The sequence below is a fragment of the Moschus berezovskii genome, chromosome 20 (assembly GCF_049115385.1).
Source record: "Moschus berezovskii isolate FMDL1 chromosome 20, NW_MosBer_1.0, whole genome shotgun sequence".
NCBI lineage: Eukaryota > Metazoa > Chordata > Mammalia > Artiodactyla > Moschidae > Moschus > Moschus berezovskii.
The window spans coordinates 18,607,045-18,751,223 of NC_142479.1; the positions used below are offsets into that span (position 1 = coordinate 18,607,045).

At 42.7% G+C, this 144,179-nt stretch overlaps 1 long non-coding RNA gene across 2 annotated transcripts; it reads left to right on the top strand.

Moving 5' to 3' along the window:
* Positions 1-66,795: 66,795 nt before the first annotated feature.
* On the top strand, positions 66,796-117,105 carry LOC148774630 (uncharacterized). 2 transcript variants are annotated; one of them, XR_016035439.1, is made up of 3 exons: positions 66,796-66,831; positions 100,290-100,462; positions 116,971-117,105. It is a non-coding gene; the product is annotated as an uncharacterized LOC148774630 (long non-coding RNA). The 2 variants fall into 2 exon arrangements; XR_016035441.1 differs by lacking the exon at positions 116,971-117,105 and adding an exon at positions 101,113-101,318.
* Positions 117,106-144,179: the final 27,074 nt, after the last annotated feature.

The window sequence follows — 144,179 nt, forward strand, 5'->3', positions numbered from 1 at the left end:
TATGATTGCAGATATGGGCCTAAATAAAACAATTCATGGAAAGTAAGAAGAGTGAAAGAAAATAGAAACCATAGAAAGAATCTTTGGGAATTCTCTCTTGAAGGAACATGAGTGGATGAAGAAGAGCTCCTCAAGGCTATTGAGAGAGTATCTGAGCGGGAGGAGAATCAGGAAAGAGTAAACTTCCAAAAGCTGGAGGTAGGAATAGTTTCAAAAAGCATGGTGTGGCTGACAGTTCTATGCCAATAAATACAACATGTGTACAGTATGATAACAAAAGCTCCCCTCAAATATCCCAATCCCTTCCCCAAATATACACACCATGCCTCCCTCCTTGCTGATAACAGCAGTTAGCAAATGTGGAGCGTATTTTACAGACTTTTATCTATGCATCTACAAACATACACACACATACACAACTGTAATGGAGGATAGTGTTTTTGAATAAGATTATATAATGGCAAGCCACTCCAGTACTCTTTTTTTTTTTTTTTTTGAACAGAGGAAAATTTATGTGTCGAACCTGGACTGGTCACTTATGATAATATACATGCTACAATTCCAGTCTTTGGGACTCTGTGGGAGAGGGTGAAGGTGGAATGATTGGGGAGAATGGAATTGTGGCTGACAGTTCTAAATGGTGCGGAAGAGGAGTATGATAGGGTCAGTACTCACTGGGATACTCTAGGTAATGCTGCAGCAACAAGCTAACCCCCGTATCCCATTGGCTTGAGATAATGAAGGTTTATTTCTTATACTTAAGGAGCTGGGTTGACCAAAGCTCCCCTGTCTTGCAACCACAGGATATGGAACCTGCAGCATCTCTGTTCACTGGGACAGAGAAACAGAGAGACTAGTGACCACACAGGAAATTTTCACTGCCTTCGTCTGAGATACACAAGGATTTAGCATACATTTCATTGGCCAGAACTCATCATACAACTCTGTCTACTTGGATGGAAACTAAGAAATGTAGGGGATACAATGGGATGTTGGATTTGGTGAGCATTATTGTCTCTGACCCAAGGACAAAGAGGTAACATTTGGGCTTATCTATCACTGGGTCTTTGGTGACTTAAAAAAAAAAAACAAATTCACTGGATCTTTGAAGCTGGAAACCAGCTTGGAATTAGGAGATGAATGGAAGTTGACAATGTTATGTGCTTCATGAATTTCCATATACATTGTGGCTTAGCTAGTAAAGAATCTGCCTGCAATGTGGGAGACTTAGGTTCGATCCCTGGGTTGGGAAGATCCCCTGGAGAAGGGAAAGGCTACTCATGCCTGTGTTCTGCCATAGAGAATTCCCTGGACTATATACTCCATGGGGTCGCAAAGCGTCTGACATGACTGAGCGACTTTCACTTTCACTTTTCACTTACTACATTTAATCTGGGGACGACAACCCAGAGCCAAGTATTATTTTTTGAATTTTATAAAAGAGGAAATCAAGGCTCAGTAAAAGTCACTTAGTGATTCAACCATTAGTTATTGAGTGTTTGCTAAATACCAGAACTGAGGATTCAGTAGCAGCAAAACAAACACGTATCCTTGATCTCAGGGAGCTTAGTCTTATAAGTATGCATCTAAACATGAAACTCCAGCTCTGCATCATGCTGCAACAAAACCCTAAGATGCTATATCAGAGAGCCCAGAACAACCCTGGTCCCATGGATGGTGATGCTGCCACAAGGTTGTGACAAGTCAGCATTCAGGAGGCAGAGTTGGGAGATGGGAGCTGAGAATGGCATACCTATTCCCCTGACAGAAAATATCATGTGCTGGCACCATGGCATGCAAGCAGAGTTTGAAGGGCTGAAAGGCTAATGTGGCTAAATCCTGTGTGTGTGTGTGTTGTGTGTGTGTGTGTGTTGTGTGTGTGTGTGTGTTAGTCGCTCAGTCATGTCCGACTCTTTTCAACCCCATGAGCTAGAGCCTGCCAGGCCCCTCTGTCCATGGAATTCTCTGGGCAAGAATACTGGAGTGAGTAGCCATTCCCTTCTCCAGGGATCTTCCTGACCCAGGGATTGAACCCAGGTCTCCTGCATTGCAGGCAGATTCTTTACCACCGCACCACCTAGGAAGCCCTAAATCATAAAGACCCAGGGAAAAAAATGCATGGTGTAAGACTTGGCTCAAGAAGTGAAATGGGACAGAACTGTCCCCATTCCTATGGGCCAAGTTCAAGATGGCAAAGCCATATTATTCTTCAGCAGAAGTCTGTTGGCTTGCCTATCTCTCCTGAGAGGCACTGTCCTAAATAACACGCCAAAAGACTCTACCCAAGATCTGCCTGCTCCAACCAGTTTACCCTTCGCTACACTCCAACCAACCACCTCAGCACCCAGTTCAGCTGGAGATGCGGGAACTATTGTTAGACAAGTTCTAAGTTGGAGGAACCAGGGCAGGTTTACTTATCACTGAGTATCCCTCCCACAGAAAGTCTCACATGGAATTAATAAATAGACGGCCTCATTTGCTGTGCCATGTGGAACACTTCCCCTCTCCCTTCCTCTCCTCTCCCTGGAGGGAAGGACTCATTGAGCTTTCTCTGAGTTGTTTTAGCAGGTTTCAAGGCTTTCTCATTTTTGTTCTCCGATTCTCTCAAAAATAGAATCAAGCAGTATCAAGCTGATTTTCCAAAGGTTGCCTTCATGAGGGTTTGTTCAGCTCACTTGCAGCTGTGAAGACATTTAGGCTGAGGTAGAGAAAACCCAGGCATCAGTTTCCACTTGGTCTTTCATGAGTTAAAATCAGCCTGATAAAAACGAGCCAGAAGTGCTTGAGGGAGTGGTATGAGGAAGGGGGTGGCTTTTGCTATTGAGATATTTCTGTTTACATGAACTTTTAGAGCAAACATCATCTTTGTCCTTTTGTTCCCCCTCACTTATGTAAAGAAAGATGAAAGGGAAGGAAAGCCGGGTCCTTTGAGGGCAGTGTTGACAGGAGCAGTAACATCAGGACCATATTGTCTCTGGCAAGTGAAGTCTCTATTTATAAAACTCTAAGAAGTCAGGAATGTGGGTTGTCCCTCCCGCACGCCTGCACACCCCCGACTTTTGTTTGTGAAAGTTGCAGGTTCCCAAACAGCTGTCCTTTAGAACAGGGGTGTGACCTCTGCCCAGGCCTGCTCCTAGACACTTACCTGGTTTTCTACTCTAGCTTCTCAATCATGTCCCTGAATTCAAACGTCACTTCAGTGTGAATTTTGCAGAAGACACTTTTCTTTGGCAGAAAGTCTTCTGAGAAACAGCTTTGACTCATGCACACTGCCCTCAAGAAAATGACTTTTTAAAGAAAATAAATGTTTGAACTTGTATTTATTTATTGAAGAATTAAGACACGAGGGCCTGTGATATGACTGGTATGGTTAAGCACAGTGCTTCCCAGTGGAGGCCTCTGAGGTTGGTCTGCTTGGGTTCTGATTCTGCTGCTACTGCTGCTAAGTCACTTCAGTCGTGTCCGACTCTGTGTGACCCCATAGACGGAAGCCCACCAGGCTCCCCCGTCCCTGGGATTCTCCAGGCAAGAACACTGGAGTGGGTTGCCATTTCCTTCTCCAGTGTGTGAAAGTGGAAAGTGAAAAGTGAAAGTGAAGTCACTCAGTCGTGTCCGACCCTTAGCGACCCCACGGACTGCAGCCTACCAGGCTCCTTCATCCATGGGATTTTCTAGGCAATAGTACTGGAGTGGCTTGCCATTGCCTTCTCCGCCTGATTCTGGGTCTTAGTTATTAACAGTTTAACAATGGGAGTTTGAGGAAGCTACCGAAACTCCATTTTCTCAGCAGATGGTCTTGGAGTTAACTGGAGATAACTCAGGGAAAGAACTTAGCACAGTGCCCGGCACAGATTAGCTCTCAGGACTTTGGCTGTTAGAGGAGTGATGCAGTCTTGGAAGGTTTTTTTTTTTTTTTTTTTAGCCTACCATTTCTTTGTCTTAACCAGCTCTTCTTTATTGTTCTTGTTAATCGCTGACTCTTTACAGCCTCATGGACTGCAGCATGCCAGGCTGCTCTGTCTTCCACTGTCTCCTGGAGTTTGCTCAAATGCATGTTCACTAAGTTGGTGATGCTATCTGATGATCTCATCCTCTGCCACACCCTTCTCCTTTTACCTTCAATCTTTCCCAGCACCAGGGTTTTTTCTAGTGAGTCAGCTCTTCTCATCAGGTGGCCAAAGTATTGGATCTTCAGTTTGAGCATCGGTCCTTCCAATTACTATTCAGGGTTGATTTCCTTTAGGATTGACTGGCTTGATCTCCTTGCTGTCCAAGAGTCTTCTCCAGCACCACAGTTTGAAAACATCAATTCTTTGGTGTTCAAACTTCTTCATGGTCCAATTCTTTCTTACCTCTGTACAAGACTACTGAAAAAACCATAGCTTTGACTATATGGACCTTTGTCGGCCATTTCATGGCTGCAGTCAACATCCATAGTGATTTTGGAGCCCAAGAAAATAAAATCTGTCACTGTTTCCCCTTTTTCCCTATTCATTTACCATGAAGTGATAGGACTGGATGTCATGATCTTAGTTTTTTTTTAATCTTGAGTTACAAGCCAGCTTTTTCACTCTTCTCTTTCACCCTCATCAAGAGGTTCTTTACTTCCTCTTCACATTTGACATTAGAGTGATACATCAACATATCTGAGGCTGTTGATATGTCTCCTGACAGTCTTAATTCTAGCTTGTGATTCATCCAGCCTGGCATTTTGCATGATGTACTCTGCATAGAAGTTAAATAAGCAGGGTGACAATATACAGCCTTGCCGTACTCCTTCCCCAATTTTGAACCAGTCAACTGTTCCATGTCTGGTTCCATAATTGAGCTTGGTTTCCACTTTGGCCCAGCTGCTTATTTCTTTCTGGAGCTATTAGTAATTGTCCTCTGCTCTTCCCCAAGTGGCTCAGTGGTAAAGAATCTGCCTGCCAATGCAAGAGATGCCAGAGATGTGGGTTGGATCCCTGGGTCAGAAAGATCCCCTGGAGGGGAAATGGCAACCCACTCCTGCATTCTTGCCTGGAAAATCCCAAGGATAGAGGAGCCTGGCAGGCTACATTCTATGGGGCTGCAAAGAGTTGGACATGAATGAGCATGCATGCACGCACTTCCCCAGTAGCATTTTGGACACTTTCCAATCTGAGGGGCTCATCTTCCAGTATCATATCTTTTTGCCTTTCCATACTGTTCATGAGGTTCCTGCATCAAGAATGCTGGAGGGAGTTACCATTTCCTCCTCTAGCGGAACACATTTTGTCAGCGCCTGTCACTATGACCCCTTCGTCTTAGGTGGTCCCGTGTGACACGGCCCACAGATTCATTGAATGATACAAGCGCCTTTGCCACAAGGCTGTGATCCGTGAAGGAGAACTTTTCTTTTTAGTCAACATTAATTTTTAGCCAATATTAATTAAGTACTCAGATAAGTTCATTAAATGAATGAATGAGATTTAGGTTCCAGCCCTCAGGTTGTGGCCAGCCAACCTGAGTGCAGAGAAGGCAACCAATGTCCAGAAAGGATACACTTCCCACTCTAAGGAGAGTTCTCTCAGGGCCCTCAGAAAAGTCTTGAAGGTTCACACGCTCTGCACCGCCTCCCGTCCCCCCAGCTGCAGCAGCCTCCTCTTCTGCGAGCGCCCTGGACAGGCAGTGCGCACGTTTCAGGCAAGGCAGGGAGGGCGCCCAGCCTGACGCCGGGAGAAACGCTGGGTACCAGGGCAGCAAGGCCAGGTCGCTGCTGGGCTGTGTTCCGTCCAGTAAGAGAGGCCGCTTGGAAGGCCAGATTCACCCGGCTATCTCCAGGTGGACTGGAGGAAGGGAAGCCTCCTGTCGCCAGGTTATTTCTAGTCCCCCTCCTTCCTGCACACCCTGGCCGTGTTCCTCAGCATCTGCCGGCCGGACGGCAAGGTGATCCAGCAGGACCCAGCGGTGCTTCAGGCAGGCGCTGCCTTCTGTCCTGCCAGGCAAGACCAGAGGCTCTGAAACACTGCCAGCTGGGGCCTGTCAGGAGCACAGCCCCGTGTGTTCCTGTGCCTGCACCTCGCTGGGAAAGAGCCACAGAACCTCTCTGCACAGGTCCTCTTGGAGTTACCCCCGCGCCCCCCCAGCTCCACCCCCCACTACCTCTGCTCCAGGTTCTTTGTCCTCTTCACTGCCCCACGGTTTATTTTGTTCCTAACTCCTGCTACCATTACTGCCGGGGCGGGGTAGCGGTGGGGGAGATGAAGAAGGAAATGGAAAGAACATAACAGGGCTTGAAGGCCGATGTGTGCAGAGCCCTGGGCCTGCTGCCTGAGGAATCAGATCATAACAACTGAAGCATCTTGTGTGGCCCGGGTCCTGCGGTGAGACCCAAGAGACGCAGGGGAACTAATACCAGCCTTCACTCGCTCTTTCTCCTGCTTACTTACAGCTCGGGTCTCCAATGAGACAGTCTCAGTCACTGTTATTTCATTCTTGCCCCCTCCCTGACCTTGAACTCTCCCACCCAGTCTCCCTTGACAGGGTCTCTCCCTCCTGCTGTCAGCAGTTTCTGCCCCAAGTCCCGCCGCCCCATCCTCCTCTTCCAGCATCACATGACCCCCTGCAGCTTGGCTCTGCATTCCCTTCTAAGCCAGATCCTAGCTCAGGCCTGAGATGGCCTTGTTTCTATCCGGTGCAGGAGGACCCTCCCCCTGAGACCCACACAGGCTGGCCCAAGAAAGTTCCTGGGAGCAGTGCACAGAGCAGTGAGGCTTGTTGAGACCTAAATCCTGGGCCGGGAACAGCAGCAAATCCATTTTCATGAGTGCAATAAGGACCACACTCAAGGGCGTGGTTAAAGTGTGTTTCCTAGAGTGTGGTCCTGGTGCGACCTGGGTCAGGATCACAGAACATTACTAGCTAACTGGACCCCGTTCCTCAAAATAAGGACTCAGCATCCGCATTACTAACATTCTCCTTGCTTAAGTTGTAAGTTAAAGACCGTGTGTGTATTATGAAAATACTAGCCAACAGCAGTATTGTTACTGGAAGTTTAGACCTGTTCCCTAAAAAATAATAGCTGCATGTTGGGATAAACTTCCCTGATCAGCTTGGGAAGGAACTCTGAGGCTTTGGGGAAATCACGTCACTGTTCTGGCTTCAGTGTCCTCACCCCTGTTGTGACAGGACTGGTCTCACTGGTCTCCCAGGTCCTTTCCAGCTCGGTTTCCCTCCGAGTCTAGGATTCTGTCACCATAGAGTGGCCCCTGTGTGAGCAGAGGTTGTAGAAGGGAACCCTACAGGTGTGAAGAGTCCAGAAGAGAGAGAAGAGCTGAGTGGTGTGGGCTGCAGGGAGGGTATGGGCACAGTAAGAGGATTCTGCTTTGTAACCATAGACAGCTTTCTATAAAAACTTGTTAATGGATTCTTTTGCACCTCAACTTTGCCTTTCGGAAAAGGGGGCAAATGAAGGCTGCTGAAAAACAATATTTATGAATCAGAAGCAGATCGTAGGTCTTCAAGAAAAGGTGAATAACATCATCATCATCATCACACAGTATAGTATTCAGGATTAACAAAATCATGTCCATGAGATCCCTACTACAAGATATGGCACAAAATAGATGCCCAGAAAATGGTAGTCATTTTTTTCCCCTGTATACTAGAAGCAGACTGTATTGAATCATTTCATCCCTTCCTTCATTCAACACGTATTTATTGAGCTCCTAGTCTACAGGAAGTACAGCACTGATGTACGGGACAATCATACTTGCAATGGCTATGGTCCTGACCAGCAGTGTGATCTAACAGGAGATATAGGTAAGTAAAGGCATTATTAACACTGTGCAATTGATGCTGAGTCATAGGAAAAGCAAGATATTGTGAACATATAATGTATCAGAGTGCACCAGGCCAGCACAACCGGTGCAAACGAAAGAATGCTCATGGCATGCATGGCCGTAGAGATTAAAGAGGTTGGAGAAAGAAGAGGGGACAGTTCACAAAAAGCTGAGTAAGGCATGCTGTTTACATCTTCCCTTGTTTGTAGGGTGCGAGGAGCCACTTATGTGTTTTAGAAAACTTACTCGATAGCCAGGTGGAGAAGGAACTGAGTTATAAAACCAGAGGCAGTGACTCGAGGAAAGAGGATGGGTAAGGATGATGATGCCAGGATGATAATGATGGGCATAGATAAAAGCAGACAGATTCCAGACCTGCTCAAGAAGCAGAACCTAGAGAACCTATTATTGATTGGATTGAGGGGTATGGAAGCATTTTAGGGTCATTCAAGTTGTTTCCCAATGATCAATCAGAACGAAGCCTCCACGTAAATGACTGGTTAATGTTGACCTGCATTTAAAAATGCAGACAGTGTGTTCAACAGGTTTATTTTAACAAATCAACGATTTTTGTCAGCTCAGTTTCTTTGTAATTATAATCATAGTTTCAGAATTTGGGAGGAATTACATTAGAATTTTTATTAGGGCTTTGGTTTTCTATCAGTTCCAGATGAAACTTCTTAGAACATCTTCAGATGCAATAATGAGCTTTAACCACTTGATGGCCACATTTCAAAGTACTTTATCTTGCTTCCTCACCTCTGGCAATTTTCTATCTATTCTAATCAGCTGTCTCTGGGACCAAATACATCTGTTTTTTTCTGCTTTAGTACAACATCTGTTCTTTCATCTATAAGACATGAGTATGAAATTGTACTGGATCCACAGTAGGTCTTCACTAAAATTATTTAATAAACAAATGGCCAAATGAATGGATATCAGTGATAATCTGGTTTGCAAATACTTGGGACAGTTTGAAGCTTCATTATATTTCATATGTTTGAAATTCAGACAACCACTGTTTCATACCAAACAAAAAAGTATTGGAATAAAGTAGAGAGTTTAGAAAATGGTTTAGATGCATAGACAACAAAACAGCATTCTAAACATATTAATAGAAGCCTTAACAAAGGAAGAAAATCTTTCTTTTCTTTCCTTGTTTATATGTAATACTGATTCTAAAGCTTGCATAATTGTCTTATTTAGGTGAATGCATGGTATACCTGGAATCTTTTGCAATTCAGGAGAACTGGGTTTGATCCTTGGATTGGGAAGATCCCCTGGAGAAGGGAAAGGCTACCCATTCCAGTATTCTGGTCTGGAGAATTCCATGGACTGTATAGTCCATGGGGTCTCAAAGAGTTGGACACGACTGAGTGATTTTCACTTTTTCATAGTACGTTTTTCACTTAACATTTAACGTAAGCATCTGTGTTTGACAATAGTTTCTACCATGTTAACTTTCGCTATTGAGACAGTGAGCCAGCATGTCCTTTTCATCACATATTAAGCCATTTCAGAATGTCATGACAATAAATCATGCTGTGAAAAACATTTCCTAGAGACACAGTCTCAGAATATTTAGTGCAAAATATGCTTTTCTGGGAATGAAACATTAAGAGGTACAATAGAGCTGACTACAGATGTGTTATCAGATGACAGTATTTATTTATTGAAAAGGACCAGCCCCAGAGGCTTAGAGAAAAAGAAAGTACTATCAATAAGTACTATTGGTAGATGAGGTTTCCTCAACAATAAGACTTTTGTTGTCGTTCAGTCGCTCAGTCGTGTCTGACTCTTCGTGACCCTGTGGGCTGGGCTACCAGACTCCACTGTCCCTGGGATTCTCCATACAAGAGTACTGGAATGGGTTGCCATGCTCTCCTTTAGGGGATCTTCCCGACCCAGGAATTGAACCCATGACACCTGCATTGCAAGAGGATTCTTTACCGCTGAGCCACCGGGGAAGCCCCAATCTCACTAATAGGGCCACCCATGAAATGGAAATGGACATAGGGTTTGCAGCCAAATTGCTTTTGATTGTGCAAGTACCAATGACAAAAACATTCAAAACAGAATTTTAGTCTGATTTCATTAAATATTCAATTTTTCTAGCTCTATAGTTTGATTTCAAGCTCATCAAGTATATTTCTGGTTGGAATTTGATTTTCCATGTAGGTCTTGCCTCCAGGGAAGAAACATTCTCCCCCACATTTTCTAGTACTTTTAGCCTTTCTACCAGAGATCGCTCATTATGGAGTGATATATTGCTTGTCATGCAGTTTTCTACAGAAAGAAAAATGTCCAAAAATGTGCTTCAACTTTTTCTGATCACTATTATAGGGTGAAATAGTATTTCACCCTATAAATAAATTACTTGCCATCATAATTAAATACATCAATCTCATGAGCTCAGCTAATGTAAGATAAATCTGAGACATGGATTTGTTCTTACTAACAAAATCAACTCAGAACCTGTAGGACAACAAGCCAGATGCTAGATTACATAAATTCATCAAGGTATTCATTGCACTCTGTCCCATTTCTGGACATAGCTTGCCAGCCTTGTCTCCTGGTGAAGTGAAGTGCTAGTCGCTCAGCTGTGCCTGGCTCTTTGCAACCCCATGGACTGCAGCCCACCAGGCTCCTCTGTCCATGGGATTTTCCAGGCAAGGAAACTGGAGTGGGTTGCTATTTCCTTATCCAGGGGATCTTCCCATCCCAAGAATTGAACCCAGGTCTCCTGCACTGCAGGCAGATTATTTACCAGCTGAGCTACGAGGGAAGCCCTGATGGGTGCACATTAACATGACCATTTGTGTTAGGTGCAAGTATGCATAATTTCTAGAGAAACTCTTATGTTAATCAGAGGTGGGTTCAGACTTTGAAAACTTGAAGCTCACATAATTTGAAAGGAGAGTATCATTTTTAAGAAAAATAATACAAAACTATGAATGCAAAATTAAATATTTATCCAGAAATCACAAGTTGTAGATTTTAAAAATCTGACCAGTAACATATATATCATGATAATTTAACATTTTTATTAATCAACTGTCTGATATATCTTTATAATAATTTCTCCTACATTTTTGGCAGTAAGTTCTTTAATCACCTGTTTATATGACAGTGGTTTTTTTCTTTCTATACAGAGAATGGTACATATAATTCAGCCTTTCTTCTAGTAATGGTTGAATTATTGATACTTTAGAAAAAAATATTTTACCTCACTGATTGGAAATATCTCCTTTATAACATGTATTTCCAATGCTATAAGTTTCCCTGTAAATACTGCTTTTGTTGCATCCTAACTTTTTAAAAGTTGTATTTTCACTTTCATGTTATGGTTGATTTTAATAGATCCTCTTTTTATTTCTGTTTTCTGATATTCCATTATGCTTTGTGACGTTTATCCTGCTTAAGATTTATTACAAATCCTGGATATGAAGTTTGGGGTCTCTAAAAAATTTTGGGGAAACCCCGACCCATTATTTTCTTTTGAAGTATTGCTTTTATGTCACTTTATTCCTGGAATTCTTTTTGGTAAGAACTTTCTTTCTGGAATTCTAATTTAAATCCTGTTTAACTTGCTTTATCTACCATCTCTTAACATCAGATTCACATTTTCCAAAAATGTGTTTTTCAGCTTTGTATTTTGGATAATTCCTTTGCTATCTTTCCATTCACTAACTTCCCACTGAGGAAAATTTGTCAAATTTTCTGTTGAGGTTTTAATTTCTAAAAGTTCTGTTTGATTCCCTTTCAAATATGCTTGGTCATATGTTAAATAATCTTTGTCATATATCAAATTTTTCTTTTATTTCTTTAAATGTAGCAGTTGCATTCTGTGTCTGATAATTCCAATGTCTAAAATATTTGTGAGCCCAAATCAACTATTACTATTGCATCTGCTGACATTTAGATAATGCTTTGTTGCTGTGTGTCTTTGTGATATTTGGCTCTGAGTTGCTCATTTTCCTTTTAACTTGTCTGGGAATTTTTAACTAGAAATACTAGATTGAAGCTATGTTTCTCCATAAAGAAAAAAATATATATATATATATTAGGGCTTCCCCAGTGTCGCAACTGGTAAAGAATCTGCCTGCAATAGAGGAGACACAGGAGACTTGGATTCAGTCCCTGGGTTGGAAAGATCCCCTGGAGGAAGAAATGTCAATCCACTTTCAGAAAAACATCTATTTCTGCTTCATTGACTATGCCAAAGCCTTTGACTGTGTGGATCACAATAAACTGTGGAACATTCTGAAAGAGATGGGAATCCCCAACCACCTGACCTGCCTCTTGAGAAGCCTGTATGCAGGTCAGGAAGCGACAGTTAGAACTGGACATGGAACAACAGACTGGTTCCAAATAGGAAAAGGTGTACGTCAAGGTTGTATATTGTCACCTTGCTTATTTAACTTATATGCAGAGTACAGCATGAGGAACGCTGGGCTGGAAGAAGCACAAGCTGGAATCAAGATTGCTGGGAGAAATATCAATAACCTCAGATATGCAGATGACACTACCCTTATGGCAGAAAGTGAAGAGGAACTCAAAAGCCTCTTGATGAGAGTGAAAGAGGAGAGTGAAAAGGTTGGCTTGAAGCTCAACATTCAGAAAACAAAGATCATGGCATCTGGTCCCATCACTTCATGGGAAATAGATGGAAAAACAGTGGAAACAGTGTCAGACTTTATTTTTGGGGGCTCCAAAATCACTGCAGATGCTGATTGCAGCCATGAAATTAAAAGACGCTTACTCCTTGGAAGGAAAGTTATGACCAACCTTGATAGTATATTAAAAAGCAGAGACATTACTTTGCCAACAAAGGTCCGTCTAGTCAAGGCAATGGTTTTTCCCGTGGTCATGTATGGATGTGAGAGTTGGACTGTGAAGAAAGCTGATTGCCGAAGAATCGATGCTTTTGAACTGTGGTGTTGGAGAAGACTCTTGAGAGTCCCTTATACTGCAAGGAGATCCAACCACTCCATTCTAAAGGAGATCAGTCCTGGATGTTCATTGGAGGGACTGATGCTAAAGCTGAAGCTCCAATACTTTGGCCACCTCATGCGACGAGTTGACTCACTGGAAAAGACTCTGATGCTGGGAAAGGTTGGGGGTGGGAGGAGAAGGGGACGACGGAGAATGAGATGGCTGGATGGCGTCACCGACTCTGTGGACATGAGTTTGAGTGAACTCCGGGAGTTGGTGATGGACAGGGAGGCCTGGCGTGCTGTGATTCATGGGGTCGCGGAGAGTCGGACACGACCGAGCGACTGAACTGAACTGAACCGATTCTTGCCTGGAGAATCCCATGGACAGAGGAGCCTGGTGGGCTACAGTCCATGGGGTTGCAAAGAGTTGAACACGACTGGGCAAACATTCACCTCTTATGTATATTAGCTAATTGTCTGACAGCACCATCAACATGTTCCAAATCTAAATCTAAACACAATTATAAACTTGAGGTTTTACCTATCACATGCTGCTGCTGCTGCTAAGTCGCTTCAGTCGTGTCCGACTCTGTGCGACCCCATAGAGTTCAGCCCGCCAGGCTCCCCCGTCCTTGGGATTTTCCAGTCAAGAACACTGGAGTGGGGTGCCATTTCCTTCTCCAGTTACCTATCACATAGGTGTCTTTAATTTGGACCACAAATGTTCTGGCTTGTGGTTTGAAGAAGGAAATGGCAACCCACTCCAGTGTTCTTGCCTGGAGAATCCCAGGGACGGGGGAGCCTGGTGGGCTTCCGTCTATGGGGTCACACAGAGTTGGACACGACTCAAGTGACGCAGCAGCAGTCTTTTCAGGTGCTGACTTTTTAAGGCAACATTCTACCAGGCAGTCTATCTGGCAGGGGCCCTGTGTTTTGTCTTCTGTTCCCTGCATTCTGTATAGTTGTTAGAATGAAAGCTCCTGGATCTGGAAGAAGTCTTTAGCACAAAAACTGCCTTTGTTTCTTTCTTACCTTCCAGGTTCCTACTCTCACTTGATTTTTGTTTTTTTCTAGTCCCTTCTTATAGTTTCAGGTCCATGATGTTCCTTAAAAGATGTTTTTATATTTTACCCAGCATTTCAGTTGTTCAAATCATCTAGCAGAAAAGAGTTAAAGCAAGATTGATACTGCTATCCTTACAAAGTCTTATTTTCAAGACTGACCTTTGGCTAGGGTCCGGTGGCTACCCACCATTCCTAGAACTGCTAAGAGTGGTTCTCTGTACCTAAAACTATGTGTACCAGCAATGTGGTTTATGCTGAACATATGCTGAACACCTACTTTCTTTTCGGGAGTCTGGAATTTTGGTCCATGATATGTAGAGAAAGCCCATATGTTCAGCCTCTGATAAAAATTCAGTACCAAGTCTCTAATGAGCTTCCCTAGTTGACATTTCTCAGGTGTGGTCAGCTCTCATTTCTCAGCCATAACTGATTCTTGGGAGGATTAAGCACTTCACTGGGAGACGACTCTCAGAGCTAGTTTCTGATTTCCTCCGGCCTTCTCCCCATGTACCTTTCCCTGTGCTGATTTTACTTGCATCCTTCCACTGCAATAGATCTTAGATGTGACAACAACTGTATGCTAAGTCTTTTGAGTCTTCCTAGTGAATCACCAAACCTAGGGGTAGTCTGAGGACCTCCAACACACCCATACTGGCAGAAAATCCAACAATATACCACCTTCAAAGAGGTTGTGCCCCCATTTAATAATTGAAAATCCCTGTAATCTAGAGATAGTAGTTAAAAGTTAAATTAGTTTGCTAGGGCTGCCATAACAAAATATCATTATGTCTGATTTTTCCCCCTGGTCGCCTTCTTTATTGTAAACTCAAGGTACGTTTCCCCTTTTTATTTGGCTAAACCAGTATGCTGGAACACATAAATACCACATTTAATAACAGAAATTCTATGGCAAAAAGTCTCTCCATTATCAAGTAAGTTTGGGAAGCGTTGATAAAATCAAATGGTTTTTTCAATGTAGAAGTGCTCAGAGCTTTCAGTGCATTATCCTTTAACAAAAAGATGTGGTAAGCAGTGCTTTCAGAACTTAATTCACCTCAAATTCCTTCTTTTCCTTCTAATATCTATTAATCTAACTTAGGACACTAATGTTCCTGAGGCACAGCTTAGAAAATGCTGCAATAAAAATTTGCCTCCTGTCTTTTGAAAGGCCTTTGGTGTTTAAGTGTTTTCTTTGCTTGTTTTGATAGCTTAAGTCATACCATCTTTCGAGCTGCCTCAGAATCATTAGAGATTTAAATAATACTGATATGCCCAGATTTACTCTTAGGAGCAAAAATCCACAGTGCTCTTAAGGTAAAGATGTCTTATTCTTAATAGGAAACAGTTATGTGCCTTCTTGGGGTAACCAGAACTTTATTGCTGGCAACTTCAATATTCTCAACTCCAGAATGGACCTAGTAAAACTTACCTACCATGTGGGAGTGATGTCAAATAAAACCATTTATGCAGATAGATCTTGTAAATTAGTAAACAACATTCATGGGTTAAAAAAATTGTAAATCTACAGATCTGCTCTTTCTTAAAACTTGGGGAAAAGTTACAAATAAATTAGAAAAAAATTCATTGATTATTGAATAATCAATCAATCCTGCTTCTTGGGAGAAGGCTTTTTTGATACCTTCTTGGATTGGGAAGAGGATTTTTGTGGATTTCTTACATGTTCACCCAAAATGCTGTTGATAGGATTTACAAAATGCTCACATCTCCCATTATGATCACTGAATCAGAGGTTCCCCAAGGATTTCTTTTCCATTGCTCACATAAAAGGCCAAAGTACTCTGTGGCTACACACAAGAGACTCAATTGTCTATATTGCCCTTGAAATTTAGTAAGTAGATTACTGCCTTTTTATTCCAAAGAATTTCCCACCATAATTGTCATGCTCTCCTATTTCGGAACATTTTAATTGTCGTGTCAGAACATTTTGAAACATTCTGGGTCTCAAATAGTATTTACTAAGTTTAAGTCATTTATTGTTTTATTTTATATATTAACCCTATACCTGCTCATCAACCATAACTAACACCCCCACCCCCATTAAAACCAAATAATCCCAAGTTCCAATTTGCTTGGGCAGACTTATCTTGGCTAAATATTCAAGTCCTGCTAGAATTTTTGAAATCTTGAATGTTGGCACTTTCAGGAACGTCTGTTAGTTTGAGGACCCAGGCTCAATCAACTCTCCATGGCCTGTGAGCTGATAAAGAATAACTGTGGAGTTAAAGAGGAATAAGAGTTAAACAGTGTACAAATAAATGAATGGGACTCTCTACTATGATTCATGCTTAAATGGTCTATGTTGGCAGTCTATGTTGCCCTGGATCCATTCATTTTGACTATAAATGGAGTCAGTCTCCAAGGTGGTATGCAAACCCACTATGGGAGATGAAGACAAACCTCTTGGGGCAAGAAAAAATCAGGTTAATGCCACGGTTGGGTCTCAGGTGTCATAGCTGGAAAGATCTTACACCTGGAAGGAGAGTCGGCAGAACTAAAATCACCAGAGGAGCCTACTTGTCATCAGTTTCAAACAGTATGTGCAGAAACAAGTGAGTGAAAGTCACTCAGTCGTGTCCGACTCTTTACCACCCCATGGGCTATACGGTCCATGGAATTCTCCAGGCCAGAATACTGGAGTGGGTAGCCTTTCCCTTCTCCAGAAGATCTTCCCAACCCAGGGATTGAACCCAGTTCTCCTGCATTGTAGGCAGATTCAAAAATAAGACCAGTAACAAAACCAAAAGGTCAAGAGCTAGACACAAACAGAAAAAAGAAAAAAAAAAATGAAATGAAACTAAAAAAACCCAGAATATTTTTCAGATATAGCAAAAAGTCACTTTCATTGAGCTCCAGTGATATGGTAGATCCAGCCAGTCCATCCTAAAGGAAATCCAGTCCTGAATATTCATTGGAAGGACTGATCCTGAAGCTAAAACTCCAATATTTTGGCCACCTGATGCGAAGAGCTGACTCATTGGAAAAGACCCTGATGCTAGGAAAGATTGAAGGCAGGAGGAGAAGGGGATGACAGAGGATGAGATGGTTGGATGGCATCACCAACTCAATGGACATGAGTTTGGGTGGACTCCGGGAGTTGGCGATGGACAGGGAGGCTTATTGTGCTGCAGTTCATGGGGTCGCAAAGAGTCAGACACGACTGAGTGACTGAACTGAACTGAGTGATATGGTGGATGGGAAATCTGACCACTATGAAGACTGCTATCCACTGCCAAACAGCAGGTATTGTGTTTACCTGTTCACACCTCTTTCCCTGTGTGTACCAGCTCAGGGAGTGATACTGAATCTGCTTAAAGTACAGTAACTTTCCACGAATGTCTTCTTCTATCAGCTAAACCTCAATCTAGTTTCAGAATCTTCCCCTGTGGAAGCAGCCACACACAGTGTTAAACCAAAAAGCCACAGGATTGCATTGCTCCCATCCTCTCCAAACATGAAATATGAGCAGGTTTCTACACTTAAACACAAAACACTGTTATTAACTTGTTCTCTCATTTGAAAAGAGGAAATGGTTTAAGATGGATCTGATTCAAGAGGCAGTTGGATTCAGGACGGTAGGAAGTCTCGAGGGATACACTGATGTGGGATTCAGTCAAAAAGCTCCAAGTGCTCTGATTTTTCTAATCTAGTATTTATTTGAGTCAAAGGATTCAAGCCAGCACAAAGTGTAAACACAGTCATCTCCAGCACCTCATTTCTCGCACAGTTCCCTCACCTGTGTCTTTGTGTTTGAATCTGTGGACAGTCCTGTGAAATAGAGAAGGGGTTAGTTCCCACATCATGTGATGACCACAGCAGGAATGGGGAGCCCGCTGTATAGGAGGTCAGTAAGTTCATATTTCTCTTTTCTCAGTGGCAGAGCTCCCCTTCCTGGTCTGCAATGTCAGAGGGAAAAGTTGGCATCAATTCTTGGCCGGCTGCTTCCCAGGGCAATCCTCATTCTTGTCTCAGCCCTGCTGCAGCTGTGTGCTGCGATCCTCCCCAACAGCGGGAATCTGCTCGGCCTTTCTGAGTGACAATGGGAGTCAGAATGGGGGAGTGGTGTCAGGACACCCCTGGCCAGGTTAGAAGGGCAAACCCATCTCAGTACCCTGTGAAAGCTCAGTTGCTACCTAACGTCTGTCCTGCAGTGCCCACAGGTGCAGCGCATTCATGCACCCCACCCTTTCCTGGGTTTGACCCTCAAAGGGGTTCTATTTACTAACTTCACAGATGCCAGTTCCCTGGGATTTGCTCCATGCTTGGCTAGTGACATCTCCAGGTCTCTGGGGTATGGGATTTTGTCCTTGTTCTCTGACTCCTAAGCTCTGTAGGACGTATGGAATCCTTCAGCTCAAAGCCTGGCATTGGCCCTAGGTCCATGTATCCATCTTAGGAGAATGTCTGCACAGTATGGAGAGCTCTTTGGACTTCCAGTGCTCATTGTCCAGAACAGAACCTGCTCTGCCACCATTCAGATCTGGTTTGGAATTACCAGTCCCTCCCCTGGGGAAACAGAATAGAGCTTTGCTCCCGTTCCCCACATTTCTATGAGCTGTTGCCCCATCCTAAACTTGGCCTTCCCTTTATTCCTTCATTTTATTCACTCTTGAGAATGATTTAGATCCATTGAAAGTGGAAAGAGTTTTCCCTGGTCCTCTATAATGCCTTGAATGATTTTTGTTTGAAAATGAGTAGAAGGTTTTAAAATATTAATTTGTATTCCTTATGAATGAGCTAATCTCTCTCCCTTGAATGTCACCTGCCACTAATATTTTATAGGAAGGTTGGAGTAGGAAAGGAGGAGGATATATTTAGGAGAAAAGAAGGAAAAACCCAAGCCCAGTTTCTCCTGGCTTTGGCAATGCTTGCAGACAACTCAGACAGATAACAAAAGAAAAAACAAAAATATCACCACTAAAAAAACCCAATCTATTCAGCGCCAAGAGGTTGTGTTAAGAAGGGAAAAGCCAGGGAGGAGTGGAGGTGGAGGAGACATCATTGTTGTCATTCAGTCACTCAGTTGTGTCTGAGTCTTTGCAGCCCCACGGACTACAACAGACTAGGCTCCTCTGTCCTCCACTGTCTCCCAGAGTTTGCTCAGATTCATGTCCACTGAGTTGGTGATGCTCTCTAACCAGTTCACCCTCGGCCGCTCCCTTCTCCTTTTGCCTTCAACCTTTCCCAACATCAGGGTCTTTTCCAATGAATTGGCTCTTCTCATCAGGTGGCCAAAGTATTGGAGCGTCAGCTTCAGCCTCAGTTTTTCCAATGAATATTCAGGGTTTATTTCCTTTAGGATTGACTGATCTCCTTGCAGTTCAAGGGACTCTCAAGAGTCTTCTCCAGTACTGCAATCGGAAAGCATCAATTCTTTGGCATTCAGCCTTCTTTCAGTCCAGCTCTCACATCTGTATATGACTACTGGAAAAATCTTAATTTGACTAAATGGACCTTTATTGGCAAAGTGATGTCTCTGCTTTCTATTTTTATTTTTTTAATTTATTTATTTTAATTGGAGGCTAATTACGTTACATTATTGTATTGGTTTTGCCATACATTGACATGAATCTGCCCCAGGTGTACATGTGTTCCCCATCTTGAACCCCGCTCCCTAATACACTCTCTGCTGCTGCTGCTACTAAGTCACTTTAGTCATGTCCAACTCTGTGCGACCCCACAGACTGCAGCCCACCAGGCTCCCCTGTCACTGGGATTCTCCAGGCAAGAACACTGGAGTGGGTTGCCATTTCCTTCTCTGTATTATGAAAGTGAAAGTGAAAAGTGAAAGTGAAGTCTCTCAGTCATGTCCCATGGACTAAAGCCTAACAGGCTCCTCTGTCAATGGGATTTTCCAGGCGACAGTACTGGAGTGGGGTGCCATTGCCTTCTCTGTAATATGCTCTCTAGGTTTGTCATAATTTTCCTTCCAAGGAGCAAGTGTCTTCCTTTCATAGCTTTAGTCACTGTCCACAGAGCTTTTGGAGCCCAAGAAAAGATAATATGTCACAGTTTCCACTTTTTCCCCATCTACTTGCCATGAAGTGGTGGTCCCGGATGCCATGATCTTAGTTTCTTAATATTGAGTTACAAGCCAGCTTGTTCACTCTCCTCTTTCATCCTCATTGAGAGGCTCTATAGTTCCTCTTCACATTTTGCCATTTAGAGTGATATCATCTGCACATTTGAGGCTGTTGATATTTCTTCTGGGAATCTTTGTTCCAGCTTGTAAGTCATCCAGTCCCACTTTCCACATCATATACTCTGCAGAGAAGTTAAACAAGTAGGGTGACAATATACAGCCTTATCCTATTACTTTCCCAGTTTTGAACCATTCAGTTGTTCCTTGCCCAGTTCTAACTGTTGCTTCTTTTTTTTTTTTTTTTTATTGTGGTATTTGTTTATTGTGGTGGTATGGAACCAGACTACAATATCTTTGAGAATGCCTATATAGAAGATTTGAACAACACAACTAATAAAGTTGGTCTAATACATATAGAAAATTTTGTACCTAACAAATAGAGAATAAGCGTTATTTCTTTTTTTTTTTTTGATTATTTATTTATTTGCATTACAATAGTTTAATATGAACAATCAGAGCTAATGAACAGTATAACAATATTTTACAACTGAAATAATTAAAATAAACTATAAAATTACTACATAAAACAGGTCTGATCTAGCTAATTTACTTTCTATAATCTCTTCAGTGCTGCAAAACCATTTCTTTCTTTTTTTTTTTCATGTTTTAATAAACACTTCGTCTTTTTGTATTGCTTTCTTTTTCATCACAATAATAGAAATATAACACCATATATCACTGTAAAACACATTTCCACATAAATGCTGATAAGCACAAAATATTTTTCATCATTTACATTTTACCTGTAATAATATATGGCAGGATTAAAGCTGCATCCATCATGTGTCTAACTAACCTTGCTGTAATGAATTTTTAAATGTAATGGTTTCTGTCGCAAAGTAAAATCGTACATAATGTCTAGTGACACAGTACGATGGTGGATGGGTGGTTTTGGAAAATGGAAATGCAACTTCATTTTTAATTAGATTAATAAACTTCACCACCTCCACCTCCAGCCAGCTTCCCAACCCTCCCTCCCACCACCATTATTTATTTATTTATTTATTTTAAATGAGGCTTTTAATTAATGTTTGACAGAGCTGATTCAGGTTGAATAGACTAAATTTCTTTAAACAAACTTACTTATACTCCAGAGTCCTTTAAAAACTTAATAGCATTTATACATTGAAGGTATTTGATTTTCTTGTAACTAGCACTTCAAATGCAACAAGCATTTGAAGCAACAAGCATTTGACCCAACAAGTAAAACTTTCTACAGTTCATAACTTTTATAAATAAAATAAATTAAATGTACAGTGAATAAGTTCTCTGAAATATTTCAATATTCCTGCAGGTTCAGTAACATCATAAAATACATATCAACTAAAATTCACAAATCTAAAAACCTGTTAGGCATTTTTAGGCGTTTTAAGTTGGAAACGAAGACCAATGTTACATCGTAATATGCCAATTACAAATAGTACTTCAAATAGCAAATACTACAGTTTGTCCCAAACTTTAAAAACTATTCATGAACTCAACACTGAACTATTGATGGCTATGAGAATTGTTTCCTAGCCTTTTTGAAAATTTCAACCCATTTACGTTTAAGGTAATTATTGATAAGTACGATCCCGTAGCCATTTTCTTTATTGCTTTGGGTTCAAGTTTATACACTCTTTCTGTGTTTCCTGTCTAGAGAAGATCCTTTAGCATTTGTTGGAGAGCTGGTTTGGTGATGCTGAATTCCCTCAGCTTTTGCTTGTCTGTAAAGCTTTTGATTTCTCCTTCATATTTGAATGAGATCCTTGCTGGGTATAGTAATCTGGGCTGTAGGGTATTTTCTTTCATCACCTTAAGTATGTCTTGCCACTCCCTTCTGACCTGAAGAGTTTCTTAACTGTTGCTTCTTAACCCAAGGTCTCTCAAGAGACAGGTAAGGTTGTCTGGTATTCCTATCTATTTAAGAATTTTGTACAGTTTGTTGTGATCCACACAGTCAAAGGCTTTAGAGTAGTCAATGAAGCAGAAGTATTAATAGATGCTTTTCTAGAACTCCCTTGATTTCTCCCTGAATCAATGAATGTTGGTAATTTGATCTCTGGTTCCTCTGCCTCTTTGAAACCCAGCTTGTACATCTGGAAATTCTCAGTTCACGTCCTATTGAAGCCTAGCTTGAAGGATTTTGAACATCACCTTCCAAGCATGTGAAATGAGCACAGTTGTACAATAGCTTGAACATTCTTTGGCGCTGCCCTTTTTTGGGAAAGGAAGGAAAATTGACCTTTTCCAGACCTGTGGCCACTGCTGAGTTTTCCAAATTTTCTGACATATTGAGTGCAGCACTTTCACAGCATCATCTTTTAGGATCTTAACTAGCTCAGCTGAAGTGCCATCACCTTCAGTGGCTTTGTTAATGGTAATGCTTCCTAAGGCCCACTTGACTTCACACTCCAGGATGTTCAGCTCCTAGGTGAGTGAACACACCATCGTAGTCACTGGGGTCATTAAGACCTTTCTTATATAGTTCTGTGTACTCTTGCCACCTCTTCTTAGCCTCTTCTGCTTCTGTTAGGTCTTTACCACTTCCATCCCTTATTGTGACCATCCTCACATGTGCCCATCCTTCCCTTGATATCTCCAGTTTTCTTGAAGAGATGTATAGTCTTTTTTTTTTCTCATCTTTGTTCTTTATTCTATAAAAACTTCTTGCCTCCCACCCTGTTTTACACTCCTCCAAAAGGACACTGTCTGCTTCATGAAGTGTTAAAGCTTATTTGTATCACCTAAAATTTTTTCATTAATCATTTTTTAAACAGTATCAATACAATGTCCTCAGTGTTCATCCATGTAGTTGCCTTGTCAGAAAATCATTTCTTCTGTGTAGTCTTTTCCATTTTTTTGTTTTCCTCTATTTCTTGGCACTATTAAATTAAGAAGTCCTTCTTATCTCTCTTATATCTTCTTATCTCTTGCTATTCTTTGAAACTCCACGTTCAGTTGGGTATATCTTTCCCTTTCTCCCTTGCCTTTACTTCTTTCCTCAGCTATTTGTTAAGTCTCCTTAGACGATCACTTTGCCTTTTTGCATTTCTTGTTCTTTGGGATGGATTTGGTCACTGCCTCCTATGCAGTGTTATGAACCTCCATCCATAGTTCTTCAGGTCCTTTGTCTACTGGATCTAATTCCTTGAATCTATTCATCACTTCCACTGCATAATCATAAGGGATTTGATTTATATCATACCCAGATGGCCTAGTGGTTCCCCCTACTCTCTTCAATTTAAGTCTGAACTTTGCAATAAGCAGTTCATGATCTAAGCCACAATCAGTTCCAGGTCCTGTTTTTGCTGACTGTATCGGGCTTCTCCATCTTTGGCTACAAACAACATAGTCTGATTTTGGTATTGACCATTTGTTGAGGTCCTTGTGTAAAGATGTCTCTGGGGTTGTTGGGAAAGGGTATTTGATACCCTTTCTGTTAGCTGTTGCCCTGCTTTATTTTGTCTTCCAAGGCGAAACTTCCTGTTATTCTGGGTATCTCTTGACTTCCTACTTTTGCATTCGCATCCCTTATGATGAAAAAACTTATCTTTTTTGTTCTTGTTGTTAGTTCTAGAAGTCTTGTAAGTCTTCATAGAACCGGTCAAATTCTAGCTCCCTCATCATCAGCGGTTGGGGCATAGTCTTGGATTACTGTGATGTTGAATGGTTTGCCTTGGAATCAACGGGATTATTCTGTTGCTTTTGACATTGCACCCAAGTACCACATTTCAGACACTGTTGTTGACTATGAGGGATAGGGCTACTCCATTTCTTCTAAGGAATTCTTGCCCGTGGTACTAGATATAATGGTCATTTGAATTACATTTACCATTCATGTCCACTGATTCCTAAGAAATGGATGTTCAACCTTGCCATCTCCTACCTGACCACGTCCAGTTTACCGTGACTTATGGACCTAACATTCCAGATTCCTATGCAATATTATTCTTAACAGCATCAGGCTTTGCTTTCACCATCAGGCACAGCCGCAGCTGAGAGTTGTTCCTTCTTTGGCCCAGCTGCTTCAGCCTTACTCTAGCTATTAGTAACTGTCTTCTGCTCTTCCCCAACAGCATATTGGACACCTTGCAACCTGGGGGGGAGGCTCATCTTCAGGTGTCATATGTTTTTGCCTCTTCATACTGTTCATACAGTTCTCCAGGCAAAAATTTTGGAGTGTGTTGCCATTTCCTTCTCCAGGAGACCACAGTTTGTCAGAACTCTTCACTATGACCCATCTGTCTTCGGTGACATATGTTTTTGCCTCTTCATACTGTTCATACAGTTCTCCAGGCAAAAATTTTGGAGTGTGTTGCGATTTCCTTCTCCAGGGGACCACAGTTTGTCAGAACTCTTCACTATGACCCATCTGTCTTCGGTGACCCTGCACCACATGGCTCATAGCTTCATTGAGTTATGCTAGCCCCTTTTCCATGAGAAGGCTGTGATCCGAGAAGAGGGAGGAGACATAGCCCCATTCAATATGTAGGAGTTTGGGAGGAAACCATTTTTCAGTCTGCCCCACACCAACATGGCGGTGTTGTTGCTGTCCAGTCACCAAGCGGTCTCTGACTCTGCACAGCCCCATGGACTGCAGAATGCCTGGCCACCTTTCCCCTTTATTTGCCATGAAATGACAAGACCAGATGCCATGATCTTAGGTGTTTTACTTTTTTTTTTTAATATTGGGTTTTAAGCCAGCTTTTTCACTCTCCTTCTTCACCCTCATCAAGAGGTTCTTTAGTTCCTCTTTGCTTTCTGCCATTAGAGTGGTTCAGTTCAGTTCAGTTCAGTCCAGTCACTCAGTCATGTCCAACTCTTTGCGACCCCGTGGACTGCACCATGCCAGGCTTCCCTGTCCTTCCCCAACTTTCGGAGCTTGCTCAAACTCATGTCCATTGAGTCAGTGATGCCCTCCAACCATCTCACCCTCTGTCAACCCCTTCTCCTCCTGCCTTCAATCTTTCCCAGCATCAGGGCCTTTTCTAGTGAGTCAGTTCTTCACATCAGTTGGCCAAAGTATTGGAGTTTCAGCGTCAGTCCTTCCAATGAATATTCAGGACTGATTTCCTTTAGGATTGAATGGTTGGATCTCCTTACAGTCCAAGGGAGGACTCTCAAGAGTCTTTTCCAACACCACAGTTCAAAAGCATCAGTGTATTATCAGCATATCTGAGGCTGTTGATATTTCTTTTGGCAATCTTGACTCCAGCTTGTAACTCATCCAGCCTGGCATTTCACATGATGTGCTCTGCGTATAAGTTAAATGAACAGAGTGACAATAAACAGCCTTGCCACACTCCCTCCTCAATCCTGAAGCGGTCAACTGTTCTATGTCTGGTTCTAACTGTTGCTTCTTGGCCCCCCATACAGGTTTCTCAGGAGGTAGGTGAGATGGTTTGTTGTTCCCATCTTTTTAAGAATTTTCCACAGATTGTTGTAAGCCACACAGTCAAAGGCTTTAGCATAGTCAATAAAATAGAGATAGATGATTTTCTGGAATTCCCTTGTTTTCTCTTTGATATGGTGAATATTGGCAATTTGATGTCTGGTTTTTCTGCCTTTTCTAAACCCAGCTGAACATCTAAAGTTTTCAGTTTGATTAACGCTGAAGCCTGGTTTGGAAGATTTTAAGCAGGATCTTACTAGCATGGGAGATGGGCTCAATTGTCCAGTAGTTTGAACCTTCTTTAGTACTGCCCTTCTTGGGAACTGGGATGAGGATTGACCTTTTCCAGTTCTGTGTCCACTGCTGGGTTTTCCAAATGTGGTGACATATTGAGTACAGCACTTTAATAGCATCAGTTTTTAGGATTTTAAATAGCTCTGCTGGGATTCCATCACCTCCACTAGCTTTATTGGCAACAGTGCTTCCTAAGGCCCACTTGACTTCACATTCCAGAATGTCTGACTCTGAATGAGGGACTACACCATCGCGGTTATCCTGGTCATTAAGCTCTTTTCTGTACAGTTCTTTTGTGTATTCTTTCCATCTCTTCTTGATCTCTTTTGCTTCTATGAGGTCTTTACCATTTCTGTCCTTTATTGTGCCCAGTTTTGTATGATATGTTCCTTTGATATTTCCAATTTTCTTGAAGATATCTGTAGTCTTACCTTTTCTGTTGCTTCCCTCTATTTCTTTGAATTGTTCATTGAAGAAGGCCTTCCTGTCTCTCCCTACTATTCTCTGGAGCTCTGCATTCAGTTGGGTCTACTTTTCCCTTTCTCCTTTGCTCTTTGCTTCTCTTCTTTCCGCAACTATTTGTAAAGCCTCCTCGGACAATCACTTTGCCTCCTTGCATTTCTTTTTCTTTCTGTTTGCTGCCTCCTATACAATATTATGGGCCTCCTTCCATAGTTCTTCAGGCACATTGTTTACTAGATCTAATCCCTTGAATTTATTCATCACCTCCACTATATATTCATAGGGGATTTGATTAACTCATGTCTGACTGGCCTTGTGATTTTCCCTGCTTTCTTTAGTTTAAGCATGAATTTCGCTATGAGGAACTGATAATCTGAACCAGAGTCAGCTGCAGATAGGTCTTTTTTGCTGACTGTATACAACTTCTCCATTTTCATCTAGAAAGAATGTAATCAATCCGATTTTGGTGTTGATTATTTGGTGACATCCATGTGTAAAGTTGTCTCTTGTGTTGTTGGGAAAAGATCTTGGCTATAACCAAAGCATTCTCTTGGCAGAATTCTGTTAAACTTTGCCCTGCTTCATTCTATATTCCAAGGTCAAACTTGCCTGTTACTCCAGGTATCTCTTGACTTCCTACTTTTGCATCACAATCCCCTATGGTGAATCAGTTCAGTTCAGATCAGTTGCTCAGTTGTGTCTGACTCCTTGCGACCCCATGAACCACAGCACGCCAGGCCTCCCTGTCCATTACCAACTCCCGGAGTTCACTCAAACTCATGTCCACAGAGTCGGTGATGCCATCCAGCCATCTCATTCTCTGTCGTCCCCGTCTCCTCCCATCCCCAGTCCCTCCTAGCATCAGACTCTTTTCCAGAGGGTCAACTTGTCGCATGAGGTGGCCAAAGTATTGGAGTTTCAGCTTTAGCATCAGTCCTTCCAACGAACACCCAGGACTGATCTCCTTTAGAATGGACTGGTTGGATCTCCTGGCTATCCAAGGGACTCTCAAGAGTCTTCTCCAGCACCACAGTTCTAAAGCATCAATTCTTCGGCGATCAGCTTTCTTCACAGTCCAACTCTCACATCCATACATGACCACGGGAAAAACCATAGCCTTGACTAGATGGATCTTAGTTGGCAAAGCAATGTCTCTGATTTTTAATATGCTATCTAGGCTGGTCATAACTTTCCTTCCAAGGAGTAAACGTCTTTTAATTTCATGGCTGCAATCAACATCTGCAGTGACTTTGGAGCCCCAAAAAATAAAGTCTGACACTGTTTCCACTGTTTCCCCATCTATTTCCCATGAAGTGATGGGACCAGATGCCATGATCTTCGTTTTCTGAATGTTGAGCTTCAAGCCAAACTTTTCACTCTCCTCTTTCACTTTCATCAAGAGGCCTTTGAGTTCCTCTTCACTTTCTGCAATAAGGGTGGTGTCATCTGCATATCTGAGGTTCTTGATATCTCTCCCGGCAATCTTGATTCCAGCTTGTGCTTCTTCCAGCCCAGCGTTCCTCATGATGTACTCTGCATAGAAGTTAAATAAGCAGGGTGACAATATACAACCTTGACGTACTCTTTTTCCTATTTGGAACCAGTCTGTTGTTCCATGTCCAGTTCTAACTGTTGCTTCCTGACCTGCATACAGGTTTCTCAAAAGGCAGTTCAGGTGGTCTGGGATTCCCACTCTTTCCACAGTGTATTGTCATCTACACAGTCAAAGGCTTTGGCATAGTCAATGAAGCAAAAATAGATGTTTTTCTGGAACTCTCTTGCTTTCTCCATGATCCAGCGGATGTTGGCTATTTGATCTCTGGTGCCTCTGCCTTTTCTAAAACCTGCTTGAACATCTGGAAGTTCACGGTTCACATATTGCTGAAGCCTGGCTTGGAGAATTTTGAGCATGACTTTACTAGCATGTGAGATGAGTGCAATTGTGCGGTAGTTTGAGCATTCTTTGGCATTGCCTTTCTTTGGGATTGGAATGAAGACTGACCTTTTCCAGTCCTGTGGCCATTGCTGAGTTTTCCAAATTTGCTGGCATATTGAGTGCAGCACTTTCACAGCATTATCTTTCAGGATTTGAAATAGCTCAACTGGAATTCCATCACCTCCACTAGCTTTGTTCATAGTGATGCTCTCTGAGGCCCACTTGACTTCACATTCCAAGATGTCTGGCTCTAGGTCAGTGATCACGCCATCGTGATTATCTTTGTCATGAAGATCTTTTTTGTACAGTTCTTCTGTGTATTCTTGCCACCTCTTCTTAATATCTTCTGCTTCTGTTAGGTCCACACCATTTCTGTCCTTTATCGAGCCCATCTTTGCATGAAATGTTCCCTTGATATCTCTAATTTTCTTGAAGAGATCTCTTGTTTTTCCTATTCTGTTGTTTTCCTCTATTTCTTTGCATTGATCGCTGAGGAAGGCTTTCTTATCTCTCCTTGCTACTCTTTGGAACTCTGCATTCAGATGCTTATATCTTTCCTTTTCTCCTTTGCTTTTTGTCCTATGGTGAGTAGGATATCCTTTTTTGGTGCTAATTCTAGGAAGTCTTCTGGGTCTACATAGAACTGATCAACCTCAGCTTCTTCAGCATCAGTGATTGGGGCATAGACTTGGATTACTGTGGTGTTGAATGGTTTGCCTGGGAAATGAACTGAGATCATTCTGTCATTTTTAAGGTTGCACCCAAGTAATACATTTAGCTTGTTTTGTGGATTATGAGGGCTACTTCATTTCTTCTCTGGGATTCTTGCCCACAGTAGTAGATATAATGATCATCTGAATTAAATTCACCCATTCCTGTTCATTTTTCTTCACTGGTTCCTAAGATGTTGATGTTTACTCTTGCCATCTCCTGCTTGACCACGTCCAATTTACCTTGTCTCATGCACCTAACATTCCACGTTCCTATGCAATACTGTTCTTTACAGCATCAGATTTTACTTTCATCAGCAGACACATCCACAGCTGATCTTCATTTCTGCCTTGGCCCAGCTGCTTCGCTTTTTCTGGAGCTGTTAGTAGCTGTCCTCCACTCTTTCCCAGTAGCATATTGGACACCTTTCGAACATGGGGATCATCTTTTGGTGTCATATCTTTTTGCCTTTTTATACAGTTCATGGGGTTCTCACGGCTAGTATACTGGAGTAATTTGCCATTCCCTCCTCCAGTGGATCACATTTTGTCAGAACCCTCCATTATGACCCATCCATCTTAGGTGGCCCTGCGCAGAATCTTATAGCTTCACTGAGTTATGCAAGCCCCTTTGCCACAACAAGGCAGTGATCCATGAAGGGGGAAACCAATTTGGGGGTGAGTAAATCAAAAGTAACTTTATGCATCAAACGTGCGTTGGTCATCTGTTTTACATATGGTAATGTTCAGTGCTGTTCTCTCAAATCACCCCACCCTGGCCTTCTCCCACTGAGGCCAAAAGTCTGTTCTTTACATCTGTTATCTCCTTTGTTGCCCTACATGCCTGATCATTGCTACTGTCTGTCTAAATTCCAAATGAATGCATTAATATGCAGTATTTGTCTTTCTATTTCTGACTTACTTCATCTGTATAATGGGCTCCAGGTTCATCAGCCTCATTAGCACTGATTCAAGTGCATTCTTTCTTATAGCTGAGTAATACTCCATTGTTTATGTGAACCACAGCTTCCTTATCCATTCATCGTGTGCCAATGGACACCTAGGTTGCTTCCATGTCCAACTATTGTAAATGGTGCTACAATGAACATAGGGATACAAGTGTTTCTTTCAGTTCTGATTTCCTTGGTATGTATGCCCAGCAGTGGGATTGCTGGGTCATATGGCAGTTCTATTCCCACGTTTTTAAGGAATCTCCACACTGTTCTCCATAGTGGCTATACCAGTCTGCATTCCCACCAACAGGGTAAGAGGGCTCCCTTTTCTCCACACCCTCTCCAGCATTTATTCTTTGCAGACATTTTGATGATGTGCATTCTGACCAGCGTGAGATGATACCCCATTGTGATTTTGATTTGCCTTTCTCTAAAAATGAGTGATGCTGAGCATCTTTTCTTGTGTTTATCAGCCATCTGTATAAAACCAATGCTCTGGGACAACCCAGAGCAATAGGGTAGGGAGGGAAAGGTTGGAGTTCGGGATGGGAGGGATACATGTATACCTGTGGCTGATTCATGTTGATAAAAGGCAAAAAACATCACCATATTGTAATTGGCCTCCAAATAAAATTAATAAATTAATTCAAAGCAGAAAAAAAATGTAATTTTATTTAATGTGATTCAGTTCAGTTCAATCGCTCAGTCGTGTCTGACTCTTTGCAACCCCATGAATCACAGCATGCCAGGCCTCCCTGTCCATCACCAACTCCCGGAGTTCACTCAAACTCATGTCCATCAAGTCGGTGATGCCATCCAGCCATCTCATTCTCTGTCATCCCCTTCTCCTCCCGCCCCCAATCCCTCCCAGCATCAGAGTCTTTTGCAGTGAGTCAACTCGTCGCATGAGGTGGCCAAAGTATTGGAGTTTCAGCTTTAGCATCAGTCCTTCCAATGAACACCCAGGATTGATCTCCTTTAGAATGGACTGGTTGGATCTCCTAGCAGTAGTTCTCAAAATGTGGTCACCTGACCAGCAGCAGTTAGAAGTGTAAATTTTTGAGCCCCATCAAGTCCTGCTGTAGTCATTGTGTTAATTACTCATATATAACTATAAATGCGAAACAAATTTTTAAAGTTGAAATTTAATATACTAATAGAATGTGGATAATGTTTTGCTTGATTCAAGCGTCAATTTTCTCCACTGTCATAACAGAAATCTTTGGTTGCCGTTTTAGAAGTTTATAATTTTAACAAAGTTCAATAATCAATTTTTATAAATCTGCCTCATCCCAAGGTCATGAAAATACTCTAGTCTCCCTCCTAAAGATTTACTCTTTTACTTACAATGAGATCTGTAACTCATCTGGAATCTATTATTGTATACAAGAAACGGAGTAAGTCTCATTTTATCCTCCTCGGGATGGCCAGGTGACAGCACATTGTTTGTTTGAGTCTACTTTTGTCCCCAGTACTCTGCAGTGCTATTTTTGTCATGAATCAAGTGTTGATATACGTGTAGTTCTATAGAAACCGGTACACGTAAGGTTTCCTTTTGTTCCACTAGACTAATCATCCATCTTACAGTAGTATGTACTGTCTTAATTGTTGTGGTTTTGCAATAAATCTTAATATCAGGTATAATAGCTCTTTTCACTTAAAAAAAAATATTTTCTTCAAGATTGTCTTGGCTATTCTTGACTTTGGATCTCCATGTTAAAACTTCAGTCACCTTCTCAATTGCCACCAAGAAGATTTTCTTGGCTATTCTTGGACCTTTTTAGACCCAAGAATCTTTAGGATCAGCTTGTCATAAACAAACAAAAAACAAGGACACGATCTCTTGATATTTCAATTGAGATTGCACTGAGTCTCTACATCTGTTTGTGCCATTATGATATTAAATATTCCAATCCAGTGGTATATCCCTTCTTTATTAGTGTCCTTCATTTTCTACCAACTGAAAACAAAACATACCCAAAAATCCACGACATTCTGTATAGGGATTTTAGTCGTCTTTATTAGTTATATACCTAGTACTTGATCTTGTTATGAATATCATGAAAAATATAATATTTTGTGCTTCATTTACTGATTGGTTGCTATTATATGAAAGTACAACTCATTTTTGCATATTGACATTGTATCTAAAGCTCATTAATTTATTCTAATGGTGATTCTTTTGTATGTACATAGGTAATCAAGACATCTGTAAATAATAAGTACTTAATTTATTATTTTCTGATTCTATCACATTTATTTTCTCACCATTTTTTTTAACTGTCTAGGACTTTTATTTTTTAATTGAAGGATAATTGCTTTACAGAATTGTGCTGGTTTTTGCCAAACATCATGTCTAGGATTTTTATTTATTTATTTTTTTTTACATTCTATAGACAATATTTTATATTAATGCATCTAAATCTGTTATATATATATATATACTTTTAATTTTAGATTGAAGTAGAGTTAATTTTACAATGTTGTGTTAGTTTCAGTTATCAATGTTGCTAATTATTCAACAATGATTCAGTTGTACATATACCTGTATCTATTCTTTTTCAAATTCTTTTACAAAATATTAGCAAAGTAGGTCCTTGTTGGTTATCTGTTTTTTTTTTTTTTTAACTGTCACTTTATTTTATTTTATTTTTTTTTTTAAAAAGAATTTTATTAAAAAAGCACAAATGCAAAGAAATGAACAGAGGAAAATTTATGCGTCGAACCTGGACTGGTCACTTATGATAATATACATGCTACAATTCCATTCTCTCCAATCATTCCACCTTCACCCTCTCCCACAGAGTCCCAAAGACTGTTCTAAATGCCTATGTCTCTTTTGCAGTCTCTTATACAGGGTTCAGGTTACCATTTTTCTAAATTCCATATATATGCGTTAATATACGGTATTGATGTTCTTCTTTCTGGCTTACTTCACTCTGTATAATTGGCTCCAATTTCATCCACCTCATTAAAACTGATTCAAATGCATTCTTTTTGATGGCTGAGAAATACTCCATTGTGTATATGTACCAAAGCTTTCTTATCCATTCATCTGCAGATGGACATCTAGGTTGCTTCCATGTCCTGGCTATTATAAACAGTGCTGCAATGAACATTGGAGTACATGTGTCTCTTTCAATTCTGGTTTCCTCGGTGTGTATGCCCAGGAGTGCGATCGCTGGATCATATGGCAGTTCTATTTCCAGTTTTCTGAGGAATCTCCACACTGTTCTCCATAGTGGCTGTACTAGTTTGCATTCCCACCAACAGTGTAAGAGGGTTCCCTTCTCTCCACACCCTCTCCAGCACTTATTGCATGTAGACTTTTGGATAGCAGCCATTCTGACTGGTGTGAAATGGTATCTCATTGTGGTTTTGATTTGCATTTCTCTGATGATGAGGGATGTTGAGCATTTTTTCATGTGTTTATTAGCCATCTTTATGTCTTCTTTGGAGAAATGTCTGTTTAGTTCTTTGGCCCATTTTTTGATTGGGTCACTTAGTTTTCTGGAATTAAGCTGCAGGAGCTGCTTGTATAATTTGGAGATTAGTCCTTTATCAGTTGCTTCATTTGCAATTATTGTCTCCCATTCTGAAGGTTGTCTTCTCACCTTGCTTAGACATGTCTAGGATTTTTAATACAATGTTAAAGAGAAAAGTAAATTCCTTTGTCTTGCTCAGCATGACAGATGGCAAACTTTCATCATGCCTCCTTTAAGTAGGTTATTATAGATATTCTTTATCAGATTAGAGATGCTTCCCATTAGTCTTAGTATGATAAAAGTATCATGAACAGATGTTGAATTTTATTGTTTTGAAATTTTCATATTTTGATTTTTTTCTTTATTTTTTATGTCTGATTTCTTTAACATAATTTTTTGGAGATTCATTCATTTATTGGTTACACGTTGTCCCTGTTTTCTGCTGAGAAGTGTGATTATAGTCCATGAGGTAGTAAAGAGTCGGACAGGCCTGGGGACTGACGCTTTCATTCTGACATGCATTATGCATACATAGTTCTTTTGTATACTGAGATATTTATGGGCATCCGAACCATTTCAGTTTGGGGCTATTACAAACAAGGCATCTATGAATCCTTGTGCAAGTCTTTATGTGAACATGTGTTTTCATTTTTCTTAAATAAGTACCGTGGACTGGAGTTTTTCCTTTCCCTTTCAAACCTTTCTATCCTTATATTTAAGGTATTTCTCTTGTAAACTTCATAAATGTGGCTCTATTATTTTCATTCAGTCTATTCATAATTGTCTTTTAGAAACTTATTTCAAAATGAGTGTAATTGCAGATATATTTGAGCTTAAATTTATCATCTTTCTATGTACTCCACTCATCTCTTTTTGTTTTTCTCTCTTGCCCACTCATGGATTTTTTTTTTTTTAATGTCATCTGCTCTCCACTTTAGCTAGCAAGCTATTTTTTTATAAAAGTCTTTTAGTGTTTACCTTCAAAATCTTAGCATATGGCCTTGATTTGTTAATATCTAATATGAATTAAGACTACTTTCCAGGCAATACAGGAACTTTAAACAAATTAATCCCATTTCCCCTTGCCTGTTCCAACTTGTGTGCTTTTGTTGCCATGTGTTTTGATTCTGTTTGTTTACAATTCTGTCTTACATATCACTATTGTTTTACACAGTTTCCACTCATGTATTTGCATTTTCTATTGTTCTTCCTACTCTTGTATCTCTGTGCCCCTATCTGGAATCATTTCTTGCTCTCTGAGGGATTTTATTAATAATTTCCTGTGGTGGGATCTGTTGATGGTCAACGTCAGTCGGTTATTTTATTTTAACATGGGACTTATCACTCCACAGACTTCAGGCTTCTGTTTTCTGTTCCACTGAGTCAGCTGTCAGTTTTATTTTTACTGATTTAAAGAAAATATGGAGCTTTCCAGGTGGAGCAGTGGCAAAGAATTCGCTTGTCAATGCAGGAGACACAGGAGATGCAGTTTCGATCCCTGCACCGGGAAGATCATCTGGAGAAGGAAATGGCAGCTCACTCCAGTATTCTTGCCTGGAAAATTCCATGGACAGAGGATTCTGGCGGGTTACAGTCTATGGGTTCGCAAAGAGTTGGACATGACTGAGAGACTGAGCATGTATGCATGCACACACAAAGAAAAGTATTTCTTTTTTCCTCTGGCTTGTTTTTAATACTTTTTTTTCCTGTTTTTAAGTTTCAACAGTTTTATGATGATCTGTCTTGGTTTATTTTATTTTATTTATTCTTCTTGAAATTGATAGTACTTAATTGAATCTGTGACTTTATGCTTTTAGAATTTCATAAATCTCAGCCATCATCTCTCCAAATATTATTATTTTGCCATTGTCTCTCTTTCCTTCCTTCTGGGGTTCCAGTTAAACTTATGTTAGACCAAAAGAAGAGTTCCAATTATACAGGTCTAACATTACCTACATTTCATACTCATTTTTTAAATTTTTTGATGGTTTTTATTCTTTTCTCTGCTTATACTTTAACCTCTATCTTTTTATTTTGATCTACCTATGTTTTATTAGTCAGAATTCGTCTCTAACTACAAAACACTCCTCTAACCTACATGTTGGTATACCAGTCTATTTTAGTTCCTGTATCTGTCTGGGCCTTTTATCACACTACTCTTCTGTCCTACGCACACATCCTCTAGTATCGACATCTAGTATCAGCCTCTCCTCCATGTTGTTTTTCTTAATGCTTCCCAAGCAGAGCCAAGCTCTCAGGCATCCCCACTTGACTTGTGCAGACCAACATAGGGCCAACACAACACTTCATGCACTTATTTGTCTATACCTCTAACTCCCACCAGGAGACTGGGAACTCGTTTGCCTTATTCAGCTTCAAGTTTCTAAGAGTCAGCATACAAAAAACCAATAAGTACATTGAAGCTGAGTGAATTAGTATAATGCACTCAATCTTGGTTACATGTTAGAATCATATTAGGGATATGTGTTTTGAAAATAAACAGATATATCAAATCGAGAGGTGGGATCTAGGCACCAGAACATTTTTAAAAACTACTATGGGTGATTCTAATGCATAGCTTGAGTTGAGGACTTCTTTTTTTTTTAATTGGAGGCTAATTACAATATTGTATTGGTTTTGCCATACACTGACATGAATCCACCCCGGGTGTACATGTGTTTCCCATCCTGAACCCTCCTCCCACCTCCCTCCTCCCCTTATCCTCCCTCTGGGTCATCCCAGTGCACCAGCCCCGAGCATTCCACATCACGCATTGAACCTGAACTGGTGATTCATTTCACATATGATAAAATACATGTTTCAATGCCACTCTCCCAAAACATCCCACCCTCACCCTCTCCCTCAGAGTCCCAAAGATTGTTTTATACATCTGTGTCTCTTTTGCTGTCTCGTATACAGGGTTATCGTTACCATCTTTCTAAATTCCATATATATGCGTTAGTATACTGTACTGGTGTTTTTCTTTCTGGCTTACTTCACTCTGTATAACAGGCTCCAGTTTCATCCACCTCATTAGAACTGATTCAAATGTATTCTTTCTAATGGCTGGGTAATACTCCATTGTGTATATGTACCAAAGCTTTCTTATCCATTCGTCTGCAGATGGACATCTAGGTTGCTTCCATATCCTGGCTATTATAAACAGTGCTGCGATGAACATTGGAGTACATGTGTTTCTTTCAATTCTGGTTTCCTCGGTGTGTACGCCCAGGAGTGCGATTGCTGGATCATATGGCAGTTCTATTTCCAGTTTTTGAGGAATCTCCACACTGTTCTCCATAGTGGCTGTACTAGTTTGCATTCCCACCAACAGTGTAAGAGGGTTCCTTTCTCTCCACATCCTCTCCAGCATTTATTGCATGTAGACTTTTGGATAGCAGCCATTCTGACTGGTGTGAAATGGTATCTCATTGTGGTTTTGATTTGCATTTCTCTGATTATGAGGGATGTTGAGCATTTTTTCATGTGTTTGTTAGCCCTCTGTATGTCTTCTTCGGAGAAATGTCTGTTTAGTTCTTTGGCCCATTTTTTGATTGGGTTGTTTATTTTTCTGGAATTGAGCTGCAGGAACTGCTTGCATATTTTTGAGATTAATCCTTTGTCAGTTGTTTCATTTGCTATTATTTTCTCCCTTTCTGAAGGCTGTCTTTTCACCTTGCTTATAGTTTCCTTTGCTGTGCAGAAGCTTTTGATTTTAATTAGGTCCCATTTGTTCATTTTTATTTCCAATATTCTGGGAGGTGGGTCATGGAGGATCCTGCTGTGATTTATGTCGGAGAGTGCTCTAGGAGTTTTCTAGTTCCTGGTCTTACATTTAGATCTTTAATCCATTTTGAGTTTATTTTGAGGACTTTTGACTTAAAGAAACTGCCTCAAAAAAGGTAACTTGATGCTGTAATGGGCTGAGAGCTGAAATGGTGTCCCTGTGTGGAACTGAGAACATTATGTGAAGCACCCCAGAAGATATACATGTCAGGGTAATGCATTTGGGTACAACTGTCCATGGAGGCACGTTACCAGGAACGCTAGTGGAGACTCTGTGTGTGCGTGTGTGTGTGTGTGAGCGCGCACGTGCGTGTACGAGTACACATGTGTTTAGGAGGTGAGAGTGAGAAAAGGAACCCTCAGGGCCACAGAGGTGACAGCTTGGGAGTCTAATCTAGAGCTCAAGTTGGTAAAAAATCTGAAGAAAACTCCTGTCTTCTCTCTCCCGTTGCAACAGCGGTATAGGCAGAGCATCCCTACCTGTTAGCAAGAGGGTGCCTCATCCCCGTTCATCCCAGGACTTTGGGGCGATAGCGGGTGACTGATGAAGGCACCACAAGATAAGAGAAACCCCGATGTCAGTCCTTAGGTGAAGCTATCAGCACTCCTGCCCCAGTTCAGACCTCTCACTGTGCTGATGCGCGCACTCCTCCAGTTGTCATAGAAACCGGATCTTGCTTTCTGACTCCCATTTCCTTTGCTGTGTGTTTGGTTTCCCATGTTTTAATGAAATTAGGTATGCAGCGAAGTGTGCACACTTGCTCCCACATGACCGTGCCCGCCTCAAATCAAAGAAGCTCAAGATTGTCTTGTGCCTCATGAGGCGAGGGGACTGTGGGAGCCACGGTCTCTTTCCGCTGTCAAGAGGCTGCGCCCCGCTTTGGCTCTGGCATTTAGAGTCTGACACCAGCCTTCTCCAAGTTCAAATGCAGAAGCTATTTTTGGATTCTCAGATCAGACACAGGACAGAAAATTGGATTAATAAAATATAGAAAGTAGGGAGAACATTCTGTGCACCCACAGGGAGTATTGTGACGTGCTTTAATTATTGGGAAGATGACCCTAATTGGAGAAAAAGAAAAGCAGCCCTGGATTGATAGCAAACTGAGCTTAATAGAGTGTTAACGAGGCCTCCACGTTTACAATATATCTCAATCGCCCTCTTGACACAAATTTGGGTCTCCAGTTATAGTCCCTGGTAATGTCCTGAATCCTATTCCTTCGTGTCTTCTGAACTCTTTATTAATAATTTTCCTGTATAAGAAGAAGAGATTTTTTAGGAAACAAGTAATTGCTGGATTCTTTGTTGCTCTCAGAGGTGAAGACTAGGATAAGACTGTGGTGTTCTATAAAAAAATCATTTAATGAATCATTTTCATTCTCATTTATTCTTCTAGTGTGGAAGGGAGTGAGGAGCATTTTTTCTCTTTACAAACAATCAGTTCTGGAAGGGAGGTTGTCTGTGGGGTTTCTAAATTATGTCTCTTCACCACAACTTCTCCTGATTAAGCAATCACTTGGTTATGCCTCCTGTTCTCTATACCTTCCTGTGCATGTGTGAGTGCTAAGTTGCTTCTGTCATGTCTGACTCTTTGTGACCCCATGGACTGTAGCCCACCAGGCTCCTCTTTCCATGGGATTCTCCAGGCAAGAATACTGGAGTGGGTTGCCATGCCCTCCTCCAGGGGATCTTCCCAACCCCAGGATGGAACCTGAGTCTCTATGTCTCCTGCACTGGTAGGTGGGGCCTTTGCCACTAGCTCCAGGTGGGCAGCCCCTGTACCTTTCTACCTAAGCCTTATTCATTGAACAGACTCTTACTCTCTACTTCGTCTTGTTTATATGTCCTTGCCTACACCATAAGCTTCTGAGGCCAGCCTCAGAGGCGGGGCAATGACTGAGAGTGTTTGCTAGAGGAGTAGGTAGCATGAATCTAGTGAGTTGCAGCCCCAGGAGGGCCACTGTGAGTTACATATGTCAGAAACTTTTTTGTTTTACCTATCAGGTAACCCATGACTGTAGGAACCACGGTAACCCTTTCTACTTCTACTGAACACATCTAACGTCTTTCACTGGTCAGCCCTTATTCAGAATCTTAGGTCTAAGTCACTTTGCCTTTGGCCCAAGAATGTCACATGCAACAGGATGGGATGCTTTATTATTAGTATCAAAATTATTCCTCCATCCAGGTTCTCTGTGTCTCTGGAAGATTACTGAATTTATTTCAAAATGTATAGAGATCCATTTTTAGTATCCTGACAGAAACTCCTCTGGATTGAACACTTGCTGAACTGAAAAGTTGAGGAGATGCTCATTGCTTTGTCGAATGAGACTTTCTATTTGCTTGTAAGAACTCAAAAGCCAGTAAACCAGCTCTTATTAATTTTGCTGCACTGGAACTGAGAATCATACCCAAATACCAATGAAATCTGGTCCAGAGGGGTCAATCTTCCAACAGAGATACAATGCCTGACCTAGACTTTGCTCGGTATTGATCATCAGCTGTGATAGGAGGTTAAAGAGTTAATCTTGAGAAGCAGAACATTCCTACAGGGCATCACCTTAAATAACAGCTCAGAAACGGGGGCCTGTTTTGCCCTAAATGTATCAACACTCAACATCTTTATGCAGAAATTTGATTTACAAAACTTTTTTGGGAAACATGACTACTTTCAACCCACGAGTCACACCTGGAAATTCCCTTGCCCTTAAACACAGTGGGCAGAGTTGTCAACAATGCAAACTTGCCACAGTCTCTGGCCCAGAACTTTCAATTTTAAAAATCACAGGACGTGCCAATCTCAAAACAGGAACACCCATCCACCCCTTCCATATCCATTTCCATCACCCAGTATCCAACTTGGTCGCTGCATCTGACAGTAACAGACTCTAATCAGTGTATTTTCCTTTTATCCTTAGCTTTTACTGACTCAATTTGTGTGTCAATCAAAAGAGGCCAGATTATGTCTCACTGAAAAAAGTCCAAAATTTTGTGCTTAGCACAGCAAAGACTTATTTGTAACTTGCAGAAAGTCTACAATGGGTCTGGACAGCTCTACAGGCCAAATGTTCTTCTAGAAGCAGCTGAGGGATCCAGTTGGAGGGAGCCTCCACCAGCTTCTGCCTGTACCTTTAGGACACTCAGACTCCTTGGTTGATCTGGCAGTGAAGAACTGTCCAGAACAGAGTTTGGTAAGCCTTTTCTTAAAGGGCTAGATAGTAAATATGTTTGACATTGCAAACCAGGAGATCTCTGTTGCAGTCACTCAACTCTGCCGACATTGCATGAAAACAGCCACAGATAATATGAAAGTAAACGAGTGTGACATGTGCCAACAAAATTTAATTTACAAAAACAAGTAGTGTGCTGGATTTGGCTTGCAAGTCATAATTTTCTGATTTCTGGTGTACCGTCTCTCACTGCCATTAAATGGTTTTGCCTGAATTCTACACATAACATTTTACTCACATTTTATTTGTGAAGTCATATGATCATGCCTTCAGGAGCCAGAGAAGTATCATTTTCCCATGTTTTCAGAGGAGAAATGAGAGACTATGAGTTTTACTGATTTTTTTCATGCTGTTTTAAAAAGTTCAGAATAAATGGAAATTCTAGAAATAGTGATTCAATCAGGCATCTTAGATTTGAATAAGTCTGCAGTCACCTGGTATCCCGCATGACGCAGGGAAAGAAGTGTAACTTTTTGGACTGTCAACATCTTTATTTGTAACATGAAGATGTCTGTCTTCCTAAAATGAATATGAGAATCAAATGAGATATTTCAGGACGAAGGGATTTGGAAACTCAGCCTTGGAGATTCATGCTATTATCATTCACTACCGTCTTGAGCTTCACAGGGCCCAGAGTCAGGCTGTTCTTCAGTTTAAGGCCTAGGTTTTGTCATACTCTGAGTTCCAAATTCAAGGTCCAAAGTTGTGGCCTCTTCCAGGACTTTTGCTTAAGCTCTAGAGCTGGAGTCCAAAATTCATCTTTCCTATTCTCTTCAGATGACAGCCCATGATACTGCACAGAGTAGGCCCAGCTGGAAACTGGCAGTGGAATGTCTAGCTGAACTAAACAAGGGACAAAGGGGAAACAATGCACATGACCACTTTGGGGGAAGCAAAACTGTTTTTATGAGGTATGCAAATTTTTTTCAGGGATGCAAATTTTTTTCTCCCTGCCTTTTCCCTCTTGGTATCCAGAAGAGTGTCATTATCTCTTAAACAGTTCTCCTAAACCACTTCGATCCTGTGCAATTGTTAGTCTAACAAGATGTGCTCTGACTCCATTTTCAGGCCTCCAGGGTGGGTGAGAAAGGAGTGAGGGAGGTGGGAGTGGGTGGAGGGGAGAGTAAGGGGGACAGCCTTCACGAAACATTTGAAGGCAGCAAACTGACATTTCGGTGAGCATTTTCCCTGTCCCAGGAGCATTACACACATTATCTGATTTTATCACCATAATAATACTGCATTGCAGGCTTTTTTATTTTCACCATAGAAAAGAAAACTCAAAGAGTTTAGGTAGCATTCCTAGGGCCACACAGCTAGAAAGCTGCAGAGCCAGGATTTTGAATCTGGCTGAATTTTCACCCTTCTAGGTTGGGTCCTCCACAAAGGAACTCCATCCAGATGGGTGTCAATGATGCTTCTTCCTTTCAGGGAAGTTTACTGAGTCTTCTATCCCAGTGGGAAAGGCTGGTAATACCCAAGGTGATCAGTACTGAAGTACTTCCATGCTGCATCCTTCCCACTTAAGGACATCATTCACACCTGGTTCTCCTTCCCAGCCTCCACGCAGATTTAGGGCTGAGTCTGCTGACCCAAGGGCTTCCCTAATGGTTCAAATGGTGAAAAATCTGCCTGCAATGCAAGAGGCCCAGGTTGCATCTGTGGGTCAGGAAGACCCCCTGGAGAAGAGAAAGGCTACCCACTCCAGTGTTCTTGCCTGGAGAATTCCATGTACAGGGGAGCCTGGTGGGCTACAGTCCAGGGGTCACAGAGTCAGACATGACTGAGCAACTAACACTTTCACTTTTCACTTTTGAAGACCCAGGGGATGTATTTTGTCAATAAGCAATGGAAAATAAGCAAACTCTTTGGGGAGGGAGCCTCAGTAAGAAGATAAGGAGACAGGATTGATGATGATGATAAGTGTTAATAGTTACTATTCCCATTTGCCAACCACATTCACATAATCCTGACAAAAATCCTATGAAGTAAATGCTAGTAATTATATTTTGAAACTGAGGCACCAAGATATGAGGCAACTTGCCCAAAGTTACATAGCTAGAAAATAAAAGAACTGGGATTTCGAGACTCCCTGGTGGTCCAGAGGTGAAGAGTCCACCTTGCAGTGCAAGGGACACTGGTTCTATACCTGATCTGGAAAGACCCCACATATAGCATAGCAGCTAAGCCTGTGCACATTGTGACTACCGAGCCTGTGAGCCCTGCAACCGTGCCACAACCAAGACCCAACACAGTAAAATAAAATGCATAACTAAATAAAAGACCTGGGATTTGAACCTAGAAAGGATGACTCCAAAGCCTAGTCTCTTAACCACTCTGCTAAACATCTCAACCAGCTAGGAGCTTTTTAAAAATGCCAGTGTCCAGCCCTTACCCTTAGAGGTTCTGATGTATTTGGTGTGAGATAGGTGTTGATATTTTTAAAGCGCCTAAAGTGTTTTAAATCTGAAGTGCAGCAAAGTTGAAACTGTGTGACTCAGTTACTTCATCTCCCTGGCCCTCGGCTTCTTCATCTCAATATGGGGCAAGGGAACTGCGAAGGGTAACTTGAGAGGTCACAATAAGTGAAGAGTCGTACTGGTCTTTGATGGGTTACTTCCAAGGACACTAACATCAGTTGATGTCAGAGACAGTATTTGCTGGTGTTTTTCTTGCCCAAATTATCAATAACATCCCACTCATATATATGTGAGCATGGCCTTTGGCTCTCAAAATCTGCACATGTGTGATTCTAAATTCTACCGAGTGTCAAGGGAGATGGAATTCTTTCCCTCATTGCTGAATGGATTATTCTAACTTCAGTCATGTCCGTCTCTCTGCAATGCTATGGACTGTAGCCCTCCAGGTTCCTCTGTCCATGGGATTCTCCAGGAGAGAATACTGGAGTGGGTTGCCGTGCCCTCCTCTAGGGGATCTTCCAGAACCAGGGATCGAACCCAAGTCCCCTGTCTCCTGCATTGGCAGGTGGGTTCTTTACCTCTAGCACAACCTGGGAAGTCCAAGCTGTGAAGGAGACCCAGACAAGTCTCCAGACTGATCTTCTCCTAGAACAGGGTCTCCGTGACTGAGGAAGTGCACCTTCAGTCTGAGCCTAGAATTTCTCATTTACAAAATGGGATTTTAAAAAAGTTCAAAGGGCTCTTCTAGAGAGTGAATAAAACGTCAAATATCGTATGCATATCATAGAACATAGAGGTACTTCACATATAATAAATACTTATAAATAGAATATGCATACATGATGAAATAAATGTAATTTTCTTCATTGGGCTGATTAAAGAAGAAGCTATGCTAATTTATGTAAAGCATGATGAAAGTTAATGTAAATAATAATTACAGATGCCTAGGAGAAGGAAACGGCAACCCAATCCAGTGTTCTTGCCTGGAGAATCCCAGGGATGGGGGAGCCTGGTGGGCTTCCGTCTATGAGGTCACACAGAGTCGGACACGACTGAAGTGACTTAGCAGCAGCAGCAGCAAGATGATCAAACCAGTCAATCCTAAAGGAAATCAATCCTGAATATTCACTGAAGGACAAATACTGAAGCTGAAGCTCCAGTACTTTGGCCACCTGATGAAAAGAGCTGACTCATTAAAAAAGACCCCGACGCTGGGAAAGATCAAAGGCAGGAGGAGAAGGGGACGACAGAGGACAAGATGGTTGGATGGCATCACCAACTCAATGGACATGAATTGAGCAAGCTCTGGGAGATGGTGAAGGGTAGGGAAGCCAGGTGTGCTGCAGTCCATGGGGTCACAAAGAGGCAGACATGACTGAGCGATTGAACAACAAAAAGTATGATGATGTCTTCTAATTATGTGTTTATTGCATTTTAAAATTTTGGTATATTTCTATTATTGCAAGAAATTAAGCTAACACATAAAAAGCATGTAAAAACCACAAGTGTAATCCCATATGTGTTCCCACCACTGGGTATGCACATGCCAGAAAGGAGAAGACATCTCCCTAGGAGGATCTTTTATTTGCAAATCAGGGGAAGAATGTGAAGACTCCTACAGTCCACTGGGGGAGTTTCAGAGCTAAATCCCTCGACATCTGAAATGGAATGTAAATCTGTGGGCTACAGGGAAGGCAGGGGACCAAGACAGAATTGCTGTGAGGGGCCCTTGAGAGGTGGACAGACAGAGGATAACTGGCTTGTCCTCATTTTTGTCTTTCTAGTGAATCCTTAGTAAAATATTCATTTTCTTCCTTAAGCTCTTGTGGACTTAAATCTATTTCTTGACTTTCTTAAGCAAAAGTGCTGAGTTCTATTTCAAGTTGCTTTTTGGACAGGAAAAAAAAAAGACTATTCATGGGTTTCTACCCTCAAAAACTAAAACTTCTGAATTGTTCACCATCACACCGCTGATGGTGAGAGAACTAAGGTGCCCATCCCTGAGGAACAGGCACGATTCAGGAAAGATGCCCATCTGGATACTGTTTAGCAGGAAGAAGCAACAGATGAGGCTGTTTACTTGCAACAACTAAAGAACATAAAAACATAATGAGACCAAATTAGCACCGTGCCAGTCAAGTAAATGTAAAGCATTCACACAATAAGAGCACTGAATTTTATGAGGATATACAAAACTCAGAGATTCATATTCAACATGTTAGAATGGCAGGATTGGGCAGTGCAGTAAAATTAGAATGAAAAGTTATGGATGGATGGACGGATGAATTTAGAAAAACAAACAGATAAGAACGAGAGGTCTTGAATGAGCCAGTGATCATGGAATTGCAGAAAACAATTAACACAGCTCTCCATAATAAAACACTTCACCTTTCAAAACATTCCTGGAACAACCCAGAAATTAGTAGCAGCAGCAAAATCAACACTTTCCATTCTCCTTTGTTCAGGAAGTTTGTAAAATTAATGCAAAGAGGTAGACCATTCCTAAGGAATTTGAGAGTTTTGCTGATTTTATAAGTTAAAGTACTGTTTCAAAGCCAGGCTGAAAAGGCTGCTTAATGTATAATTCCAACTATATAAAATTCTGGAAAAGGCAAAGCTATGGCGACAATAAAAAGATCGTGTCTGCCAGGGCTTGGGGATAAGGGAGAGAGAGATGAGCAAGTGGAATATAAGGGGTTTTGATAGAGTAACAGAAGATATACGTCACGATACATTTGTCAAAACCCATAAAAATGTACGTCAAAGAGTGAATCCTCATGTGAACCATGTACTTAAGTTAATTGTAATATATTGTGAATCAGTTGGAACAAATGCACCACACTGAACAAAATGAAAGCAAACACACCAAAATATTTTCGTATAAGACATAATGCATAAGAGTACAAGAAACAGAGAGAGCTACCTTAAATTGAGGATACAACGGCAATCATACTAGAAGAAGTTGATGCCATGTGCCTCCAGGCAGAACAGAACAAGTCTCTGAACAGAACATGTTTTCTCTGTAGAAAAATGGGGTAAATAGGTGTACTGCTGTAACCTCTGGAATTGGTTATGCAAATACTCTTGTAGAGAAACACGTGTCTACTCTCTTTTGCATACAGGAGAATACTTCTAGCAACTACGGGAGTCTGGGCCTTATTGATTTATTTAATGATTAAATGTTTTCTATGAGTTTTCAAAACTAGAAGGAACACATTGTAAAGACAGAGGCGGCAGCAACATAGTTCTTGTATTAAAAACTGCATCTCTTTAACTTTCCATGCATAGATCTCTTCTCCATAATGGAAATTAAAAAGCTAATTCATAAGGAATCATTTGAAAGCAGTGTGAAAAAAAAATGTGTGTGTGTTTGTGCGCGTGAGTGTATGTTGAAGGGGTCAAGGTAGAGGTAGAAATGGATCCTCCCATTAAGAAGAATTTGATATGAACTAACTTGACAGCTGGTAAAGGAAGTAGGTATAGAACAATGACCTAAAGAATTATCCTGAAACCTTACCCAAAGCCACTAATGTCACCAGGGACTATCGTAAAACGTACTCACATTGCAATCCTTTCCTCAAGCTCTTTGACAGAGCAGAGTATGTGAGGGGTTATGTGATGATACTGGATAAATGGGCAAACAGATAGAACCAGGTTTTAACAAAACTGTGATCTCTAAGTTTAGTGCAGGACAAGTGGCTCTTGAACTAACTGGTTTTAGAGAGAAAACTTAGTGCAAAAGGGTAGTACTGGAGTCAAAATGACCTGGGCTGTAATAGCAACTGTCACTTACTATTGGTCCTTATGTGACCTTGGGCCAGCTAGTAAGCCTGTTGCAGTCCAAATTTCCTCACTAGTAAAATAGTAGTGCGATATTTACTTCTCATAGTTTTATAAGGGCCCCAAACAATAAATGTATATCTCTCAATGCCTGAAACAGACAGTACTTCACATAGGGGGCTATTATAATTGCAGTCCAAGTTTAAGAAAAGTGCCAATCTCCCATCAGCAGTGGTATAAATGGGTTTAGGTAGAAGAGCTGGACTTCCCTGGTGGCTCAGGGGTAAAGGATCCACCTGCCAATGCAGAAGGCATGGGTTTGACTCCTGAGTCGGTAAGAACCCCTGGGAAGGATATGGCAATCCACTCCTGTACTCTGGCCTGGGAAATCCCATGGACAGAGGAGCCTGGCATGTTGCAGTCCATGGGGTCAAAAAAGAGCTGGACACAACTTAGCAACTAAACAATGACAAGGTGGAGGGAATTCCTTCAAAGTCCTCAAGAGGGAGAAGGATATCTCACATTAATGCTCTCCTATCCTCTTCTCAAACACACAGGGTAGCTTCTATGGTCCTTATCACCAGTAGTCTCCATTACCCTAACCATCACAACAGCAATAGCAGAAGTGCCTCGCATCTGTTTAGTGCTTTCATAAATGTCATCTCAGGCTCTCTGCATGGCTCTGAGTGGCTGATATTGCTGCAGTTCGTGATTCAAGTCTTCCTGGCCTTCATGTCCTTCCTTGTCTTGCTATGTGATATGAAATGCATTTCCCTGTGGAACAAAGGCTGAAATTCTACCGTTAGTCCCAATGACGACTGTTCTAGGGCCTCTGCATGTGAAAGTTGACCTGGGAAGCAAACCACCATCTTGTTTGTGTTGAGGTGGAATGTGTCATAAATTCCAACAACATGGTTTGCAAGGGGACTTCAGAGCAGAGTCTGCAGGTGAAAGTCTCCATCTTTGGAATAATTACTTCGCTACCAACAAGGGCTGCATAACCAACAGGAATCCCCAATCTTTCTTATCTTAGTAGGCTGCTAGCTGGCCAGGAGGCAAGGGATTGGGTCTGTAGCTTCTCTCCTTTTCTCCATTATTTGGAAATGAAGTTTGGGATTTTCCTCACTCACTCTCCAGCGTTTTGCAAATGCTGTTTACCTAGACTTCATGGCTATGTGCTTTTCTAGGTGAATGCAAAGAGGTCACTCAGTAGGGTGCAGGAGAGTTGTTTTCATAGACTCTGATAGAGTCTGCTAATGTATTTCTAGGACCACAGCTGTGGAGGCATCTGAAACAAGACAAAGGAGCCATCCAGTCAGAAAGAAAGGTTGTGATGTGATCTCTATCCAACACCTCTTTCTGAGCTGCCGATTTTTCTATTTCCAAGGACTCCTAGAGTCCTTATTTCCTTACTCCAATACCTCTGGATACCTTGATCTCTGCAACCAATAAGAAATTAAGAAAGAATGACACCATTTTTGTCTTTTACATGTCAAGTTCTAACAGTATCCCATTTTATCCTCACAACAACATAGTGAGAGAGCTATTATTATTAAAATTATTTTTCTAACTATACAGAAAAAAACACTTAAAACCAGAGAGCCTCATGAACTTATCCAAGGTCATCCAACTGGCAAATGGCAGATTCAGAAATCTGAATCCAGATTTATCAGACTCCAAAGCTTGTATATCTTACCAATTAGCTACAGTTAATCAGTGCTTTATCATTCTTAAAGTACATCACTGTGAAAGTGTTGGATTATTATTTGACCTCTCAAGTGCTGGGAGATAGACAGGACTGACACTGCTAACCAAACTCAGCAGGAGAAGACATACAGATTTAGGTGGGTGAATGGCTTAGCCTTGGACCCCAGGCAGTGGCTAGCTGTGAAAGGAATCTGGAGTCAGACAGACCTAGATTCCTCTGACTTTCTGTGTAGCTATGGGAAAGTCATTCATGTCGTCAGGGTTATCACCTATAAAATGAAACTAATACCACTGGTAATACCACCTGCAGAGGAGGTTTGCTATGAAATGGACTATATGGGGGCAAACTAACCACATGTTTAAAAGTGGGCACTGTTGAGCCCTTGTTGTTTTTGTTGTTTAGTCACTCAGTTGTGTCCAACTCTGTGATCCTTGGACTATAAGCTGCGGGGCTCCTCGGCCCATGGGATTTTTCAGGCAAGAACACTGGAGGGGGTTGTCATTTCCTTCTCGACTGCCTGTTTTTGATAATTCTGTGACTTGGAGAAAGTTATTACCCTTCAGTTCAGTTCAGTTCAGTCACTCAGTCGTGTCCGACTCTTTGCGACCCCATGAATCGCAGCACGCCAGGCCTCCCTGTCCATCACCATCTCCCGGAATTTATCCAAACTCATGTCCATCGAGTTGGTGATGACACCCAACCATCTCTTCCTCTGTCGTCCCCTTCTCCTCCTGCCCCCAATCCCTCCCAGAATCAGGGTCTTTTCAGTGAGTCAGCTCTTCGCATCAGGTGGCCAAAGTATTGGAGTTTCAGCTTTAGCATCAGTCCTTCCAATGAACACCCAGGACTGATCTCCTTTAGGATGGACCGGTTGATCTCCTTGCAGTCCAAGGGACTCTCAAGAGTCTTCTCTAAAACCACAGTTCAAAAGCATCAATTCTTCAGCACTCAGCTTTCTTCATAGTCCAATTCTAACATCCATACATGACTACTGGAAAAACCACAGCTTTGACTAGACGGACCTTTGTTGGCAAAGTAATGTCTCTGCTTTTTAAGATGCTGTTTAAGTTGGTCATAAGTTTCCTTCCAGGGAGTAAGCATCTTTTAATTTCATGGCTGCAGTCACCATCTGCAGGGATTTTGGAGCTCAAAAAAATAAAGTCTGCCACTGTTTCCCCCTTCTAATTGCCATGAAGTAATGGGACTGGATGCCATGATCTTAGTTTTCTGAATGTTGAGCTTTAGCCAACTTTTTCACTCTCCCCTTTGAATTTCATCAAGAGGCTCTTTAGTTCTTCTTCACTTTCTGCCATAAGGGGCTGTCATCTGTATATCTGATGTTACTGATATTTCCCTAAGTATCTGTAAAAAGAATATACTAGTAGTACTTAATCTGGGAAGTCCCTTGAAGGCGTAAATGATGCGACTTATGTAAAATTATTAGCAGAGAGCAAGCACTCCATAAATGTTAGCTGTTATTATCTTTATTTATAAAGTAGTTCATGGCATGCCTAACATGTGAGAGACAATCAGTACATGTGAACTGTCGCCCCCACCACGTGTTCCTGGCTCCGGGAAGCAGAACTTATCCTCCCAGCTCGCTGGAGGACTCCTGCCCTCCTGACTTTCTCCTGCTTGAACACAGGCCTTTGGGGGCTCAGGCAAATGAAGACAAGAGAGGCCATTTTCAAATTTAATAAACACACAGCCACTCACGGGGGTGTCTCACATCCCCACTGGCGGTTCATAGACAGTCTTTTCTCAATTACTTGCAGCTAATTTTAACAGGAGGCTTACCTTGCTCACTTTGCTTTTTATATTCACCATTGGCCCCTCCTGAGTCCCAGCAGGGTTTGCTCAGAGAGTCTAAACCCATTTTAATATCCTGAGCAAAACATAATTAGAAAACGAGATCATCAGCCACAAGAAAAGTGCGGTGCTGTCCAAAGCTATAGATAGAGCGAGTGGAATGTGGGATTTATGCTTTTTTTGACATTTTCACTTGCTTTGGATTCCTCACTTCATTACTTCCTTTTATCAGAAAAATAGGAAATCAAAGCATTTAGGCCTCTATCTAGTTTCCACCCAGAGGCTGGCAGAGTAGGGCTGGTGACCCAGACCAGCTGATGGCCTGTTTCTCTGAGTCAAGCTTCCAGAGAACATAGCCATGCCTGTCATTTGTATTTGCCTTTGGCTGCTTTTGAGCTAAAGTGGCAGAGTAGCAGCAACAGAGACTAGATGGCCCACAAAGCCTAAAACACTGACTATCTGGCCCTTTACAGAAAAAGTTTGCTGGCCTTCATCCACTGTATATCCATAAGAGAGACAGCTTCTGGAGGAGCCGAAGACGTCCTCTTCCAACCGGCGCTGATAACCAGAACCTGCCTCCAAGTCCAGTGGGTGACTGGGGCCACACAAGAACCGATGCTTGAGCTGCGGAAATGGGTTGGCAGAGGAGGAAACCCCAGGGAGGGCCAGGCCCTGCTCACCGCTCCTAAGGAAGGAAGGCCTGGGGAAGACCTGCCGAGTCCTGTGCAGTCTGGAGGCCTCCTCAGAGCCAGTCTGATCCTCCTGGGGCAAAGCTGTCTATGGTGCCCAGGGTTCTGTAACTCACAGCCTGGCAGGCCTGAGTTTAAGAGTGTACGTGGAGATTCACTTTACATCAACTGTAGCCAACAATGCCATGCTTAAAACGTCCTGAGATATCTGCACTTAATGCAGATTCCTGGCTATACCCAACTGAATAACTTGGGGTGAGGTCTAGGAAGCACTGATGTACTTTTTTTCTTTTTTTTTTTAACAAATATTACTAGTGTCATAGTTGTTGCCGCTTGTTTTTATTGTTGTTTATGTCAGTGGCCCAGGTAAAACACTTTAAAGAACAGTGTCTTGATAGTGTGGTCTTAATCATTTTGGCATAACAAACTACATAAGTGTCTCACAGAAGCTATGGAAACTTCAATCAAAAGAAACAACAGAATGTATGTGTATAGACAGACCCAATGCTTCCCTCGACTTTAGAGAGTTCTGGACTCCCCAAGGCCATCATTCAGAACCCCAGGTTACAAACCGTCCTAAAGAAATGGCTGTGAGAGAGAGCGTGGGGATGTATGATGGAAGACTGGGGGACTTGCTCCCAACAGCAGTGGCCCCCTTTTCCCCTTCCTGTGGGCTTGCATGGAGAACAGTTTCTCCTCTATGATGTGGCTGTAGGATGCTCATCCAGATGAAGTCACCGTGTCGTGAAGATCACATGAGGGTCTATGGATGAAAGCAAATTGCAAGACTCTGAAGTGCCATGCACACATGAGGGATCGTGATGACGCAATGTTGGCCATCAGGGGCTGGCTTCCAGATGCACACCGTCCTCAGCTCTGTGATGGCAGCCCTCTCCTCCCATGTCCTTCAAGTCCCATCTTGACAAGACAGGCTGCCTGCCCAGCTGTTCTCAGTGCCATGGTGACCTGAAGAATTTCACCTTGTAAAATAACTGACCACTGGCTATTTCTGCCCTGAGCTCTGCCAGCCCTCCCACACTTACTGTGCCCCAAATCCATCATGAAACCAGGTCCTCTCCCTCCTTATTCCTGGTTTTTGCTGTGGTTGGATGATATTTTACAATATTAATATGTGCCCCTTCCCCTTTGTATGTTTTTCTCTCCCCACTTCCACCCCTACCACCTACTCATACTCAGTTCTTTCAAGAGAAAGAAAAGCAGGAATGGGGTTATCTGTTATGGGAGAGGAAGCTCTTCTACATGGGAAGACCAAGGAAAGCTCCCCCGAGGGGCATCACTGAAGACTAAATACAGAGAAAGAGAAGGAATGAGTCCTGAACATTAGCAGAGTGTCGTGCTCCGCACGCCACAAAGGAGAAAACAAGTGCCGAGATTGAGTGGGGAGCCTGCCTCACGTGTTTAAGGACTAGGAGGAAGCAGCAATGGCCGGAGGAAGTGGGGAAGGAGAGCAGGGTGAGTGGCGTGCTCAGGGGGACCAGGGTCCTGAGGCTTCTATTCTGAGTGATTCAAGAACTGGAACTTAAACTACAAAAGATCTGAATTGTGTTAAACATCAGAATCACCTTTCAGAAGACTCCCTCTTGCTGTGTCAGGTCTCAGGCAGAAGCCAAGCAGCCAATTAGGAGGTTTGTTCGCAGCCTCAGCAGGAGACAGCCATGGGGCTCAGACTCGGGGCTGCGGTGCAGGGGTGAGGGCAGTAGAGCTGATCACGTTTGAAATGAGGGTTAGATCGGGATATGAAAGAAAGAAGACCAGGATGACTACACGATGCAGAATCTGACAAATCTGAGACAATTTTTACTCAAGATAAAGTCAACTTGGCTGCGGAAGTGGGGCTGGATCAGACATTTGGTGTTCACTGGAGATGCGTGTAGTAACCATCCACACAGGGACAAAGAGTGGACAGCTCAGCACATCAGCCTGGAGTTCAGGGGAAATGGACATGCCAATGTCAAGAGTGTGTCCCACAGGGTTCAGAGGGCATTTGATTGTCTGTGGTTGGATGAGCGTCCTAAGGGAGAGGGGATGGATGGAGAGGGGAATATTGGAGAACCCCAGTGTATAAAAGTGGGGCAGAAGCACAGAATTCACACAGGAGACTGGGAAGAGGGACTTGTGAGGTCCTGAGACAATCAAAACAGAGTGAAGTCATATGCACAACGGATTCGCTTTTCTGTACAGCTGACACTAACACAACCTCGTGCTATGTTCACTAACATAAACCAACTATGGCCCAATGAAAATTAAAAATTAAATTCAACAAAAAATAATTCTGTTTGCTAAAAACATTAAAAGCTGAGTGAAGTCCTAAAAGTAAAAGGAATGGTTCAAGACGGAAGAGATAATTCAACAGCATCAAGCGCTATCTGTAGTTCAAGTGAGAACTGAGACCCGCCCGTGGATGTCAGCAGTGTGCTATGCTCAGCTCTGTGGATCTGCAATGTTCCCTGGGGGAATTAGGAATTATTTGTCCTCAGGAGTTACAGGGACATTTAGACTGAGACGAAGAGTTGTTCCAAAGCGAAGCTAACCTGATGGATTCCCATCTGCTGAGCAGGGTGCCTGCCCTTTTCTCAGGTCCAAAGAAGTGATTTTTCATCAGAGGAGAAACCTGTCACCCCTTTGAGATGCCAAGCCATAAATCTTCTTTCCACCAACTTGTTAATAGTTTTTGTTGCCACCTTTCCTGATAATCCAGAGTAATTGTTATGAAATATGGGCTTGTTCTATCCCTGCCAGCTTGGCGCCTCCATCCTCTGCAGGTCCTGGGAGAGCAGAGGCTCTGTGTTTGTCACTGGGTGTTTGTGTGTTAGAAGCACAGCAGATGCTGTTACCCAGAACGTGACATCCTACTGAAACTGGAGGCACCACACATCAGCCCTGAAATCTGAGAGCCAATGGCCCCTCCTGCCTAAAATACATCAGCAAGTGGCCTCTGCATTGTTTAATGCATTCTGTTTCTTGTGGAGGCAGAAGGAAATTGAATCCTGTTTAACCAGGGGAACAAAAACATTCTTTCATATGTGCTTTTACTTATTCCATAGAATTGTATTGAGCATCTGATATTGTCTGTAGGATACCAGGTTAAGTTTGATAGAAATGAGCAATCTAACATATACATCTTATGAAAGTCAGAATTAGTAGGAATTAGCTGAAAGAATATTTCCTCTGGGAAGAGACTGGATTGGGAGATATGGTGCAGGGATTCAGTAAGTGCAGCTCTAAGTGTCCTCTTTTCCTTCTGAAGAATGCACTCAGATCAGTGACCATAGGATTTTGCCTGTCCATAATGAGCTCCCGCCAAATCTTAAAAATCCTTTCAAAAGACTTAGCCAGCCTCTTAAACCCCAAGCATGGAAACTTCAACAAGAGTCCCATAGAGGAGGAAAAAACTGCCTTTTCAAGTCTCTTCATGGTTCAATGTCTTGCCAATTTGCTACACTGCCCCCCCATTCTATAATGGTGAGGTGACATCAAATATCCCCTGTAGCTTTGCAATAATAGTTAGTCAGTGAACATACACAGCTGGATATCTCCAAGGTGTAAGTAGGATCCACTGTGGCCTGCTGCTGCTGCTGTTTAGTTGTTAAATCATGTTCAACTATTTGCGACCTCTTGGACTAGCCCACCAGGCTTCTCTGTTCATGGGATTTCCCAGGCAAGAATAATGGAGTGGGTTTTCCATCTTCTATGGTTGCCATACACTGGGCTAAGTCTTGGGGATATAAAATTGAAGACAAATTCTTTCCCTTAAGAAACGCAAATGGAAAAGAGTTTGTAAATGTCAAGTGACTTTAAGGAAAGAAGCATCTTTTGGCAGATCCAGCCCTAGTCTTGGCTCATGAACCCTCTGGCTAACCATGTGTCTCAGTCTTGACTGTGGTCATCCAATAACTGAAAATTGTCAAGTTAAGATCTGATAGGGTTGTTTTAGCAATTGCTCGAGCAATGGATTCTGCATTATAGTTAAAGCCTAACAATTTAATTCCAACTTCCATAATTTAATATAGAAAGTACATCAAGTCAAGTGACCCAGCACTAAATTAGTTTAGGATTTCTAAGTAAGTGCAAATGCCTGAAATAAACAACTGGAAAATATCATGCTCTTCCTCTGTGCCAGGCATTGTGCTAAAAGCTTTATATGGATTCTCTTATTGAATTCACAAACCTCTAAATAAGTACTATTATTATCTCCCATTTCACAGATGAAGAAAGTGTTCTGATCCAGGACTCAAGCCCATAATATCTGACACTAGTGTCCATCCCTGAGCCTTATGATAAAACATTTCCTCACACAAGGTTGATTCAGACTGCTTACATCCATACTTGATGAACGTTAACACATAATGAATGGTTGTATACACTGGTGTAACTTACTCAGCAGAATGGTTAGAGTCAGGGATGGCAGGACACAAGGACAAGATCAGCAAAGATGTGTAAGGATAACTGACAGATCTTACTTTGGTCAATTCCTTTGCATTCTTTTATACACAAAAATGCTGAACAGACTCTGAGGCCGGAATCTCTTTCTTTATCCCCGTGATGAACAAAGACAAGGACATTAAAAATTTAGAGAATAACAGAAGTAAGATATAAAGTCAGATTAATAGCCCCACATCTCAGTTGACTAAACTTGGTTGATGCTGGCAGCTTTCTCACCTTTATAGGTGATACTTTCTCCATCTGACCACCAATTTCATCCTTTTCTACTTTTATCATTTTTTTCTCATTCTTCAAGATTGAGCTTAATTAAGATCACTTCCTCTAAAAAGCTGTCCTGAATTCCCAGACTTAGACAAATGGTTCTCATCTATTTCCCGTACCATTATAGAATTAAAGCTGGCTCATGCTATGCTCCATTCCATACTAGGCTATAAAACCTTTTAAAACAAAGACTGTAATTTACTCCTCTTTGTATACTCAACATATACAGAGTGGTAAACATATAGTCAGTTCAGTTCAGTTCAGTCGCTCAGTCCTGTCCGACTCTTTGCGACCCCATGAATCACAGCACACCAGGCCTCCCTGTCCATCACCAACTCCCGGAGTTCACTCAAACTCACCTCTATCGAGTTGGTGATGCCATTCAGCCATCTCATTCTCTGTCCCCTTCTCCTCCTGCCCCCAATCCCTCCCAGCACCAGAGTCTTTTCCAGTGAGTCAACTCGTCGCATGAGGTGGCCAAAGTATTGGAGCTTCACCTTTAGCATCAGTCCTTCCAATGAACACCCAGGACTGATCTTCTTTCGAATGGACTGGTTGGATCTCCTTGCAGTCCAAGGGACTCTCAAGAGTCTTCTCCAGCACCACAGTTCAAAAGCATCAATTCTTCGGCGCTCAGCTTTCTTCACAGTCCAACTCTCATATCCATACATGACCACGGGAAAAACCATAGCCTTGACTAGATGGACCTTTGTTGGCAAAGTAATGTCTCTGCTTTTGAATATGCTATCTAGGTTGGTCATAACTTTCCTTGCAAAGAGTAAGCGTCTTTTAATTTCATGACTACAATCAGCATCCGCAGTGATTTTGGAGCCCAAAAAAATAAAGTCTGACACTGTTTCCACTGTTTCCCCGTCTATTTCCCATGAAGTGATGGGATCAGAAGCCATGATCTTAGTTTTCTGAATGTTGAGCTTCAAGCCAACTTTTTCACTTTCATCAAGAGGCTTTTTAGTTCCTCTTCACTTTCTGCCATAAGGGTGGTGTCATCTGCATATCTGAAGTTATTGATATTTCTCCTGGCAATCTTGATTCCAGCTTGTGCTTCTTCCAGCCCAGCGTTCCTCATGATGTACTCTGCATATAAATTAAATAAGCAGGGTGACAATATACAACCTTGACGTACTCCTTTTCCTATTTGGAACCAGTCTGTTGTTCCATGTCCAGTTCTAACTGTTGCTTCCTGACCTGCATACAGGTTTCTCAAGAGGCAGGTCAGGTGGTCTTGTAGTCCCACCTCTTTCAGAATGTTCCACAGTTTATTGTGATCCATACAGTCAAAGGCTTTGGCATAGTCAATGAAGCAGAAATAGATGTTTTTCTGGAACTCTCTTGCTTTTTCTATGATCCAGCGGATGTTAGCAATTTGATCTCTGGTTCCTCTGCCTTTTCTAAAACCAGCTTGAACATCTGAAAGTTCGCGGTTCACGTATTGCTGAAGCCTGGCTTGGAGAATTTTGAGGATGACTTTACTAGCGTGTGAGTGCAATTGTGCAGTAGTTTGAGCATTTTTGGCATTGCCTTTCTTTGGGACTGAGATGAAGACTGACCTTTTCCAGTCCTGTGGCCACTGCTGAGTTTTCCAAATTTGCTGGCGTATTGAGTGCAGCACTTTCACAGCATCATCTCTCAAAATTTGAAATAGCTCAACTGGAATTCCATCACCTCCACTAGCTTCACTCGTTGTGATGCTTTCTAAGGCGCATTTGACTTCACATTCCAAGATGTCTGGCTCTAGGTCAGTGATCACACCATCGTGATTATCTTGGTCGTGAAGATCTTTTTTGTACAGTCCTTCTGTGTATTCTTGCCACCTCTTCTTAGTATCTTCTGCTTCTGTTAGGTCCACACCATTTCTGTCCTTTATTGAGCCCATCTTTGCATGAAATGTTCCCTTGGTATCTCTCATTTTCTTGAAGAGATCTCTTGTCTTTCCTATTCTGTTGTTTTCCTCTATTTCTTTGCATTGATCGCTGAGGAAGGCTTTCTTATCTCTCCTTGTTATTCTTTGGAACTCTGCATTCAGATGCTTATATCTTTCCTTTTCTCCTTTGCTTTCTGCTTCTCTTGTTTTCACAGCTATTTGTAAGGCCTCCTCGGACAGCCATCATGGTCAACAAAAGAGTCCGAAATGCAGTACTTGGATGCAGTCTCAAAAGCAACAGAATGATCTCTGTTCGTTTCCAAGGCAAGCCATTCAATATTAGAGTAATCCAAGCCTATGCCCCAACCAGTAATGCTGAAGAAGCCGAAGTTGAACGGTTCTATGAAGACCTACAAGACCTTTTAGAACTAACACCCAAAAAAGATGTCCTTTTCATTGTAAGGAACTGGAATGCAAAAGTATGAAGTCAAGAAACACCTGGAGTAACAGGCAAATTTGGCCTTGGAGCACGGAATGAAGCAGGGCAAAGGCTAATAGAATTTTGCCAAGAGAACGCACTGGTCATAGCAAACACCCTCTTCCAACAACACAAGAGAAGACTCTACACATGGACATCACCAGATGGTCAACACCGAAACCAGATTGATTATATTCTTTGCATCCAAAAATGGAGAAGCTCTATACAGTTAGCAAAATCAAGATTAGAAGCTGACTGTGGCTCAGATCATGAACTCCTTATTGCCAAATTCAGACTTATATTGAAGAAAGTAGGGAAAACCACTAGACCATTCAGATATGACCTAAATCAAATCCCTTATGATTATACAGTGGAAGTGAGAAATAGATTTAAGGGACTAGATCTGACAGAATGCCTGATGAACTATGGACAGAGATTTGTGACATTGTACAGGAGACAGGGACCAAGACCATTCCCATGGAAAATAAACGCAAAACATATAATAGATACTTGATAAATGAATGAACAAATACTTTCTCATACAGACCAAGTGAGTTTGGTCTGCTTATAACCAGAGTCTACCTGCTTAAATTTAGTTATCAATCACTTGTTTTCAGTACAGCACATGTCCACTCTCACAATTGAAAGCAGAACTTATGATCGAATCGAAACTCAGACCTAGAAGCAATAATAGACATAACCTGGTTCGGCCTTCTTTATATCAATAAAGAAATCGAGCCAAGAGTCCTAAAGAGCTTTTCCCAAGGATGCCCAGGTACTCACAGGCAGATCTGGGAATGAAACCTAGAATTTGACTCCTAATCAGATGTCGCTGACATTTCCCCCAATGGAGGGGCTCCTAGCACACTTCCCATGAGCAAGTTCTTCCCAGTGGATTGATTCATCTACATTGAGATGTTCTCAAAGTAACAAAAAGTTACAAACAAAAAGCAAATTAATTTTCCATATGTTTTTAAAACCAAATCGCAGAGTCTCTGGTCCCTGTTAGCACTCAATTACAATTTCTAAAACATGTTTCAAAAATTCAATTATTCCCAGCCATTGTTTATTATTTCTCAAATAATTTGGTGCACAAAAGAAATTTTAAAAGTGCTAGTGCTGTTTTTTTTATCTTTGAATGGACAGTCAAGGACATCTACCATAAGAAAAATCCTCATTTCAGCCAGAACGTTGATTTCAATAAATCTATTCAAAGCAATAAAGTGACTTTTCTTCTTTTTGGTAAAATACACTCACAATTCACAAAGTATTTTGTTGATAGAAATGTTAGCAAGCAATGACAGATGTGCAGCCTAAAACTGCTGAAATGTCATAAGACCCACCAGTCGTTAAAAATTAAAACATTGCTTTAGTGGACACTTAGTCTAGAGTGGTTTACACAGCACCTTGGTGGAGCTGCTGCAGGTTCATAGCAAAGAGCAAGGGCGATGCAGGCAGAAAGATCTGCAGAAGTCCAATTCTATCATCTGTTAACTCTGCGGCCACTGGTGAAAGGTTTAATCCTCTTCATTCCATCCATCAAGTGAAGAAATATGTAATGAGCACCTATATGATGCAGGCTCTATTCTAGGCACTTGGTGAACAGCAGTGAGAAAAAAGAGTTAGGAGAAAACCCTACTCTCATCAAACTTCAGTCAGTTCAGTTCAGTTCAGTCGCTCAGTCGTGTCCGACTCTCCGCGACCCCATGAATTACAGCACGCCAGGCCTCCCTGTCCATCACCAACTCCCGGAGTACACTCAAACTCATGTCCACAGAGGCGGTGATGCCATCCAGCCATCTCATTCTCCGTCGTCCCCTTCTCCTCCCGCCCCCAACCTTTCCCAGCATCAGAGTCTTTTCCAGTGAGTCAACTCGACGCATGAGGTGGCCAAAGTATTGCAGTTTCAGCTTTAGCATCAGTCCCTCCAATGAACATCCAGGATTGATCTCCTTTAGAATGGACTGGTTGGATCTCCTTGCATCAAACTTACATTCTCATAAAGGGGGACTTTGGAAGACAAGTAACACACACACACATGCACAGATAGGAAATCCATAGTTTGTTATTGGTGGTAATACGGTTAGGAAATAGGGAGTTCAGGGAAGACAGCAGTTTTAAACAGGGTGATCAGGGAATGTGTCCCTGAGAAAGTGACATTGGGAAGAGTGAAGAAATGAATCAAGTAGGCACAAGTAGATAGAATGCTCCAGGCATAGAAAATGGCAAATTCAAAGCACATTCAAAGCTGAATGTGGTGTTCTTTAAAGAGTATCAGGAAGACTGTGTGTCTAGGGCACTGGGAGTGATGGAAAGTAATAGGGAGTGAGCCCAAAGAGGTATAAGAAGATGGAATGCAGAGGAATGGACCTTGTAGGTCAATAAGAACATTAGCCTTTTTTTTTCCCAAGTGAGATGAGAAGCTTTTGAAGAGTTTTAAGCAGAGGAGTCGCCGAAGAATTGATGCTTTTGAACTGTGGTGCTGGAGAAGACTCTTGAGAGTCCCTTGGACTGCAAGGAGATCCAACCAGTCCATTCTAAAGGAGGTCAGTCCTGGGTGTTCATTGGAGGGACTGATGCTAAAGCTGAAACTGCAATACTTTGGCCACCTCATGCGACGAGTTGACTCACTGGAAAAGACTCTGATGATGGGAAAGGTTGGGGGCGGGAGGAGACGGGGACCACAGAGAATGAGATGGCTGAATGGCATCACCGACTCTATGGACATGAGTTTGAGTGAACTCCGGGAGTTGGTGATGGACAAGGAGGCCTGGCGTGCTGTGATTCATGGGGTCGCAAAGAGTCGGACACGACTGAGCGACTGAACTGAACTGAACTGAAGCAGAGGAGTGGTATGAGCCGGCTCCAAGTGTTAAAAGGAATTGAACCTGAAAATTGGAAGGCTGGAGTCATCATTAACTGAGATCAAAACAGTGGGAAGTACAAGTTAGTTGAGAAAGCCAGGTATCTGGTTTTGGATATATTGACTTTGAGATACTCATTAGACATGTAAGAGAAGATACTAATTAGATCATTGGCCCTACTTTGTACAGGAGAGGTCCTGACTGTAGATTTAAATCTGCCTTGCCACATTGTTTAAAGCAGTGAGATGGAATGAGATCACCAGAGAAGAGAGATGTCCAGGCTGAGCCCTTAGGCCCCTGAACTGAGACGTGGGTAGTAAAAATAATGCTCAGGAAGTGTTTACTATGAACTACAGACCCTGCTCTGAGCGCTTTAAAAAATGAATTTATTTTCCATGACAACTCCATAAAGTACTATTTTTAACAAGTACTTTAATAAGCAAGTACTATCATTAATAGTACCCTTATTTTGTAGATTAGGAAATTGAAAGAAAGAGTAACTAGTCCAATGTCACGTACTTGCTGAGTTGCATAGCCAGAATTCCAACATGGACTTACATGAGTCTGAGCTTCTAAGTCTGATAATAACCTAAGTCTGAGCTTCGGAGTCTGAGCTTCTAAGCCCCTTCCTAGCAATGTCTGTACAATAGCTGGAAGGGAACTTACATGAAAGACTTGAAAGGGACAACCAGTAAGGGGGAATTGTAGCGTGGGGACCTAAGAACCAACTGAAGAAAGTGTTCCAAGAGGAATAGAGTAACCTCTCCATTAATGGTGGCAGGTCAAAAAAAGATGAGGACCAACATACCAGTGTGGAGGCTGCTGGTGACTGATGACAGCAGTTGGGTAGAGAGACAGCAGTAAAAACTGAATTGACGTGAGTTCAGGAGAGAAGGAGGCTTTAAACAATGAGATTTGACACTTCTCAAGAGAATGTTTGCTATTATAAGAGAGCATATAAACAGACATAACCTGGAGGGGGATATGGGATCAGCTGAAGATGTCTTTTAAATATAGGATGACAAATAGCATAAAGGCATTGAGAATTGTGTGGTACAGGAGAAAAAACTAATGGTGAAGGACAGACACAGGCACACTGCTGCAGTAACCTCCTTGAACAGCAGAGGTAACCTTTGGAAAAACGGACGCAGTAACCAGAGGGGAGCAGTGTCTGCAGGCACGGACACTGGGAGTTGGGTAAATGTGGTGGCAGGACTTTGTGAGCACTCTCTTCTGGCTGTTGAAGCTCCTGTCTCCCATCTCCTCATTCACGATGGGCATTACAATATCTCTTTTCCAAGGCTGTTGTGAGAACTGAATGAGACAACGTAGGAAAAGGTAGTGTCATGCCTCATCCAGTTTATGAGCTCAAATTATAGAGATTCCTTCACCTTCTCCTTCTTGGTTATTACTGGTATTGTTACTGATTGTTGGCATTTATTGAGCATTTATAATGTAGCAGACGGTGCTAAGTACTTGACACACATTCCTCACAGAATGGTCCTTCCATGTTTGTGGGATCTTGTTGAGACTTTCTAGGCTCTTTCAAGGAACCGATCTGGAACTTGGTTAACTGATTGTTTCTTCTCCTCCCCAGTGTTCCCTTAGAGGGTCATCAATCCCATGGATGAAGCTTTTATCAGCAACTGCTCTAATCCAGGTTTTTACCATTTGTTCATTCACCCTGATTCACAGCACTGGCTTATGGCTGGGACCCAAATGCATACTACCCATCTAACAATCTTTGTGGGGTGACATGGAACATGATAGCCTGGGCTGATCCCTTTGCATCCCTGGGTGTATTTGATGTTGGCTTCACTGAAACTACATCAGAAGGGTAAAAATCCCTGCACACAGCAATTGGCATTTGTTCAGGCATTCTTCTTTGTGGGTGGTGAAATGGGAGATGAATCAGTGAAATGGGAGATGAAACCAGCGTCTGAACAGCAATGTTTTCAACTGGGAAAAGCCAAGTTAGGACTAGAATGCCTCAGGGGTCCACTGGGCAGTAACGGTCTGGATTTTCTCATCACTCAGACACGTTCTCTATTACTCTTTAATCCTCTACTGGGGACCCCCTCATCATAATCTATCAATCATTAGAAATCCCAACTCTCCTAAAAGAATCCCTTCAGGGACAGAAGATTGCCATTCTGTTTCCACAAGTCTATTTCAAAAGGAAAGTGTCATTGACCAGTCCCTGTCCTTGAGCGGTTCATGCAGAGTAGGATGAAGAGAGGCCACTGTGTTCCTCAGGAACTCCAGTGCAGAAAGTACCCAGCGCTGTTTTTTCAGTTGTTTCTTTTCAGGGTGCAGACAGCTCCAAGATGATATGTTATCAAGAGCCTTCTGATAGGTTCGAACCTTGGGTTTGACCACAAGACTAGAGCTTGTTCAGACAAAGCAGAATGTCCAAAAGTTACCTTTCCTTCAATGCCAAACTCTCCTCCCCAGTTGGAGGTTAAGCCCCATTAACATAACATGGACTGTATGAAGAAGCTTATTCCCAAACCACACACACAAGATCCTTCTGCCTGCCTTCCTTGTAATGACAAAACTTCTCTGCTTGTGGATATAAAATTAACACACAGAAATCCCTTGCATTCTTATACACTAACAATGAAAAATCAGAAAGAGGAGTTAAGGAAACAATCCCATTCACCATTGCAACAGAAAGAATAAAATACCTAGGAATAAACCTACCTAAAAAGAAAAAAAACCTATACACAGAAAACTATAAGACACTGATTAAATAAATCAAAGATGACACAAACAGGTGGAGAGATATACACTGGATGGGAAGAATCAATATTGTGAAAGTGACTATATTAGCCAACGTAATCTATAGATTCAATGCAATCCTTATCAAACTCCCAATGGTATTCATGGAACTAGAACAAAAAAAATTCACAATTTGTGTGGAAATACAAGACTCCAAATAGCCAAAACAATGTTGAGAAAGAAGAATGGAGCTGGAAAAATCAATTTGCTTGACTTCAAACTATACTACAAAGCTACGTTCATCAAAACAGCATGGTACTGGCACAAAAACAGAAATATAGACCAAGAGAACAAGATAGAAAGCCCAGAGAGAAACCCATGCACCTACGGGCACCTTATCTTTGACAAAGGAGGCAAGAATATACAATGGAGAAAAGACAATCTCTTCTCTAAGTGGTGCTGGGAAAATGGGACAGCTACATGCAAAAGAATGGAATTAGAATGTTTCCTAACAACACACACAAAAATAAACTCAAATGGACTAAAGACTTAAATATAAGACCAGAAACTACAGAACTCTTCGAGGAAAACGTAGGCAGAACACTCCTTGACATACACCACAGCAAGATCTGCTATGACCCACCTCCTAGAGTAAGGACATAAAAAATAATAATAAACAAATGGGACCTAATTAAACTTGAAAGCGTTCGCACAGCAAAGGAAACTACAAACAAGGTGAAAAGACAACCCTCAGAATGGGAGAAAATAATAGTAAATGAAACAACTGACAAACGATTCATCTCCAAAATATGCAAGCAGCTCCTTCAGCTCAATACCAAAAAATCAAACAATGCAATCCAAAAGTGGGCAGAAAACCTAAACAGACATTTCTTCAAAGACATGCAGATGGCTAATAAACATGAAAAGATGCTCAATATCGCTCACTATTAGAGAAATGCAGATCACAACTAACATGAGGCATCACCTCACACCAGTCGGAATGGACATCATCAAAAAAAATCTACAAACAATAAATGCTGGAGAGGGTGTGGAGAATAGGGAACCCTTTTGCACTGTTGGTAGGAATGCAAATTGATACAGCTGCTATGGAGAAAAGCGTGGCGATTCCTTAACCTACTAAGAACAGGGCTACTCTGTGTGTGCTCAGCTGCTTCAGTTGTGTCTTACTCTTTGCGATCCTATGGACTGTAGCCTGGCAGGCTCCTATGTCTATGTTATTTTCCAGGCAAGAATACTGGAGGGAGTTGCCATGCCCTCCTCCAGGGGGTCTTCTTGACCCAGGGATTGAACCCCTGTCTCTTACGTCTCCTTCATTGGCAAGCAGATCTTTTACCGTTAGCACGACTCGGGAGGCCCAAAACTACCCTAAGAACCAACAGTCCCACCATTGCGCACATAGTCTGCTGCTGCTAAGTCGCTTCAGTCGTGTTCGACTCTGTGCAACCCCATAGATGGCAGCCCACCAGGCTCCCCCGTCCCTGGGATTCTCCAGGCAAGAACACTGGAGTGGGTTGCCATTTCCTTCTCCAATGCATGAAAGTGAAAAGTGAAAGTGAAGTTGCTCAGTCATGCCCAACTCTTAGCGACCCCATAGACTGCAGCCTACCAGGCTCCTCCGTCCATGGGATTTTCCAGGCAAGAGTACTGGAGTGGGTTGCCATTGCCTTCTCTGACATAGTCTGAGGAAACCATAATCAAAAAAGACACATGTACCTCAATGTTCACTGCAACACTATTTAAAATAGCTGGGACATGAAAGCAACCTAGATGTCCATTGACAGATGAAAGGATAAAAAGCTGTGGTACATATACACAATGGAATATTACTCAGCCATAAGAAGGAACACATCTGACTCAGTTCTAATAAGGTTCTAGATGAACCTAGGGCCCATTATGCCAAGTGAAGTAAGTCAAAAAGAGAAAGACAAATATCATGTATTACTGGATATATGTGGATTACAGAAAGATGGGACTGACAAACCTAACCTTCAGGGCAGCAGTGGAGATGCAGACGTAGAGAAGAGACTTGAGGACACAGAGGAGAAGGAGAAGGTGGGATGAGTTGGGAGAGGATCATTGAAACATGCATATTGCCATATGCAACATTAAACAGCCAATGGGAACTTTCTGTGTGATGCAGGGAGCTCAAATTCAGTGCTCTGTGACAACCTGGAGGGGTGGGACGAAGTTTCAAGAGGGAGGGGATATACGTATACCTATGGCTGATTCGCGCTGACATATGGCAGAGACCAACACAATATCATGAGGCAGCTATCCTCCAATTAAAATTACATACATTTAAAAGTTTTCCTACTTGAATATTCCTCCCCTGCCCGAATAAAAGAACTATCTTTTCCTTGACAGGGAGCCATGGCTTTGGGAAATGATTCCCCATGACCTCCTTATTTGCTGCAAATGAAAGCTTCACTTTGTGTGATAATTTTCCTTGGTGTTGTCTCTGACTAAAAACTCACCAAGAAGCAAATCCCTTTTGGGTTGGTAATGAAATCAGTGAAAGGCAGTGTCTTGCCCTCGCCAAGCAATTTTTATCAGTGGCTCCCTTTCCCAAATCTGAAAAACGGACATGCTGGCATCTGACAGGCTTGAGACCTGAAAATCAGAGCATACCTAAATCTGTTTCCTCTGAGGAAGCAAGTGATTATGTGGACCTTTGGGATTGTCCTGGTGTTTTATAATACGTACACAAAGTTCTTTATTAAGAAATGAGGAGTTATCGAAGTGAAGAAATACTACTACTGTGCAAGGGATCTTTATTTCTCTTGTGGGTGCCTACCTTGCACTGAACTTGTTAATTTATGTATATCGTCTCACTTCCTGCACATTTCCTACAAGGTAAGTATAGATAACTCGAATGTGAAGCTGAAGAGACTCATAGAGGAAAAGGACTTTGCCCAAATTCACACAGCTGCCAAGTGATGGATCTCGCATTTGTACTTGTCCTTTAGACAGACTTTCTACTTTTAACCACCAAATTATATTACCTTCTGATTGATTTCACCCATATTGAGCACACCCGAGGTTTGCAGGGTCCTTCCGCGACACCAGGCTTTATAATGCCCATATGGCTTCACTTGGAGACATTCTGGAAGCTGTAAGTTCATAAATAATGTCTCTTCCACTTGGTCAGACTCGCAGTGCCAGTGGAAGACAGATGATCCTCTGCTGTACATGGTATCCCTGCAAGCTAACACGTTACTTCGTAGTCTTGGGTTGCCATCCCCTGGAGTGTTTTGATGCGATCAGTTGTCAGTTTCAGGTCTGTTGTTTCTCTCAGCAGAAGCCCAGCCAGTGCAAGATGACAGCCCCAAAGCCCTGCCTGTGTTAGGGGAGCTATCGAAGTCGGATAATGACATAAGCGAGTCGGTGTTCATCTGGGGAACCTCAGACAAAGCAGCCCAGAGAAAAACCATCTCTGTCGATGAAGGTTTGTTTCACTTGCAACAGGAAAAGCAGCAGCAGCAGCATCCGGAGCCGGTGCTCAGGCTGGGGAGAGGGAGAGGGAAGCTGAAGCTGCCACATGTGAGTAGCATTTTGTGCTTGCTCTGCAGCTGGGAAAGGAATGCTGGGGAGGGGGCTTGGCTGTGAGGTGGGCGTGCATGTGTGCGTTGTGGCTCTCTGTATGGCTGAGGGTGGGGAGATGGTTTACACAATTAACAAGTGCCTTGGGGATCTGCTCTCCTCTGCCAAAGGAGGTGCAAGAGTGGGCTCACACGCACTTGCATTTTCTCCGTTGATCATAACACACGTAAGCAGCAGGTGGGGATTGTTTTCTTTTGGTTTTTATTTTTTTCTTCCTCTTCTCCATTCGTGAGAGTGGGTTACACAGCAGAAAGCGCAGCCTGAGAGAAGCTTCCTGAGTGGAAGGACTCCTTTTCTTTCCCAAGTTTCTTTTGTAGGTGTGCAGATCTCCATTCCTTTGCCACTGAGCTGCTCTACTGTAGGGGTGTTTACTCCCTGCCAACCACAAAGCAGCCAGGGTGACTTTTGCATCTCTCTCAGCAGGAGTTGTCTGCAATAAACAGCACCAGATCCGACACAATTTAATCTCTCAGGTGTCCTGTTCAAAGAGTTCAGTGAGCAAAGCCCCAGGATGGGAAATACAGAGTGTACTTCGTGCCTCTGCTCAGCAGGTCTCTCAGGGCTGACAGCATGGATTTGAACTTTAGGAAAGTTTTTTGTTTGCTTGTTTAGCCAAGCTCTGACATTTACTATGAACCCAGGATGAGTGATGCTGAAAAGGGGCAGGAGAGAATACTGTTGCTTTAAAGCCCTCATGCAGCAGGTTGTCGCAGCATCAGGAACTGGCTAATGTCTCTGGGTTACTGTTACTGATGCTAAATAATGTGCTGAGCCAAAATGCACCTGGTCATGATGTATTCTGGTTATGGGAGGACACAGGTGCCTGTGTGCAGGTTGTTTTCTCATCCCTGCTTCCTTCTTTCTCTCTTTAGAAGCTTTGATGTGGCTGTGCCTGTCATGCTGAGTGTACGTATGTTTGAGTATCTGCAGTAAATACATACAAGTTCATCCTCCCTAGGAGGGGGAAAGGGGAAGGAGGGACACCGCATCGCCTACCCTAAACACAGGCTTTGAGCAGCTGTGCATGACGAAGGTAGAAGAGTCAGAGACCCTTCACACTGGGGCTTGGTCGGGAGGAGAGCAGTCAGTGATGCTTGAGTGCAGAACTGAATGCCCCAGTGCTGGAGGGTCAGGGCCCAGCTCCTGAGATGCCATGGTGTGTGTTTGGTGAATGAACCAGGGGATGAGCTTCATGGGGAGTCCTCTCACCCGGGCCATGCTTTCTGACCTTTCCCACACTTTGGTTCCCCAAGGAAAGAGACAAGGTGACTCAAAGCTGGGGATTAGCGGCTTAGGGGGGCTCAAGTGGCCCTCCCAGTGGAGAGGGTCCAATAGATGGGACATCATGCTGTTTGGAACCCTTCCATGGCACAGTGGTATGCCTTGGCATCCAGGTTGGGAGAATCTAGTTTAAGCAGCCAAGGAAAGCCAAGGAAATGAGGCAAGATGAGCACCCTGATGTCTATGCTTTGTTATGATTTATTTTTGCCATCACTGAGGAAACATTAAAACGTGGGGTTTCCTTTAAGATTTTTTTTTTTTTCCTGAACTCAACTTTTTACCACCTCTGGTTCTCCTCTGTGCTTTCAGGCTTGGTCCCAGCATGCATGTTTGACACAATTGTAACTACTGTCTAGATATATTCATTTATGCTGCTTGTTTCCAAGTATTATTCCACAAACACTTCCCCATCTTACAGTGCAGTTTCACACAGATGGTTAATTGCGGCTGGATTAAATGGATTAATCTATTAAGTGGATCTGCCATGATCTGTTTCAGCAATTGTTGACTATTTAAATTGCTTCTAGCTTTCCCATAATTATAATACCACTCTGAATATGTTCTGTGCATAAAGCAGTTTTACCTCTCTTTCTTAAAAAAAAAAAATGGTTGAGAATGAATCCCCAACAGTGATATTAGTGGGGCAAAATATATGAACATTTTAGTGGCTTTTCCTGCCTATTACCAAACTGTTCTCTGAAACATGTTTCCATTGCCCCAAGTCATCTGTAAATATCAATTGATCTAGAGTCTCATGTACACTAGATTCCCACCCCCTCTAAATGAGTAACTATTAAAAAGGTCGCTTTTTTCAGAGTTTGCTTTTTTTTTGAGTTTGCTTTCGAGTCCTATTAAGCCAGGCAGTGCAGGGCTTCCCTAGGCAAAGCCTGCAGCTCCTCAGCTCTGTCAACGACTCCCGTGAGCATCCAGATTCAACAACCTCCCCTTTCTGTCTCTGTGCGGGTGAAGAAGGGGTGGGCAGAAGCTGTCCATCCTGTACCAGGAGTTCCTGAGAAAGACGAACAGCAGTCACAGTTTGGGGGTGGGAGAAGCCAGCTCAGGATTTCCTCTAAGCCCTGGAATTCAAGGCCATCAGGCTCCTGGGCCCTTCCCACCTCCTCCCCAACCCCATCAGAGCCAGGGCAGTGGCAAAACCCTGGATTCTCAGGATGTGAGACGGAGGCCTGACCAAGAAGGGGGAATGGGGCCCTTGGGAAGGTGAGGACTGGCTAAGCTTGTTGGGAAGGAAAGGAGCATGTTTGAAGGTCTCCACTGCTGGGAGTACTTCTCTGGAATGTACGTGCTTTAATGACGGGAGCCAGACAGGGCTGAATGTCAACTCTGATCAAATTAAGAGCAGTCAGAACACTCCTTTCTCAGTGCTTACCTCCCATAAGGACAATTTTACCAACAATTTATTTTTTTCTTTTATGTTTCCCATGTATCTGGTCAATCTGGAGATAATCAGTGCTATTCTGACCTCCTATGTAGCTTCCCATAAATCGCTTCAGTGCTAATCTCTTTTGTTCATTTTGCAATTATTTGTGCAAAGGCCAAGAGTACCCAGTGGGAGCCATGCAGAAACGCAGCATGTATTTGCCCATCCTGACCTATGCAAGAAGAGACTGACGGAGTCTTGGGAGTGAGAATTTCCTGCCCACAGATAAATGGGTTTGATAAGTGTGGGGGTTTTAGAAGTGCTACTAACTCAGTGTGTAAGGGCTTAATACAGGCAGTACTGCGTCACAAAACTGGTGGGCCACTGGCATGTCAGAGTTGAGGAGAGGTGATGGAACAATGGCCTGAGAAGAAAAAGAGGCTTTGCTGCTTCAGATGCTGGACAGGGGGGAGAAATGGTGTGTTCATGGTCTTTATTCTGGGGAGAATAAAGCTTTGGTCTGCTGAGGAGAGGACAAGAAGCTTTTAAATTGTAGCACATGTATTTAAGAGAGACATCAATAAGGACTTCCCATGTGATAACTCTCTTTATCCTTTATTGTGTTATTGGTTGAAGGTCTAACTTTCCTGTGGGTGTATACTCTGGGAGAGCAAGTGTAGTATCTGCTCAATTCCTGCTACAAACACGTTTCTCTAAGGTTTGTCATATATGTGAGGACATGCTTTAAGGGTGCATCTACATCAATGCCTTTAATCCTATGCAATGTTTACTATTTTTAGTCCCATTTTTACAGATTTGAAAACTAAGAGACAAGGAGGGTATAATGGAGGATGTGTGGGGTCAAGGCTCAGAAGGAGGGAGCATTGAAACAGAGAAAGAGTCTCAGGCCACTTGAAAGTATCAAGACCACAACTTGAGCCCAAGAAGTTGAGCTCCAGAGTTTGTGTTCTTAATCCTCAAGTCATTCCCATGGGAATGATTGAAAATCTAAGAGAATGTTAAAACAAGACTGTGCAGCTAAAATGAGGTATAATAATAATAAAAAAGATGATGGAGACTTTTATAACCAAGCCACTATTTAATATACACCAGTCCCTTTTGTCCCAGTTGGTAAAGAATCTGCCTGCAATGCAGGAGACCTAGGTTTGATTCCTGGGTTGGGAAGCTCCCCTGGAGAAGGAAATGACTACACACTCTGTATTCTGGCCTGGAGAATTCCATGGACTATATAGTCCATGGGATTGCAAAGAGTCGTACACAAATGAGCAAATTTCACTCTCAAGCCTATCTAGCTCTGTGTTCTGTGTAGAATAAACTCAGACATTTAGGCTTTCCCGGGTAGTTCCACTGGTAAAGAATCTGTCTGCAATGCAGGAGACCCCAGTTCAATTCCTGGGTTGGGAAGATCCGCTGGAGAAGGGATAGGCTACCCACTCCAGTATTCCTGGGCTTCCCAGGTGGCTCAGCTGGTAAAGAATCCACCTGCGATGTGGGAGACCTGGATTCAATCCCTGGGTTGGGAAGATTCCCTGGAGAAGGGAAAGGCTACCCAACTCCAGTGTTCTGGCCTGGAGACTCCCATGGACTCACAAAGAGCCTGTGCGGCCTCAAAGAGTTGGACGTGCTCGAGTGACTCACTCACTCAATCAGTCCCTTTTACCAGTATTTTGTTTGTGCATTTTGCGTTAATTCTCACAATAGTGGTATAAGATGACCACTATCCTTATCTCTACTTCACCAGTGAAGAAACTCAGGCTCCAAGATATTATATAACTTCCCCAAGGTCACAGAGCCTCACTCTGACATCTGTTATCACTGATGTACCAACTAGTTAGCACTGGATTGGGGCCAGAGCACCCATAACCAAAGGGCTCCTGGGGCAGTGGAGGTGGGCTCCGGGGCCTCCTCTAATCTGTTTGGGTTTAGAATCCTGGGATGGCTTCGAGAACCACCTCCCATGATGCTGCACAAAAAACTTAGGTCTCAGCCCATGGCCGCACTGCCTCAAAGGAAAGTTCCTTTCCTTTTTTTAAACTTTTTTACTTTCTGTTGAGGTATAGCTGATTAACAACATTGTGACTGATGGTTTCAGGTGAACAGCGAAGGGATTCAGCCCTACATACACATGTATCAATTCTGCCCCAAACTCTTCTCCCATCCAGGCTGTCAGAGGCAAGTTTCTAAAGCAAGAAGCCTCTGAAAAAAGTATCTCGATGAAGGAAGTCACTGGTACACTCGTAAGGAAAAGACTAGAATCCCAGGAGGGAATCTGCCTTTATTCAGTGTTCCAGACCAGGGACGCCGGCCCATGGGCTGTCAGGACCTGGGCCACACAGCAGGAAGCGAGTGGCAGGCAAGCCAGTGAAGAAGCTCGTTCTGTGTTTGCAGCCGCTCCCCGCTGCTCACGCTGCCGTCTGAGCTCCCTCCTGACAGAGCAGCAGCAGCATTAGACTCTAGTAAGAGCTGGAACCCTGATGTGAAGGTACATGTGAGGGATCTAGACTGAGATCTCCTGAAAATGTTCTAATGCCTGAAGATCTAAGGTGGAGCTGGCGTGGTGATGCTGCAGATTGTCACTAGCAGAGAGGTTTGACCGCACAGAGACCATCATAAATCAATTGGTTGGACTCACATCAAAACCCTATCAGTGTGTTTAAGCTATCAGTGACAATTAAGCTACATTTGCTGGCAGGCTTTACAGTGGCAAGTGAGTTGATGTACTTCAGTTTTAAAGTGCACAACCAATGGAAAGGTCTCGAACCATCCTGAAACCATCCCCACCCCTCCCAGGTCCGTGGAAGAACTGTTTTCCATGAAACTGGTCCCTGGTGCTGGAAAGGTTGGGAACTGCTGCTCTAGACCTGCATTGCCCACTATGGTGGCCATTAGCCACAGAGCAGCATAGACCACTCGACCCGTGCTGAGTTCAAACTGAACTACGCTGTGTTAAACTACGCATCAGATCTCAGTGGCTCAGTGTTAGTATAGACTATGCCAATAAATTTATATTGATTGCATGTTGAAATGATAATGTTTTGGATATAACGTGTTACATTTATTAAGAATATATTTTATCAATTATATCCTAATAAAATATATTCTTAATATATTATTTTTCTGTATAAAGTATGTTTACATTTTATATAGAAATAAAATATAAATAAAATATATTCTATAGTCTTAAAATTCCTAATAATTTTACCTCTTTTAAAAGGTAAAGACCTTTTTTTAAATTGTGGTAAAATATACACAACATAAAATTGACCATCTTAACCATTTTTCAGGGTAATGTTAAGTATATTCTCACTGTTTTATGACCAATCTCCAGAACGCTTTTGATCCTGCAAAACTGGTGCTCTGTACCCATTCAACAACTTCCCATTCCCCCTTCCTGCGGCCCCTAGCAACCATTCTTCTACTTTCTGTCTCTATGAATTTGATCAGGCTCGATACCTCATACGAGTGGAATCGTACAGTATTTGACCTTTTGTGAATGACGTTTAATTTAGCATAAGGCCCTCAAGGTTCATCCATGTTATTCCATATGTCAGAACGCCCTCCCTTTTTAAGACTGAATAGCGTTCCACTGTATGTATCTACCACATTTTGTTTATTTGTTAATAAACACATATTTTGTTTTCACCTCTTTTCACTTTTCTCAGTGTGGCTTCTACAGCTTTTAAAATCGCATCTGTGCCTTATATTTGCACTTTACGTGACATTTCTATCGGACAATGCTGCTCTGAATTTTTCTCTTTCCTTGATGTCTCCTGCTTCTCACCCCCTTCACTATCCTTCACCAGATGTTAGTTTGGCCTCCCTCTTCCCCCTTCCCTGAGACCTGAGCCAAGAATATTGACTCTGATTAAGTATTTCCTTTTATAAGGATCTTTGAAATGCTGTCACGTTCGGCAAAGTTTTCTGTAATTGAGTGAAACTGTGACATAGCTCAAGATAGCTTTTTCCATAATACATAAGTAGAAAGCTCAATAAATTGGGACTGAAAAGAAAAGCTTTTGAAGTGATTTGATGTTTTAAGTCAACAGCTTTCCTCAGCTCCCAGTCTGAATTTTATTAACCATAAAGCAAAGAATACAAAACCCATAAAGCATAAATTCCCAGCACAGATCGACACCAGCCTCTCACTTCTGAAATACAGGTTTTGTAGAAAGACCTGGGTATCTGGAGCTTCAAGGCACTGGAATGTTGTCAGTGTCTTTTGAATTTCCTATCACTGATAGTATACAATTCAAAAGCCTTGAAAGTGAAAGTCCCTAAGTTGTGTCCAACTCATTGCGATCCCATGGACTATACAGTCCATGGAATTCTTCAGACCAGAATATTGGAGTGGGTGGCTATTCTCGTCTCCAGGGAATCTTTCCAACCCAGGATAAGAACTCAGGATCTCCCACACTGCAGGCAGATTATTTACCAGCTGAACCAAAAGGGAAGCCCAAGAATACTGGAGTGGTTAACCTATTCCTTCTTCAGTGGATCTTCCCAACCCAGGAATTGAACCAGGGTCTCCTGCATTGCAGATGAATTCTTTACCAGTTGCACCACCAGGCAAGCCCTTCAAAGCCTTAAGCCTTTCAACTCTCCAATTTCTTTTCCCACCATTGCCTGCAGGCTCCTCCATCAGGGACTTTAGTCCCCAAATGTGCAGTGCACTCCATGGCCTCCCAGCGTTGACAGTGTTCTTACTTTAGCCTGGGAGACCCCACCCCATGCATGTACATCTGGAGAAATCTTACTCATTCTTCAGGACAAAGTTCAAAGGTCACCATCTCTGTGAAGTGTCCCTTGACCCCAGTGCCCATGAGGGTCCCAGCAAGAAACAGATGACACATCCAATGAGTGGTTAAAGGATGTCACACAATGGAGCTATTACAAAGCTATAGCAAGGTCAAGGGAAGCCAGGAGGGGATGGTGAAAGGGCCCAAGGCTAGTGTCCACTAGAATCAGGAAAGAAAAAAACAGCTCCCAGAACTTGACCAGATTCCTAAGAGGAGCTTCTAGACAGAAGCAGTGGTTTTTCCTGGAACAGAGCTGCCCCTGCCAACCTGCAGTATGACAGAAAAGGAGCTCTCTGCTCCATGCTCAGATGTCCTAACATCAACCGAACTTGTCTAGAAGCCAGAAGGCATGAGTGACCAGAGAAAGCAGCTCACGGACAATGCCTCTGAGAGCACAGGGCGAGTGGAAAGGTGGGAGGGTGTGCCAGAAGGTCCAATAGAAACGAGCTAGCACAAGCCCTTCCACCATCTCCAGAACCCCCCACAGTTCCCTAGCCTCCTAAGTGGAACTGTTTATGCCATAAGATAATGCTGGTCATATTGTATTTGTATTGTCCAATTCACTGTTTTATCTGCACCTATGCAGAAGACAATGAGCTCTTTCAAGGTCAGACTCATTCCTCACAGTCATATATATAATCCCAACACTTAGGAAAGTACAAGGGAGGAAGGAGATACTAAATAAATACGGAGTGAATGAATGTGTTTATCACATGTTCTTCCTTAAGCCCTAATTGATCCAAAATCACTGCAGATGGTGACTGCAGCCATGAAATTAAAAGACGCTTACTCCTTGGAAGGAAAGTGATGACCAACCTGGATAGCATATTAAAATGCAGAGACATTACTTTAACAACCAAGGTCCGTCTAGTCAAGACTATGGTTTTTCCAGTGGTCATATATGGATGTGAGAGTTGGACTATAAAGTAAGCTGAGCACCGAAGAATTGATGCTTTTGAACTGTGGTGTTGGAGAAGACTCTTGAGAGTCCCTTGGACTGCAAGGAGATCAAACCAGTCCATCCTAAAGGAAATCAGTCCTGAGTGTTCACTGGAAGGATGTTGAAGCTGAAACTCCAATACTTTGGCCACCTGATGCGAAGAGCTGATTCATTTGAAAAGACCCTGATGCTGGGAAAGATTTAGGGCAGGAGAAGAAGGGGACAACAGAGGATGAGATGGTTGGATGGCATCACCAACTCGATGGAGGTGAGTTTGAGTGAACTCCGGGAGTTGGTGATGGACAGGGAAGCCTGGCGTGCTGTGGTTCATGGGGTCGCAGAGAGTCAGACACGACTGAGCGACTGAACTGAACTGATAAACTATAGTGATTCTAGGTTAGTGTTAGTTGCTCAGTCGTGTCCAACTCTTTGTAACTCCATGGACAGCAGCCCGCCAGGCTTCTCTGTCCATGGAATTATCCAGGCAAGAATACTGGAATGAATTGCCATTTCCTTCTCCAGATTCTAGGTTGGGAACTTCTTAATTAATTGGATACATAGGATTAATATGAATTAATTCAATATCCTTTGAATCCCAGCTAGGGAGCAAAGATGATTTGAATAAATGATACTCAGTGCCTTATTACGCTGTAATTGGTGCCGTATTTAACAGTGAGGAACTGAAGAACATGAACGTAAACGGTAAGAATCGGCAGTTAAGTCAGATCAACCATGAGAATAAATGCTTGTGTAGGTGCTCAGGAGAAATCTACTATAATAGGGTTTAGGGTTAGACATATATATAAATATATACATTATATTAAAGAGATCATGAATATATATATATATCTCCAGTTAAAGAGGCTGTGAATAAAAGGCACATGCTATTATATATAACATATGTATGATAATAAAATGTGCCTTTAATCGGATTTTCATATAAATTTCAGTTTGGAGAAAGAAACTAGAGGATTTAAAGCTTTGAAACTAAAGCCACTGGGTTGAGAGTTGGGTGCATAGGGAGAAACACCAGCCAGGGGAACGGAAGGCAGCAGCAGGCTACGCGGAGGCTGGCAAGTGGACTGAGGCAAATTCCAGGCTGAGGCTAACAGCCAGGGTCGTTGCTCCAGGGATAAGGGTTTATGAGGCTGACTGGATTCCTAACCAAACCCACAGGTGAAGACCAATCTCTGAGCTGTGTCAGTGTGTTTCGTGTTAGCTCACTGCACTGGATCCATTCTAACCTGAAGTTTGGAGGCTGCACCAGTTTCCTAGGGCTGCCATAGCACACTGCCGCAGACTGGGTGGCAGATGAGAGAGCTGGATTCCCTCCAGTTCTGCAGGCCAGAATAGGGAAGGAAGGTGTCAGCAGGGCCATCCTCTCTCGAAGGTTCTAGGGGAGATTCCTGCTCAGCCTCTTTCAGCCTCTGGTGGCTCTGCACTGTCCTTGGCTTAGTCCCTGCCTCTGCCTTTAATGGCCTTTTCCCCTCTGGGTTTCCTGTGTGTCTGCAAGCCTCAAATCTCCCTCTTCTTTCTCTTTAGTTCAGTTCAGTTCAGTTCAGTCGCTCAGTCGTGTCCGACTCTCCGTGACCCCATGAATCACAGCACGCCAGGCTTCCCTGTCCATCACCAACTCCCGGAGTTCACCCAAACTCATGTCCATCGAGTCGGTGATGCCATCCAGCCATCTCATTCTTCGTCGTCCCCTTCTCTTCCCGCCCCCAATCCCTCCCAGCATCAGAGTCTTTTCCAGTGAGTCAACTCGTTGCATGAGGTGGCCAAAGTATTGGAGTTTCAGCTTTAGCATCAGTCCCTCCAGTGAACACCCAGGACACTCTAAATCCACAATGATCTCATCTAGAGATCCTTAATTATAGCTGCAAAGATCTTGTTCCTAATTAAGGTCACATCACAAATACTGAGGGTTTGGAAATGGATGTCTCTCTTGGAGACTACTTAAACCCACGACAGAGGTTATGCTAGTTCTGCTTAGTCAGCTCCTTTCCAAAGTCAAGCCCTTCTCCCAAATCCATATTGTCTCATCTTGAATCTATGATCTTTTTCTCAACCATTATTTCCATTTTCTGTTTTGCTTATTTTTCAAATGTTCTTTTCCCCATGGAATCCTTTCATTTTATTTTTGACCCTGCCACATGGCATGCAGGACCTTAGTTCCCCAACCAGGGATCAAACCCCATCCCCTGCATTGGAAGCATAGAGGCTTTACCACTGGACCACCAGAGAAGTCTCTCTTTTGCATCTGTAATATTTACACCTCGATCCTTCCCTTCAGGGTACAAATATGGTTAGTTCCTTCCTAACCAGAAACAAACCACCTTCTCTCTGCCTGATTCTACCTTCAGAATTGAAACTCTTTTCCAATACCATCACACCTCACAAAAGCCCCCATCCCCACCACCAGTCCAAGGTAGGACCTCTCTTTTAAGTCTCAGACATTTCTGGGCTTTTATTCTCATTATACAAAGTACCTTTCTAAAGTAACTGGGAAAGTTCAGGTTGCCCAACCTTATAAACTTGGGCTCTCTTTGTTCCTTCTGAGCCATCTAGAATGTCTAATTCTCTTGGCCATCTCTTCCTGCTTGGAGTTTCTCTCATACCTCAAGGTAAGTCAGGGTTTGCTATAAAAAATCCCCCTAGCTATATCCTTCGCGGGTGTTAATGGATTATTTTCCTAAGCTTAACATTTATTGTTTTCCTTTTCTTTGCTGAGTGAGTTGACATTTCTTTTAAAAATCTACTTAAAGAGAAATAACATTTCTGACCACCTGTCAAAGGTGGCTTTGCTACAGAACCAAACTCGGGTCTACTTGCCCTCACTCAGTAAAACCAACATACTAACGTCAGATTGTGGTGAAAGAAAGCGTGGCATTTGTTGCAGGGCACCAAGCAAGGAGAACGGGCAGCTCATGCTCAAAAGATGTGAAAGGCAGTGTGAGGGAGGGGGCTTCAGAGTATGTGATCCAATCCTGCGCAGTTCTCTGATGAGTTGACATAACAGTGAGGTTTCAAGCACATTGACATTCAAATTTCAACTAGTCTAGGGTCCATGTGCTTCTGGTCAGCAGTTTTTATCTTGGATGGGGCTCTGCTCCCTTAAATACAACTTCAGAATGTGTGTCAGGCCTTTATCTATATCTTTCAGAGAACTGGGAGCTTGGTGATTCTGCTGTGTGGTGGATTTATAGTCTAAATTGTTTCCAGTTTCCTGGTCCAACAGTTATTATTTGTGTCTATATCTCCACCTTTCCTAATCATCAACTGTTGAGTCAGCCTTTTGAGACTCAAGGGAGGCCTGGGAGACTAAAGCAAAAGCCTTTTACTTCAAAGGACAGGGACACAGGGCTTGTATACCGGTTCAGTTTCTTATTTTTAAATAAACGGATACTTCAGTTCAGTTCAGTCGCTCAGTCGTGTCCAACTCTTTGCGACCCCATGAATCACAGCACGCCAAGCCTCCCTGTCCATCACCAATTCCCGGAGTTCACTCAAACTCATGTCCATCGAGTCGGTGATGCCATCCAGCCTTCTCATTCTCTGTCATCCCCTTCTCCTCCCGCCCCCAATCCTTCCCAGCATCAGAGTCTTTTCCAGTGAGTCAACTCATCGCATGAGGTGGCCAAAGTATTGGAGTTTCAGCTTTAGCATCAGTCCTTCCAATGAACACCCAGGACTGATCTCCTTTAGAATGAACTGGTTGGATCTCCTTGCAGTCCAAGGGACTCTCAAGAGTCTTCTCCAGCACCACAATTCGAAAGCATCAGTTCTTCTACAACCAAAAAATACCATTACCATTTCCAACGTGGTATTGCATCTGTTCAACAGGTTTGAGTCACCAAGTCTTACCTAGGCATCACCTGGCCTCACGAAGTATTCCAGAACAAGGACACAGCACAGTGCTCTGCAATTTCACTTAGGATACGGATTCAGATTCTGATCACAGTGACTCTCACCACCTGCTTTCTATGGCAGGGCCTCATAGGTTCTGCAGATCAAGGGTCCTGCAATGCACAGTGCTAGAGCTAGCCTAGACTAATTGGTCAGTCTGTGTGTGTGTTACTGTGACCCTTCCCAGTGCTAACAGGAGAAGAGGGATTTGTGAATTCTGTTGTTATTTAGACTCCACCAGCACAGACTCCATGACTGGTGGCTGTTCCCCTATAATCTTGATTTTAGTTGTTTTCTTAGAAAAGCATCCATTTCATCAAGGTATTCCAGGCCATTGGAATGGATCTGTGTACAGTATTCTGCTGTAAAATTGCAACCCCTTCTATAGTGGCGGTCTCATCTTAGTCCTATTACTTGTTTGTGTTTTCTCCATCTTTCTTTTTATTTTTTAATTGATATTTTCAACGAATTTGCTTTGTGTTTTACTGATTAACCTCACTTATCTATCCATTGATTTGGTTTTACTAAACTTTTACTGATGTAAAATATGCATACAAGCAGGTACACAAAGTACAGCTCAGTGGATTGTCACAAAGGAAACACACTCATGTAATCAACACTAAATCAAGAAATAAAACAGTACCAGCAGAGCAGCCCAGAAGCCCCCAGGAGCCTTCCAATCGGCTGCCTCCCGAGGGTGGCATTAGCCTCCCTCTGAACAGCATAAATTTGTTTTGCCTGTTGGCTTTTCTACTTCTTAAACAATCTGCTCATATAAAACATATGTACTTTTTCTGGGTCTGGTTTTATTTATTATTATGGGCGATTTCTCATCTGTAACCGACGTTGAGTGTTATCGGGATTGGATACAATGGGTGTCAGTTACCTGCACAACAGATGTGCGTAAGTGGCAGCTGCTATAAAGAAAAGGAGGTATTCTATGCAGATGAGGGAGGTGGGGACAGGCAGAGGAGGGGAGGGGTGTGTACAGTGGATAGAGATCAGCTGATCTATCCTGACTGGTTCCCAAATATGGTTAGCACCAAGGTAAAAAGACTCACATTTGAAAGTAGGATTTTGATACCTCCTTTCCAACTGTCTGATAACATGGTATCTTCTAGGTTTCATTATTTTTTTAACAGTTCATTATTAAAAATTTCAATCCCATTGAAACACTGAATTTCCAGTGAACACCCATGTACCCACCACCTGTATTCCATAATTAACATTTTACTTTTCATGCTTGATCATATTTTTATGTCTGTCTATTAATTAACCAATCTATTTTTTATGTATTTCAGAGGAAGTTTCAGGCTTTAGTGGTAGTTTTTTTTATTAGATGAAATTCACATTAAATAAATTAGGGATGGGGCTTCTCTGGTGGCTCAGATGGTAAAGAATCTTCCTGCAATTCAGGAGACCCAGGTTCCATCCCTGGGTCGGGAAGATCCCCTAGAGAAGGGAATGACAACCCACTCCAGTATTTTTGCCTGGAGAACTCCATGGACAGAGGAGTCTGGCAGGCTATAGTCCATGGGGTTGTAAAGAGTCAGACACAACTGAGCAGCTAATACACACACCTACACACACACACTTAAAATTAGACACTTTAAACTGAGTATAGTAATTCAATATTACTTAGTACGTTATGTTGTGCATCACATCTATCTAGTTCTAAAACTTTTCTATCAGTCCAGAATAAATCCCCTTACCAACTAAGCAGTCACTCTCTATTCCTTCTTCCTCCCAATTCCTGGTGATCATTAATCTGTTTCTGTGTTTACATATTCCAGATATTTCATGTAAACAGAATCGTATAATATGTGACCTTTTGTGTCCAGCTTTTCTCACTTAGCATAATGTTTTTAAAACCCATCCACAATGTAGCACATATCATTACCTTCATTCCTTCTTACGGTTAAGTGATATCCCATTGTTTGAGTATTCAGAGTTTGCATACCCATTCATCCATTGGTGGACATTTGGGTCACTTTCACCTTTCGGCTATTGTGTATCTGAACATGTATGTACAGAGATCTAGTTAAGTACTTGTGTTCAGTTTTGGGAGAATATACTTAGAAATGGAATTGCTGAGTCATATGATAATTCTCCGCTTAACTTTTTGTGGACATGAGTTTGAGTGTACTCCGGGATTTGGTGATGGACAGGGAGGCCTGGCGTGCTGTGATTCATGGGGTCGTGGAGAGTTGGACACGACTGAGCGACTGAACTGAACTGAACTGAACTTTTTGTGGAACCGCCAAACTATCTTCCTGGTGTGGTAGTAGGTTTTTAAGCCTCAAGAAATCTCTTGTTCAAGATGGGCAGACCTGTCCTAAGAATAGATGGTGTGCCTCCATGGCTAGCTATAAGGCGTGATTTAGGTCATGTTCAGTTGACCTCCTTTCTGGCTAAAATACACCAAGATTTTATGGCGCATGAGAGGAGATGCTGATTAAGCAGGCTATAGTTTCCTCTTGTCTCCTGTAGGATGTGTCAACTTGCCCAGCAGCGGCGGGCAGGGTGTCTAGTCTGCTGGGACACAGACTCCTCAGTTGATGGTTGCTGTTGTTTGATCAGTGAGTATCCACTCTAGGAAACTGCCACATGGAGCCAGACCCCTCTGATTCCACAGGAAGCAGCGCCGGGTCCCGCGTGGCTTCCTGGGTTATGCTAGGAGTTAAGTACAATAGATTTGGGCTGCAGAGAGAGGAATTTGCCAACGAGATGCATGGGAGTGGCAGTCCTGGAATAGACACTGACAGCTGGCGTGAGATTTCCAGGGCTGCCCGCTCTGCAAGCCTGAGAAAACAGGAGACATTCCGATGGTTGCATGATATCATCTGCGTCTTAGCATTTGTTTTTAAACTATGCATTTAATTGCTGTTCCATTGGCTCCTATTTCTTCCTTCCCCATGAAAAATGGAATCTTTGAAATTCCCATGAAAGCACGTTCGGTTGCCATTTCTGTTCCAACTTGAGGACAGGATCATCCCTAATAATGAAAACAAATCTGTTGTTGGCAAATAAGTCCCAAGTGTTGCTTTTGGAGTCAGGAAGGGGAAGCATAAAGTGTCAGAGCAGCCTAGAGACTGCAACAGATTAACAAATTCAGTTTGTAAATGGGCCAATAATCCACTCTTCTGCACTGCATACTCTTAAACACAAACCCGATTCACAAGAATTTGGTCAGGCCAGCAGAGTTGGTGCTGGTGGATCTTGATTTGTCGATCAAGAGCTCCAGATCAAAAGGGATCTGCAGTTTATCCAAGGCCACAGAGCTAGCAGGGAACAGATCCAGAACCCAAATCCTGTGCCATTTTTGGAGTATGAGAAAAAGAGTATGATCATCCAGGGCATTGGGAAAATAAAAGTTTGGAGTCACGAAGTGCCTGACTCGGGCTGTTGGAACTGTGACTCAGTCACTGACCAGTCACTTAACTAGTACTAGCTCACTCAGCCCTGAGCTTCCTTTCTTTGATTTTCAATGAAGCTAATTAACGTGAGGACTTCCCTCGTGGTCACAGGGCTTCCCTGGTGGCTCGGGCAATAAATCTGCCTGCAGTGCAGGAGACCAGGGTTCAATCCCTGGGTCTGGAAGATCCCCTGGAGAAGGGAATGGCAGCCCACTGCAGTATTCTTGCCTGGAGAATCCCATGGACAGAGGAGCCTGGTGGGGCTACAGTCTATGGGGTTGCAAAGAGTCACACATGACTGAGCGACTAACCCTTCACACTTCTTCCCTGGTGGTCCCGTGCTTAAGAATTCCCCAGCAGGGGATGCAGTTCAATCCCTGACCCAGGAAGATTCTACATGCCTGGGAGAAACTAGGCTCACGAGCCACAACTACTAAAGTTCGTGCATCTAGAGCCCATGCTCCTCAACAAGAGAAGCCCTCACACCACAGTGAAGACCCACATGGCCCCCAAATTAACATGAAGATAAGATGAAATAGTGTATATGAAATAATTTACATGCTAGTAATTGCAGATGCTCAAAAATGGCAGCTTTCCTTTCCTGATTAGATCATGCTAGTAGATTCTAGCAAATCTGTGCCCACTTTTGCTCTTTTTCTCCAAAGGCTCCGAAACTGCACATTCCCCTGTCCCTTTCTTCAGACATATTAGCCTTGACATAAGGACAGTGGGGCTGCTTTGAGATGAGGAGGCACTTTGCAGTCACAGGGTAAGAGAATTGATGCTCATTACTTAATTGGAATAAACATTCATCTATATGTACAGCTGTCAGGAAGCAAGACCTGATCAAAGGCCCATTAGTCACAAGGCTGGCTTTGCAAAGGGCCACTTAGCTAAGGCAGTGAATTTAACATGAAAGGGAAGAGGGAACCGGAACACTGAAGCTTGGTACATTGTGCATTAGTAAGTCCTTTGGTCCTAGTTCTAGAGGCTTTCTCTAATAGAGGTTAACCCAGATACTGAAGTCAACTACATCATGCGTCCATGGCAGCTGTGAACAACTGGGAGCGTTTCACCACCTTGTCAAATTTCTGACTTGGGCAAACTTGAGAATAAGACTGAGAGGCAGAAGCATCAAATTTCACAGAAAATGCAGATCCCCGAAGACAGAAAGAAATCTTTCAGACCATTTTAGGGCAGAACAGTTGACTGTCCTATGTCCGCTGCAGAACTGGGAATTCGCCAGACTTTGGTAAAGGTCATTCATTGTGGACCTCTGCACACTTATCTTCTACCATCATTTATTCTTTGATATGGAATTCTCATTCACAGCAACTGTAATATTAATGGTAATATTTATATCATTAGGTTCTAAAACCAGACAGTGTAAGACACAAGTTAATAACCATTTGCTCAACACCCACAGAGCCCCAGGTGCTGCTGCTACAATGGGGAGAGGTATTGCAGAAGTGGATGCAGAGATTAAATGATTTATTTTTCACATTTTGTAAGCACATTTGCATTATACAAGCACTCTGCACATTTGCATAATCTGCTAGTTGAATGGATAAATTGACAATGCATTGTGGAATTGCCTTCATTATGTGGTGAGGGTATAATTGCTGTTATTGCTATAATTGACCTCATTTGCTGAGTGCCCACTGTGGGGGGTACCACGTGGGGACAGCAGAGGGCAGTGGTTAAGAGCGCCGCCTCCAAAGTCACATTGCTACATTTGGATTCTGACTCTGCTGCTTCCTAGCTGGGCAACCTTTAAAAGCGGCTTGATTCCTGTACGCTTCAGTTTCTCAGTCTGTAGAACAGGGATGGTAATGATATCTGCTTTGAGGATTGTTATAAAGACTAAGCAAAGGAACTTTTCTAAAGTGTTCAGAACAGTACCTGGCACAATGCAATAATCATCATAATATAATAACCCCTCTACATACACACACACCCAAGGCAGTGTTCCCTTTCATAAAGAAGGAAGCTAAGTCCTAATGCCTCAGGGGCAGAGGAGCTTTGAAATCCAGGTTGTTCTTGCTCTAAATATCTTCTCCTCTCACAAAGCCAGCAGCATCCTAACACTGAATGGAGTGTGCTAACCTGGCGTGCTCACTGTCACGATGAGGCAGAGCTTGCCTGAAGAAAGGAGCACTTCACAAGCTCGTACACAACCCATCTTTGCTGGAGCTGGAGTCACCATTTCCAACAGTCTCCACCTAAATGTGGGAACGCTCTGACTAAGACACTCAAGGAGATTCCTACCGCACTTCTAAAGTATTTTTCCACCCCCAACTCTGTCTGAAAAATAAATGCAACCTCAGGTCCAAGAGAGTGATCTCCCCAAGCCCTCCTCCACACTCATGGTGGGGACAGCATCGTCCTGAGGGCCTGTGGTATGTTGAAGATTCTAGCGTCATGGCCAGGCTGGATGAGATGAAAATTTGAAATTGGCATCACTAAAATTAGTATCGTCATTGTGGTGAGGAGAAATCACAGTCAAACAGAATCTGGAGATCAAGGTAGAAAAACAGATATACTAAAGAGCAGGGAAGTAAAATTGCAAGGCAGGTGAACTCTGGAGCTGAGATAAACAGGCATTCGAGAGTGAAGCCTGAAGCAGAGTGGAGTAGGCAGATCTAGACAGTATGAATCTTACACTGGGAAGTGACCCGTTGAGCTGCACTGATGCCTGGAGGCTCACTTGTTTGAAAGGAATTCTGCAAGGCTCGAGACAAACAGGAGTCCCTTGCTTTAACAAAGGACTCTCTAGAGTTGGAGTCCAGTGAGAGTTAATCTGATGCTGAAGGTTCTCTTCAGTCTTATAACAAAGAGGATGCCTTAGGAGATGTCTGAGTCAGTGCCACGTATTAAAGTCATATCCACACTCCACTATGCCAAGGTGGTGATTTGGTGGGAGAAGCAGGGAGATGAGAAATACTAAGGTCCTGTTGATCAAACACTACCAAGTAACATTTCTCTTCAATTTGTCACAAGGCTATCATTAGACAAATGAGAATTTTATTAGTTCCAAGGGAGAGACTTCATTTCTGGGACACCTCTACTGCTGTGAGGAGACAAGTGATCTTTGGAATCAATGAGGACAATGGAGACAAATAATCTTCGCTACAATTTTGCATTCTTGTGGTATTACTTTGTTTCCAAACACTGAAGCAAAACGCTGATGGGGAGTCAGCAGGAAAGGAGACTCAGCCACTCAGGACAAGTCATATCACAATATCAATGTTCTTGTTATTTGACACAAGTAGATAATACTGGATGGATTTTAAGCTTTGCCTTGTGCTGGCCTCAGTCTTGAACTGAGAAGATGATTCCTCTGCTCTCAGAACATGGCATCTGCACTTTATTGGGCAACCTTGAATGATTCCATTTTATCCATCAAGGTTTACGGTAGTTCTTGAATCAGCCTCTTCAGTGTTATTACCTTTAATCCCCTAAGAGATTAAAGAACCTGGGTTTAAAGGCTGGGATGTCCTTTGTAAACAGGTAAAACATGGCCCATCACCACAGGAGGAACCCATGAACCCAACACGAACCTGTCTTCCAAGTCTCTCAAATCCTTGGGCCCAGCCTGCTACGCAGAACCAGCCCCACTCTCATCTTTATTCGAGATCAGTCATGTATCTGTATATTGCTTGGTACTCTTTGAATTGGCTTTGTGGCTCCTATTATTTCTGCATTTGGCTTATTGTATGCACTTTTTTGCTGTTGCTTTTCTCTGGAAACTCACTGGCAGCCCTGACAACCAACTTGAATGCTGATCTCCACCTCTGTTTATGCCTCCCACCCACTCCTGGGTGGTACAGGCTGTGACTCAGCCACTAGCTGTATGCCAGGCACTTTGCAAACACTGTCCTGGAGACATCATCTTGTTTAAGTCTCACAACAGTCCTCAAGAGGTAATTATTGTCAGCTATATTTAGTAGAGGAATTCTGGATAGTGTTCTAACCGTTGTGTTTTTATGATGTAGAGACTCTGGATTCTGTTGTATTCCTCTAAAGAGGTTTGGTAGATTCTGTAGCAGGCAGTAACTTGCTTAAGATTCAAGCTGCCTTTGGTAAGTGGCAGCTCAAATCTAAGTTCAATTCTTCTTTTTTCCTTTAGCTGGATGGTTTCATACATGTGTAGTTCAAGGGTCAGCCAGAGATTTGAGAAGAGTTGACACATAGGATCTGGGGCTCCCTTAGACTGATATTCTCTTTTCTGGGCTTCCCTCTTTACTTTTCAGAAGCCATGGCCACCTTGAATTCTGTCTCTGATTGCTCAGACCAAAAGGATGGCCAGTTTTTCGTTATTCCTTCAGTTAGCCTATGTTACACCATGACTGTGTCCTACCCTCAGGACAGAATTTGGCTTCCCAGGCGGCGCTAGTGGTAAAGAACCACCTACCAATGCAAGCGGTGCAAGAGACGTGGGTTTGATTCCTGGGTTGGGATGATCTTCTGGAAGAGGGTATGGGAACCCACTCCAGTGTTCTTGCCTGGAGATGCCCACGGACAGAGGAGCCTGGGGGCTACAGTCCATAGGGTTGCAGAGTTGGACACAACTGAAGTGACTTAGCATGGCATGGCAGGACAGAATTGCAACAACATGGGAGCTCATCCTCGGTTTTTCCCTTCTTCCAAGTTTCAGCTTTGTAAAATCTGCCTGCCTTTGTTGGCCTTTCAGTCTTTGGGCTTCTTTTTCCTTTTGAATATTTTTTTTCTGAAGTTTACAGTAATTGTTCCTAGAGATTGGTCTGCTTGGCACTTTCTCCATCACACTGAAAGTAGAACTTCAGAAGATATTCAACAGCTCCTATCAACGACTTGTATGTTTATCATTATTTCATGATCAGTCTTCTCTTGCTGAGTCACAGAATCACAGATACCCTGTACAGGCATTGTGAAGCAGACAGACAAAAGGAACCTAGATAGATGTCTGGAATATAGAGTTTGTAACTCTCTGCAAGGTTTGCAAAGAAGTGGTTCTTTCCAGAACTGCGTGGAGGCATCACCCTTTCTGAGTGTCCATGTAAATGTGTGGAGAAGGGTCATTTTCTTGAGTCAAGCACAGTTGATGAGGTGTTACTTCTTCTCCACCCACCTCTCCCTCAGAGGACATGTAGCAAGCAGCTCTCTCTTTGGAGATGGAGGCTTGCCAAAGTGCACCACACCAGTGGGACGTGACTGGACTGGGTTTTGTGGTGACTGAGGAGGCAGAAGCACCCCTGTCCAAGTTCTCTGTGGCTCTTAGGGGGTCCCAGAAGAGAGCTCTCTCTTACAAACCCAGCTGATGGAGCTTGGAGCTTATCTGAAGGACCAAAGCCACAAGGTATGTTCCCCATAAGAAGTGTGACTGTGCTCCCAGCAAGGGCCAAAAGGAGATATGACTGCTGTTGGGAAGGTCCTCCATATCAGAGGGCAGCAGAAACTGATGCTCCTGACAACCAGGCTCTTCTGGGTCACCTTCAGATCCCAGAAACCACTCACCATCCACTGCCCCAGTTTAACAGTGTGAACCCTTTATTTCTGCCTCCCTGCTGTCCTGGTTCCAGCAACACAGTGATTATCACTAGCGCTGGGACCAAAGAGTGATGACATTAGTTGTGGGAGCCAGCAGAGACGTGCCTGCAATCCAGATGACAGCCTAAGGGACTGTCACTCCTTAGGCTGACCTCTGCCCCAGATATCACCATAAGCTGGGCAAAGTCAAAAGAAGAGAGAAGGAATGGAATCAGAGGGAGGAAGAAGGGAGAAGCGTATGTGAAAAACGCTGTGACGAGATTGTGGACAAGAAACTGTGTGGGATTTAATAAGTAGGACTGAGTTAAAAAGAGAAGAAGAAAAACAGAAACGACATCAAAAGAAGCTGCCTGTTTTAGGCAGATGGAGAGTTTGGGGCCAATAAAAGAATTTACAGCTCTAAGGATAAAGTGAGCTTTGCATGTGAGCCTGACCAAGGGGAGCTCTCATTTTACACCTCCTACATACACAGGAGAAGCGGGCGGCAGAGGATGAGATGGTTAGATGGCATCACCGACTCAATGAACATGAATCTGAGCAAATTCCGGGAGATAGTAAAGGACAGGGAAGCCTGGCATGCTGCAGTCTGTGAGGTCACAAAGAGTCAGACATGATTTAGCAACTGAACAAAAGCAACATACACTGAATCCCAAAACTTGGTGCTGTAAAGAAGATTGGCAGATTTGACATAGGAGTTCAGCTTCTATTAGTTGAGTGAGTTTGTCTGTGTGCTAGTCACTCAGTCATGTCTGACTCTTTGTGACCCCCTGGACTGTAGTCCACTAGGCTCCTCTGTCTTGGGTTTTCCAGGCAAATTCTTGGAGTGGGCTGCCATTTCCTTCTCCAGGGGATCTTCCTGACCCAGGGATTGAACCCAGTTCTCCTGCATTGCAGACAGATTCTTTGCTATCTGAGCCACGAGGGAGTTGAGAAGCACCCTCAAAAGGTGAAAAGATGACTGAGATAGTAGTATAACTTATTTACGATACATGCATTCAAAAATACATCAACAAAGATGATCTAGAGGAAGGAGACAATTAGGCCTGTCACAAATGCAGACAAAGGGATGGCTAAGAAATGTAAGAAAAAAGTTTTGTTTCTTAAGGATTGATTGAAATGCAAACCAAAACAAGGAAGTATCTTTTTTCACCTACTAGACTAATAGCAGTGTAAGTGATTTTTAATATCCAGTGTTGGTGTGTGATGGGTGGTTGTTGGGAGAGAAGACCCTCATCTAATGATGCTGAGATCCAAGTTAGAATTATGCAGTCTTTTCAGGGGCAATTAACAGTACCTGTTAGAACTGAAGTGTGCTTTCCCTTTGAAAAACTATTCCACTTTCACGAACCTGTCTTATAGACAGCCTTCCAAGTGCATAAGGATAAACATATCATTACAAAGATGTTCACCACTATATGACTTGTAATTGCAAGAAATCAGAAACAACTAAAATGCCCAAAGGTAGGGGAACTGTTAAAAAAAACTAGAGCAAATTGACTCCATTCAATATCCAGGGTTTGGTATTCAATAATACTCTTCAATTAGGGAGATGGATGATGGTGAGTATTGTACAATAATGTGAATATACTTAGTACCCCTGAACTTTATAGTTAAATATAGTTAAAATAGTATGTTTTATATTATGTGACGTTCACCACAATATAAAAAAATAGAAAAGAAAAATACTATTTAGCTATTAAAGACAATAGAGTATTTTCATATGAATAACAGAGAAGCTTGTCGAAGACAGCTGCTGAGTGGCACAAGCAAGGAGTTGAATTTTCTAAGTGTCAGAATTTTACTCATTTCATCTATGATTACATGGCTGTATGATTGGTATAGTTGCCATCCCTCATCCCACTTTAACCAAGGAAGCAATCAAGATCCAGAGAGACAAAGTACATTTCCAAGGTTGGCTTCAGAATTCACGTCCTTAACTCTTATGCTAGTGTGTGTGTGTGTCTCACATGTTCATAGAGATATGGAAAATGTGAGTTTTGGAAAGAAAATAACAGTGTATTTCTGTAGCACGCCACCCAATTCTCTCTTGAGAGCAGACAAGGCCCGAATTCTTCCACAGGTTAAGTCTTGGAGGCTCAGGGCTACCCCCTCCCTGGGAAAGGCCCTCTGCTGAAAGGAGGTGTCCCCTCTGAGCTCACACCGCCTTCTGCAGGGGTTGAGCGGGGCTCACACCCAGTGAATGGTGGAATGGTGACATACAAAGGCCCTGTGCTTCCCTCTCAGACAGTTCTGCCAGGCCACAAGCTCCCAGGTTCTCCCTATGAACCAACTCCCACCTTTTTGGAAACCACACCCCAGCTGAGCTTCTCTCTCCCCAGCCCTGTCTGCTTCACTCCTCCGAGGCTCTGGTGACCAAGGGCATTTCTTAGTAACCATGGGACAGGCTCGTCTCTACTGTGTGTATTCCTCAGGGAACTGGGAGGTGGAGAGTGAAGGGGGGAGGGGAGAAAAGGATTTCAATTTAATACATATTTCTATTTTGTTTGTGTTTTGTTCAATGAGTATGCATTATATGTATTAACTTACAACAGGCCGATGTAAAGTATAAAAACATAAAATTAAGAGGCCTTGCTATATAGCCAATAAAATTGGGACCCCAGGATCTGACTGGAGATTTGTGTCCAGGAAAGAAAATAGCAGAGCTTTCATTTATTTTTCAGGGTTCTCACCTGAAAAATAAAATACCTTTTCCACTGTGCCTGGGTTTTCTCTCCTGATGCAAACCAAAAACATATTTGCTCTTGCTCCTCCAAATTTTGTCTGGAAGCTTTGATATTTTTGAATCTCCATGGGTTCTGCTGTCAGAGGGCAAAGGAAGCCTGTTGATCTTCTCTCAAATCCCTGCTGCAGAGAATAGGAGGTACTGGATCTTGTCAGAGTTCCAAATGTATTGAATGAAAAAAAAAAAAAAAACAGCTGTGCATTTAGGTCATTAAGGGAAGAAAGATATGCTGATAGAAAGGAGATTGATGTAGTGGTGAGAACAGGAGCCCAACCATTTACAGATCTCCATTTTACTTGTAAAATCAATGCCCAGTTAGTCCATTAATTCTCTGTGTATTCATTTGTTTATTTATTCATTCATCAAAAGTTTATTGAATGCTTATTACATGCCACACATTATGCTCTTGGGAGTTGTATTGGCTTGACTGTGGTTCAGTGAAGCGGAACAGTGACTTACTAATTGCTAAGTTACTCTCTGGATATAGAAGGTACTGTTCATGAGCTTGGTTCAGAGGAGGACAGTCTGCCATTGTACTTGTCACAGAGAGTTCTCTAGGTTTCAGGTAAATTTGAGAAGATGTGAATCATTCCAGTCTTTATAAAAAGTTACTGGAAAACTTTCTTTTCTGAGTGATTGCTGAGATTCCATATTATACCATGTGAAACAGAAGTAGGAGATTTTCTGTCAAAGTTTGATATCAAGGACATTGTGATGACTGCCAATGATGGAGCAGCACTTTGCCCTTGAATAATATTTGGATGAATGATGAGATTATGAACTGATGATCACACATGCAAATGACAGCTACAAGAAAGCAATGTAGACACTCAGGGAATGAATAAACAAGTAAGCAAATGAAACTCAACTGTGCCTAGAAAAACACTTCATACACTGTAGGCACTCGATAAATATCACTAAAACAAAACAGCATATGTACTGGTAACTTTCTACCTCTCTCTCTTCCCTCTGACATATTTTGAGTGCCTGCTCTGTGAGGCACTAAAGGCTTTGACTTAAGGTCAAACCATGCTTTGTAATTTCAAGCAGAACTGTAGCGCACACTCTCTCCTCTTCTTCTGCAGTAACCAGACCTTTCAAAAAGTGCTTCTGTGTCCAGGGGGATGGGAACTGGGAGAAACAATAAGAGCTCTAAGTCATTTCACATGCAGTTTTTTTTTTTTTTTAACTTAAACCCAACTGCCTCTTGAAAATATTCTTTTGACAGAGAATTGCTCTCGGAACAACAGGAGCATTATGTCAACGCAGCAATGACTGACTATTTTTAGATTCCCAGGTTCTGACTTTAAGTGCGGTATGAAAGTGGAGCTGTCCAGGAGCAAGAGGACCAGGCGGCCAGGGAGTAGGGACCGCAGGCATCACGGGCACTCAGAACAGCAGGCTGACATTCAGATTCAACTGCATTAGAGATTAGATAGGACCTGAGCCGAGGCAATCACCCTGGACGGTTCACACATGGTTAGATGGGAGCACTGTTTGCCTATTCTTGAGTAGTCCTCCGATGGCAGTGGAAATAGCATTCTTAGGTGAAACTTTGCTTATTTGACACCAGTTTACCAAAAGAAGATTCAGACTCAAATGTCCCCAGGCAGGCACCATGGAGAAGAGAAGGTGGAAACCATGGCCAACTGGAGAGCTTCTGCTCTGAGGAAGGGATCATCAGATACTAAATTCAAGCCTGTTATAAACTTGTGGGAATTCAGGCCCTGCGGTGTCATAACTTGCAAAGTTTCAAGAGAAGCAGGAAATCTTGGCTTTCATTGAAATTGAAAAAAAAATTTTTTTTGATAGGCACTATCCAGAGAAATATACTGGTTAGGCTTCACCAGTGAGGGGGGCACCAGCTGGTAAATGGTCCTTACAGTCAAGGATGTAAAGGGAAACAGAGAAAATTAATAGAATATGCAGCAGGTGTTGTCATGGCAACCAACTAGGGTCCAGATAATACTGAGGGAATATAACTTCCTTCCTTCTTTCCTTTTTTCTGCTTTTTGTTTGGCATTTAGGGCAAAGTCAAGAGAGGTATTGTGAGAACAAGGAGCTTCTCCTACTTGTAAAACACATTCAGTTTTTCTTTCACACAGCTCTCCTGATTTTTTTTAGCAACCCTGAGAAGTCAGGAGAGCTCTTCATGGTTCCAAGGTGACTTTACTTCCCATCTTATGGGCAAGCTGTGTATCCCAGCATATCAAACAGAGCTCCAGGAGTTTCTCCACTGGGCAAAGGCCTGGCCCTTCCTGATCAGTTCAGTTCAGTTCAGTCGCTCAGTCGTGTCCGATTCTTTGCGACCCCATGAATCACAGCACGCACCTGTGTGTATTTGGGAATTAGTAGGAAAGGTGGAGAAATAAAGTATAATACTGTCACCAATAATCCTGATAAAATATGCCACCTGCTATTCTTTGCCTCATCCTTTTATTTTCTGGATCTTCATTTTACTTTTTGAGACCTCTTTTCCAGGGCTGGTAATAGAAAGCCTTCAAGGTTATAGGAAGAAGTGGAAATAGCTTGACCTGACTCCAGTACTCTTGCCTAGAAAATCCCATGGATGGAGGAGCCTGGTAGGCTGCAGTCCGTGGGATCGCTAAGGGTCAGACACGACTGAGCGACTTCACTTTCACTTTTCACTTTCACACATTGGAGAAGGAAATGGCAACCCACTCCAGTGTTCTTGCCTGGAGAATCCCAGGGACGGGGGAGCCTGGTGGGCTTCCGTCTAAGGGGTCGCACAGAGTCGGACAGGACTGAAGTGACTCAGCAGCAGCAGGGAGTCTGGAAACCTAGGCCAGTTCTGATACAAGGTAACAGAATGACTTTGGACAAACCTCTCTGAACTTGCCTTATCCTGTCTTGCAATGCAGTGACAATGAGGCAAGAGATCACTGTGGTTTCAGGAAACTCAGACTGAGGGACAGAATTTCTGGGCCCAGTTCAAGCTCTGACATGAACTACATGTGTGATTTCGGCTAGATTACTGCTCCATGTCTCAGTTTTCCAATCAGCAAAATAAAGGTGCTGGCTTGTTTCGTCCATTCAACAAATATTTGTTGAGCTTAGGTGCTTCCCTGATAGCTCAGTTGCTAAAGAATCTGCCTGCAATGCAGAAGACCCTGGTTCGATTCCTGGGTTAGGAAGATACGCTGGAGAAGGGATAGGCTACCCACTCCAGTATTCTTGGGCTTCCCTTGTGGCTCAGCTAGTAAAGAATCCACCTGCAATGCAGGAGACCTGGGTTCGGTCCCTGGGTTGGGAAGATCCCCTGGAGAAGGGAAAGGCTACCCCCTCCAGTATTCTGTCCTGGAGAATTCCATGGACAGTATAGTCCATGGGGTCACAAAGAGTCGGATGCGACTGAGCGACTTTCACTTTCCTAACAGGTGCCAGGCTATTTAGGCCTTAGACTAACATTTCATGGTCAACTATTGTGTAATTATATCTTAGCCCTCATTGGTGTGGGCTTCAACTTCTGCAATAGGCTTCAACTTCTGCAGTAAGGTTCAACTTCTACAACTTCACAAGGCTAATAACATCTTTAGAAGCTCTGCTTAATCTTCCTGGAGGAGGGAGAGAAGGCAGATGACTGAAGGCGGGAGTTCACCATTGGCTTCTCTTAGCATGGTGTAGGTGGCTGATGGCCACAACTGTTGGTGGCTCTCTTTAGAATGGAAGGTGCTTAGCATAATTTGTCTTCATCTTTGGACCCTAACCACTAGTCTGAGAAGAAAAAAGTATTCCACCTGACATCTAGAGAAGTTTCTGTCTGTATGTGTGTATATGGACAAGGGAGATGGAAAAAAAAGAGAAGAAGCCTTTTTTTTGTTAAAGGAAAGTAAAACTGCAATACTTTGGCCTGGCCACCTCGTGCAACAAGTTGACTCACTGGAAAAGACTCTGATGCTGGGAAAGTTTGGGGGCAGGAGGAGAAGGGGACGACAGAGAATGAGATGGCTAGATGGCATCATCAACTCTGTGGACATGAGTTTGGGTGAACTCCGGGAGTTGGTGATGGACAGGGAGCCCTGGCGTGCTGTGATTCATGGGGTCGCAAAGAGTCGGACACGACTGAGCAACTGAACTGAACTGAACTGAACTGAACTGAACTGAAGACAGACACTCTTAACTATGCTAGAATTCGTTTGTATCAGTTCAGCAATATATTGTCAACACTCTTCCAACTTTGCACACACAGATCTATATCCAACTTTTCAATGTCTACTTAATACTCTATCATATGGCATTTTTTATATGTTTATCCATTCCCCTAGTAATGGACACTTAAATTGCCTATCAATTTCACTGCCATAAGTGACTCTGCAAGAAATAGATCTGTACATATATCTTTGCACTTGACTATAATTATTTCCCTGAAACAAATTTCTAAAAGTAGAACTGCATGTCAGGGCATGCAACTTTTTTTTTCTTTTGATAGCTCTGAAGTGACCATGTTAATTAACATTCACACTCACAATTAATTAACTTTCTTTCATTTACCAATAGTGAATAGTATGCATCATTTTTAACTTTGCTAGAAAAAGCTGGGAAAGTGGTATTACTTTTTCTTGCCCCTAAAATAATTTAATTCAATTCTATAGATGTATTTTGAGTAGGGACCAGCTGTCAGGCACAGTGATGGCAGGAAAACACGTGTCTGCCTGGATCCCTAGAAAGATGAAGCCAAGGAAAGAGGCTCTGGGGTATAAAGACAGCACTGCCTTTGGAAGCAGCAACTGGAATTCCACCTGTGGCTTTGCTGTCAGTCACCCGCAGCACCTCCAGCAGCACCTCCCTGAGTCTCTCTCTTCATCTGTGTGCTTGATAACACAGTTGTGCTTGGCACGTATTGGCTGATGCATGTCAGCTGCTACCACCACTGCAAGAAAGACTTTGCTGAGTGTGAGCGATATGAAATGGAAAACTCAGAATGAAGGTTTTCACTTTGGTGGTTGAAGGGGGACGATATCTGGGAAAGACTCATGGATTTGAATTGCACTTGGTTCTTCATCAGATGGGGCTGCCAGGGAGGATGGTCGCTGGAATGAGGAGGAGAATGCTGGGCATGTTGGAGTGGGATGGGGGTTGGGGGGGATGCAGGATGCAATTCGGAGTCACTGGAGCTGAGAATGCAGGTAAGTGAGGTGGGAACACTCCAGAATGTGGAGGGCTGGGTACCAGATGAGGGTAAATAGTTTAGTTTCCACCTTCTTTGCAATGGAAAGAAATTGAACATTTTGGAGGAGGAGAATAACACAGGCAGAAATCAGTATTTAATCTGAAAGGTAAACTTCGTAGGGAATTCTAACATGCTGTATTCAATTGTTTATGTACTAACTTCTCCTAATAAAGCAGCAGCCAAAAACCACAATAAAATAGCAATATCTCTTTTCCAAGCTACAGGAAAAAATCTAAATGTAGAATTGTCCCTGAGTCAAAGATTTTTTTCTTATTCTTTTTCTTTTTTTCTAAGTCTTGATACACACAGACATTGTCTACGCTAGACTCTAATATAAAATCATGTCTGGCTTACCATAAGAGTGTTTGCTTTATTTTAACATAATTAGCAACATGTTGTGGCATTTACAATGAGCATGAGGAATTCTAGGTCTCCATCCCTGGGACACACTGGAGAACATTGTTATAAACTATGAGCATCTTCAGAGCAGAGGCTGCATTCTTCATCCATGTCTCTCTGAAAGCTGGTTCAGTTAGAATGTGGAAGTGCCTCAAAAAATGTCTATTGAAGTAAATGAAGTACTCAACTCTGAAGATAATGGTAGCACCCAAAATGGAGATGCAATTAAAGTCCTGTACCATCCCAGCCAAGAAGTCACCAAATGGTTCAACACAAATGACAGACACAAAATAAAAATACCTTAATCAAAATTGCAAGACAAAATGAAACTAAGTATGATAAAGCAAAGTCACTAAGTAAAATTGTGCAATTGATAGCCCAGCACATATTTTTAAAAATATGATTTACTTATCCATTGAAATTTATTTTCAAACATTTCATTTTTCCTTCCAAACAAATGAAGCACACATGTGTACACATTTATGCACACACACACACACACACATACACACACATTCTGTTATTTCTCACTAACTCAACACTAATTACCCATAATACTCAACATTCTTTTTACCCCAACACTAGACACAGGAATGGAGACAGATTGTTGAACCAGTTTTAACAAATCTGAAGCGGCAGTTTCTTTGTTGGAAAAATATTTCCACTTATCAAGAGATGTTGTTCCCTGAAGGGAAGTGAACACTGTGTTCAAAGCACTGACTTCTTTATAAAGCACATTGTGAGCAAGCTCGTTTTTCCATGTTGCTAACATTCAGACTCGAATGACTCCAGCCAAAGAGGGAGATGCTCAGGGTTGGCCTAACTCAGAGTAGCCAGAGGATGCTGTAGCTAATATTTCAAAAATACTGTGACTTCAATAAGAACTTCAGTGAAAGGTATTAACCACTTTAATTGGGAAATAGTCCTTCAATGTGTGTGTACCTTTCATATGGGCGCATGGAGGGCTGTCCCCCTAACCCACTCAGATAATTTCTGGAACTAAAAATGTGTCATTGATGGTAACCAACCTTGCTTGATGACATTTCCAAATAGTACTTATCTTGAAGGTTTACAGCAAGATACATGAAAGAAAAATAGAAGATATTATTATAAAGCATATTTTACAAAAGAAAGATGATGCAGTTTTTCTGTACAAAGGCCCAGACTGGGCTAGGAAGAAGGGCTGGTGCAAGCTGGGCGTCGTCTGCCTAGAGGAGCCAGCAAGGGCTTCACTCTTTCTTCCCCTTTACCTTGTAAGCCTCACAGTCTAGGCACAGAAAACATCGTGTGTTGGTTTTCTAAACTATTTCAAAGCATCATGAAGTTAGTGGCTTAAAACAGCATCAGTTTGTCAGCTCAGTCTACAGGTCAGGGCTGAAGGGCTCGACTGGGTGCTCTGAACAGGGCCTAGAGGCCAAAGTCAAGTTTGTTTGCTGGCTTGCATCTTGTCTGAAGGATCTGGGAGGACTCTGCTGCAGACTTATTCAGGTTGTTGGTTGAATTTGGTTTCGAGCGATTGTAGGACTGAAGACACTGTTTCTTGCCTTGCAATTGGCCAGGTGTTGTTCTCAACTTGAGGCCATTCTCCTCCAGTCCTTGTGTGTGGCCCTCTCTATCATGAAAGCTAGCAGAGGTTCTTCAAATCTTGTGTTTTGAACCACTCCACCTCCAGCCAAAAAAAAATTCTCCACTTTTAAAGAACTTGTGTGAATAAATTGGATCTACCCGGATAACATTTATTTAGATTAACTCAGAGTCAATCAGTTAGTAACCTTAATAATACCTGCAAAATCCCCTCTGCACATAATGTAATGTAGGCATAGCCATGAAGACTCATCACGTAAGCAGTCCCAGGAGTCAGGGCGGGGATCTCAAGGAGCACTGACATCCTAGGTTTCTGCCTGCAGTGGAATGGTATAATAATGTCACAGTGGCATAATAATAAGTTGTTTGCTTTTCTCGCTTTATTTCCAGTGCTAACACTTTGACAGCTTAGTGGCTAAGTATTCGGATTGTGGCGTCAGTCTCCTTGGGGCTTAAAACCCAACTCCTCAACCATGGCTGTGACCTTGGGCAATTTAAAGTCCCTTCTGCTACAATGTTTGTTTTGAATATGCGAATTGTCCCAAAGACATTGCTATATTAGGGAACAATTCAAGCATAAGACAAATTTGCTTACACATAATTTCCTTCTCAAGAAATACCGTACCCAGGAATAAAAACTACCATGTGAGAATACTTAAAACTCACATATCTCAAACAACTGCCTCAGCCCACTGCCTGTATTTTGAGCCATACCCATCCAAGAAGGGTTGTGACTTTCCTTCTGATTTCAGATTACCTTCCTTCACCACTTCACACCTGAGCTGTTACCATTCCAAGGCCACTTCCACAAGTAATCATTAAATCTTTTCCGAGGTGAAGTGTCATATTTATGCAATACTTAAGGTATTTTTTAACCATCTCACATGCTTAAAACTATCCTACTGATTTTATTGGTTTCCTACCTTTACTGAATGTGTCACTGGTAGTTTTTGAATGGGTTGGATTGTATCCCCTGTCCTTAGCTCCAGGGCTTAGAATTGTGACCTTATTTGGAAATATGATCTTTTCAGGGGTAATCAAGTTAAAATGAAGTCATTAGGATGAGCCCTAATCCAACAACACTGGTGTCCTTATTAAAAGGGAAAATCAGGACACAAAGAGACATACTCAGAGGGACGTCTATGTGTAGGCACTCAGGAAGAAATCCACATGAACATGAAAGCAGAGATCAGAGCGAGGCATTTACAACCCAAGAAATGCCAAAGATTGTCAGCCACCCACCAGAAACTAGGTAAGAGGCATGGGACAGAATCTGCCTGGCAGTCCTTGACCTGCCCTGCTGACACCAGTATTTCAGACTTCTAGCCTCCAGATCTGTGGGACCTGATTTGTGGTCCTTTGTGTGGCAGAGAAGCCTGGTGGGCTAGAGTGCATAGGGTCACATAGAGTCGGACGTGACTGAAGAAACTTAGCACTCACACACACTGCGGCAGCCCTAGGAAACTAGTATGTACCCCAGTCCATGTTTTCTCATTAGCTCCGTGGTTTTTACTGCATGATTTTGCACAGCATATGTAATTCTTAGCATAGTGACAGTATAGTAGTTTTAAGGAATGCATATGCTTCCCTTTAGCAGAAATGACTCTACTTAAACGCTGTCCGTTTTCTCTCTTACTAATTGGGTCTTCATGTGATTAGTGTCAGGACTAAATGAGATAGTGCATACAAAGTGTTGAGAATGAAATAAGCCCCAAGAGTGCAAGCTGCCATTCCTGTCGCCATTAGAATGCCTAGTTCAGAACTGAATTTTGAGCGACTGTGAACAACACCATGAGGGTTAAATGGACTCCAAACTCCAAATACTCAGATGTACACCCGGGGCAGATTCATGTCAATGTATGGCAAAACCAATACAATAATGTAAAGTAATTAGCCTCCAATTAAAATAAATAATTTTTTTTAAAAAATCTTCATACAATGGTGCTCAGTATTGCAGACTTATGGAAACAGCCCCTTAGAGAGATCCATGGACTGTGCAAGCGAGAGAATACAGATGCTATCAATCAATACAGGGGTCTCTTCAACACCGTGCAAACGTAGACACTGATAAGAAATGGTGAGAATTTGGAAAAATAGGTCTTTTAAGAGCAGTATCACTATTTTCAAACTTTTTAATCAACTATCATCAGGACAAGTCCGGAGGAAACCCACTCAGTTGGGTGCTGAACTCCTTACTTTTGACACATATTCTAGAAAACCAGCAAAGCCACAGAGAAAGAAGCCAGGTTTCACCTGTAAGAGAAGAACTATGCCCTGAATGGGAAGAAGGCTGAGTCCGTACAAGAGCCAGGAGGACTTCAGGATGGGAGGCCTCTGTGATGAGCCGCGGGTGTGCACATGTGGTATCTGCTCACTGGCTGACTTAGGTAAGTCACTAGATGCCCGGAGAAATAAGACATCCTGGTACCAGAGTTTCCCAGCTGGGGAGACCTTGGAGAGTTTACTTTATTTTCCCAAGCCTTAGTTTCTTTGTCTGAAAAGTGTCCATAATAACAGTTTATATCTGAGGCTGTAAGTTAGCACTAAAGAAAATTAGTAAGACATGCTGTCCAGGCTAAGTGCCCAATAAAAGATAGGTCCACATGTGTGCCTTCTCCATATCTGCCTTGAACCACTTTTCCACTGGCAGAGCTCTTCCTGTGCCAACTGGAAAGCAGGATGTGGCCATCTGTAGGAGAGGGATACAAGGATCTGACTGATGCCTGGGACTTTATTGTCCCGCGTTCTTGATGATTAGCTAAGATCCTCTGATGGGCTTCATAGGTGGCATCAGTGGTAAAGAACCCGCCTGCCAGTGCAGGAGACTTAAGAGATGCAGGTTCAATCCCTGGGTTGGGAAGATCTCCTGGAGGAGGGCATGGCAACCTACTCCAGTATTCTTGCCTGGAGAATTCCATGGACAGAGGAGCCTGGTGGGCTACATTCCATAGGGTCACAAAGAGGCAGATGCAACTGAAGTGACTTAATATACACACACACACACTCAAGATCATCTTGTGTGCAACTTGTTTTTCAGGGTCTTCTGCTGTCCCATGCTCACCTCAAACAGTGCTGAGACTGAAATTTGAATTCAAATCTGCCTGGTAGTCCCAAAGTACTTTGAAAAGTCAGGGCTGCTTTTATCTGAAGAAATCCTAACCAAGGTTGGAATGTTTAGTAACAGACTTTCCCTGAAGGTTCGGGATGATGGAGGGGGCTTGAAGAAGCAGAACAAAAGATGAGATATCCCTACCATAAAAATCATGCTCCTTCCTTTGCCTTCCACCATGAGATGCTTGCTAGTCATGCCCCAGCCCCACGCATCTTTACTTCCCAGCCTGCTTCCTGTCATTTCCTCTCCCTATCACTCTGCCTCTCCTCTCGTCCTTCCCCCCGCCACCTGTTTGTAAATGCCCAAATGCCTGTTTCTTTCTTACCAGAAAGCTTTAGTGTGTCATAGCCCATGCCCCCAACAAGTCTCATTCTAGGCATATTTAAAATTCCATTAATGGCTGGTTAAATTGGAGCCTGCCCCCATACAATCTGAGCAGAAAGCTTACATGAAACACAAGTCAAATCATGTCATTGTTGTGCTCAGATCCGTCCAGTGATTTCTCATTGCGGCATAAAGTCAAATGTCTTCTGCATCCCTACATGACCCCCACAATGCACAGCTCCAGGCCCCAGGTCACACCTTCCCCTCCACGCTCTCTGAGCCAGCCATGCTGGCTTTCCTAGCCTTCTCTTCCTAGGACGGGTTTGCTCCAGGTTCAGAGTCCCATAAACTTGCTGTTACTCTGGATTTCCTATTTCTTTCTCATATTATTTGTATCTCTATCGTGAGATAAATGATGAGCCCCTCAAAAAAAAATGTTATATCCGTGGTCTCATCCTGGGAATCTGTGAATGTTACCTTATATGGAAAAAGATGTGTTTTGGTCCAGGATCTTGAACAGAAGAGTCTATCCTGGATTATCTGGGTGGGTCCTACATGCTTCATAAATACCCTTATAAAGGAGAGGCAGAGGGAAATTATACGCATGTGAAAGAGGAGGTGACATGGCCATGAGACTGGCGATAGCCACCAGGATGGACTCCTGTCTAGAGCTTTGAGAGGGAGGGCGAGTCTGCCAACACTCTGATTTTAGGTTCTGATTTCAGATCTGTGTGAGAGAGAATACATTTCTAGGGTTTGAAGCCACCCATTTTGTGGTAATTTGTTACAGCAGACCCAGTAAACTTGCACAGTCTTTTCTTGGGTGTAATATAACTCAAAAAGATGTCCTATGGCCACCCCACATAACATAGCCCTCTCTGCCTGCGTGTGGGTGGGCACCTGTGTGAATGCACCTGTACACACATACACACCCCCCACCATCACCATACTTTCTCTCCATTACAGCTGCTGTTTAAGTGTTTTTCATAGCGTTTTTGTACAAAGCATGTAGCACTTGTTGATGTAAGATATACTTTCCAGTTTATTATTGTCTGTCTGCTCCTCTGTAATCTCCATAAGGGTGGGGACTTTATTAACTGATGTGTTTACAAAGCCTACAAAAGTACCTCACTCGAAGTGAAATCTCTCCAAATAATGATTGAATAAGTGAATGGAGGATTTTGCCTTTAATTGCATAAAGAACCAGAAGAAGCTCTCAAATTATAATTTATATTTTAACACCTCATAGCAAACCTCACCCCATCTCTATAACCACAAAATTAGCGATGAATATGTTTACTGCTATCCAAAGCAAATCTCTAGCAGTCAGACAATGTGTGTGTGTGCATGTGTGTGTTGAAAGGGAGGTGTGAGGAAAAGAAGGACAAAGTGTTTTTTCAGTGACATCTTTATTGAACAGTGCCAAGCTCACATGCGCTGGGCTTAGGAGGAGAGAGAGCCGCTCGCTGCTTTCCGCCTCTTCACACCTGCCAGGCTGTTCTTGTCATTTTGCAATTTGCCCAGCAGGTTTGGAAGATGGTTGCATAGTCTTACCTTGTCACAGCTCAAAAGTGACATGCTATTTTCCTGTGTACCAATTTTCTACCCTAGGAGCCTTTATAAGCAGTGGATTAAGTGGGGAGAAAGCAATTTCTATTTAAATGCTGAGACTTGTTAGTCAAATAGGGCACAACTGAGATTTTCACTTTAAAGCACACTTTAAGGGAGCGACGGATCAGATCACAAGTTACTTAAGTGATTAATTTCCTGGCTTTGTTCCTTCACCAGTGTTTCTTTTAGCACATTTTGAAAATCTCAGGCAAACCGCGATCTTAGTTTGGGAAGACTTGGTAATATTTGGAATGCCAAGTCGTCTGTCTTCCCCTTCTTCTCAATTCATAGTTCTGGTCTGGGTCATAGTTCTTCCAAGACACCTCTGGGGTGTTCCAGGAGTGTAAATTAAGTGCCTACTGGCGTTATGCCTCCTGGTGTTTCATTCTGGGGATGCAAGGGTTGATTAAACTCAGTTTCCATTTGCCAGAGGGCTCTGGTTCTCCTGGAAAAGCCAGACATTTAGACAAATCACTACAACAATGTAACGAGTCCATAGGACTCAGCTTGGGTAGAAATTCGGCAGGCAGAATATAAAGAGAAGGATGTAATTGAAAGAGAGTCTACGAAATTGAGGAAAGTGTTTGTTCCATTTGATAAACTGCATAGAGTTCTGCATGGCTGGGGCGAAATTGCTCAGAAGGGGTGGGGGTGGGAGTGGTGCTGACTGGCAACAGAGGACCAGGGATCCTGCCTGCTGAGCCATTTGCACTCTCCCCTGAGGGTGTTACGTGGTGAGTGACTTAATCATTTCACCTATCGCAGTATAAGGAAGACAGATGAGTGAGACAAGAACAGAGGTGAGCAAAGCAAGGTTTCAGAAAGAAGAGCCGAAACGCAAAGAAACCGATGATAAACACAGACGGTTCAAAGGCCATTAAGGAAGATGCAACAGGGCTTAGAGACCAAGCAAATATGGAAAATGAGAGTACGGAAGGGGTCTATGGTGGGTCCTGGGATCCTATGGTTAGATGCCATTCAACTTTTCCAGTGATCATTGCAGTTGATACAGTAGGAGAGATGTCTCAGAGCCAGTCGGTGAGCATCACCTAGGGAACGAAATTGTTTGGACACAGTACTTCCTGTCAGGCTGTGGGACACACTTGCATTACATAAGCAAACTATAGCACAGAGAGAACTTCAGTGCAATAATCTAACTTCCGTTCAGTCAGTTCAGTCGCTCAGTTGTGTCTGACTCTTTGCGACCCCGTGAATCACAGCACGCCAGGCCTCCCCTGGCATATATCTAGCAAACCACATGATCATTATTCAGTAGCAGTAAACAGTTGTTTAATGATAGTTCTTGATATTTTATTTCTGAAGTGTTTGCCAGTATCTTTGCCATCACCTAGAAAGAGAGACTGGCTTCCCTGGTGGCTCAGTTGGTAAAGAGTCTGCCCGCAACGTAGGAAATCCAGGTTCAATCCCTGGGTCAGGAAGATCCCCTGGAGAAGGCATTGGCGATCCACTCCAGTATTCTTGCCTGGAAAATCCCATGGGCAGAAGAGCTTGGCAGGCTACAGTCCATTGGGTCACAAGAGTCAGACAAAACTTAGAGACTAAACCACAGAGGGAGAGAAGGTCCTGGGAGGCAGAACGGTAACAAAGCATTAGTAATCTTGATACTCTTCATTTCACCAAGCCCAGCTGTCCACCTGAAGCCTTTGCCCCAGTCTCATTCTCAGTTGCAAAACTTAGGGGTTTTATTATCACTTACTGGTCAACCTGTCAGCTGGGACTCCCTGACCAGCTGTTGTTTAGAGTCTATCTGGGTCTTCCTGGATTAAGAATGCAGATTCTTGAGAAAGGGCTCTGCACCACTGTCTTCTCATCAGAACCCCTCCCTCCCCACGTCTCCTTCATCAAAATGGAAAGGACTTACCATCACAAATGAATGCGTCCCTTCTCATCTCCCAGAGCTGGAGCACATGCCCCAAAACTCGCCTGCTCATCAGCTTACTCTAACCAGTTAGATATCCATTGCTCTCTAAACCTTTACTATGGGGACCCCTAGTGTTGCCAGAGTTAGGGACCTCTCAGCAATTCACAATCTGATGAAACCATTCTAACCTGGAGCTATATGTTGGTGATATTCAAAATGAGGTCCATGGATCTATGTGAGTCCTCAACAGTGAGTGCTTAGAAAATTTTAGCCTTGTCATTGCTGCAACCTCCAACATGTTCAGTATATATATCTCATGGACTGGGACACAGACCAGTGTAAAATGGTGTCAAATTTGTGTGATAAATTGTATATCTCTTGAGCTGAGGGATTAGGTCAGTGGAAGATTTGGATGCAAAAATAACTGACTGATGACCATACCTAGTCTAAAAAGTACTGGCTGATTGGCTATTTGCATCAAAACATTTTGGAACACCAATTAAAAATGCAGATTCTGGACCAACCCAGAGACTTAATGTCATACTCTCTGAAGGTAGGGTTTTGAGATCTATATTTTAAACAAGCAACCTAGTGGTTCCTTCATACTAAAGTTTGGAAAGCACCACAATCACTTATCAGTTGGTTATGCTGATTAAAATACAGTTTTGAAAGACTCCATTCTCACGTCAGCCAGTTACTGTCCTTGGGGATAGAGCCTGTATTCAGCACCAAGGAGTACCTCTGGGCATCCATCTGCAACACTGGAAAAATGCACCAAAATCCATATTCCAGTGCAGTCATATCATAGTTATGTACAAAAAGCAATTCATTGAAGAGAGTATGTATATATAAACAGTAACGTGTGTGGTCGCCCTCTGGCCACCAAATTTGTAGATCCTACTTTTTCTAATACCATTCTCAGAAACATACATTGAGAGGGAAACACGGAAAAGGTGAGAGAAACCAGGCATCTAGGGCCAAGTAGTAAAGGGGAAAATGATGGATTATACAGCCAACCATACATGAGCATGCCACGAGAGCACTGCATAGGGCTTAACATTCACGGCATCATTCATCATAAATGAATAGACAGATTATGTTCACTTTGCTGTCATTCAGTCACTCAAGTTGCGTCTGATTCTTTGTGACCGCATGGACAACAGCAAGTCACACTCCTCGGTTCTCTACTGCCTCCTGGGGTTGGCTTAATTTCATGTCCATCGAGTCGGTGACACTATCTAACCATATCATCCTCTGCCACCTCCTTCTCCTTTTGCCTTCAATCTTTCCCAGCATCGGGGTCTTTTCCAATGAGTTGGCTCTTCATATCTAGTGGCCAAATTATTGAAGCTTCAGCTTCAGCAACATTCATTCTTCCAATGAATATTCAGGGTTGGCTTCCTTTAAAATTGATAGTTTTGATCTCTTTCCTGTCCAAAGGACTCTGAAGAGTCTTCTCTAGCCCTACAATTAGAGTCAATTCTTTGGCACTCAGACTTCTTTGTTGTCCAACTCTCACATCCGTACATGACTACTGGAAAAAAAACATAATTTTGATTATACAGACATTTGGCAGCAAAATGATGTCTCTGCTTTTTTTAATATACTGTCTAGGTTTGCCATAGCTTTCCTTCCAAAGAGCAAATATCTTTTAATTTCATGGCTGCAGTCACCATCCACAGTGATTTTGAAGCCCAAGAAAGCAAAATTTGTCACTGTCTCCAATTTTCCCCCTTCTATTTGCTATGAATGATGGGACTGCATGTCATGATCTTCATTTTTTTACTGTTGAGTTTCAAGCTAACTTTTTCATGCTCCTCTTTCATTCTCATCTAGAGATTCTTCAGCTCCTCTTCACTTTCTGCCATTAGAGTGGTATCATCTGAATATCTGAGGTTCTTAATATTTCTCCTGGCAATCTTGATTCCAGCTTGTGATTCATCCAGCCTGGCATTTTGCATGAAGTACTCTGCATTTAAGTTAAATAAGCAGGGTGATAGTATACAGCCTTGTTGTATACTCCTTTCCCAATTTTGAACCAGTTAGCTGTTCCAAGTCTGGTTCCACAGCTAAGCATTGTTTCCACTTTGGCCCAGCAGCTTTATTCTTTATAGCACTATTAGCAGTTGCCCTCTGCACTTCCAAGTAGAATATTGGACATCTTCTGATCTGGGGGGCTCATTTTTCAGTGTTGTCATACCTTTTGGACTTTTCATACTGTTCATGGGGTTCCTCTGGCAAGAACACTGGAGTGAGTTGCCATTTCCCCCTCCAGGGGACCACGTTTTAGAAGAAAACTCTTCACTATGACCTGTCTTGGGTGGTCCTGCTCAGCATGATTCATAGCTTCATTGAGTTACTCAAGCCCCTTCACCATGACAAGTCTATAATCCATGAAGGGGTATGTCCATTTACCTTCCGCTTATATTTAATAAATTAAATTTTAAAACAGTGTGGCATAAATGGTTAAGTTGTTTAAATTATTGAATTCATAAATTTTATTCATCTGAGGAGTCCACAAATATTGGATCTCTTATTCCTTGACAGAGTTATATAAAGAGGTGACTCTCCAACACAGACACGCTTTAGAATTCCCTGGGGAGCTTCTGAAAGCCACAGATGCTTAAGGTCATCCTGGTCAACCTCAGACCCTGAGAAATGCTCAGAGAAATTGTGTTTTCAGTTCCCCACATGATTTTGGCATGGAGGATGCTTTGGGGAATTGTTGATTTAACAACACTAGTACCTGTATATTGTAACCTGAAAATGAACATCCTAAGGAGAAAAAAAAGCAGAGACATTACTTTGCCAACCAAGGTCCATCTAGTCAAGGCTATGGTTTTTCCAGTGGTCATGTATGGATGTGAGAGTTGGACTGTGAAGAAAGCTTATCGCTGAAGAATTGATGCTTTTGAACTGTGGTATTGGAGAAGACTCTTGAGAGTCCCTTGGACTGCAAGGAAATCCAACCAGTCCATTCTAAAGGAGATCAATCCTGGGTGTTCATTGGAGGGACTGATGCTAAAGCTGAAACTCCAATACTTTGGCCACTTCATGCAAAGAGTTGACTCACTGGAAAAGACTCTGATGCTGGGAAAGATTGGGGGTGGGAGGAGAAGGGGATGACAGAGAATGAGATGGCTGGATGGCATCACCGACTCGATGGACATGAGTTTGAGTGAACTCCGGGAGTTGGTGATGGACAGGGAGGCCTGGCGTGCTGTGATTCATGGGGTCGCGGAGAGTCGGACACGACTGAGCGACTGAGCTGAACTGAACTGAAGGAGAAAATTGGGTCTAGGTTCAGGCAAATTAAGGCTCTAAGAAACACACATACTTGAAAATTAAATTTTTCATAACAGTATACAGCCAAATATGTAAAAAGGCATTTGCCATGTAATAGTTAACAATTTGGGCCCCTTAATACAGGCTTTATGTTGATGATCTGAGACTGTGCCCACTGGAATATCTGTAAAATAAGAATGTGCCAGTTTTAGTCACCTTTGTAAAGTCAATCAGCACTGGAGGAGGCAAGGCAGCTCAGGTCATGAGTGACTTGAACAAGACTCTTGCCTCTTGAGCTGTACATCCCAGCGTGGAGTTGCCCAAGCCTGAAGTTCTGCAGGCTGCCCCCCTGCCTGGCAGAATAGGGAGGAGCAAAGCTGAACAGCGTCAAGGTACACAAGCCGGTCAGTGGCAGTTCCTGGGTATCAAGTCTAGACTGAGCTAAAGCCAAAAGCACTGCAGAAAAGAGCAGCTTCCCTGGACCCTGCTGCTGGCGGAAGGCTGAGGTGCGGTGTGCAATGAGCGGGAGGGGGCTCCTTCACTGGCTGGTCCTTAGCAGCGCCAGCAGGGCCCCCGCTGAGAGGTGGATAGCAGGGCTCTGGCTGGTCTCCCCCCAGGGTTCAGTCCTTCCAAGAGATGAAAGCAATGTCTATCCCTGAATTGTCTTGTGGATATAGGACACGCTGAAAGAGAATACAGTTTAATTCAACGGGCACAATCAGGTGGATGCTACATTCCAAATCCGTGTCCCAGGCTGATGATACAGAAATGAAATAAACAGCTTCTGTTCTCAAAGACTCCACAGTCTAGAGGGAGAGGCAGGCATGGAAGCAGCTGCCTAAAATAAAACAAGAGCTAGAGGATGGGTATGCACAAAGTTGTGCAATGTACCCAGGAAGCAGCAGCTCATTCTGCCTGGTCACCAGGGAAATTTGTGAAAGGAAAGTAATAACTGAACTGGATTGTCAAGGAAATGTGGGAATTTATCAGGTACATGAAGGGGACAGGGAAATAGGGGTAGAGAGAAGGGATATTCTCGGCAGAGGAAATGGATCAGCTGTTCATGGTGTGCTCAGCAAATGTAAATATCCTCTGTGTCTGCAACATAAAATAATGTTCCATGGTGGAAAAGACTGTTGAGATCCTCAGATGAGAGCCCTACTGCTCTGAGGATGCCCTGTGTCTTCTTCCTGGCTCAAGTAGAATGAAAGGACTGACATTGAAAGGGAATTTATAAATTTAAGCTTTACTACAACCCATAGTAAAATATGAATTTCATACACACATGCTCACATAGGAAATAACATCTGTCAATACTTGCCATTATGAAGTATAAGACATTATAGGACTTCCCTTGTGGTCTAGTGGTTAAAAATCTGCCTGCTTATGCAGGATACATGGATTCAATTCCTGATCCAGGAAGATCCTGCACGACCCGCGGCAACTAAACCAGTGCACCACAACTACTGAGCCTCTGCTCTAGACCCCACGAGGCACAGTTACTGAAAACTGAGATGCAACTACTGAATCCTGCATGCCCTGGAGCCCATGCTCTGCAACGAGAGAAGCCAACACAAGGAGAAGCCCACAAACCGCAACCAGAGAGTCGCCCCCTCTGGCTGCCACTAGACAGAGTCTGCACAGCAATGAAGACCCAAGACAGCAAAAATATAAAAATAAACAAGCACTTTTAAAAACCTCAGTTCAGTTCAGTTCAGTGGCTCTGTCATGTCTGACTCTTTGTGACCCCATGGACTGCAGCATACTAGGCTTCCCTGTCCATCACCAACTCCCGAAGCTTGCTCAAATTCATGTCCATCTAGTCAGTGATGCCATCCAACTATCTCATCCTCTGTAGCCCCATTCTCCTTCTTCCTTCGATCTTTCCCAGCATCAGGGTCTTTACCAATGAGTCAGTTCTTCCCATCAGGTGGCCAAACTATTGGAGCCTCACCTTCAGCATCAGTCCTTCAAAGAATATTCAGGTTTGATTTCCTTTAGGACTGACTGGTTGGATCTCCTTGCAGTCCGAGGGACTCTCAAGAGTCTTCTGTAAAACCACAGTTCAAAAGCATCAATTCTTAGGTGCCCAGCTTTCTTTATAGTCCAACATCCATACATGACTACTGGAAAAACCATAGCTTTGACAAGACAGACCTTTGTTGGCAAAGTAATGAGTCTGCTTTTTAATACCCTGTCTAGCTGGGTCATAGCCTTTCTTCCAAGGAGCAAGCATCTTTTAATTTCATGGCTGCAATCATCATCTGCAATGATTTTGGAGCCGAAAAAAATAAAATCTCTCACTGTTTCCATTGTTTCCCCATCTACTTGTCATGAAGTGATGGGACCAGATGCCATGATCTTTTTTTTGAATGTTGAGTTTTAAGCCAACTTTTTCACTCTCCTCTTTCACTTTCATCAAGAGGCTGTTTAGTTCTTGTTCACTTTCTGCCACAAGAGTGGTGTCGTCTGCATATCTGAGGTTATTGGTATTTCTCCCGGCAATCTTGATTCCAGTTTGTGCTTCATCTAGCCTGGCATTTTGCATGATGTACTCTGCATGTAAGTTAAATAAGAAGTGTGACAAGTACAGCCTTGGCATACTCCTTTTCAATTTGGAACCAGTCCATTGTTCCTTGTCCAGTTCTGTTTCTTCTGGACCTGCACACAGATTTCTTAGGAGGCAGGTAAAGTGGTCTGGCATTCCAATGTCTTGAAGAATTTTCCACAATTTATTGTGATCTACACAGTCAAAGGCTTTGGCATAATCACTAAAGCAGAAGTAGATGTTTTTCTTGGATTTTCTTGCTTTTTTGATGATCCAGTCAATGTTGGCAATTTGACCTCTGGTTCTTGTGCCTTTTCTAAATCCAGCTTGAATATCTGGAAGTTCATGGTTCACATACTGTCAAAGCCTGACTTGAGAATTTTGAGTATTACTTTACTAGCATGTAAGATGAGTGCAATTGTGTGGCAGTTTGAACATTCTTTGGCATTGCCCTTCTTCGGGATTGGAATGAAAACTGACCTTTTTCAGTCCTGTGGCCACTGCTGAGTTTTCCAAATTTGCTGGCATATTGAGTGCAGCACTTTAACATGTGCCGAGGCATATGGCAAATCTCTGTATCTTCCAACATTGCTATGAACCTTAAATTGTTCTAAAAATAGTCTTTTTTAAAAAGGAAATAGAATAAAAAAGAAACTATTGCCTTTTATAAAAAAAAAAACCTACTTACTAAAAAATAAAGACATAATAGTTTCTTTTATATGTTATTTCCTCTTTAAAATGGCTATTTCTAGAGCAATTAAGGTTCACGGCAATGTTGGAATAGACAGAGTTTTGCCATATGCCTCGACACCTGCATGGCTCCGCCATTATTGAATCCTCCATCAGACTGGTACATTAGTTAAAACTGACACTTCTTTATGACCCAAAGTCCATAGTTTGCATTACAGTTCACTCCTGGTGTTGTGCATTCTATGTGTTTTGCAAAAAAGATAATTTGTATCAATCACCATGGTATAATACAGAGAACTTTCACTGCCCTAAAGATCCTCTGTGCTCTGCCTATTTCATTCCCTCCTTTCCATAAATTCTGGCAACTACTGATCCTTATACATAATTTTGCCTGTTCCAGACTATCTTGTGGTTGCAATCATGCAGTATACAGCCTTTTCAGGTTGACTTTTTAACTTAGTAATACACATCTAAATTCTTCCATGTCTTTTCATGGTTTTATAGACCTTATTTCTTTTAAAAACTCAGTGACTTCCCTTGTTGGTATGTACCTCAGTTTAGCCATTCACTTACTGAAAAACATCTTGGTTGCTTCCCAATTTTGGCAACTATAAGTAAAACTGTTATAAACATCCATATGCATAAATTTTCATTTGATTTGAGTAAATACCAAGGAGCACAATCGCTGGATTGAATGGTGAAAGTATGTTTAGCTTTCTAAGAAACTGCCAAATTGTCTTCCAAAGTGGCTGCACCATTTTGCATTCTGTCTACAATGAATGGGAACTCATGCAACAAGTTGACTCACTGGAAAAGACTCTGATGCTGGGAAAGGTTGGGGGCGGGAGGAGAAGGGGACGACAGAGAATGAGATGGCTGGATGGCATCACCAACTCTGTGGACATGAGTTTGAGTGAACTCCGGGAGTTGGTGATGGACAGGGAGGCCTGGCGTGCTGTGATTCATGGGGTCGCGGAGAGTCGGACACAACTGAGCGACTGAACTGAACTGAACTGAACTGAACTGAACAGGGGTCCTAACTGGACATCCTAACTAGATCGTGGCACCTGGTCCCATCACTTCATGGGAAATAGATGGGGAAACAGTGGAAACAGTGTCAGACTTTATTTTTTTGGGCTCCAAAATCACTGTGGATGCTGATTGCAGCCATGAAATTAAAAGACGCTTACTCCTTGGAAGGAAAGTTATGACCAACCTGGATAGCATATTCAAAAGCAGAGACATTACTTTGCCAACAAAGGTCCATCTAGTCAAGGCTATGGTTTTTCCAGTGGTCATGTATGGATGTGAGAGTTGAACTGTGAAGAAAGCTGATCGCCGAAGAACTGATGCTTTTGAACTGTGGTGCTGGAGAAGACTCTTGAGAGTCCCTTGGACTGCAAGGAGATTCAACCAGTCCATTCGAAAGGAGATCAGTCCTGGGTGTTCATTGGAAGGACTGATGCTAAAGCTGAAGCTCCAATACTTTGGCCACCTCATGCGAAGAGTTGACTCACTGGAAAAGACTCTGATGCTGGGAAGGATTGGGGGTGGTAGGAGAAGGGGACGACAGAGAATGAGATGGCTAGATGGCATCACCGACTCGATGGAGGTGAGTTTGAGTGAATTCCGGGAGTTGGTGATAGACAGGGAGGCCTGGCATGCTGTGATTCATGGGGTCACAAAGAGTCGGACACGACTGACTGACTGAACAGGGGTGTGGTAGTATCTCACTGCTGCTTTAATTTGCATTTTCCTGGTTACACATGATATGGAAGCTTGTGAACTGATTTAACTGCTAGATAATCATGATGCCATATTAATCAGTGGATTCATCTTTTAGCAGCTTGGATTGATGATTTGAATCTTAAATCTCAGTTTCTGATTCCAGAACAGTTATAAATCTGTCATAGGATTTTGGAAAGCCTTTTCCTTTTCTGCACCTGTTTTCTCATCTTCTCATCTAGGATTTGTTTCTTCCTCAAAAATTTCATCTTGAAGTCTATCCAATCCTACCAAATCCTCCGTCTGGACTTTGATGAGGAATAAATAGAAAATTCAAGGGAGAACAATTGAGAATTTATGAAGTGAAATATAAGTGGTTATTATTGGGCAATCTCTTACTTGAGTGACTGAAGCAGTGGGCATTCATCTATTGGAGAGAGATGGAGCTGAGAAATTTTTACCCAACTGTAAACTTAAATACCCACTTCACTTTCTTGCTGTGCTCAGGAGCATCACATGAAACTGATTTTGCATGTGTCTCAAGCCTTGTTCCAAAGAATATAACCTCAAGAAAATCCAAGTGCAAAGTTCTCCTTTTCTTCAATGTCAGAGATCAAATTTGGGAGGCCTTGGTTTCCTCCCACCTCTGAAGCCTTGACAGAAGGCAACTCAGCTGCTGAAAAGACCTTGGAGCCCAGGCACTAGCTTCTCTGAGAGTGAAATAGGGAAACCACACCTAAGAGACCAACTCTGAGAGATCGGAAGACCTAGTGAGGACTCAGGATGCCCAAGAACTCAAAACATGAGTGGAGATGGGATTCTGCCCCTCCCAGCTTGGGGCTTGCAAAGTTTATCAGAAGAGCTCTACCCACATTCCCAAAAGAAGGCAAATGGCTAACCACAACTTTTTTTTTAATTCTCATTGGTTTTTAGAGTCACAAAAGTGAATTTCCCAGGACAGGTCATGTAAGGCAGTACCTGGATGAGCGCAGGGAAATTATTCATTGCTTGCTCCCGTGTTCCACAGCTTCAGTGTATAGCTCTGTTTTCTCTGTTTTTAAGAGATTGCATTACTTTGCTAGCATGTGAGATGAGTGAAACTGTGCAGTAGTTGAGCAGAGGATGAGATGTTTGGATGGTATCACCAACTCGATGGACATGAGTTTCAGCAAGCTTCGGGAGTTGGTGTTGGACAGGGAAGCCTGGCGTGCTGCAGTCCATGGGGTCACAAAGAGTCGGACACGACTGAGCAACTTAACTGAACTGAAGAGGTTGCATGTAAGGAGCTTGCTGGGAAACTTTTATGCTACAGTCAAAATTGTTTAATATCAGACCCCAAAAGAGCTTACTAGTGTTGTACCTCATCTAGAATCTGAGCTAGTTACCTGGGGAAATGACTCCACCTCACCCAAATATGCCATTGAATTGTGACACCAGCTAACTCCTACTCTTTCCCAAAGAGCTGGCCGAAGTGGTGGCTCCTTTCAATACTGTCTCTGACATTATCAGCCACCTTCAAATAGATGGGCTGCAACTGTACAACCACAGCCCTTTGATGAGATAATCAGATCACTGTATCATCCTAGACGGCAACAGGGACTTCTTTTCTTGAACTCTTTTTTCCTCATTTAATCCTTTACCAAAAAAATTCTCTTGTTTAATAAATGCTTGTATCATGCTTACTATGTGAGAAAGTTAGATGGCTATATCCCCCGACAATCTTATGAGAATAATACTATTGATGCACCATCTAAATTTACAGACAAAGAAAACTGAGTCATAGAAGTTAAATAACTTCATAACCCAGCCAGGAAAGGGCAGGCTGCCATTTAAACCCAATTCCAAAGTCCTGAACAATGACTGAAAATCCTAATTTTTCTGGAGGTAATGAGAACCTTCAAAGCACTAGTATTAGGATTAGGGAAAAGTTCATGTATGTATAAGAAAGTACATGAAGCAAAAGCAAAGAACTGAAATTTTGAGATGTCATCTTCATGTATAAGCTAAATCCGTTACTCAATATCTTTTTGAATTCCTTCAACAAATAGCTCTCAGATAAATAAGAGCAAAGAGTCGGACACAACTGAGCGACTGAACTGAACTGAACTGAAATAAGAACAATTTTGTATGCCATTTTCTTCCCTTGGGAGGGGTTCATGGATCTTGGTTAAGGTTCCATTTTCCCCTGGGGTTTGTGAACAGGATCCTTAATGACTAACATTTGGTTAATCATTAATAGAATGGTTAATATATAGGCCTTGGAATCCAAATAATTTGGGTAAAAGTCCCAGCTTTGCTAGTTGTATGGCCTCAGGCAATTTACTTACCATCTCTGAGCCTCAGATTGCTGGTTTACAAGATGTGAGCAATCATTGTACTGGTCATGATGGATGCTGGAGTGAGAAGTTTATGCTGGGGTGACAAGCATCTTGCGTTTTTCAGTCACTCAACACAATAGAGGTGTATTTTTCACTCAAACTCGTGCTTAGTACCCACCAGCAGAGGGGACTTGATCTTCCTGGTTACTCAGCAGTCCAGGAGGGTGGAGACTCAACCCAGACCAAGGTTTCTCCACCACAGAACTGTTGACATTTGGGGCTGGATATTTCTTCGTTGTGGGAAGTTGCTATCTTCATTGTATAATATTCAACAGCCTTCACAAACTGGATGTCGATAGTGGCACCCCTCCACTCCCAATTATAGCAATCAAAGCTATCTGTAGACATGGTCAAATGTTCCCTTGGAACAAAATTACCACCAACTGAGAAGTGTTTTCAAATGATCTAGAAATGCACTTAAAAGGAAAGATTGAGGCTTAAACACTGACAATTAAATGTTTCTCCATGAAAATGACATACTTTTCCTTCTGTTTGTTTGACTAGAGTTAGTCATGTGGCCATACTTAACTTCAAGGAGGTGGGAAGTATAATTCGATCATGTCAATTCTGTCCTGAGAAAGGGAGAGATCAGGAATATCTGTCAACACTCCTAATAAATAACCAACTGGGATCATTGAAAGGGTTAAATGAAATAATGAATATGAGGTGTTTGACACAGTGCCTGGCTAATTAGAAGGGCTCACCGCTTAGAGACTGTTCATATTAGAATACAAAGGCAGGTAGTTCAACCAACAGCCCCTTTATAAGAATTCAGAATTTCTATGTCACGTGTTTGAACTTTCCTTTATCTAAGGGCCAGTGCATGCTTAGTTGCTCAGTCATGTCCAACTCTTTGTGATTCTGTGGACTGTAGCCCACCAGGTGTCTCTGTCCCTGGAATTATCCAGGCCAGAATGCTGGAGTGGGTAGCAATTCCCTTATCCAAGGGATCTTCCCAACCCAGGGATGGAACCTGGGTCTCCTGCATTGCAGGCAGACTCTTTTCTGTCTGAGTCACCAAGGAAGTCCAAAGGCTAGTAGAGGTTGGTTAGTTTGTGGTGCTTGTTTTCAAGGAGTACTCCTATTAACAATATTGTTGGCCAATTGAAATTTCCTATTATTAAAACAAGCAAACAAATAAAAAATGCTTGGCTGACCCTGCCAGGCTTCAACTACAGGTTGAGATTGTCTCTAACTGTCATGTGCTAACCACTTGGGCTTCTTTCCTAAACATCGTATACCGTCCTTCCTATCTCAGGGTCTTTGCATTTATTATTCCTTTTGTCTAGAATGCTTCCCCCCATCCATCTAGTTAATTTTACTTTTTTTTCACTTTCCAGGGAAGCCTTTGTGATTTTTCAGGCTAGGCGTTCCTTCCTCTGCTCCCATTCTAAGCGCTCATCGCCCTGAAGACTTTTCTTCATCACCCAGTCTGTGATTATGTTTCCCCATGGGATTAGCTGATTAAAATCTGTCTCCCCTACTGGCTTGTGTCTTTCTCTCTTTTGTTCACTTTATAACTCCAGAGCCTAGTGTGTGGTATAACAGAGACACTCGATAAATCTATGCTGAATTAATGAAGGCCAAGAATAAAATTTGGATCCACTGACACTCTTTCCTTCAAACCGTGCTGCAGGCAACAAAGTACCGGCCCCAATAGATTCCTCAGGGAAGGAACGGGGAAAGAAGTGCCTGCCTAAAATGTCATTCCTCACCTGCTTCAAGGACACTTCTAGCAGGGGGTATGTCACCTGCACACACACTGCCCGAGTGGCCTGCCACTTAGCGTCTGTGTTTTCAGAGAAAGCAGAGAGCTCCCAGTTCCTGGTTGGGAACCATGGTGAGGAATACAAACAGAGCTGAGCAACTTCCCCCTGGAGTCTGGAGGACCAGCCTTCGGGCCCCTGGGCGCTGACCCTGGCCATCCTGAGCACTTGGGGTAAGTCTTCCCTACTTTCCCAGGATTAGGGGTTGGCCCCTGGTCTCCTTTGTCAGCCCACACACCCTGCCCCTTGGCATTCTTGCTGCTGGCCTTTTGAACTGGAATAAGCATCCATTTTCTTCCTTGCCGTGACTTGGAGGGGACCCAAATCCCTGTGCTCCTGGCTCTTTGCCTGTCTTCACCACCACATTCTCCACTTCCACCAGTGGTTTCTCTCTGGTTAACTGCACCCCGATCTACAAAAACCTGGTGAGCTGCTTTCCTAAGTCTCTGCCAGGCATAGATCCATCAGACCTGCTCAAATGCCCCTTAGTCGGGCTTACAGCTCTCCCTGGGCAACTATGAGTATCTCTCTTTGAAATAAGATCTTTGAGGCTGCAGCATGACGGACTTAAAAGTCATACCAGTAAGTATTTAAAACAACACTTCTAGCAAAAAATATTTGTGGCCACAAAGCTGGATTACTGGGAAAAAATCTCTTGATACAAATGCATACAGGAGGAAAAATAAAACAAACAAGCAAACAAAAAGAGATGAAGAAGAAAATGAGGAATCCGCCTCCTGTAACAAATAGAGCCACACCTTTGGCTCTGCTCTGGGCATGAGGGGAGAGAGCCCATAGGCTTAAAAGATAGAAGGCCCTGGGGGCAAAACTCATGGAGTTTATTCCATTAAATCTGAAGAGAGCTTGAAAGCATTATGAGCAGAATGGCTGCTCCCCTAGCAGCCCAGCCACTGAATCAGGGATGGAACTGGTCATCAGAGCAGGGAGCCTATGGTCTGAATCTAGGGCATAGTCTCTGGGACATATATTTTGACTTAAAGCCAGGGCAAAGTCCTCAGGCAGCTAACTACAGGTGAAATTTTCTTTGCTCCATATATTCAATCCACTCTTGGAATTTCATTGTCCAAAAAAAATGGTTTTAGTGTTATATGAATTATACATTTAGGGCAATTGCTATTACAATGCAGGCCAGAGTCTTTTATTACAGCAAGAAGTTATTTTTACAAATCTAGGATGAGTTATGCATTGTCTAATTCTGGAGTTTGTTCATGGGCTAAAGAATGCAGTAAGCTCATTCCTGAGGGACCTGACTTCCTGAAAGGTGGCCTCTGTCCAGAATGGTGAAGACGAAAGGTTAGCTGTGGTTGCTCCTTTAATCTGATTTACTGTTTTTATGAGTCATTAATACGAAGAGCTAGTCTGCTTTCTACGAAAGTCAATTTTCTGCAGCCTCTGGTTCTTTCCTTTCACTCTTGCTTTAACTTCTTAAACTATTAGAGTAATACACGATTGTAGAATAGCCACGCAGAACAAATGGATAGAGGAAAAAAAGGAAAATTTCTAACCCATACCCCCAGACCAAATCCACTTCCTTTCCCTTCCAAAAAAAACACCAGTAGCTGGTGGATAACCTGTAGATAACGTTTTTCTAAAGAATATACAAGAATACACATAATTGTAGATTATATATAAAAGCAAATGCACTCAATGACACTGGATTATTCCAAACCAGTAAATAGAATCACAGTGTATATGATTTTGGTTTGCAATGAGCTTTGTTTTCACTTAAGAATGCGTCCTCATGCCTTCTATGCCAGTGTACAAGCGTGTGTGCCTGCTGTCACTTCAGTCATACTCATATCTGACTCTGTGATCCCGTGGACTGTAGCCCACCAAGCCCTTCTGTCCGTGGGGTTCTCCAGGCAAGAATACTAAAGTGGATCTCGAGCCAGTGTACATGGATACACCAATTCTTTTAGACAATCACCTAGAGTCTCATTCTATAATTACCATAGTTTATTTCTTGTTTGTACTATTGCTAGAGTGTAGATTGTTTCCATTTCTTCACTACTACAAACATACCAGATGTATACCGACCTACACACAAATATGTGTGTGTGGGCATAAGTATGTGTGTGTGTGTGTGTATGCATTTCTGTAAGATTTCTGTAGAATGAATTTCCTGAAAAGGAGTGAACTGAGTTAAACCGTATGGGCAATTAAACTTTGCTACTGTTAAAGAACATCACTTTGTCCTCAGAAAGTGCTATGCCACTTTCTGTATCTCAACATTTTCATCTATAAAATGGGAACACTAATGTTAGCCTCCTCACAGAACTGTTGTAATAATACAGTGCAGAGGGCATGGCAAATGAGTGTTGGACTCTGTTAGTTTGCCAAAATAATAGCTATGATGATAGTTATTTGTTATCATAAGTTGAAGAGAGACAGTCACATACCCACAGGGAAAGACAGAGCCTCTGAGTAAGTGGCATTTGAGTGACTAAGTGGCATCTGAGCAGGTCAGATGACTACATGCCTGGGAAAGATGAAGGTGGAATTCCCGCTGACCCTCTGTAGAGCAGGACCCAGTTAACCAGAGAGAAATGATAAATAATCCCTTAGTTTGCAGACTAACTGACATGGTGTAAAAACATCATCGTGTGGAAGAGAAATGGAGAGAAGGGGCCTTACTTAAGGTCACACAGCTGCTCTAGCAACAGAGGTAAACCTAGGAGCTGCACCTCTAACTGCAAGCCCATGTTGCCTCCATATTTATGTTTTCTGTACCATTCTCCACCTCTCAAGAAAAATATAATGAGAACCGGGTCTGCAGAAACAGCTCTTTATGTCTTATTTGGGATGATGACTTTAAAATAACCAAATTAATAAGGAAATAAACTTCAAAGGAAAAAATGGGCAAAAGTGAAGACCAGCCAATTTACAGGAAAGAAAGTACAAATGGCCAACACATATATGACAAGATGCTCAGCTCAGTGATAGGGGAAACACAGCTTTAAAGGCATTCATTCATTTATTCAATCAAAAGGGATTTTTGAGTGACTACTATAAGCTAGATTACTACTGTGGAGTTCATTTTCCTTCTCTCCAATTGGCAATAATTTAAAAGCATGATGAGACCAAGTATTAGTGAGGATGTAAGGAAACTGATACTTTCATATACTGTGCGAGTGGTGAGGGGATGTATACACAATTGTAAAGCTACATTACTCTTGGCGGAATAATACCCCTTCCTCAAAGATGTCCATATATAGTAATGAGGAATTAAGTTTGCCGATGGAATAAGATTGTTAACCAGTGGATCTTTTCTTAAACTGAAGTGTACTTGATTTACAATATGTGTTAGTTTCAGGTATACAGCATAACAATTCATTTTTTTGCAGATTATTTTCCACTATGATTTTTGTAGATAATGTATATAATTTCCTGAGTTATACAGTAAGTCCTTGTTGATTATCTATTTTAGGCCTAGTAATTTGTATCTGTTAATCCCATAATTCTAATTTGTCCCTCCCCACATCCCCTTTAGATACCCTAACATTACTCTTTATGTCTGTAAATCTGTTTCTGTTTTGTATATAGATTTATTTGTATTTGTTTTAGATTCCACATATAAGTGATACATATAGTATTTGCTTTTTTTCTTATTTCACTAAGCATAATTCTCCCTTGGAGAAGGAAATGGCAGCCCACACCAGTATTCATGATCGGAGAATCCCATGGACAGAGGAGTCTGGCGGGCTATGGTCCATGGGGTCACAAAGAGTAGGACACAACTGAAGCAACTTAACAGTATTCTCCAGGTCCACTCTTTTTGCTGCACATGGCAATATTATTCTTTTTATGGCTGAGTAACATTCCATTATATATATAATATTAAATATAATAAATATAATAATATATAATATTAAATATATAATATATATATTATATGTACTATATATTATTTTATATTATATATAATAGTATAATATATATGATATCCCATTATATATATATTATACACAGCTGCTTTATCCATTCATCTGTTGATGTACACTTAAGTTGCTTCAATTGTAAATGGTGCTGCTATGAACATTAAGGTGCATGCACTTTTTAGATATCAGAGTTTTCTTTTTTTTTTTTCTGGATATTTAACAGACGTGGAATTGCCAGATCATATGGCAATTCTATTTTTAGTTTTCTAAGGAGTTTCCATAGTGGTTGCACCAATTTGTGTTCCTATCAACAATGGAGGAGGGTTCCCTTTTCTACATACCCTTTGCAATGTGCCGTATTTATAGACTTTTTAATGATAGCCATTCTTACTGATGTGAGATTGATTTTGTTTTGCATTTCTCAGATGAGCAATGCTGAGCATCTGTTCATGTGCCTGTTAACCCTACGTATGTCTTCTTTGTAAAAATGTCTATTAGGTCTTCTGCCCATTTTTTTATGGAGCTATTTGTTTGTTTGTTTGTTATTAAGATTATGAAATTGTTTATATATTTTAACCTCCTGTTGGTAACATCATTTGCAAATGTTTTCACTATTCTTTAGCTTGTCTTTTCATTTTGTTGACAGTTTCATTTGCTGTGCAAAATCATTTAAGTTTGACTAGGTCCCATCGTTTATTTTTACTTTTATTTCTTTTACCTTAGGAGACTAGATTCTCAACTATCTTAATTTAGGGAAATCATCCTTAATTTAGGGAAATCACATGAAGCCAGCTGTACTATCAAGGGTACACCTGAAGAGGGAGGCAGAAGAATCAAAGTCAGAGAAGGAGAAATGATGATGTAAGCAAGGTCAGAGTGATGCCAGAAGGACTCCACTTGACATTGTTGGCTTCTGAGGTGGAGGAACGTGGCCATGAGCCAAGGAGTGTAGGCAGACTTCAGAAGCTAGAAAAGGTAGAGATAAGGACTGTCTCCTAGAGCCCCCAGTAAGAAATGCAGGCAGAGTGTTAAGTGCCTCGGTTTGACCCCTGTGAGACCAATGTCAGACTGACAACTTGCAAAACTCTTTAAGGTATAATAGTAAATTTGTGCTGCTGTAAACCACTAGTTTCTGGCAATTTGTTACAGTGGCCACAGAAATGAATACAGCTCCATTAAAATTTAAAACATTGTGTTCGTTGACTCATCAATTCCTCTTCTTATTATAATGGAGAACCACTAGCATATATGTATGGAAACCCACAGACAAGAATATCTGCTGAAGCATTGCTTGTAGTGAAGAATGGTTGCAGGGACTTGAGCCTATTATCCATGAAATGGGATAGGAAGCAGAATCTGGTGAATGCGACAGGTCTGTCTCCAAAATAAAGCATGAGAAAAGTAAGTTGTACTCCCAAGAACAAAATTACATATTTTTAACAGTCCTTATATCTGAATTGAAGAATTCATGCCAAACAAAACAATTTTAACCCCTGGGGAGATCACTGAGCTTGAAAAGTTTATGACTCATATAATTCTAAAATAAAAACTAACAGGATATTGTAAAGCAGTTATCTGCCAATTAAAAAATAATAAAATAAAATGAAAAAATTTAGTTGAAAAATAATGAGCTTATTTGAAGACTCGTCCCTCCCCAAGTCACATGCACTCTTCGTTTGGTTTGGTCCAAGTTATAGTTAAAGGACCTAGTATTAAAATTGAAAAATCTAATATCTAGGAAGTTAATGATCCAGCATGTGAGAGGAAAGGATAATTCTTCAGTTCAGTTCAGTTCAGTCGCTCAGTCGTGTCTGACTCTCCGTGACCCCATGAATCAGAGCATGCCAGGCCTCCCTGTCCATCACCAACTCCCGGATTTCACTCAAACCCATGTCCACAGAGTCGGTGATGCCATCCAGCCATCTCATTCTCCGTCGTCCCCTTCTCCTCCCGCCCCCAACCTTTCCCAGCATCAGAGTCTTTTCCAGTGAGTCAACTCGTCACATGAGGTGGCCAAAGTATTGCAGTTTCAGCTTTAGCATCAGTCCTTCCAATGAACACCCAGGATCGATCTCCCTTAGAATGGACTGGTTGGATCTCCTTGCGGTACAGGGGACTCTCAAGAGTCTTCTTCAACACCACAGTTCAAAAGCATCAATTCTTCGGCAATCAGCTTTCTTCACAGTCCAACTCTCACATCCATACATGACCACGGGAAAAACCATAGCCTTGACTAGAATCTGCCTTATCACTGGGGATTAAGTCAAAGGATTCTAAGTTTTCTTAAGTCTTGTAAGGGGGGTGCTGGTGGCTACTCTAAGTCATGGGAAATTCTTGGACTTCTGCATATCAAGACTGGAGTCAGAGTGCCTGGTCTGGCTCTTTACTACCTTCTCTACTACCTACACTGTTGCATTTTTGAGACCAACATTGAAAGTTCAGTTTCCCAAATATGCTGACTAATCTGCACAGGAAGCATTGGACTGTCCTGTATGAGGAATGCAAACCTCTCAAAACTCAGCTCATCACCTGTATGTTTCAGTACTTTCTGTTGTTGAAATAAATTTCCTTCTATAGGTATCCATTTTATGGGTGACCCATTTTCAGGGATTTTTAAAATCCATCTATCTTTGTGTATGGTGTGAAAAGATGATCTAATTTCATATTTTTATATGTACCTCTTCAGTTTTCCCAGCACCATTTGTTGAAGAGACAGTCTCTTCAACATTGTGTAGTCTTGCCTACTTTGTCATAGATTAATTGGCAATAGGCTCATGGGTTTATTTCTGGGTTATCTACCCTGTTCCATTGATCCATATTTCTAGTTTTGTGCCAGCACCATACTGTTTCGATGACTGTAGCTTTGTAGTATAGTCTGAAGTCAGGGAGCCCGATTCCTCCAGCTCCATTTTTCTTTCTCAATATTTCTTTGGCTTTTCAGGGTCTTTTCTGTCTCCATACAAATTCTGAGATTTTGTTGTTGTTGTTGTTCTAGTTCAGTGAAAAATTGCCATTGGTAATTTGACAGAGATTGCGTTGAACCTGTAGTTTGCCTTGGGTAATATAATCATTTTGATAATATTGATTCTTCCAATCCAAGAACATGGCATATCTTTCTGTTTATGTCATCTTTGATTTCTTTCAATGGTGTCATGAGAGAGGTCTTTTGTCTCCTTAGGTGGGTATATGCCTAGGTATTTTATTCTTTTTTGATGTGATGGTAAATGGAATTATTTCTTGAATTTCTCTTTCTTATCTTTCATTGTTAGTGTATAGAAATGCAGGATTTCTGATCATTCTTTAACATCATACACAAAAATAAGTTCAAAATAGATTAATACCTATATATGAGACCAGACACTATAAAATTCCTGGAGGATAACATAGGCAGAAGAACACTGTCTGACATAAATCACAGTAATATCTTTTTTGATCCATCTCCCATAAAAATGGAAATGAAAACAAAAATAAACAAATGAGCTACCATATGACCCTGCAATTATACTCTAGGCTATATACCCAGATAAAAACATGATCTGAAAGGAGGCATGCATCCCAAAGTTTACTGAAGCACTGCTTACAGTAGCCAAGACGTGAAGGCAACCAAATGTCCATTGACAGAGGAATGGATAAAGAAGATGGGGTACATATGTACAATGAAATATTACTCAGCCACAAAAAATAACGAAATACTGTCATTTGCAGCAACACTGATGGATCTAGAGATTGTCATGCCGAGTGAAGTAAGTCAGATAGAGAAGGAAACATGTCATCTGGTATCCCTTATATGTGGAATCTAAAAATAAACGATATAGATGAACTTATAAAAGAGAAAGAGATTCACCAGCTTAGAGAATGAACTTACGGTTGCTGGTGGAGGGATGGGGGGAAGGGATAGTTAGGGAGTTTCAGATGGACATATACACTCTACCATGTTTAAAATGGATAGTCAACAAGGAGCTACTGTATAGCACATGGAACCCTGCTCAGTGCTATGTGGTAGCCTGGATGGGAGGGGAGGTTCAGTTCAGGTCAGTTCACTCAGTTGTGTCTAACTCTTTGCGACCCCATGAATCACAGCACGCCAGCTTCCCTGTCCATCACCAACTCCCGGCGTTCACTCAGACTCATGTCCATCGAGTCGGCGATGCCATCCAGCCATCTCATTCTCTGTCGTCCCCTTTTCCTCCTGCCCCCAATCCCTCCCAGCATCAGAGTCTTTTCCAATGAGTCAACTCTGCCCATGAGGTGGCCAAAGTACTGGAGTTTCAGCTTTAGCATCAGTCCTTCCAATGAACACCCAGGGCTGATCTCCTTTAGAATGGACTGGTAGGATCTCCTTGCAGTCCAAGGGACTCTCAATCTGAGAATATATATACATGTATATGTATGACTGAGTCCCTTCACTGTTCACCTGAAACTATCACAAAATAGTTAATAAGCTATACCCCAATGCAAAATAAAACATTTAAAATAAATATATTTTTCAAAAATGAAAAATCTATCTATCAATTGAAGGACATTGGATTGTTTGCTCTATTGGCTTTTATGGCTACAGGGAGCAATCATGTACAAGAATTTAGGGGGCCATGTGTTTTCATTTCTCTTGCATAGATGCCTAGGGATGGAATTGCTGGATCTATAGTAAATCTATGTTTAACCTTTTAAGGAACTATTTGTTGATGTGCTTTCTAATGTGGCCACTCTAAGTTACATTTCCATCAATAATGTGTGAGGATTTCGATTTTCCCACAAAGCCCTTTAATTTACTTATTTGTTGGGTCTGACTTGCATAGGATTGAATCTCTGTTATAAAATTAAGCAGATGCATTTCTGCCTCATAACCTCTGACAACACATTTCCTTATGTCCCTTATCAGCATTCTTCCTTTTGCTGCCACTACCGCTACTGCTGATGACAGCTAACACTGTTGGGGGCTTACAAAACTCCAGACCCTATTTCACTGCTCTTCCAATACAACCTACCATTACTCTCTACAAGCACGCTGTGATGTACTGAGTTTACTGCTGTGAGCAAAAGAGAGCCTGTCTCTGCCCTCACGGAACTTAAAATCTGTTGGTTTGAGAGATGTTTAAGAATTAAAATCAAGATACCTTACTGGTTAATTTGATACAGAAAGAAATTCAGGGAAAGGGTTCACACTTTGGCAAGTAGAAGATAGCTTGCCATCTCTTGAGATAAGGACCATGGAGGTTTGAGAGCTGGAAAAGGTAGGCAAAAGATGGGAAAAGATTATTTCAATTATGAGCATGTTGATCCACAGGGATCTGAAAGACATGTAATGAACAGGCCAGCATGTGAATCTAAATTTAGAACAGAGATCTGAACTAGATATATAAATTGGGGATGGTCACATAGATGACAATCAAAATCGTGGGCATTGCCTTAGAGTAAAAGCGATGTGAGGAGAACCCTAGGACTGGACCTTGAGGAACTTTGACTTTTAGAGACACAGAAAAAGAGAGATGAGACTGCAAAGAAGCTGCCAAGTAAATAATAAGAAAACCAGGGGAGTATAAAGTTCCTGAAGCCAAAAGTGCACTTCAAGGAAGGGAGCTGTCAACAGCTGTGAACGCCACACAGAGCTCAGGAAAGTGAAGGCGCTTTGGATCGAGAGTCTCAGACGTCCCTGGTGACCTTCTGGAAAGCTCTGTGGCTCAGCAGTGTGGCGGGGCCCAGCAGCCCATGGGAAACGATGGGATGGAGGTGAAAGGTTCTGACCCTGTGAGGCTGCGTGGAGCAGACCCCCGAGCAGGGCTGTAGCAAGCCAGGAAAGGGCACATTTGACAGGTGCTCTTTTGTCTTTGGTAGGAAAACTTAACGCATATTTAAGTACTGTTGGTATGAATTCAGTACAGTGTCAGGGTAATGACTTATGCTCTAAGTTCAATCATAATTTAATAATTTCCCCCATACTCGGCACTCAGATTTGAGCAATATGTTGAAAGCTTTACTAAGCCTGGCATAACAGAAAATCATGAGCTACATTCTGGACCTGTCACTTCTAGATGAAGTTCTTTAATCATTTTTAACTTCAGTTTCCTCATCTTCGTTGTCAACATTGTTGCAAGTACAAGAAATAACATATAAAAAGAAATCATCTCACTTGGCATTCAGTCAGCTCCCAAAAAAACGTAGCACTCATTGTCTGAGTCCACACAACCAGGCACTGTGTATTAGCCAAATCCTTCTTTCTTATTTTTAGCTGCTGGCAGGGACGTTGTGCCCACTCATTTAAACTCAAACAGCTACCCACGTTTCCTCTCCCGAAGTCTAATTCTCAAATGATGCTGCATTATTCTATCATCAACATGTACTCTTTCAACACAGGTTTTCCATCTCTATCACTCTACTCAGCTATATTTTAATCACCTACTGTTGTCATCCCTGAAATTATCATTCCAGAAAAGGGAGTTCCCTGGCATCAACCTACCATTCACAGCCTTGGGTTTACATTGTTTGACAGTCTATTAATATTTCACTACATCCTGTTCTTCCATAACCAAATTTCCCCATCCTCTTAAGCCCTTTTGAATTTGACTCATCACATTTTCTTCCTGGTGTTGACTTTGCTTATTATTATAATACTTTCTATCAGAATGGCCATTGATAATCTTGGGATATTTCATTCCCAACTAACTCTAACACTTAGGACCCTCCTATCCCAGGAAATAGCCTCCCATAGTTACCCTAGCTCTGTCAGGTAATACTTAGACTGACATCAAAAAAAAAGAAAACCAGAAAGCTAACATGACATGAGTAATCTACCCTAACAGAGAATTTCCTGGAATGTACTACTTGTTTCACAATTCCAACTTCTTAACGCCTCCAAAGAGGATTACACCATCACACTGAATTCAGATTTGTGTATTAAGTTGCTAATATCAGGCTCCCTTTCTGGAATATTTTGTTCTTCTCTGGATGCTACTTATTCTTCTAGTCCCCCACACTCAGAAGTATAGTATTTATAGTATTTTCTTTATTTCTGCAACCTTACCCCATCCGGGACGACGGAGAATGAGATGGCTGGATGGCATCACCGACTCGATGGACATGAGTTTGAGTGAACTCCGGGAGTTGGTGATGGACAGGGAGGCCTGGCGTGCTGTGATTCATGGGGTCGCGGAGAGTCGGACACGACTGAGCGACTGAACTGAACTGACCCCATCCTACTCCATCTACTGTTTTCCATTAAGACATTCATCCACATCTTTTCCAAGTTTTTAATGCTCTTTTGGTTTATCTCTTTCTGTCTCTTTCCCCTGACATTTTAACTGACGCCCCTGACCCTCTAGTTCCTTTGTCATAAAACTTAGTATGATATTTTTCTTAGAACTTCATTTCGACCATATCCCTACCCAGGTAAAAATCTTTGTGACTCCGCATTTCAGAATCATGTCTAGACCCTCACCCTACCCCACCCCTTCACCTTTTCAATTTCTCCTTAGTTCCTTAAAGAAGATCTTATTCCACCGTGCTTGATTCACTCTTTCCTAAAGTCATTCTGGGGATGTCCTTGCTTTCTCTCTCTTGCTCATGTAGTTTCCACCACCTCTTATCATTTTTCTCTGCTCTTCCTCAAGACTCTCAATTAAATAACCTCCAGAGAATCGGCACCCTAGCTGTTTATGATCCCCACTCCCATGAGCTAAGAGTGCACAATCGCTTAATCTTGAACTGGACATTCGTCGTGTAATGCCTTGTGTTTGGCCCTCTTCGGTTTCTTGGAATTTTATATCTGATAAGCTTCTTAGGGGTGACGTTATCTGTGTCTACACTGCTAGAGGTAAAGGATCCATTACAAGGGCAAGGGGATTTCTGCTCCATTCTGTGCAATTCAACTTCCACCAGGAATATCACACCAAAGCAGAAGAGTGACTGAATACAGCACATTCAGAAGGAAAGTGTCAAAAGAGAGAGAGAATGGGAACAGTCAGAGTTAGCAGATTGGACAGCTGTCCTCAAATACGCAAAGATCCTTACATTTAGCCTATTTGGTCCAGAGGATAAAAGGCAAAGGGATCATTCATAGGAGTGATATAAAAAAGATTAGCAATCAGTACAATATAAGCAAGGACCAAGCAGAAGGTATATTGGCTATAGGGTTGGCATAGAGACTTGAGGATCTTCTTGATGTTCTAAGGTGCTAAACCTTTGCTTTCTGGATCATGAAAAGGTTGAAGAGGTTGGTTGGGAAGGTGGGGGCCTCTGGAGGAAGCAAGCTGAACTGTTGTTATCAATCACTGATACAGAAGTGCTTTAACAACTGACATAGTCTTACTGAGACCTACCAGCTGAAAATCAGCTGTGGCCGTTTAACAGACTGGCTCTCTGAAAACTGGAATAGAAGGAATCTACCACTGGAAAAACTGGCCATTCTGAGTACTGGCTTTCTGAGCGTTGGCCAGCTTTCAGAAATGATAGCAGGAGGAGGAAGTCATAGGGAGATGTATTTTTTAGTAAAATAAAATCTTAATACAACTAAGAGCTGTCTCCTGAGAGAATAAGTGTCCTATCTCTGGAGATCTGTCAAACCCTGATATGTCATTATATTCTGACAGAAAATAATATTGGTATAGGAGACCTGTATGGTCTCTGCCAAGGGCTTCCCAGGTGGTGCTAATGGTAGGGAACTCGCCTTCCAATGCAGGAGAAGTAAGAGATGTAGGTTCAATCCCTGGGTCAGGAAGATCCCCTGGAGGAGGGCATGGCAACCCACCCCAGTGTTCTTGCCTGAAGAATCCCATGGACAGAGGAGCCTGGCAGGTTACAGTCCAAAGAGTTGCAAGGAGTCAGACACGACAGAAGTGACCTAGCACGCACACACACACATGGTCCCTTTCAAGCTTGAAAGTCTGTAATTTTACTACGGTCCAATATCGTCATCTGGTAGAAGAGGAAACTAAAGCTCAGGAAGCAGAGGTGAGTGCGATTGCTTTGCTCTTGCCACTTGACTTCCACTTTGGTAGTTTTTCCTCCGTGTATGTCTGTCATTGTCCGCAAGTGTAGTTTTCTTCCTCCCCTCCCTACAATGACTGGAAGCGCACTGTGCACACAGCAGGGACTCAGTAAACAGGCGATGGGCGAATGGATACATTGTACACCCCTGCCCACATCTCAAATTCAGGATTCAGAGAGAAAACCTAACTCAGGCCCGCCTCTTTTCCCCGCTTCAGGCTATTGGAACTTACCACTGCTTCCTCCTTTCCTGACCAAAAGCTAATGGAGGTGCTAATGAGGCCCTCCGGCCATCAGAAAGAAAGAAAAAGAAAATCAAATAGTCTAATTAATCCACAAATTACAGTCGCTGAAAAAAAGTGGTCATATTTCCTATAGAAAGCCAAACGGGGACTAATGGGCACTAAAGCATTGGTCTTGGCTCCTCGGGGTGTGTAGTTTGGAGGTTACCTGTTGTTTTTTCAGGGATTATGAGGCACCACTTGGCTTCCATTTGGGTGGAGCTCACCAGAACTCCGTTCCAAGTCTGAGCTGTCTGTTTGCTTATTAAATGGGAAAAGGAGGGCAGAGAGTAACCTCTTTGTATAAGGTGAGTCTAATATTAATAGCAAACATTTATTGAGTACTCATAATATGCCAGGAACTATACTAACCGTGTTGCTTGGATGATATCATTGAATCCTGTATAATTATTTCCCCACTTTATACACAGGGAAACTGAGGCTTGGGTCAGATAGGTTACTTACTCAAGATCACTTAAGGGAGATTCTTTACCGTCTGAGCCACCAGGGAATCCAAGATCACATATAAGTGGCTAAATATGTGGCCCAAGGCATGTAAGCCCGTGCTAAATCCACCAACTGCGTTCTGTCGCCCGTGCTTACCTCTCTCCCCCTGCACAGTGTGGTCCAGGGTGACTACATCACACATCAGTGAAGCCTGGGAGTACAGCACAGCTTCTGCTTTGAGCACCTCTGGAGGACTGGAGCTGACCTTACACAAAGTGGCCTTTAATGGCTCGGTTTGATGATGATTTGGGATCAGAGGTGTTGGGGCAGTGTGCCAGAAACATCAGATGGGCCGGAGCAGAAAGTGGGGGAGGACGCTTGGTGACTTGTGTTCTCTGGGTCGAGCAGAGCCCCCCGCCCCGGGCCTCCCACCAGGACACAGGGGGTTTCACTACACCCGGAGTGTGGGCCTTTATCCAGAGAGAGGCAGAACAGCTGTGTTGAAGCGTTCCCAGCACAGCGGGTGGAAAGCACATTTGAAACTGTGAAATGGCAAGGTGTGCTAGGAAGGAAACCAACAGAATGAGGCAAAAAGTAGGAGAAATCAGACATAAAGTAAGAGCCCTCACTGCTCAAGAAGGCCCAGCGAGCATCACATGCAAGTGTGTGTGTGGCATAGGGCACTGGGCAAGCTCTGCAGGGATGCATGAGGCTCAGACCCACCAAGACCTGGAACCAGTAAGAACCCCGCTGAGAGCATCTCTTCTGCCCTGAATCTTGGCTGAGTTAGCCATGCCTGGTGACCAGTAGGCCAGAGGCATGCAGCTTGGAGCACCTACTAACCTAGTCCATTGTTTCACAAACTCTAAGGTGCATAGGATGGGCTTCCCGGGCAGTGCTAATGGTGACGAACCTGCCTGCCAATGCAGGAACATAAGAGACATGGGTTCGATGCCTGGGTCGGGAAGATCCCTGGAGGAGGGCATGGCAATCCACTCCAATATTCTTGCTGGAGAATCTCCTGGACAGAGGAGCCTGCAAGGCTACAGTATATAGGATTGCAGAGTCAGACGCAACTGAAGCAACTTAGCACGCATGCCTGCAAGGCACCTAGGAGTCACCGGGGGGTCCACTTAAAATTCAGCTTCTGATGCTGTGGGTCGGGAGGAGGACCTGAGACCGTTTCTAACAGGTCCCAGCGATGCCAACACTGCTGGTCTGTGGATCACACTCTAGACCCTTTACATAATTATCTCTTTGATCCTAATATAAGGTGTATGAATTGACATATCTGACAGATGAGAGCACTGAGGATGGTCTGCTACGTCACAGGGCTTATCAGCTGAATCTAGGTCTGACGGCTCCAAAACCCACGCTTCCCTGTTCGGCATCACCATAGTCCACACGCACATTCAAGCAGCCACTTGGCTACAAGCTTGTCGCTGGTGCTGGGTCCCAGCTGGGCAATCAAAAAACCAGTTTACTCAGTCCCTACCTTCCTTCTAAGGTCCCTAGAGCTGGAGTTTTAAACCCACCCTAACCCTCTTCAGGATCTCTGCCAGTTCCTGACCCACTTCTAATTTTCCAGAGGCTTGGGAGAGCTCCCTTCACTTCTCCTGCACTAGCCACTCAAAAATATGCACTCACCCCGCTTCTCGGGTTGGACTTCATGGGTTAGAACATCACCTGGAATGCTCTGGAGCACCGAGCCTGCCCTGAGATTGATGGTTCGCTCTGTCTGACCACGCCTAGCCTCAAGGACCCATCCCTTTTCTCTGCATCCTGTCAGCCTCCCAAGCCTCTGCTCCGTGCTGCACTCCACTCCCTTTCATAACCGGGCAGCAACCACTTAACACAGTCGTCCCTAACGTTTTTGGCACCAGGGACTGGTTTTGTGGAAGACACTGTTTCCATGGAGGTGGCAGGGGAGACGGTTCAGGCAGAAATGCTCCCAATGGGGAGTGGTAGATGAAGCGTCCTCACTGGACACTCACCTCCTTCTGTGTAGCCGGGTTCCTGACAGGCCTCAGACCTCTACCGGCCTGAGGCCCGGGGCTGGGGACCCCTGCCTTAAGGCACCTAATGATGACTCCACTTCTGAAATGGTCTCTGGCTCCCAGGAGCTCACATTGGAGCGACAGAGGCAGATAGCCAGTCAGCAGTCTACCCTACCCCTCTCCCATCTCCTCCCCACCTCTAAGCACTCTGAGCCTGGAAGAGCCACTGCACCATCTTTTCCAAAAGCCATTTGCTGTTCACCTCAAATTACACTGACCTCTCCTTCCTCTGGACCCCTCCCTATCCAGTAAAAATTTTTTTGCTTCATAGCATTTGTCTCCTGTATCTCATGGGCTGCCCTGGTTGTAAGAATGGTTAAGAATCTGCCTGCAATGCAGGAGACCCAGGTTCCATCCCTGGGCTGGGGAGATCCCCTGGAGAAGGGAATGGCTACCCTCTCCAGTATTCTTACCTGGAGAATCCCACGGACAGAGGAACCTGTTGGGCTACAGTCCACGGGGTCACAAAGAGTCAGACCTGACTGAGCTACTAACACTTTCACTTTTTCACCTTCATAGCATTTAGCACTTTCAGCCTTGCACTATGCTTGACCATGGCCAGGCCTTCCCTTGTGTCCTTGCCTCCTTGGAAGGAGGTTCTATGCCTGGCCCATCTTTGTGTCTCCAGCAAAGGGCTTTACACACTGGATGCACCTAATAAATGGCGATTCAGGACATGCAGTGATTTCAAGTCAGATTAATAAACAGCAAAATAGAGGAATTAAGACCTTAAGAGATGGATGCACAAATGAGTAAAAAGAAGGCAGGACAGGAGAGGGGCAGCCTTGGAGGTCCCACTCTGAGGAAACGGGGTTGATGTGTCTTTTGAAATTTGAGCAGGATTTCTGTTGTGAGATTAATAATTATTATAATGAAAATTAAATGCATGGAGTGCTTATGACATGCCAGATACTGGCTGAAGCAAGTGCTCATTTCATGGTGACAAAGCCCCGTAAAGAAAGTCGGTTGTGTATACTGTAGTTTCCATTCTACAGGTAAAGAAACACACAGAAAGACTTTCTCTAGAACAAGTCTCTCTAGACTTTCTCTAGAACTTTCTCTAGAACGTAACAAAGTCAGGATTTGAATCCATCTCTCAGCTCCATCCCAGAAGTCCCAGAAGTGAAAGTCACTCAGTCATGCCTGGCTCTTTGTGACCCTATGGACTGTAGCCTGCCAGGCTCTTAAGTCCATGGGATTCTCCAGGCCAGAATACTGGAGTGGGTAGCCATTCCCTTCTCCAGGGGATCTTCCCAACCCAGGGATTGAACCCAGGTCTCCCTCATTGCAGACAGACTCTACCATCTGAGCTGCCAGGGAAGCCCATAGCATGTGTTAAAACCTCATGCTGTGAGTAGAGACACAGATGCTTTATGCCTCCGTAATGCAGGGCAGGAAGAAAAGGGAGAAGGGAAGGGCCAGCATCAATTTACCCCGCGTGACAGGTCAGAACAGGCCCGCGGTGGGGCCACTGTGGTGTCAGACGAGGCTGGGGAGGTGGTCTGGGGACAGACTGGGGCCATGTTTTCCCTCCATGAGAGTGAAGAGTGAGAGCCGTGGAGAAGAAATACCGAGTCAAACCTGCACTGAGAAGCGTTATTTATGTGCTGTCTCTGGCCCAGCCCCCGGGTCGCTGTTGCGAGGGCAATGGGGCTCCCGGCCAGCAGCCCTGGACAGCTCTGAGGGCCCCAGAGCTCGCTGCAAAGTCACACTTTGGAGAAGAAAGCCGCTGGTGATGCCCAGAGTGGCCCAAATAAAAGTCAAATACCACATTCAGTCCTCCAGGGGTGTTTTTGCTATTAAATTAAGTCTGGAAAATAAATAATTGTCTTTGGATTTGATCTGAGAGATTTTTGGTAGTTGAACACTCAGTCAGGAGAAGAAAAAAAAGCTAACTATTTCTTGAAAGATTCTTTGACTGGCTCCCCCTGCCAGAAGACAGCAGATCACAGTGAAGTCTTGCTGTCTGCAAAGAGCGGCTTTTTCCCCTCCTGACACAATTATCCCAGAAAAATAGAGGGGGGAGGGGAGGCTCCATCATATGTTCCAATTTTTATTGCTACATTCCTTGGATGGCTCCATATGTTTACCTTTAGCTGACTTTAGACTTGGTGTTCTCTGTGGCTGCTGGCGTCAGCCACAGAATTCTTTCATGTCTATTACTTTATTAAGGAATGTAAAAGCCACATACAGACTGACCAGGGGACACAACAGTATGAGACACAAATAACCCTGAATGGGCTTGCAAAGAGCCTGAGGAGGCTTCACACCTAATTCTCCCAGATGGGCTGTAAGGCTCTCACAGACCAAAAGGGGGCACTGTTAACACTCGCTCCCAAGCCCCCTCAATAATACCATTCCCATGAATAAACAGTAGAGAAGGTGCAGCGCTTTAACATCAGTTCTGATGGCAGCAGAATGGGGTGAAGGAACCTGCATTCATCACTAGGAATTTGTTTTTTTTTTTTAATCTTTGACTTTTGTTGACTAGAAAGGGCATTCCCAAATCATAGGGAGATTATTAAGATTAAATAGGACACATGCACTGTTAAAACTGCTTTGCACAAAGCTTGGCATACGCGTTATACATGCTCAGAAAGAGCAACTATTCTTTACGTATGTGTGCCGAGACATCCCTGCGTCTTAGTAGGGGCACCTCATCTAGGCCCAGATTGGCCCGGAGCACTGGGCATCGCTGTGGAATAAATTTTTGTATTGGGCAGCTAGAGACAGGGAGTGAGGGATAACCATTATTCACTCAACTCCTCCTGTGTGCCAAGCACTTTGCACGTATTATCTTACTATCATGATTTTACAGATACGGAAAATGAGGCCCAGGGAGGCAAAATACATTGCCCTGGTATGTGGCAGAAGCACGATTTGAACACAGATCTCTCTGTTTGATTCTAAACCTGAGCATTTTTTCCATTAGATAAGAGAACACAACTCAAGACCAAATTTTTATAATATATGACTTTCTCATGTAGTCTCAGATTCCCACAAACTCTTCACAAAAGTTTGAAGCTGTCACTGAGAACGTTCAATCATTTATAGGTACAACTGCAATCTTACTCAAGGACACAAACTTAAATTCTTAAAATTTTCAGCAAACCTGTTTGCTGAAAGATGGAGATGGAGAAGGGAAGAACTGAGGAACAAGTAATGGAGGTAATTCTTAAGCCAACAGTCTCCAGCAATATTTATCGGTGCCTCGAAGATCCATATTTACTCTTTTTCAGACTCCTATACTGACCACCAAATCTTCACAGAACAGAGTCGAGAGATTATTTTAATGCCAGCATTCTTCCATTTCCCCTCCCAGGATCTTCACTCAGTTTGCTGGTTTCTGCTTCCGTAGGGGTTTATAACCGGTGCTTTAAGTACCCAGTATGTTGGGAGGTTAAATGAGAGAGCTCTCCCCAAAAAAGTGATGCTCACACTTCAGGCCAGGATTCGTGGACGATCTGAGCTTAGAAATATCCTGTAGAGTAGGGTGTATTCTCACCTCCCTCGCAAAAGTGATGACTCCCCACCTGTTTTTCCCTGGTAGGTGCTCAGTGATTAAGAGTAGAAATGCTGTGACGTCACATGGAAAGACAAAAAGTGATTCTTTGCTGAGATGACAAAACGTGTTTGCCTCGTGATTGTCCCTGAGAACTGGACTGGGTAAATGGCTTGCAACTAAAGGATGTTTTGATTATCAAGGGGATAGCCCCTTAGCCAAACTAAGAAAGCCCTCAGCCCCATTTAGGATTAGACACGCTTGTGCAGACTGGCGTGAGGTCTGTCCTGGAGTGACTGGTGACCGTGTCTCAGCCTGGGCTCCCCTGGTGACTCAGACAGTAAAGAATCTGCCTGCAATGCAAGAGACCCAGGCTTGATTCCTAGGTCAGGAAGATCCCCTGGAGAAATGAATGGCTACCCACTCCAGTATTCTTACCTGGAGAATTCCATGGACAGGGGAGCCTGGCAGGCCACAGCCCATGGGGTCACATAGAGTCAGACATGACTGAGTCACTAACGCGTTTACTTCCCTTCAAGCCTCAGCCCACAGGGTCCTTCAAGGAGATCTTCAGAATCCACATCTCTTTCCATCTCTCTGCATCATTGGGAACTTTTTTCTTTTTATAAAGCCAGATACTCTTTTCAGTGAGAACTAGCTATGTGTATCCAATGATTACACTGGGCCAGTATTTCCCAAGGTGGTAGTAAAGGCTCTGAGAAGTCCTGTGGTAAAGAAACCTATGTCACTTTACTTAATCCAGAGATTCTCATATGTATCTGACCACAGAACTCTCTTAGCATAGCACCTATTAATATCCCATGGAAACAGTTTGGCTATAAACATATAAACTCCTGAAACTGCTTAGCAAGGATAACCTCAACCTATTGATGGGTTTGGGTGGACTATTTAAAGCAGAACTATGGGTCACATATTTGGGATAAAATCTGAAGCTGCCTTAGTGGTCTGTCTGGATTATTTTTAGATCTGTGTGTGTGTACATGTGTTTATATATACTATGTATAAATATGCATTTTAACTTCGAGGTTAGAAGAAAAAAAGAAGCAAGGAATATTTCTTCTTATACAAAAGCAATCAGTGTCCTAAGAGGGGGAAGGGGAAAGTTGGTAAATTTTAAGGCATTATCGCCATCTCCTATTGCCGGCAACCGTTGATCACAGCTTCCTACAATGGTGGAAATATCTGGCCAGCTCTCAGTGAATGACAGACAATCAAAGATGACACCCCTTCTCATTAACCTCCCAGAGCCTGCCCCTCTGTTTCTAACCCAGCACCCAAAGCACTTCTTTCCAAGTCATTGATGCCTACCAGCTGTATTCCTGAGTATTCTTTTGGATGATGAATTAATTTTAAAAAACAGCATTTCTTTAATGTTGCAGTTTGATTTTAATTTTCAGAACATGTCTGAAGGCTTCTAAAGAAAATTCTTAGAAACTCACTCTAAAAAATGTCAAGTTAAATGTATTTTTTAATTGTTGTAAAGGTATGGGAGTTGTTTCAAAATTATTTTTAATGAAATATAAACTTGTTTTCTGAAATAGAACTTTATGCATTTTTTTAATTGTCATATATAGGGTGATTTTAAAGTAAATAAGAGCACAAGGTTCATATTATTTTAAATGTATATTGTATTTGTCTTCTCAGCGCTGTGGTTTTTAGTCTGAATGGCATCATAGTGTGGAGCCAGCCTATTAAGCAGCCTGTTTGGGTAAGGAAACTCTGAGACCAGCACAATGTTGCATTGCTCACTCTGTCCTTCCAATATGGTTAGAATTCCACAACCTAAATGATCATTTGTTGAACAAATTCATGCTTTTATTAGTCAAAATACAGAGAAAACAGAGCCTCCCTGTTTCAAGATATTTGCTAATGCATGGTTAATTATCACATATAGCTGACTATAATTCATTTTACAGGGGCGACCTCCTGCAGGTAACATACTAGCAGTTTATGAACCAAAATAACCTCACTATAGGTTAGAGCTGTTCCAGGGCCCGTCAGACACTCGGTGCTTCTAGGCCTTCTCACTTCACGTTGCTAATTCGAACAAGGCTTTATTTTTATATTTGTCAGCAGCAAGACTGTAGGATGGTTGTTAAACTTCTCCCAGGCCTAATTAGAGCTGCAATGCTCGCATTCATAATGAAGCTTGGGTCTTGCTCGGAGTTAGTGAGCAGGGCTGTTACAGTAGCTTCCTGGCAGGCCAGGGCTGGCAGTTTTAAGGTAGCTCGTGGCTGCAGTATTAAGTGACTGTTGAAATTCATTGACTCCACCACGGCTAATGTGTCTAGATGACAACAAGTTTACACGGTTCTTTTATAGTTACGGCAAATGGGTCCATTTAAATATTTATTAGGTGATTATGGTGATGTGAAATGGAAAAAAAAAATGCAAAGTGCAATCTCGCAAGTATGACTGTTTTTAACCATTGATGTGGGGCCCAGGATCACGGTATCACTCAAAATCGCCGCATCTTTCCCTTATAAATATTTATACTAGATCAGCAGTGATGAATGCTAATTTATTTGCATTCTGTTTCTTTACTGACTTCTCCCTGGGCAGAGGTTAGTGGTGAAAAGTTGTGCAGCCTTACCAGGTTGGAGGGTATTTCAATTGGCCAAGCAAGAGGCATTTTGATTAGCTGGGGGAAAGTTCACTGTGCTGAAACTGAAGAGTCCTTTTTGCTCTTGGAGATGCAGCCTGAGTGGTCAGGCAGCTGGTGCGTTGCCCTCTCCCGGATTTGACGCGCGCTGGCAAGCCGTTTCGCCTCCAAAAGACTGCTTTTCTGTATAGCAACTTGTCAAACCTCAGATTGAATCGGGTGAGGCTGGCTGATCTGGATGTTTGTCAAAACTTCCATCTCAATTTTTTTTTTTAATTCTACGAGCCACTTAAATACGTTTTCACTATCGGAGAAATCTCAAATTGATCGCGGCGTCTGAGACAGAGAGGAGGTTAAAATGAATCCAGCTTTGTCTTATAAAGGTTACATGTGCCTGATACTAAAGAACGCAGAGTCTCTGGAGGCAACTGTCAAAAAATTTCAGACAGATAAAGGAAAACTGAATATTTTGCAACTGAATATTTTGACTGTGTAGGCAGCTGAAACATAGGATAATGATTCCCAATTCATCCTCCTTAATGGCGTTTATCATTTTGTTCCCTATGTCCCTATGTCTTAAAACGAACAGAATCTGTGTAGCCTTGACATGTAGAAATGCGGAACTTTCAGGAGATTTCTAGATGTAGTTTTCTGAATACCCCATTTCTACATTTAGAATGCCCTGGAGGTCTAAGGAATGTCTCAATAAAAGTTTGCATAAAACACATAAGGCCACTGAATCAGAAGTCTCTGTAGCTACCATAGTTGCTTCAGTTGGGAAAAAATTACCTCAATGTCTGACTCTAGCTAGCAGTGTATCTCTGTTTAACAAAATGTACTTGTCTCTCCTTAGAGCTGAACCTGTCAGAGTGCCTCCGATCTTAGACTGGTTTCAAGGGCATTAATTAAAAATGATCCAGAAGCACCTCGTTATATGATCAATAGCATTTCCCTCTAGGACAGGGCTGGAGCAAGAATTCACTTCACTGGTGGTTCTACACAATCAGATGATTCAAAGTGACATCAAATTAGGTGACATACTCACTGCTAAGAAAATGCTCTGATGAATCTTTGGTCATGAGAAGACTCCTCCAACGATGTAAATTATTACCTTCAAATCTACAGATGTGGATTCTAACTTTCAGAATCCAATTATGTGAATTCTCAGAATAAAAAGCAAAAACCACGGGTCCCTCTTGATATGTGGAGATGCAGGGCTTCATTTACTGTCTGTGGTCGGGGCTATTTGTAAGTGACAGGGAGTTTGTTGTTTCTTTTTAGTTTCAGTCTTCTCAACTGTGGGGATGGTGCACAGAGGCTGCTCACTCGGTACAAACAGAGACCCTCATCTTTGCCTGGTTTTGTTCCTGATAAATATAAAGGTGTCTTTCAATCCTCTCATTCGATAAAAGAGGAGACATGAAATTAGGGTTTTCTGGAGAACTCAGAGTGGGCTGACACCCTACCCTACTCTACACTCAGTTCTTTTCGAGGACGTGCCCTGCTGATGGGCAGAACTCACCTGCAGGGCCCCTGCAGCCACCTGCTCTCCAGGTGAATCTCTTGCGATTGGGAAGGCTCTGCTGTCATGGGTAGTTTGGTGCATTTCATAAAAGATTCACTCAACCAATGTTTTCTTTGCTCATAAGTTTTCAATTTTTCCAAGCAATTTTATAAATCAGGGACCATCTCTGATGGGCTTTCCTAAAATCCAAACATAGCAATATACCACAGGTGGAGTAGGTCACTGAAATAGGTCATGAGGAGGCTATTCCCTTAAAATTGCTATGTTGGTGCAAGGGACAAGCACAAAACAGGGAAGTAAATTCTATTTTCATATAAGAGATCATTAGAAAAGAGTCATTTGGGCTTATCTTTTTAGATGCCCAGGAAAGCAAAACTGCCTATGACATCTGCTGGAGAAGCAAAGAAAGAAAATGCCATCTCGTTTTTGTCACTGTCATTAAGTCTATGTCGCCTTGAATTGGCTGGTTAATTTCTTTCAGATGAAAAAATAAGAAAGCAGACTTTTTCCAAGTACATGGGCTCAATTTTTACATGGTGACAGCTGGCCATCCCAGCTGGCATATGTACTGTGACCCCCAAAGTAACCAACATCACATTTAGATTACAGTCAACTCCTCCTCCACTGCTGTTGCTGCTAAGTCACTTCAGTCGTGTCCAACTCTGTGCGACCCCATAGACAGCAGCCCACCCGACTCCCCCATCCCTGGGATTCTCCAGGCAAGAGCACTAGAGCGGGTTGCCATTTCCTTCTCCAATGCATGAAGGTGAAAAGTGAAAGTGAAGTCGCTCAGTCGTGTCCGACCCTCAGCGACCCCATGGACTGCAGCTTTCCAGGCTCCTCTGTCCATGGGATTCTCCAGGCAAGAGTACTGGAGTGGGGTGCCATTGCCTTCTCCCAACTCCTCCACAGACGACTTCAAAAAAGCAGTGAGACTTTCTTTGCACTTCTTTCTCCTCCTGAGTTTCCCTTTGTTCTGGTCTGCAGACAAATGACAGCCTTAAAAATGAAGTAGCCAAGTAAATTTGATCTCAGTCCTAAAGCCAGTTGGATGTGTATCCCTGTGTGTGTGTGTGTGTGTGTACACATACCTGCATGCCCTCCTTCTGCTCACAGACTTCAGCTGTGGGGTCCATGGCATTGCTGTGTGTCCCAACGTCACATACTGAGTCTGTACCTGTCAGTGTTATTTTCTCCATGATTCTCAAGCCTTGTCAGTGTGGATCATGGTTGAATCTGCAGTCCTAGCTAAACAAAATGAAAGAACTGTGTTGTTGTTGTTCATTTGCCAAGTCATGTCCAGCTCTGTGCAGCCCCATGCACAGCAGAATCCCAGGCCTCCCTGTTCCTCACCATCTCCTGAAGTTTGCCCAAGTTTATGTCCATTGCATTGGTGATGCCATCCAGCCATCTTATCCTCTGATGCCCTAATCTCCTGCCCTCAATCTTTCCCAGCATCAGGGACTTTCCCAATCAGCCATTCCAACGAGTTCTTCAGGTTGATTTCCCTTAAGATCGACTGGTTTGATCTCCTTCCTGTCCAAGGGACTTTCAGGGTTCTTCCCCAGCACCACAGTTTGAAGGCATCAATTCTTTGGCATCCTGCCTTCTTTATGGTCCAGCTCTCACAACCATACGGGACCACTGGGAAGACCATAGCCTTGGCTATAAGGACCTTCATTGGCAGAGAAAAGCCTCTGCTTTTCAACACACTGTGTAGGTTTGTCATAGCCTTCCTGTCAAGAAGCAATCGCCTTCTGATTTCACGGCTGCAGTCACCGTCCACTGTGATTTTGGGGCCAAAGAAAAGGAAATCTGTCACTACTTCCACTTTTTCCCCTTCTATTTGCTGTGAAGTAATGGGGCCGGATGCCGTGATCTTTGTTTTCTTAGTATTTAGTTTTAAGCCGGCTCTTTCACCCTCCTCCTTCACCCTCTTCAAGAGGTTCGTCAGTTCCTCTTCGCCTTCCGCCATTAGACTGGTATCATCCTCATATCTGAGGTTGTTGCTGTTTCTCCCACCTATCTTGAGTCCAGCTTGTAACTCGTCTGGCCCAGCATTTCTCATGATGCGCTCAGCATATATGTTAAACAAACAGGGTGGCAGCAGACAGCCCTGTTGTACTCCTTTCTCAATCTTGAAGCAATTGGTTGTCCATACAGGGTTCTAAATTTTTCTTCTTGACCCGTATACAGGTTCCTCAGGAGACGTATACGATGGTCTGGTATTACCATCTCTAAGAGCTTTCCACAGTTTGTTATGATCCACATAATCAAAGGCTTTAGTGTATTTGATAAAACAGAGGTAGATTTTTTTCTGGAATTCCGTTCCTTTCTCTATGATTCAGAGAATGTTGGGAATTTGATTTCTGATTCTTCTGCCTTTTCTAAACCCAGCTTGGACATCTGGAAGTTCTTGATTCACAAGATGCTGAAGCCTAGCATACAAGATTTTAAGCATGACCTTACTAGCATCAGAAATGAGTGCACATGTCCAGTGCTTTGAACATTCTTTAGTACTACTTTTCTTGGGAATTGGGGTGAGGATTGTCCTTTTCCAGGCCTGTGGCCACTGCTGGGTCTTCCAGATTTGCTGACATATTGAGTGCAACACCTTGATGGCATCATCCTTTAGGGTTTTGAATAGCTCTACTGGAATTCTATTGCATCCACTAGCTTTATTATCAGCAATGCTTCCTAAGGCCCTCTTGACTTCACACTCCAGAATTTCCAGCTCTGAGTGACTGACCACACTATCATAGTAATCCAGTTTATTAAGATCTTTATCATACAGTTTCATCCATGTATTCTTTAAATCTCTTCTTGATCTCTTCAGCACCTACTAGGTCTCTACCACTTCTGTCCTTCATTGTGCCCATCTTTGGGTAAGATATTCCCTTGATATTTCCAGTTTTCCTGAAGAGATTGCTAGTCTTGCCCCTTCTGCTCTCTTCCTCTAGTTTCATGCATTGTTCACTGAAGAAGGCCTTCTTGTCTCTCCATGCTATTCTTTGGAAATTTGCATTTAGTCAGATGTACCTTTCCTTTTCTCCCTTGCTTTTCCTTTCTCGTCTTTCTTCAGTTCAGTTCAGTCGCTCAGTCGTGTCCAACTCTTTGCGACCCCATGAATCACAGCACGCCAGGCCTCCCTGTCCATCACCAACTCCCGGAGTTCACTCATATTCACCTCCATCGAGTCGGTGATGCCATCCAGCCATCTCATTCTCTGTCGTCCCCGTCTCCTCCCACTCCCAATCCTTCCTAGCATCAGACTCTTTTCCAGTCTTTCTTCTGCTATCTGTAAAGCCTTCTCAGGTAACCACTTTGCCTCTTTTCTTTTTCTTTGGGATGGTTTTGTTCACTGTTTCCTGTACAATATTTTGGACCTCAGTCCATAATTCTTCAGGCACATTGTTTAACAGATCTAATCCCTTGAACCAATTCATTACCTCCATGGAATAGTCACAGGG